We start from the raw sequence: 140,752 nt of genomic DNA, 5'->3' as shown, positions 1-140,752 counted from the left end.
TATTGCCTTCTCTGCCTCCAATGACTCTGCCAGGATTCATAATTACATTAACATGAGTGTGTTAGATCTGATGAAAGATCTACTTGGTCTAGCATTCTGTTCATATGGTGACCAACTAGATATTTATGGGAGGCCTACGACCACAACAGAGCCTCTTTGCCTGTGTATATAAATTGTTGGGCAATACAATTGTATATCAGTTGTATTGCCCAGCAACTGATATACGGAGGCAATGATGTACTGATATGTATGAGAGCCAACATGGTGAGAATGTTGACTCAGAATGCTAGGACTCAGAAAAGCTAGGTTCAAATGCCTTAACTGGCCATGAAATTCATTGAGTGGTCTTGGGTCAACTATGGTCTCTCAACCTGGCCTACTTCATCGGGTTGTTGTGAGGATGAAGTATAGGGGAGGATACCCATGTATGCTACTGCCAACTTACATGAAGAAGAGCAGGATATAAATATAGCAAGTGGATAAATCATAAATACTCCTTGCCTCTGATACCGGAGGAAATATATAATCTTCATAGCTAGTAGCCAGCTGTACTTCACTTGAAGAAATTTTTGTTGGTGAACTCATCTGCCTATGAGGAGTTGCTCTCACTTCTAGAAGGTGAAACTTGCAGGTCTTTAAATAAATACGTTTTTTCATGGAATTCATTATTTGCTCAATAACCTGTGATCATAAATATTGGCTAGCTTCAAAGCTTTCGTTTCTTTTTCTTTTTTTATCATTAAGAAGTGCAGTTTTAGGAGGCTGGAAGACTACAGACACTATCATCTTCTTAGAAATGCAGAGCCACAAGTGACCCTATCAGGGCCAATTCAACCCTGGGCAAAAATATATATATAATAGTGTGTGTGTGTGTGAGGCTTCCTCCACCCCTCCTCTCTCTTACCTCCCACCTAAAAAGGTCACACAACATGAACAATGTAATATAACATAAATTCTTATTTATGTTATATTACATTGTTCATGTTGTGACTCGCTAAGGTAATCTTGGTAGCAGTAAATAGAGAACAATGCTTAGGTAAACAAACAATGAAAAAGAGTCTAGCTTAAAAGGGAGGGGTGAGGCAAGGGAAGCCTAAAGCTGAGCTTTGAGGCACTCTGCAGATGCCCAGAGAAGAGGAAAAGTTGTGCACACTGTGTGCAGAACATGCCGAGGCTGTAATCCAGAGCAGGCCCCACATGGACGCTAGACTCAGATGTAGGAGGAGGTGGAGGGCCATGGGCACTTGAAGGAACAGCCGCCACCACCCAACTGAGGGCCCTGGCAGGAAGAGTGCCTCTGAGCCTAAACAGAATGCCCTGCGTGACCCAGCCGGCCTTACCTCTGTCAGGAGAGGTAGGTCTTGCTGAGGTGCTTGAGTTCCAGAACACCATTGGGGCTGCTGGGGGTGAAGGTGGCTGTGGGCACCTCTGGGGGAGTGGAGAGGAGATGGGGGAGGGTGGTGCACCCACTGGAGGGTCCCGAGGCTCTTCCCCAGGCATGGCGGCAGGACACGGTGCACGAAGGAGCTGAGCACCGTCTGCCTGCCATCCAGCCCCCATGGCTTGCCAGCCAGGAGCACCACCTGTGTGCACTGGGCCACCGCCCTGGGCTGGCCTCTCCCTCGCAGCCCCAACAGCTCCTGGCTGGCTGGCTGGCTGCTGCTGCTCTGGCTGCTCCATCCCCCCCTCTTCATGTAGGATCCTGCAGACAATGGGCCCTGGCCATATGCCCACTTTGCCCTCTGAATAAAGTGGCCCTGGACCCTACGAATCATCGAGTCTTGCCCCGTCAAGCAGCCACAGTGGAGAATCAAACTCCTGCCCTCTGGCTCCACAGCCAGATACCTAAACCACTGAGCTATCCAGCAATGACACTTCACTTCAGAAAATAAAATCAGAAATGGAAACTTTGGTAGAGTCTGTCCAAAGCAGATGACAGCCTATGACTTGTTTGCTGTGTTGGGATGCTTATTTTACCCAGAGACCTCTGCTGGAAGGCCAGAGGCAGATTTGCCTAAAGGATGTCAACTCTGCACTTGTTGATAAGAACAGCTGTGACTCAGAAATCACCTGAGAAATTGCAGAAATGCCAAGTGGCATAATCTCTAATAGGTATGTAAATCTGTGTCAAAAGAAGATTATGCTGAGATTTCTAGGATTATATCCATTGTGCTTTGCATCATATGCAAAATATAGCATGTTTAATGAATGACATGTCAATAAGGCTTTGCGTACGCAAAGATGATGACAGAATCAGGTTATAGTGACCTGCAATGCTGATGATGTGCAGTTTCATACAGCAGGATGCTCTCAAAAGTGACATTTCTTCAGAACAGCCAGGTGCCAATGATACACTTGTTTATAACTCGTGTACTCACCTGGGGTGTAGGGACCTGGGGAGGTACAGAATGGCATCTCCTCCCAAGATCCATGCATGCATGACTTACATCTCAGTGGCTGCATCAACTTTATGCCATCAGTGCAGATTTTAACCAAGTGACTTAGTTTGCAACAGAAAATGACTGCACGGACTTCCTAACCTGCAGAAATTCACTGGGGAAAGTTAAGTCGATGGCATTATGCTTGTGGAAATGTAAAGTATACCAAGGGAGTCTGGCCTATGTTAATGCATCACAGCGAGACAGCTCCAATGCAAATATATGCCACCATCAAACCAAACCAAACCATTAATTGTACTTTAAGGATCACATGGAAATAGCGAAAAGAATAGGTTGAGGTGTCTACTCACAATAGATGGTCAAAGATTACAGTGATAGTGTTGACTGAAATCCCCTACAGTGCAGGAGTGGGCAGGGAAGCTGGAATCTATTGGCAGATCTTGGTGGAATTTTTAGTAGCTGGGCAAGGATTGTGAATTCCACCCCCACTTTTTAAGTACTAGACACTCACACCAGTTCACCCATACTTACAGAAACTATACTGAGGAAACGAAGGGCATTTGGAATAACCAGAGGGGATATTTATATGAAAGGACTGTAAGGACACATGCAGTCTGGCCTATTTTGTATTTGTTTGTTCTTTATCACAGATATGAACTTTGAGCTGAGCCGATGGGTCATGGTGTGATTCCATGGAATCGTATAGCAGCAGCCATTTGCCACTTGCTCCACCGACCCAAGGGTTGCTCAAGGCCCACATGGGGTAGGGGGAGCACCTCATCTCAGAATTTCAGAGTGAGGCGTGCTCATCCACTCAAACCATGAATCCCTATGCCAAACACATCAATACTTTCTGATGAGTACATGGCAAAAGTATAGGCGTCATGTGTCATGGCCCCAGAACTACCTGAGTTTTCTTGTGTTAAACACGCTGAGCAGAAATCAGGATTGGGATCAAGTCAGGCCATGCACCACTGATTCTTCTTCCAGTTTGTTTAACCAAAGGAAATGTTGCTACCCCCAGGTTTAAGGCATGGACCTCAGACTTCTCCTCAGTCATATTCATCTTCCTTCAAACACTCATATGCTAAACAAGTCAGGAATGGATAGAAAGAGATTAGTTCTTCATGGAACTGCACTCCTTTAAGGTCTCTTCTGGACAGGTTTTAAAAGCAGGTGCTCAAGTCCAGACTTGTGCTGGAGTAGCTTTTCTGTTGATTCACTTGCAAGACTGCTAGCCATGGTCCTGAATCAATGCCAATGGCTTGGGGGCCAGTACCTGCAGTATTGTCCAGGGTCCTGAATCTTCTCAAGTCCAGATCCGTACAAGTCACTCACCTTACCTTACCTTACCTTACCTTACCTTACCTTACCTTACCTTACCTTACCTTACCTTATCTTACCTTACCTTACCTTACCTTACCTTACGTCCTCTCACTTGAGCTATTGTTTGGTTAATATGATGAAATATTTTCTGTAGCAGGACTTCATGACTGTGTCTACTTAGAAGGGGCCATTGAAAAAAGAAAAACATGAACATGAACATGAATGCATGACTGCTTAAAGAAAGGAAATAAAGGGTAACTAGCAACTAATTGTGATTTATTGACTAGTGATTAGTTAATAAAATTATCTTCATTTTCTTTTGTAAAATATGAGAGTAGTAGAAGTCTGCAGGGAAACCATATATATGCATAGCAGGAAGAGCAACACACAGATTTCCCATCACAGATGGAATTGTGTGACCACTGGGAGTCCATGAACTCTCAGGCCCAGGGATTGGGACTGATTCTCCTTCCCATTATTCAACAAGCAAGAAGCATGGCTTCAGGAGGGCTGGATCAAAGTGATTGCTGACTGTATAAGTATAGGGGACAAACTGAGAATCAGTGCAATTCACGCTTGCCCCCTCCCAAATATGACAAGTTCATCAGCAACTGAATTTGGCTTGGAATATATTTCACCTTTCTCTCCTGTGTTTAAAAGAAGAGGAGAAAACTGACAACTTAATATCTGAGTCAATATGATTCATGAGTATGTTTTCTCATTTCCAAGGTAGGAATCTTGATTCTAAAATTTAGCTAAACATAAATCTGTCATAGCAATGAATGCTGAGGAAGTCTTGCCGCATTTAGCAACTGAACCCCTTCCTCAGCCTTAACTTCTGTTCTGTACCATCTGTCAAACAGTCATAAAGGTGTTCAAATGCACTAGAAGAACACGCCAATTTGTTTTCAACAGAAACCCTCTCTACTCTTGCAGTAATGCACAGAGAAGGGGAAACTGGGAAGATGAATGGGTGCTTTCCTCAAGCTTTTCTATAATGTCTGAGATGTTGCACTGCTCTGTAGCTTTGTGGGAAATTAACATGTCACTCAGCTCTTGGCCCCAAACACATAACCTAGTAACCAGCAGTGGGCCCTGAGGCCTCAAAAACTGTCCAAGGGTGCCATCTGCTGACACCAGGTCTGGCTGTATAGTCTACATGTTAACTGGCCCTGCTGCTCTAAGTGTGTTTGGCTATTGTGCACATCAGAAAAAACGGTGACAGTGTGAAGTTCTTTTAATATAGCTCTCTTGGTTTTAATGTTGCTGCTGTGCCTTGACAATGCTGTGTCTATATTTTAAAAGGTAAGATATCTGAGAGCTATTCTGGTGTAGTAGATAGAGTGTCAGACTAAGACTCAGGAGACCTGGGTTCAGAGGTTTGCTCGGCCATGGCAATGGTAAACCATCCCTTGAATATCTCATCCAAGCTGAAAACTTTATAATTATGGTCACTGTGTGTTGCAAGTCACTTGGTGGCACATTGTGACAACACCTAGATTTCTGTTGATAAAGCTAAAGGCACCTACTTGTGCCTTGGACCAGCACAATGGCAATAGGTAGACAAGATATGTGTTCTGTCAAGGGAAATGGAAAAAAAAATCTTAAACAGAGTCACATAGAAAATGAGAGCTGAGCCACCACACTACCAATAACCTGCCTTATTCAACTGCAGCGCGTCTAGCATAAGACCAATCTTTCCTGTCTGGAGGTAGCATAGTCCTACTCAGTAAGGCAGGTATTATGTCTGGGCATGGGCATGGAGCTGAATACCAGCAAGGATGATGGAGTGTTGGCAGAACCAGTAGCCCCACTGGCAAAGTTAAAAGCTCTGGGTATGTGATGGCAGGGTGGTTAAGGGGATTCCTCCAGACTCCTACTCTTCAACCAGCAGCTCAGGCCAGGTCTCAGACGATGTCAGACAGAGCCCCCTAAATGTTTGCTTCACAAACTGCAGTCAGCCAAACTTGCTTACCAGAAGCATTTGTTGGAAGGCCCAGAAAGGTGCCTCTGAGCACTGGAAGGAATTTGAAATTCTAAGCCCAAGTGCACATCTTTCAAGGAAAGCAGCTGGATGACCAGAGTGGTAGAGACTGGGAGGGTGAGCACATAGAAGTGCTCATTCCGGCACTGTTGGAACAAGTTTTTAGCTTGTGAACTGTCTGAACATAATGGGGAAAAACCTTAGCTAGTTTAAAAATACCAAATAGGCCTTTAAAAAAAATCTTAATTATGTTGAATGTGTCTTCCCATCACTTGCCAAATGGAAGATGTACTGCATCTTGGAAGTCCTCTTTGGCTTGCAAGCAGCATAGGGCAAATTTCAGAACTTCCTGCAAGGGAAAACATTCAAAATTAATTAAACAGAAACAGAGTACATGTTGTAGTTCTGCTAAGAGCTTTAAAAAGTTATATTTTAGGATCATAACTCTCCAGAACTTCCCACCTTAACTCTCAAGTTGATGTAAATGTTACACTTCCATTGGGAAAGAAGTAAAGTTCTCCCTCTTACAGTCATGATGGCCAAAATCCAATTGAGGAAATAAGCTGGCACAAAACCTCTGAAACACATTTCAGTGGCAAATCATCTCTAGTTAAGAAGTTGGTATTTGTATTTGTTTCCATGCACCACATCATGTGACTGGCATGCAATACCAAAACAAACACTAACTTAATAAGTGGCAATTTACCATTGAGATTTATGCTAATGAACTTGTGCTGATGGGCATGAGTAACAAGATTCTGGACAATATAGCTTAGTTATGCCTTCCTTTGTGGAAATGGGAATCCATTTCAACTCACATCTTACTTGCAACTAATTGTTTCCAACCCCTGCATTCATCAGAGATAGCCAAGCTGAATATTCTTTTTCTCTCTCCATCTCTTTCTTCCTCACTAATTCAGGTCATTTTAGCTGCGCCAGAACTGATTTAGCCACACCTTGGTTGGCTGTGAATGAAAGCAACCTAGAGCAAATAAAGTTCAAGGAAGGTTCTCAGGGCCATGTTACTGATCAGCTTACTATGTATAAAGAGCACAGGACGGAAAGCATGTTGGCAAAAATGCTCAGTTGTATGTTACTACTACAGTGCTGCACCAACCAATTCTCAAAGCCGATTCCTGATTAAACACCCCTGCAGGAAGCTGCTATGGACGCCTCAGTGCCTTTTGAGAATAGTGGGAAGTGTTGTAATGACATGGTTTCTTCCAGCAATATCCTCTACCAGATCCTTAACTGTGAAGAGCAGCAGAAGACACGGATGGTCCACCAGCATTTCCTTCTTCCCCCTTTGCTTCCAAAGATTCACTGCCCCTGTGAGGTGAACAGACGAGTCATCCTGAAAACTCCCAACATCACCTGCACCAGAGCCTCAGAGGTACTTCTGAAAACTATCATGTTTATAAGGAACCTGCCTTCTTTTTTCCAGTTGCCTCCAGAAGACCAGCTCCTACTGATGACACATAGTTGGGTTCCTCTCTTCATACTGGGCCTGGCTCAGGACCAAGTGGATTTTGAACTGGAAGAGCTCTCAACTCCAAGCTTGTTAAAAATGATCCTTCTTAATCAATATGTGACAGATCACGTGAAGCTGGAGAGCTCTCCTTTGGGATTTTCATTTGTGGAAGTTCAGAAGATAAAGAATTTCCTGGGGAAAGTTTGGAAAGCAGACATTTCTGCGAGAGAATATGCCTACCTCAAAGGAATTGTCCTTTTTCATCCTGGTAAGTCCCTTCAAAACACATGCAACAGCCACTAATGTTTACAAAGTTCTTTGTGTCTTGGGCCTCCTAAAATTAAAGGGACTTCCCTTTATACCTCATGCTATTAGCACACTGGCATCCCAGTAGTTCAGAAGTTAATCATAGAAATACATTTGAAAGCTCTTTGGAAAAAAGAATACACCTGTAACTTGCATTGGGTTCCAAATTTTCCCCCCACTCAAAATCCACATTTGACTATTGCTGAATTATATACTACAGTCTGCTTCTTTTGCAGGGGTGGGGGTAGAATGTATTTATATCTCTCTAAATACATGCACACATGATAAGCATGCAAGCATGTGCATTGTGTGTTATAAATAAAAAAAATTGTGTCCATTTGTCTTGGCAACAGCCCGTTAAAATTCAAGTGTATTTTAATGAATTTGGAGCTTAAGGATTTTTTTTTTTTTAAATTAGACCATAGCTTCCAGATTATGTTGGGAGCTTTTCTGAGTGCTGAAAAAAGTTCAGGGAGGAGAGACAGTGAAAAATAGGCATTGTGGAAAGGAAACATGATCTTACTGCTCCAAAATGGGAGCAGCATTTATTATGAACATCCAGAACAAGAGACTGTTTGAAAATAATATTGAAATTAAAATTGATGGCTCATATTCATGAAACGTTCCCATATTCTCTATGGGCTTTAGAGGACAACTTTACTTCCACTGGCTATGGAATGGAGGTTCACCTTAAAAGGAAAGTTTACCTCAGTGGTGAAGTGTTACCTTGATCCTGGATGCTATTTTATGGCTGGAAGTCTGGCTTTTACGAGGTTATTGAATCATCACAGGAGCAGCACAGAAGGAAGATTGGGGTGTGTCAAAGAGACAGCGCAGGAAACCCTGATGTTCTTTATTGTGGAGGTGGCCTTGGTTAAATCATTACCTCATAGCTCGGCCTAGCCCAATGAGGTTTTCAGTGAGTAGGATGCAATAAAAGATGTACTGTGAGTGAATTGCACAGAGCTTGAGGAAGGACAGGGAAGAGATCTCAATTTATCAAAATAAATAACATTTAAATGTTAACAATTTCCTTTTTATTAAGAAATCTTCACTTGCCATAATCTTATACCAAAGGGGAAAAAAATGACAAAACAAAAATTCTCACCCTATTCCTTCATATTTTCCTCAGGAACCAACACAGCAGGGATAGGAAAAAAAAGTGTTTGTCAGAAAAGTTTTCCTAAGTATATTTCTAAGTTAACAGACCCTAGTAGCCTGAAATACTGCCATCCCTTTCTTTCCTGTTTTGCAGATGTCAGGGATCTTAAATACCGCCATTATGTCCAGACTCTTCAGCAGGAAGCTCAGCATGCTCTGATGGAGTGCATCTCAATGATTTATAGCAGAAGCCTGAGGAGATACACTTGGATAATGGAGTTACTTGGATTTCTAAGGAGCTTCCATACAGATACTGTTCGGGAACTTTTCTTCACACCCCTCTTGGGGAATATCAGTTTAAGCAGCTTCCTTCTAGACATACTTTACAGTAAACAGTAGGGATATGAATCTCACAGCCTCTCATGTGGAGAGAAAAGGGGAAAATATTTTTCCATCTAAGGAACTCTGTAGGGTTTCTCAGACATTCTGGGGTCATTCCTTCTGGAAGGAAAGCCAGACTGCACAGAATTATTACACTTCCTGCACTGAATTGCATCTTCTCTGTGCAGGAGTCCTCCAGAAAAGGCAGAAAAAACAGCTTTCCACAATTATTACAATTCCTGTATATCTTTCATTTCTGGATTCACTGGAAAGACCATCAGCCTGTGCAGGGTTTCACAGATTTCTGTATAGAACAGCAGTCAAAGGTTAAAAGAAAAGAAAATGATAACAGTGTCTTGTTTTCAAGGGAAGCACAGAGAATTTGCTGGTGCAATAGGAAGTGTTGTCAAGGAGTCACAGTATGGCAAGACTTGGAAAATCTATGAGAATGAGAAAAGTTTCAAGTGCTTATCTTACCTCTATTAAACAGGGTTTGTCTACAAAATGTGAGGGGCCATCACAGATCATTTACTCTGATGAGACCATGGCTAATGAGAAAGGGTGTTTTTTTTCTAGTTCAAAAAGAAATTTTTTAGTTTACTAGAACCCAACTCGATCCATAATATTGAGATAACAAAAAGAATAGCTGGAGTGATGGAAGAGTTGGAACTGGATTCTTGCAAATGACTGAAAATGGTCCTGAAGACCTTCCTCCAGAGATCTGGCACAATGTTACACCATTGCATACATCAACTTGACTGCATTGCAAGAAAGGTTGAAATGCATTGAAGAGCTATAGAGTTACACATGCCCCTTTACTATGGTTGTGTATAGTTGTTTAGGAATGTACACATTTAAGGAAGTGGAGTCTGTACATTTTGGACAGATCCAGTGTAGGAGATTGTATCATGGCTGCTAATTTGATCTTTCTGTGATGTCAGCTATAATCTTTGAAGCTGAAGTGAAGGACAGCTGGCCTGCAGCAGAATATCTCACACCTGAGCACATGCAGTTACATCTCTGCACACCCTTTTATATATATTTCATCTTGGAATTCAGATTCTAGACTGTTGTCTTGAGGACTTGCACAGTCATCTCACAATTCCCAAATATTTACAAGCTTGGTGTTAAGTTATGGGTGAAGATTTATCAAAACCCCTGGTCGGTAGGACTGCATTTTCCATGTTTGTCAGTACAGTGGACCCTTGACTTACAGATGGCTCGACTTACAGACTTTTTGAGTTACAGACTTCTCTGGCCGCAAAATTTAGGTTCAACTTGCAGCCAGAGAATCAACCTACAGACCAGGAAAAAACCAAAATGGAACAAAAACGGTCGGTGATGGATTAATACATTGTAGGTCAGTGGAGCCTCGACCTACAGACTTTTCGACGTTCAGCCACCGTTTCAATACAGATTAATTCCGTAAGTAGAGGGTCCACTGTATAAGCTTAGATGTTCTTAATAAAGACTTCTATGTTGATGTTTTTATGTGACTTGTAGCTCTAATGAGTGCATTGCATGATAGTACGTTTTGAACACTGACATTTTAAAATAGATGCTTCTGCTGGTTTTGAATGAATTTAGTGCACTACATGTATTTCTGCACTTTAAACCCCATCATTAAACATTTTGTATCTTTCTTTTTCTACAAAGGCCTCAGAATATACATTTTCTAGCAGGACTGCATCATATTTGTACCTAAATACAAATCTGTAAGGTTGAAAGTTGCTGCATTGTGTCTGTTTTATTTCCATATGCTTACAATAGAGGGACAATGCACACAGGCCACCAGTTTTGATTCTCAGGAGAACTAGCTATATATTGTTAGAGTGCATGCTATGTAATATTTCTGGCATGTAAATATCTGTGCAATAAGGTATTGTGTACTACTACACGGTTTGTAAGGAGAAAATAAAGAAATAATTTAACTTCCTCTTTGTTCTGTTTCCGTTCCCAGCACTTATCAAATTATCTATGGACTGCATAAAATAACTGCAGCGCTGAGGTGAAATAGACATTAATCAACCAGAATAATGGTATAATCCTACATACATTTTCTTGGATATAAATTTCTTTTTTATAGTTGACTGCACAGTATTGCAGCCTGAATGAATAAAGAATTTCCAATCTGAAATGTATGTCCTTTTCAAATTGGCTCAGTACCTGACAGTATTGTTTCAGAAACCACAAAACAGCAACAAACCAGAACTAATGTAGGGGCATTCCCACAATGGTATCCTGAGGGTTGCTCTGGCCCATCTAACTAACTTTCACTTCCCAAGTGTGTGTGAGACTCAAGTAGGCCGTCTATGGCTTTGGCTGCAAACCTCTATTTATTTTTCTTTTCTTTTTGCCTGACAATTCTGTTGGTTCGTTCTTATATTTTTCAGTACACATTCTTAAAGCTTACTATGACTGAACGATTATTCTTTCATCTGCTGGCACAAACCTATATATCCAGAGAGAATCTGATTCATGTTGTTTTCTATATTCTATATTCATACTTAAACTGCTGTATGTAAACTCTCAAAAAGTCTTGAATCAGACATATGGTGCACACACAACGGATTTCTCTGTACACAGGAAAATGAACACAAGCGCTCCTTTTAAAAAAAAAATTATTGTTTTTTTATAACATACATACCTATAAGGAAAAAAAACCAGAAATACCTACAAACCAACAACACATAAAACTAACAAAACATACAAGACTAACAAAACATACAGGCGGGGAGGTATTTCCCATACCAGCTTATCTATTCTATACATTCTGACTACAGAAATAATAAATCCATGTGCATCTGCACATGTTATATTCCACATCCCTATTTTGTGTATCTGATTAAGTATCTAACATCCTAATTTTATAATAAATTTTGTAAATTCCCTCATCTGCTTTTCCATCCATCTTACTCTCATCATAAACATTCCTCATTTCCTCTTTAAAATTACTTATCCACCATAATATCCACACGGGCCTATTCATTCCTTGATGATCTCCATTCTTATACATATACAGAAAATTATATATCTAATCTTGTCAGCATAATATAGTTCACACATATTTGGTATTTCCATATACATGCCTTAAAACAAAACATCCAATATTATTATTCATCATCATTTCTAAAATTCATAAATCACATATTCTTGTCTAACCTTAAATTTCATGTCTGGCCAAATTTGCTTATAGTATTTCTATTATTTATTCAGCAAGTAACTTCCTCCTTTCTGATTTTATTTATCAGCTCCAGTGCCATCAAACCGGGATTGGCCTCTTTAATCTTGTCAACATTGTCACTATTATAATCACACATATTTAATGTCTCAATATACATGCCTCACAAAGTATTTTCCAGTTTTGAAATGCCATCTATAATATTTCTTTAAAACATTTTCTATACGGTTGATTAATTTCATCCCAATGTATTCAGTAGTTTGATTTTGGAGCAACATAGTGTGTGATCTCTGATCGTAAATTTCTGCCCTCAGCCTTGCCCATTTCTCCCCCTTTACATTCTTTCTTTTTGGAACAATCTTGAGATACATTCTCCCTTCCCTGCCCCCCCTTTCGTCTTTTTTAGTCATCCTTTGAAGAAAAGGAGTCTTTTTCTTCTCTCTCTCTGACTCTGGTTTCTCTTCAGATCATACAAATCCCTCGCCTCTTTCTGACGACGGTGGCTGTTTCTCTGACATTAAAGGCTGTTCATTAAGGATCTGGTTAAGTTGCTTGTCCTTGCTTTCGATCTTTTCATGCAGAGCAGAAAAAGTCATTTTCAAGTCCATTCTTATCTCCTCAAATTGCATCTCCAAATAATTAATTATGTTAAATTGACATTCTTGAAGAAGTCCCTTGATATAATCCACAGTAAGTTGCGAAGATGATTCTCCCCCTCCTTCCATGGCTGTAGCAGTCAGTAGGTTAATTACTCAGATTTCCCACATGATTTATTAGCTGGACCGCACTTAAAGTCTTACGAGGGGCGCCTTGTAACCAGAAACAGAGTCCCTTAGGTTAAATTATGTAGAGTTATTTAGAATTCTTAAGTCCTGACTTTATAAATTTATGAGAAGCCAGTTTCTCTGGGGGTGAGGGTTAAGAGAGAAAAAGAGCGAGTTGGTTTCGTTTCTGAGCTGTGGCATAGTAAAGAAAACTCCAATGTTACCGGCATCAACAAAGTTATGCTGCTTGAGATCTCCTTCTCATCAGCTTTCAAACAGCAGATTTGATCTTTTACTTGCTGTAGCTTAGCAGCAGATTGTTAATCTCTATTCTGCAGTCAGATAATAAATTTCCAAACCTCCCCTTGCCGACCACCTAACTCACCCTTATGGCGACTTTATGAGACAGATTGCGTATAGGAAGGAAACTCTTCCAAAAAACAGACTGCCATCTGAGATTCAGTGGTTCCAAAGCCCCCACTTGCCAACAAGTCCCACTCTCCTGTACAGTGGGGTCTTGACTTGAGAACTTAATCCGTATTGGAAGGCGGTTCTCAAGTCAAAAAGTTCTCAGGTCAAATCTGCATTTCCCATAGGAATGCATTGAAAACCATTTGATCCGTATCTGCTCTTTTCCATCCATAGAAACTAATGGGAAGCTGCTATTGCGCCTTCAACCACTAGAGGGGGGTATTTTGTTTCTTTTTTCTTAGGTCAAGAAAGGTTCAGGGAAGGCAGGGAAAATACAGTCCAGGCAGTACAGTACCAGGCAGTCCGAAGACTGTCTCCTAATTCACTCTCTAAACGTTGGGAGGAGTGAGGAAGCAGACAGGCACCCTTTTCACTGGCCAACAGTTAACTGAAAGTTCAAATTTTGCACTTTCCCTGCCTCCCACGTGGTTTTTTTTCAGTTCTTAACTCAAATCTAAGTATGTAAGTCAAGTCAATATTTTCCTATGAGAGTGGTTCTTAAGTCAAAATGTTCTTAACTCAAGTCGTTCTTAAGTCAAGACCCCACTGTAGAAACTTGCCCCCCTTCTCCGGGGGGGGGTCCTCTGACTCGGAGTAAACCCAGGGGAATCCAGAACCCTGGAATTCCCCTGTTCTCGCTGCTCGTGGCTCCTCCCTCTTCAACACAAGTGCTCCTTGATAGTCCAAAAGCACAGACTTGATTTTATAGCATTTTGTTTTCAACACTTAGGCCCACAGACACACACTCAAGTGCTTTTGTTAGTACATACAACCTGATCGTGTGTAACCATGTCAGCAGCAGTTCAAGGTGAGACAGGGACCTACCCTTGTGATGTCAGAGCAGCAAAGGTGAGGCAGGTGACTGTTGTTGGGGACAGAGCGGACCTGCTTCTGGTTCAGGCGGTTGTGCACATGGACAACTAAAACAACAACAAAGAGCTGCAGGGGAAACCCAACCCCCCTTTTTTCTTTCGGAAAAAAAAGAAAAAATGGTGAGTCTGACCATTGGTCAGATGGATGGTACAGTGGTGCCTCGCTAGACAGTTACCCTGCATGACAGTTTTTTCACTAGACATTGACAGTGATTTCTATGGGGGAATTTCGCTGGACAATGTTTGGTCGCTGCTTCGCAAACCGATTTTCACTAGACGATGATTTTGACAGCTTGCTCTGCGCTCGCAAAACAGGTGTTTTCGGGACCTAAGCTTTGCAAGACAGCGATTTAAACAGCTGATTGGCGGTTCGCAAAGCGGCTTTCCTATGGCCGATCTTTGCTAGACAACGACGATTCTTCCCCATTGGAACACATTAAACAGGTTTCAATGCATTCCAATGGGGAAATGCTTTTTGCTAGACAATGATTTCGCTAAACAGCGATTTCAGTGAAACGGATTATCATCATCTAGCGAAGCACCACTGTATGTACATCAAAGAAATAACAAACAAACAAACAAAGAAACAAATAGGAGTAAGCACAAGCTTTGAGATGAACAGAAACCAAGCAGAAGCTCACTTCCTAGTGGATTGGCCTAAAGTTAGAAAAAATTCTGCAGACACAGACTGTCCTCAGGGTAGCAGGTTTCTGGTTGCACTTCAAAATGGGCAATGAAGCCCAAACAGTTTAATGCATGTTGGAGTATGAAATTAAGAGGCAGGAAAAATATTTTCTTGCACTACAGCTCCCAGAATATCCCAACGAGCATTCTATGAAGATACTCAAACATATGCACACAAAATGTCTTTTAAAAATTATACAGCATATAATGTGCTAGCATCTAGATTTATCAAATTCTTTTTCTTCCTGCCAGAAGACCTGACCTTTAAAAGTGGATTGTGCATTTCAGTGTGGCCGTTCCTCTAGTGCCCATGGGAAGTTATGGAAATCATTCAGTACAGAAACTAGACCTGGGCTTTTTCACTGAAAGAAAATGGTGCAATCAGATGTTGATACTGGTTTATGCTGGAAAGGGTTGCTATGTTGTGTATGTTCTCAGCCACTCTCCTCCTCCTGTATTTCTGTGCAGGAAAGTGTATTTTTGACATACACTGCAACTCGGCCTCCCTTTTTACTCTCTCTGTTCTTTTTGATTAGTTTATATCCCTCAATTGCTGTATCCCAGTCATGGGAATCATCCCACCAAGATTCAGTTATTCCTATCAAGTCGTACTTATCCTCCTGAATTAAAATTTCCAGTTCTTCTTGTTTTGTTTCCCATACTCCTAGCATTCGTATGCAGAGGGTGTGTGATTTGTGGCCTGTTTGTCTTTGTACATTTTTATGAATATTATGATTATGATTATTATGTTTATTGTTATGTTTATTACTGTGATTATTATTGTTCATGTTATTATTGTTGCCCTTTTGATCAGTTTGGCCCATTCCTCTTCTTGTGTGTAAGAAATCGTTTCAGAAATATGTGCTGTATTAACACATGAATTCTAGCCCTTGTTGATGAGATGGAACAAAAAGTTCACATGGTATTTTAATACGCTCCAATATAATGCTGGGGAGCCAAGGAATGTACAGTATTGCAGATATTTCTATCCCTTGTTTTTTTAATGCCATCTTGTGGTTTGTGAGAGAATTACAATTTGAATAATTCATTGTGGCTTCTAACTAAACCTGAGCTTTTGAAGAAGGGTTCCAAACAGAATTTTAAAGAAATGGAATCAGTCATTCCATATTTAAATCACTCCAGAGTAATTCTGCCAATATGCTAATGGCAGAGCTTGAAAAATTCTCCTTCTTCACCTTCTCCATTTGGATTATTGTCCCCAGAATCACTCTGGCCAGCATTTTCCTTGATAGGGAATCATAGCCAGTAGCCATGCTGGCTGGGGGTTTTCTGGGAGCTGGAGCACCAAAATTAGCTTTCTCAACTGCTGGCAAGCACAATGGCCCCTGTAACCAATCTTTTCTCCACCAAGGAGGGAAGGGATAAACAGCATAAAAGAAAACCCACAACAACTTCTACTCAATCTCAAGCATCCCTTCAGACTTGACACCATTCACCAATCCTGGAATATAGGAGAGGGAATCCCACCCACCCCCGTGACTAAGAAATAAAGAAATAAAGACAGCCAATTGGTGTCTGTTAATTTGGTGTGTGACAATGGTGGTGGCATCATACCAAAACATCTGCTGCATTTGAAGAAGCAGGTCCTAGAAACACAGCAAGCACATAGCCCATGAAAACTCTTGGAAGCCCCCAAACATGCCAGTAGGAAAGGATCCGAGGTGCTTCGTGACCAGCAAATAGACCACAAGCACCCCCTCCTCAGGAATTAACCACTTTTGCCTCGTAGCCTACAAGACTAATCACCTCCATCCTGCTGGCGTAACTGAGAAGACAGGCTTATTTCCCAGTCTTCTAGCCACCGCCTGCTGTCTGCTACCTGGCATTAGTATTCAAAAGCGGACTGAAGAAATCTAGGTAGTATTAAGCTACCTGCCCCACAGGACTCCTATCTTGAGGCTATGTTGCTGAGCCATTTGTCATGACAGGCGGGGCTGGGTGTGTGTGCGAGGATGAACCCTGCTCATTCAAATGCAGAAACAGACATGAAGTGTCAAAATATTTAGCAAGTGACCTGAATGGAAGGCAAAGGAAAGATTAAAAAGTTGTATTTTCTCCTCATCTTCCAGCTTCTGAATGTGCATGTAGATTGGTACTCTTAGACTTCCTTCCTCCTTTTTCCTTTGGGCTCACTTTCTGTTTGCGCCCCTCATACTCAGAGACTAGCACTTGCTTCCATGTTTACAACTCTGTTCAGACAACTGTTTATCAGTCTGTTCATGGCTTCTCTGGAATGGCTGCCTGAGCAGATTTACAAATATGGAAACAAGCACTAAAGATTTCTATAAATAAACTGAGATACATTTCCCCCTTTTACATTATATCTAAAAGGATCTCCTAAACCAATAGATAATAAAGTGCTTTTGGTTTTTTGCCATAATACCTGTTTGCAAACTGATCATTCCTGGTCAATAGTCAGAAAGGCAGCACTAGGCTGCTGCAGTCTGCCAAATCATCCTAACCCAAGGGACACATATAGCACACTGAAAGTCTTCACAAATAGAAGCATAGATGGAGTGGATCCTACAAAGATAAAGCTATATTAGGCGTATTGAAAAATGCCCTGAGCATAAAGTACTATTTCTCCAGAGCTTTCTGCCATGTTATAATATGGCCTTATGGAGTAATTAGTTACACTACACTATGCTTTGCTTGTGCAGTAGTGAAGCCCTGGTTATAAATATGCTACTTTCTTTCTTTCTTTCTTTCTTTCTTTCTTTCTTTCTTTCTTTCTTTCTTTCTTTCTTTCTTTCTTTCTTTCTTTCTTTCTTTCTTTCTCTTTTGATTAGAAAAAAATTCCCCATTGGAGTCAATAGAAGGAAACTTTCTGGTCCAGTTTCAGAGCCGGTGTAAAGTTGTGTGTTTGATGTGGCAGTGTATTGAACTAAAGAGACCATATTTGATGGTGGCATTGTTCCCTGTCCTAGTTTATCTAAACTGTTCTAGCAGCTTGATAATCAAATTTGAGACTGGTTGCTTTTCACATAGTAATTTCCTCCCTTAAAGAACAATTAATTAACAGGCATCTTTACCAGTAAAATTCCACCCGCTGTCAACATTATTAAGTAACACTATTGAGTATTTATTAGGTACAGATGATGTCTTATACACTCATCGTCAAAAGATAAGTGGAAGTGTGTCCCATTGAAACCAGCAGGACCTACTTCAAATAAATGGGAAGGTCAGGGTGCCAGAAGTGTGTCAACCAGTTTGAAATAAAATATATAAGTACAAAAGAAAGCGCTTAATATAATTACACAAAGAATGTGAATAATTTGACCCCAAGGATACAAATGACGTGGCAAAATACTATTATTCACACAAGTAACACTGAAATGATTGTTCTGTGCTTGGCTATGCACATGTGGGACCTTGTGCAGTAGTTACAACAATCCATACGAGCAAATTGGGACAAGATGCAACTCTGTACACACTTGTTCATCCAGTTTGATTGCCAACACAAGGCTTTGATCCTTCCGCCTTCTTTTCAGTTAGGATCAGAATCCTGCTTACATAATGTCTGCATAACTTGCCAAGGCTGACTGATGGAAGAGCTGGGGCCTATCTTGGTTGCCTGGTCATGTGCCTTACGTGCACAGCTGAGATATGTCCTGGCCTCTCATCAGTGTGCTGGAGCTACCCACAAGAAAGTGTGCAAGACGTACACCAATAAGATCCCAATCCTTATCTTCTCTGTTCTTTACGTGTATGCATTTCTTGTTCTATATTTCTGTCCTCAGTAAAGACATCGAGAAGAGTGATCACATCCAGGGATGCTTCTATTTGCTTTCCATTAAGAAACAACCAGTAGCATCTTGCAACGTGGTCACCCTTTATTGTATCTTTCACGATAACAGGCCCATGCATAAGAAGCCAATTTCACGAAGCTGAAAAGGGTTTCTTCACAAGCATGTTTCCATAGAATTTCTGCTTTGTCACTCCAGTTTGCTTCTCTGTGTCTTTGAACTGGCCTTTCTTCCATTAAAGAACAGTTAATAAACAATAGGCAACTTTGCCAGTCAATTTCCACCAGCTGTCAACATTATTACCACAGCTCTTGACTATTCCCCAACCTTCCTTTCCTTCCTAAGGGTATAGGTGGACCAAAGAAAGCCCTCCACAGGTTACTCTGTTGTGTTTTGGATGTAAGGGTCATGCCTTTTCAGCAAAGGTTCCAGCAAAAGGAAGCACAACAAGCAAAGCAAGTCTTCTTCAGAGGCACTTTACTTTAAACAACATAAAGAAAATAGCAGCAGACGTGCACTCCTACACACCCATTCTAACCCACACCAACTGTGCTGGCGTTTTTCCTTATATACAGGACCGAGACGCCTATTTACATAATCTCTGATGAGCTGCAGCTGTAGTGAGCTACAGCTGCCTTCCAAGAATGGCTTCCAGAAGCTCAGGGAACAAATGCAGGTTTGACCAGACCACAACATACTCAACTGCAGCTCCTGGCACTTCTCACCACTGGCTAATTATTCTGGCTAATAAGGCTGGTGGGAACAGCAGTTCAACAAAACCTGGAGGGCTGGGCTCTTTTTGTCCTTGTCTTAGAGAGCAGCATGTGGAAAGATGAAAGGAGCAGGCTGTGATGCCCTTAAAAGAAAGAAAATGTTTCTGTTTTTAAAAAAGGAACAGCGACCAGGAGTGGGAGGCATTGCTGTCTGTTTTCCTCACAGTCTCCAGATTTTGGTACTCTCTAAATTCTGGGTAGCTGGCTGGAGAGCTAGTTCAGTGAGTTAGGTCCCTGGCTGTGGAGCCAGAGTTTGGGAGCTCGATTCCTCGCTGTGCCGCCTACGAATCAAACCAGCCTGTGTGGGCTTAGCCAAGTGACAAGGTCCCAGGGTGCCCCCAGAAGAAGGGAAGGGTAAAGAACTTCTGAGACTTCTCTACCTGGAAAACCCTGAAACGGGTTGCCATCAACCAGAATTGACAGCACATGATTAGATGAGAAATTTGGGGTGCCATGGAGGAAAGTCCCACCTGTCCTACCACATTCTTGACCTGGTTTTCCGTACTGGGCAGGATAACGATGATTTGGGTGTGGAGAAACTCTTAGTAGTTCTGTTCTCGCAACCAGATCACCACCTGGTAGGTCTTAGAAGACACAGGGAAATCTAAGGAAAGTGCAATATATGTATACTTGTTGGTATGTACAATCAAGTGGGAATCAAGTTATAGTGACCTGAATACGGCTTTCAAACTGATATATTTAATGGTTTTACCAGTCCCCCCTCCCCCCCGTGAGCTTCTGTGGCCGAGTAGGGATTCAAATCCAGCCGTTCTGAGTCCTAATTCCTCACTCTATCTACTACACCACACTGGGTATCCCACTTCACTGATGCTCATCCTCTTAGTCCAAGAAATTCTTAGCATCCTGTAATAAATTAACATTGCAAACGATTCTGTCCTTTTAAATACAGTAGTTGTGTGTGTTAAAAGTCCATGACTTTGCTCCATACAGTAGATCAATGAATACACTGCACTATACAAAGCCCATGATCAAAACCAGTTGTAGGCATGTATTCCTGCTTTCTTCCTCTCAAGGAAACTTATCTTCTTTTGGTGTCTGTAAAAAACCTGATTGACTTTTCGCAGAATAAACTCTGTATCTTCAGGAAGCTGCTTCCATACTTCCATACTTCTTTCAATTTATGGCTGTGAGCCTACTGTTTATTTAACCTGATTGCAAGGTACCAACCAATATTTGCACAGTTTAATTTTGGATCTTTAACTTAATTTCTTGAGATACTTACTCAATTATTACTGATTATGAACCAAGACTCATCTTTTGACCTTGTTCATACTTATGTCACTGAATTTATTGAGCAACATTTGTACATTGAAGTTATTAATCTAACCGTGATTTACTGTTTTCCCTATGAGCTGTCAAGTTGCCTCGGAGTTAGCTCAGTCCTAAGAATGAGCTGTCTCGAACAGGTCCTCTCTTCAGCTGCCCTGCCCAGACTCAAGCTTGTGGTTTCCTTTAGGGAGCAAGTCCACCTGGTGTTTGGTCTTTCTCTTTTCCTGCTGCCTTCCACCTTTCCCAGCATTTTTCCAGAGAATCTTGCTTTTTCATGAATGCCCAAAGTAGGACAGCCTCAATTTCATCATTTTTGTCTACAGAGATAGTTCAGGCCTGATTTGATCTCGGAGCCACTTGTTTTCCTGGCAGTGCAGGTTATCCGCAAAGTCCTCCTCCAGCATCACATTTCAAACGAACCATTTCCCCCCCCCCCCCCGCGATTACTCCATGCCATATGGCACTAGCAGACTCACAGAAATCTTTCTACTGTATTAGGTATAATACCAGAAAACGTTGATAAGCAAAACGTATATTTAATACTGCATATTTTAAGAGCCGCAAGGATTATATTTGCATAGTACTGGAAGAATTAAGAAGCACCTCCAGATAAAGAAATAATCAAAAAGATACTCGACTGCGCAGAAATGGACAATTTTCCCAATCCTTTTTCAACCATCCGTGCCTTTCCTCCTACCAACAAATCAGTACTCTCTCCTTGCGCATGCGGAGTACAGCACCTCTCTCTCTTTCCCCGCCTTCCAAGATAGGGACTTAACTCCGGCTTGACAGAACCCCGCCGTCCCAGCAGTAGAGGATTCTGATTGGTCCGTCCCCCGGTCGGCCCCACCACCAATGAGAATGCCCGACGCGCACCCCCGCCTCTTTACAACGCGCTGGCGTCGAGGATCGCGGATAGCCGGGCTGGTTCCGTGTCAGCGCGAGCGCCGGCGACATGGCGGTCGTGGGGGCCGTTCTGCGCAGGGCGGCGGTCTCGAGACCTCGGCTGCGCTTCGCCGGGGGAGCTCCGCCCCGCAGGCACGCGGCGCATTTCACGTTCCAGGCGGACCCGGAGCCCACCCAGTATGGTGAGCGCGCGCCGCGGCCCATCATCTTCTTCTCCTCGCTCGCGGGTTGCGCGCGGCCGTCCCGAGAAGGAAGGGGACGAGAGGCGCGGCGGCCGTCGCCGCCTGGCCACCGGCTCCTCTCGTCGGTCCCTGCAGTCCAAGGAGTAACAAGCACATGTTTCGGCAGTTTGGAAGCCACCCTCTCCTCTCCTCTCCCCACTCCCCCCCCCCGCCCCGCAGCCCCGGCTGCTCCTCAGGTTTGACCTGCCGGCTTATTGACTTAAGAGAAGGCATCCAAAACGGCAGTCCCCCCCCCTCCTGCCTCTCACACCGTCTGAAATGGTGTGGCCTGCTTTTATGATTATAGGAACACATAATGCACCTGCACGTATAGACTTGGGTCCGGTTTGCCCTCAGGTGTGGAGAAGGTCAGCTGTGGTTGCCCTGGAGCCTTGCCCCCCCCCCACTCTTGGGCTGAGCCCCTGAGGCCAGCGGAACCTCCTCCCACTTTCTAGCAGCGCTGCTGGAAGGCATGCAGTTCCTCGAATTCTGTTATTTGCTGGGGAGAAGTGGGAAGGTTCACAGTTTCCCCCTCCAAACTGGATTTGGGGCCCTGTGGGTTGAAAATGGTTTGGTAAAAAGGGAATAAAAGTACAGTATGTCAGGCTTACTGTATTTTCTTGGCACTTGCTTCTCCTTTGAAATTCAGATTCCCCTCTGTCAGACTGTTGTAGTACAAGGGGCAAAGAGGACAAAAGGACAATAATACTGTATTCTGAAGTTATCTGTGTGAAAGAGGGAATGTGGGTAGATGGAGCTTGTTGAGCGCAGGCAAATGTAACAGGCCTTCTGAAATTCTTTCCCTGGCATCCATAGTCAGAGGCAGAAGGTTATTATGAGGAGTCCCTGTAATCTGTCACTTTGGAGTAACTCTGTCTTTAAGGTAAGACCTTGAATGCTTCATTACTACAGTAAGTCTTTTTCTGGCCCTTATTGGTCTGGTATGAAAAGGCATTATTGGAAATCTAACACGCACATTTGTAGGAGGGAGAGACAAAAAAAAAGGATGCTCAATGAAACATTCCTAGCAGACACACATATATCCATGATGTATGCTTGATGTTTGCCGCTCTTGAAGCTCTGTAATGGCATCCATTTGCTTGCATAAATGAATTCAGGAGTTTTTTAAAAGTTTCTACAATACGTACATATACTTAGTAGTAGGCATCCTTCAGTCTCGAAAGACTATGGTATCGTGCTCTGTATGGAGGACTTGGAACAGCGTCTAGTGTGGCTGAGGAGGCCAATTCGAGAGTGACAATCCCTTCCACACTGGAGACAAATCCAATCTGTCCCCTGTCCAGCTCCCTGGTTTTGCTTCCTTTGTGACTTCCTCTTTGCCTCAGCCTGCTGGACAAGGGTCTCTTCAAATTGGGAGAGGCCGTGATGCACTGCCTGCCTCCAGGCTGAACGATCAGATGTCAGAGTTTCCCATCTGTTGAGGTCTATTCCTAAGGCCTTCAGATCCCGCTTGCAGATATCCTTGTATCGCAGCTGTGGTCTCCCTCTGGGGCGATTTCCCTGCACTAATTCTCCATATAGGAGATCCTTTGGAATCCGACCATCAGCCATTCTCACAACGTGCCCAAGCCAGCGTAGACGTCGCTGTTTCAGTAATGTATGCATGCTGAAAATTCCAGCTCGTTCTAGGACTACTCTATTTGGAACTCTGTCCTGCCAGGTGATACCAAAAATCCGTCGTAGGCAACGCATATGGAAGGTGTTCAGCTTCCTCTCCTGCCGGGCACAAAGGGTCCAGGACTCGCTGCAGTACAGGAGTGTGCTCAGGACACAGGCTCTATAGACCTGGATCTTGGTATGTGTTGTCAGTTTCTTATTGAGCCATACTCTCTTTGTGAGTCTAGAGAACATGGTGGCTGCTTTCCCAATGCGTTTATCCAGCTCGACATCTAGAGAGAGGGTGTCAGAGATGGTTGAGCCAAGGTACACAAAGTCATGAACAACCTCCAATTCTTGTGTGGAGATGGTAATAGAGGGAGGTGAGTCCACACCCTGGCCCATGACTTGTGTTTTCTTCAGGCTGATTGTTAGTCCAAAGTCTTGGCAGGCCTTGCTGAAACGGTTCATGAGTTGTTGGAGGTCTTCAGCAGAGTGGGCAACAATGGCTGCATCGTCTGCAAAGAGGAAGTCCCTCATGCATTTCAGCTGGACTTTGGTCTTTGCTCTCAATCTAGAGAGATTAAAGAGCTTTCCATCTGATCTAGTCCGGAGATAGACACCTTCTGTTGCAGTTCCAAAGGCATGCTTCAGCATGACAGCAAAAAAGATCCCAAAAAGTGTTGGTGCGAGGACACAGCCCTGTTTCACTCCGCTTCGGATGTCAAAGGGATCTGATGTTGAGCCGTCAAAAACTACAGTGCCTTTCATTCCATCGTGGAAGGACCTGATGATGTTAAGGAGACGAGGTGGACATCCAATCTTGGGAAGTATTTTGAAAAGGCCATCCCTGCTAACCAAGTCAAATGCTTTTGTAAGGTCTATGAAGGCCACTAAGAGTGGCTGTTGTTGTTCCCTGCATTTCTCCTGCAACTGTCGGAGGGAGAATACCATGTCAGTGGTGGATCTATTTGCTCGAAATCCGCACTGTGATTCCGGATAGACTCTGTCTGCAAGCACCTGGAGCCTCTTCAGCACAACACGGGCAAGCAGCTTCCCTACAACGCTAAGAAGAGAGATACCACGGTAGTTATTGCAGTCACCCCTGTCACCTTTGTTCTTGTACAACGTGACAATGTTTGCATCCTTCATGTCCTGTGGTACTCCACCTTCCCTCCAGCAGAGACAAAAGATTTCATACAGTTCGGTGATGATGATCTCCTTACCGCATTTCAGCACTTCAACAGGGATGTTGTCCCTTCCAGGTGCCTTGCCAGAGGTGAGGGAATCCAAGGCCGCATTTATTTCTGCTAGGGTTGGTTCGCTGTCCAGCTCTTCCAAGACAGGCAGGCACTCAATGTTATTTAATGCTTCTTCGGTTACTACATTCTTTCTGGAATATAGCTCGGAGTAGTGCTGCACCCAGCGTTCCATCTGCTGTGCTCGGTCCTGGATGATCACACCTGTAGTAGACTTCAAGGGAGCAGATTTCTTCTGTAATGGACCTAAGGCCTGCTTGATACCATCATACATTCCTTTGATGTTACCTGTGTCCGCTGCTATCTGTATCTGAGAGGAAAGCTGAAGCCAGTAGTCATTGGAGCATCTCCTGGCAGCCTGTTGGACTTGGCTACGAGCGGCTCGAAGAGCTTGCAGGTTGTACTCGCTAGGACAGGCTTTGTATGCTGCTAGAGCTCTTCTCTTATCCTCAATGGCTGGCATTAACTCCTCCGAATGGGCTTCGAACCAGTCAGCCATCTTTCTGGTCTTCTTGCCGAAGGTGGACAAGGCAGTGTTGTAGACAGTGTTCTTGAAGTGTTCCCATCGTTCAGGTGCATTTACATTTGCTGTACCTGGAAGGGTTTCCTCGAGTGCTTGGGCAAATTCCTTCACTTTTCTTTGATCGCGAGTCTTGTTGATGTCAATACGTGGTCTTCCTTCCTTTTTCATGTGATACAATTTCTTTGTTCGCAGTTTTACTCTACTACACACCAGGGAGTGATCAGTATCGCAATCAGCACTCTGGTAGCTGCGTGTGATCGTAACACTAGGAAGGCTAGAACGTCTAGTGAGGATCAAATCGAGCTGATGCCAATGCTTGGATCTTGGATGTCTCCAGGAAACTCTGTGTTGCAGCTTCGTATTAAAGAATGTGTTGCTGACACAGAGACCATAGTAACAGCAAAACTCCAGTAAGCGTTGGCCATTTTCGTTCATCTTTCCAATGCCAAAACGGCCTAGACAAGTGGGCCAAGAATTGTGATCAGCACCAACTCTAGCATTAAAGTCTCCAAGAATGAACAGTGACTCTCTTTCAGGGACTTTTTTGATAGTAGCTGCCAGATCGTCGTAGTAAATTGCATATTCATAGAGATATGACCTGTGATGTTTCAAAGTTTGCCCTTGATGGTGCTTTAATAGTTGCTTCAGTGAGGCTCTAGATGTATAATTTTTAAAATAAAACTATTAGTATGTAAGATCACCAGGTAGAAAGAAAAACAGGTTCTGTACAATATGCTGCATCTTCTAGTTAGTCTATTTGCTTAAATGCTTTAGGTTCCAATCCGATATACACCATGTACTGAGAAGTAAGCCCCATTAAACTCAGTGGGCTTACTTTTTTTAAGTAGACATGCATACAGTTTTGTTGTTAATCATAATTTTGCTTATACTATACAGATGGTAGTAGAACTGGAGGTGAAGCTGGATGAATGTTGATATGTACTGCAACACAGCCATAGATGTGCTTAGATAAAGGCAAATATAACACTGTACTTTTATAAGAGCTTCAGAAGGATCTGATACATCTGTACTGCTCTCTCTGTAAGGTAGTGGATGTACTGTAGGTTCTACTCTCTTGCTCCCAAAGAAGAAATTGTTCAGATATGTGACATTACTGAAGCACAGAACTGCTGGATAGCTCAGTGACTTAGATCTCTGGCTGTGGAGCCAGAGCTTGGGAGTTCAGTTCCCCACTGTGACCCCTTGACTTGATCTGGACTGGATGATCTATAGTGCGTAGTGGTTGAGTCCACCCAAATCCTTCGATGGAAAGAAGAGCTCTTTTCATCCATGGGAAGCTTGCTTTTGCTCCTGCAGAACTTTTCTGCTGTCTGAATAGAGAATAAGGTGAACCTTTGTACAGTAATTCCCATCTTCCGCTACATTCCTCCGTATCCCACAAGACTCTTCTTTCCGTTGATGGGGAATTCCAGAATAGCAGATGGAGTGATGGTTGCAAAGGGAAAGGTTGATACTGTACATGATAATCTACTTCCTCCCCTTATATCGCAGGGAGCATTTTGAAAGTGATTCTTCCATTAAATAATAGCTCTGAATTTATCCCAGAATTGAATGTACAGACAGTGCTGGTCTAGCTGGCAGAATAGCTCTGAGAATTAATTATCTGGAAATTCATTCCTGACTATCCTGCCTAAGAAAAAGAGCCAACCCGTGTAACCTTGGGCAGGCTGAAACTCCCAGAATAGCCCTCGAAGAAGGGAACGGTAAACAAACAGAATGGTAAACCTCTGAGTATTCTATGCCTAGGAAATCTTAGAAAGCATCAACGTGGGTCAGAATTGACTTGACAGCCCATAGTTTTTATTATTAGAGCTGATCTGCAACTTTTTTAGATCTGTAGTTCTGTCTTGAAGATGGTGGCATTATTTTATAGCAGTTTGACAGCTGTGCTTCAGTTTTCAATTTGGAATGGCTGCTTAGTTACAGCAACATTAATCTTGTTTTGAAGCTGATGTTAAAATGGTTTGTTGATTTCATTTTGTTACTGTTGTTGTTGTTTTGAAATTTATGCGCAAATATTGCGACCCTGACTGTATAGGAATATTCACTTGAAATAGTATACTTACCTATGTCATGCTGAGAATTGTTGGTTTAGAGACAGTTAAAGATTTGTACCATGCTGTCCTTAACCAGTATTTTGGTGTTTGGTGTTTAGCAGTTTTAAAAATTCAGTTAAACCATTTGCCTTTTTGAAATAATCTCTCCACAGGGCCAACACAGAAAATGAACCTTTTCCAGTCTATCACAAGTGCCTTGGATAATGCCTTATCCAGAGATCCTACTGCAGGTATAATATTTATACTGTGGTATTTATGAGATTTGCTAGAAGCCTCTTCTGTTTAGTTCATCTCTTCAATGTGCAGACTCCTGATCTTTTTACCCCTCATAGAACTGTTAGAGGTGTAAACCACCTGCTTGATTGGAGTAATCTGCAGTTGGAGGTTGGGCAATAGGTGTGTGAAAGACAGCGATTTCAGCAATCCAAAACACAATTTCTGCTTGTAGAGGACAAAAATGTTCCTGATTCAGATATGAAGAATAATGAATGTGGTTTCCCTTTTATCCAGCACAGAAGTAGCTGTGCTGGAGGAGATCAAAGGCCTGTCCATCTACCATTCTGTTCTCAGAATAGCGGTTCAGATATCTATAACAAGGAGGGGCCAAATGATTCCTCCAGACTGGATGTTTTTGTGTGACAATTTGAAGGGAAAGATAAGAAGTTGAAATTAATGTTGATTTTGCAGTAGAACAAGACTGCAGACTGTAAACCCCCCCCCCCACTTTTCCTCCCCCTTGATCCTAGAACTTGAAACCGAGTGCAGACATTTGGCCACTTTTGTTTTACTTTTGCAGTTTGAATCCTTCCCCCCCCCCCCCAGTTCGAAGAGATCCTTCAGAAGCTTTTCCAGCTGTCACTTTGTTATACATATCACGAGTAAGCTTGTATCATATTCTTTCTCCTGGTAGTTACAGTAAATAGCTGACCATAGATAGTTCACCTAAACTACATGCTGTTTAGGTGAACTTAATCATAGTCCAGATCACACACTTAACCAGAGGTAGCATTGAAACACTGTGCTATAGGAGTGGCATCAAATCACCTGCTCCATTACACAGCTTCTTTTGAAAGGTGAGTCTCTGTGTCTATTTGGAAAGGCTAGAGATTCTACTCTTAACTGCTCCTTTTCAGGAAAAGTGGTTCCATCTTTTATATATTCATATGTAAAGGACACGTACATTACAGGTTGAGTGTGATGTCAAAAGGTAGAGCTCATGCCAGTCTCCATCATTGCTGTTACTGAGTTAGAGACTTTTTTATGTAGAAGTTTGTGGCACTGTTAATCTACAGTTTTTCAGATCTGTAGATTACAGTAGGATTCTTAAAATATTTTTTGCTTTAATAAATCCACAAAGCAGTATTTGGAGACAGAAAGTGAAAAACTACTTTTAATGGCAGGAATTAGTGGCATTGTTTCATGGGCAAATTTGCATGTTGAATTTAAAGTTTCTTTTAATTGTTACTCTTTATTGATCGACCGCTTTTGCATTCTGGATAATCCGTTCTTCATTGTATATTTGCAGTAATATTTGGGGAAGATGTATCCTTTGGTGGTGTCTTCAGGTGCACTGTTGGCTTGAGAGACAAATATGGTGAGCTTGCATCTTGTGTGATACCTAGTCTTGGATGGCTATTTGTTTTTCTAATTGTATCAAAATACAAAAAAAAATCTGTATACAAATTCAACTTGAGAGCTTTTGTTTCTGTCTAGCAGAGTGGTAAGAACATTCAGTGTTAGCAGCTGACCTTAAAAAAAAAAAGAGAACTGTTTTCTATTCTCATAACTGTGTTTTTATTTGCTATCAATGCAACTATATTATAAAGCAGAAAACTATCCAAACAAATTGGAGATTTTAGATGCCTAGAGATAATACCTTGCAGGTTAATGTGTTTAGGGCTTAAGAAGAATAACTACACAAGTCCTGTGGAAGCACAGGAAAAGAAAACTTCTGTATCTTTCTCCTACTTGGTTTTCTTAGTATGCTAGTGTGCAGTCATCAATCATTCTTACTCTGTAATAGTGAATTCAAATGGTGAATGGAGATGGAGCGACAGCACCAAGAAACAAGAGGAAGATATTTGTAGGGCAAACTATAAATGCTGCAGTCAATGACATGTTTTGTAATGCAGCATTAGCAAGCAATGACCAGCATAGTCTATTGTAAAACACGGTTTTGCAAACTATTATTTCCTTTTCTTTCTGTAATCCAGTTTGCGGACTATAATGCTCTTGTCCAGGTATTTTAAGTGTACTTCTGTTACTGAGCATGCCTGTTGTAAGTATTGTCTGAAAAAAGGGTATGTTCTTTAGTTTTTCCACAAATGCATTGAACTCTAATTTTACATGTCAACTTTTATATGATGAGTTGCAGTCAGACTAGTGTTATTCAAAATAAATGTATTAACAGTCATGGAATAAATTAAATATAACTATTGTGAGTTCCTATGATCTTTGTGAGCCTACTCCAGATATGGATCCAGCCCAACATAGTTTGGGTTTTTAAATGAGTAAACTAAGTTTGGGTTTAATAAATGAATTGCAGTAGCATATATTAGAGTTTTCCCCAGTTGCTCATTATTCCTCAGAAAAGGCGTTTTCTGGCTTCAGAATTTAAAAAGGTTTTTGTTATTTTTATTTTATCTATTTATTTATTTATTTGATTTTTACTCCGCCCCTCTAGACAACATCTACTCGGGGCGGCTATTGACTCCCAACACTTCTAATTTTGAAATAATTAATAAAATAATTATCCTTAATGTCTCTCTAACTGTGAAATAAGTAATACAATAATTGTTATGTCACAGAATCTGTGTTTTATTGGATACCACGGCCAAAATCTTCTTAAAGAAGGATGCGGAATATTTTCTGACAGGGGATATTTTGTGTAGCAAAGAATTCTTCCTTCTTCTCTGCCCCTCCACTACTATGCAGTGAAATTGTTAGACATTCTGTAGGATAGAAAAAGTTTTTACTTGCCAAAAATCACCCACTAATGGTGACGTTATTACCCTTCTACAGACATAAATCAACAGGATTTGGGCATATGTATCCAGATATATCTTTTATGCTGTTATCTGCAAAAGTATGCACGTTTATTTTTGCATGATATTTTATGAAAATCTCTTCTTTTTTCAGGTAAAGATAGAGTGTTCAATACCCCCTTATGTGAACAAGGAATTGTAGGATTTGGCATCGGAATTGCTGTCACTGGAGCTACTGCCATTGCAGAAATCCAGTTTGCGGACTATATTTTTCCTGCCTTTGATCAGGTTAGTTCAAACTTTGGAACACTGAGCACAAGGGGGGAAATTAATCATTATGAATCTGTTTCCCATCATATCAATGATAATGGTTAGAGATTAGATTCAACATGATCACAGATGAAGCAGCTTCTTAAGTATATTTGCGCTAGGTAGAATTGCTAAAACATTGGTGATTTCTTGGATATTGTGAGAAACACCAAAGGTTTATGAATGCTCTGGTCTTTGCTGCTGCTCCCTGTCACATGTCAAAGGGGGATTCATGTCACTCATGTACAGATGCTTCTACCTCAGCAGAGGTCTCTCCAGGTAGATGTGTGATTTTCATTTTATGAGTGACAAAACATGTTGGAAACTAAAGGTGTGAAAGTATTTGTAAGATCCTTTACATCTAATAATGTGTCAGTATCCTCTGTGAAAAGAGAGCAAAGTGGGACATCAGCCGAAAATTCTCTTTCTGTAATACTTGGGTTCAGCTTGAGACTTCAGTGGTTGCATACTTAACAAAATGTGTTGTATGAGTAAAATGATAGATATCATTTGAAACTCCAAGATAATTTAAAATTTCCCTCTATGTAGGAGATGTATCAGGAAATTGTGTTATGGTGTCTTTAGGTGGCTCAAATTAATGATTTCAAGACTAAGGAGATCAGTATCACCATGTCTTAGTATTTGGGTGAAGTTTCAAGTTGCCAAAGGGAAATACAGTCTGATGTGATGGAAGTTCCCTTCCCTTCTCGTCTGCAGACACCTTTGTTCCCTAAAAAGCTTTCCCAGGTGATATTTGGGGGTGGGGCGCTGTTGAACATGGTGTGTTCTCTCATACAGACCTTCAGTGGGAGAAAATGGTTGTCAAAATTAGCATTTTGTACAAGTGGTGCGAGATTCCTCTGCTTGGTTTCAGGGAATTCATCCATCCTTTACCAGTCCTGTTAGATTCCATGTGCCATGTCTGAGAGATTCCTGATTCTCTGAAGAAGCTTTTTAAGGTAGAGGAGAAAAGAAAGATCCGCTGTGTAAAGTGCCTTCTAACATGTGGAGTATTGTGTTATCAACTATGGTTTTAGATTTGGGCTGTGTTGTTTCTGTTTAATATTGTTTAGTTGAGCATCAATTATTCTAAAATGTAATGTGTGTAGAGAGATGTACAGGCACTATTAAATATAAATATATGCATATTTTCCCCTTCAGATTGTTAATGAGGCAGCAAAATATCGGTATCGTTCTGGAGATCTATTTAACTGTGGAAGCCTGACAATAAGAGCCCCTTGGGGTTGTGTGGGTCATGGTGCATTGTACCATTCCCAGTCACCAGAAGCCTTTTTTGCACACTGTCCCGGACTGAAGGTACAGTAAATAGGTAGATAAATTTTATCGTAACTGATGTGCATTTATACTTATGGTGTCTGTTTTCCATGGAATTTGATCTGTGGCTTAAAGGATTTTTGCATTTGGATCTGGTGGTGTACATGGAATGTCTGAGGGTTTGTCTACACGGCCGGATTGGAGTGGGCTAAATAGGATTGCTAGGAGGCTTGGTATGGTGTTTGGTGCAATCCATTCGGTGCGATCCTCAAGCCACTCTTAGTTGACCACATCAACCTGTGGTCAATTTGCCAATAGTGTGAAGTGTCTCAAGAAGAAAACCACTTCATGATATTGGTAAATTAAATAATTCCTTGGCTCCATAGAGCAGCTAAGGAAATGGAAAACATTTTTAAAGTGTGTGTTAGAGCAGAAAACAAGTGCTTTAAAAATAGCATGAGGTATGTATGTTTACAAATTGTGTGTATTAGATTCGTGTATGAGGTATTCCTATCTAATACACACATACTCAATGCTGTTTTTAAGTGATGCAGCGTTTATTTGCTGCTCTAATACAAAGTTTAATTTTTTTTCATTTCCTTGGCCCCATCGCAGACCTGAGGAAGTATTTAATTTGCCAATAGCATGAAATGCTCTTTATGATATTGGCAGATTAAAAGAAGAAAAGTTGCTTTGGTTTGTTTCCATCTTGTTTTTGCAAGAAATGGACCAAAGCAGAGCAATCGTTGTTGTTGTTGTTTAGTCATTAAGTCATGTCCGACTCTTCGTGACCCCATGGACCAGAGCACGGCAGGCTCTTCTGTCTTCCACTGCCTCCCGGAGTTTGGTTAAATTCATGTTGTTAGCTTTGATGACACTGCCCAACCATCTCATTCTCTGTTGTCCCCTTTTCCTCTTGCCTTCACACTTTCCTAACATCAGGGTCGTTTCCAGGGAGCTTGAGCTTGTTTGGAGGTTCTAGCAGGGGAGCGCAGCTATCGTATACCCTTGACCGAAGAACGGTACACTCCTTCTATCTGGGATGGTCGTCCTCTTCCACCGAGCGCACAGCTTCGGGAGGGACGCACATGGAGCGGTGAGGGAGGAAGGGGACACCCGCCTAGCCAGCCAGATCAGCCGAATCAACCCTGGCGATCAATGGGGTGACAGATGTCGCAGCCAGATCGCCCTCACATCTTCTCTTCTCATGAGATGGCCACAGTATTGGAGTCTCCGCTTCAGGATCTGTCCTTCCAGTGAGCACTCAGGGTTGATTTCCTTCAGAATGGATAGGTTTGTTCTCCTTGCAGTCCAGGGGACTCTCAAGAGTCTCCTCCAGCACCACAGTTCAAAAGCATCAAATTTTCGGCAGTCAGCCTTCTGTATGGTCCAACTCTCACTTCCATACATCACTACTGGAAAAACCATAGCTTTGACTATGTGGCTCTGGAGGCTGCCTGGGCTTGCCTCGCAAAGCTTGCTCCTCTATCATGGTGGGGGTAGCTGCTGCTGCTGAGTGCGCCTTTTTTTGAGGGGGGGCTCAGAGGAAGGTTGCCGGACCTCTGTGTGTTTGTGTGCATGCATGTGCGTGCGCACCTGTGGAGGCCCCGCCTCATTCTGTTTAATTTCACGGGTACCAGTGGGTGCTTTTCTCCTTCGGCAAGGAGAATTCTGTGAAGGTTTTTTAATTTTATTTTATGTCATGCCCTCCTCCCCCCGGCTAGGCGGTCGCAGGTGCTCCCTCCCTTTTCCGCTTCTTCATCCTGCTGCTGCTGCTGGTGGTGGTGGTGAAGAAGGAACTGGAGGGGGTAGTGGCCTGCGACAAGGGCTCGCGCACCCCTCCTCCTCCTCGGAGCCCCACCTGGGCTAAGGAAACTCCTGGGTGGCTTCCTCGGGCTCTTGGTCCGCTTGGCGGAAAATCTGATGCGGCCCAGCCTCACCCAGCCTCTGCCTCCAGCGGCCCCCAGATAAATTGAGTTTGAGACCCCTGATCTAAGGAGCCTATTCAGACCAGGGGAAAGTGTAACCAAGGTGGAGGATATATCAGGGATCTCCTGTTAACTCTCCTCAGACTGAAGAAGCTACTTGGATGAGTAGCGAAATGTTTCAACCTAATAACAAAGAAGTCCAGTTACAATGACTCAACTTCCAGATAACCTCACCTAGATGACTAAGAATCTTCACAGATACCATGGAGTCATATTCAGTGCTGCAATTGATAAATGTTATCACAAACCAATTGTAGCGTTCACCAATCTACATGGATCTGGCAGAATTATGGCAATACAATATGCTCTCAGTCTAGAATTGTTAATTTTGAATAAGGTCCATAAACCAGTTATTAATAAATCTCCATGTCACAAAGATCACTGGCAGCTTGTCTCCAAATATCAGGAACAAGCAGTATAGAATATCTGGAAACATGATATATGTAGTTGTAGAAGGGGTAGCCGTGTTAGTCTGTGCAAGCATTGCACAATAGAAATAATAAGTAAAAATTAAAATTAAAAAAAGAAAAAAATGTGGTGGCACTTTAAAGACTGATGAACTGGATTTGTCCACAAAAGCTCGTATTAAAAAAAGATAAAAGTTAGTATTTAAGGTGCCACCACTTTTTTTTGTCTTTTTAAAACTTTTTATTTAAATTTTGCTTCTATCTATAATTGATGTAGATTACTGTGAAGTACAGCCAGACCTGTCTAAAATATATTTAGTTTTGAGAATTTATGTAACTTAATGATAAGGTAATGTTTGAGTGCTTTGATTCTGAGGAGCTGTTTAGTCACAGTTGAGGAGAATGGTTTTATCCTCAGAATTTTGCCCTGTAGTTTTGTCCACTGCCACAGCAAGCCATGTGTTAGTTTAAAAGCAGTTTAGGTCCATGAATTATTAGTTTTCTGTGGACAAAACTCCAGAGATTTCAGCTGATTTTCTAGTGGATTTTCATATACAGTGGTGCCTTGCAAGACAATTGCCTCGGTGGATGAAAAACCCGCAAGACGATTGGTTTTAGCGATCCCTATGGTGCCTCGCAAGACGGTTTTTTCTATGACTATGCTTCACAAGATTTTTCCCCCCGAGCTCAATGCTTCGCAAGATGAATAAATTTCATTTGTCTTGCGAGGTTCCCATAGGGAACCTTGCAAAACAATTTTTTCGCAATACAGCGATTTTCGCGGAATGAATTAAAATCGTCTTGCGATGCACCACTGTATCTACAAATTATTGTACAGTGTCATTAGTTTATCCAGGAGTGTGATTTCCTTAATTTTTTTCTTAAGCCCATACCTTCTGGACTGCTAATAATGGCAAAATCTTAACTATTATGTTCTCTGTTTGCTTCATTCATTCATTCTTGCTTTCTTTCATTAATTCATCTATCCATCCATCCATCAATTCAATTTTTTTTCTTTAAGATTGTTGTTCCAAGAGGTCCTGTTGAAGCCAAAGGACTGTTGCTATCATGCATAGAAGATAAAAATCCCTGCATCTTCTTTGAACCTAAAATACTTTATAGAGCAGCAGGTAAAATATTATTTTTGCTATGCACAGCCTAAAAATAAAGAAGTGTGATCTGTATTTGCATATGAGATATTATGCTATATTTCGGTAGGCATATTCATGTCAAAAAGTTATCTGATATTAGTATGAATGCAAACATAGTTGGATGGTCAGATTGTGGTGTGATGTTACATCTTTTCGGAATGAAGAAGGAATGTTCTATGCCCACTGGAGTTTTTTTATTTACGATCAGGAGATATTTCACTGTCCTACTTTAGAAGTTACAATACTGGCTAAAGAACCTGGCCAAGGAAACTAGCCATTGAGGTTGAGGAGCTTTATGCATCCAGTAAATGCAACTTCAAATCTAACATTGTTATGCCTGCCTTGAAGTGTGTATAAGAGTATTCATAAATTGTGACATTGGCCAAAATTCTGTTGGTGTAAAGTTACACGGCAGAGCCAGTTGATATCATTATCCAGTGCTGGTAATATTTCATTTAGATGGATGGAAAACTTTCTCTCTGCCTGTCAGTCTATGAATACTCGCCTTTCAAATAATAACGTTGAAAGCAAACAGTGCATTCAACCCAAATATTTAATGTTGACTTTTCACAAAGTATACTATTATGAGCAAAACAAACACATTTTAACAGCAAGAAAGTAGAAACCTTTTATTTTTGAAGATGAAAGGGTTTGTTGATGGGGACAAAATACAAAGGTAGCTTCAATGCACACTCAGAATTTGCAGTTAGTTCCCACTTGTGAGATTTTGGGGAGTGTGTGAAGACATCTTTTCAAGTGGAACTTTTAAACTATTTTAATGCTTATCATGGTGATTTTTATTAACTCTGTAGTTTGATTTGTTTTTTTAGCTTGTGCTCAATTTTTTAGTGGAACAGTGAGCTAAGAATGTAATAAATAGCTAATCCTTATCAATTTGGGCACTTCCTAGCAAATCTGTGAATCTTTAAATTTAGAATGCTGCTACATGGTATTATACAAATTGCTTTTAAGAAAACATTTAAAATAAAGGTGTTTGTTTATTTTTAAAATGTAATCTTGCACACTGACCAGAGTACATACACAGGATCAAAAGCATGCAGTGCTAATTCAATGGAAAATATTAGTCATCTTGGCATTATCTTGGTTGCCTTGTAGAGAGAATCTGCTTATGACCTTTTCAGATTCATTTAATTCTACCATGTATGACATTAGTGGTGTAGAAATAAATGACTTGCATCAACAGTTGTTATAGTGACATGGCAGGTAAGATGGAAAAAACTAGTTGTTTTTAGTCATTGTTCAAAATGTTCTGTCATACAGGTGTTGAGATGTTTTCCTATTTGCAAGTAGTGGGAAATAAAGTTAAATGTTTTGTGAGCCACCCCCGCCGCCCCTTCCATGATGCAAGGGGTGAGTCTTTGCAGATTAAAGGGCTTCATTAACAGAGGGAAGGGGAGAAAACAACTTGCACAAAATCTCTTGCACAGAATTGGGTCCAGCTTGACCCTGAACAGAAATAGGAAATAGACCCAGGCCCTGACAGCCAGTGGGTACATAGTTCTTTGCAGACCCATGACCTTGTGGACTGCTAATTGAAAAAGTCCTTAACAAGACTGGGCCCCTCCCGGCCAGGTGCAACACAGTCCTTGTCAGACCCAGGCTCTGCCACAGTGGAGATGAAAGAAGTCCTTGTAGACTCAGGCCCCTCTGGACAGGGAGCAGACAAGTCCAGAACTAGGTCTAGCTCCTACAGTAAGCCACAGACCCTAGTCCAACAAGTCAACACAATTTTATGGGCACCAGTAAGTTGCTTCACTCCCAGAGTTCCTAAATCCAGCTTGCTCAGTACGTCTCTTAAGGAAAATCTTAAGGAAAACCGCCAGGAACTGCAGGTAGGAGGTACCCTGCCCTTCCGAGGCCACACACCCCTAATCCTTCATCCCGGACAGGAGGAATGTTTGTACATACACCCCCTCCTGGGCGGCACGACTGGAGACCATGAAAAAACTGCTTTGTGAGATGGCTGGGTGGATGGCGTTGAGGCAGCGATCAGGCTGAGTGTGGTATCTGGAGAACCAGGGCTCAATATGGGAGTACAGGGGACCAGCTGCTTACCTGTTTTGTCCCCAGCAGCACCTGGCATCTTTCTAGACACCTCACCCCGTCTCATCTTACCCTGGCAGCTTCTTCAGGTGTTGCTGCCAGCCCTCTTTGCAGTGGCTCGCCATAGACTTCTCCTTGCTTGTGTACAGCCCAGTCTTCCATGTTTTTCCAGTGATCCTCCTCCCACTCTGAGTCTTCCGGTCTGCCTTTTGTCCCCAACCCAGCCATCTCCACAGCAGTGCCTCCCAGGCCAACAGTGGCTTTCTCCTCAGCCTCACCCCAGGGCCCAGCTGTAGCAGTGGAGAAAGTGCGCGCACAGTGTCTGACGAGGTGGTCTGCCTATTACCTCACAGTTCTGCAAAATGTATGAATTAGCTGAACACCCATGTAGTCAGTCTCTTACTGCAGTTAGCAACAAGATTCTAGCCTTTCTATAAATATTTTAGATATAGTACATTGTTTTCAGTGAAGATGTTCAAGACTTTTGCTAGTGGATAGGATTATGTGCAGTACTGTACATATAATATTGAAATTCTGTGCCTATGAAAATGAAGTTGCACAGTGGTATAAATGTGGACAGTTGGGTAAATCTGTGTAATTCTTTCATTGAACATTGCGCTGATTTATGCTGTATGCTCAATGCAGAAAGTGGAAACCTAACTCTGATTAACATGAATCTGATGACTTGCTGGAGCCCTCCATTTTTGAGCAGTGGTAGGATATTGCACAGCAAGGGCAGGTTTCTTTAACAGCTTCATCTGGTACAAGCCTCTTTCTCTAAGGAAACCTTTGTTATCTCTCTCAACCATGGTGTTAGCCCCAGACTGGATTAGCCAGGAAGAACAAGGATTGAGAGTAAGCAAGTGCTAGCCTTCACCACTCCAAACACAGTCCACATCCTCGAGATCTGTAGGCTGAAGAGAATACCCACTAACAAATGACTGTCCAAGTCACATCAGCCTGACCTCCTCCAGTGTTGGGGTCTAAATCAAGGTGAAAGTGGCAGGCTATGTCTGCAAAAATTGCTCACACTGAGCGGCCAGCTGCTTTGGCAAACATATGCCTTGTGCAGGTTGGAAAATCACTGCTAGTCTCTGTGTGGATGTGATGGTAGTTGAGACGGGAAATTTCTTAGCTGCGTTTGGTGCTAAGAAAGTTCGTGTCAGATGGCGTTTAGTCCATTTGTGGTCTGATTTGTCCATGAGTTTTCCTTCAGTGATGCTCTAGTTGCTGTTGCTTCTCTTTCCTTGCCCTCAGCTGCTTGCTGCCCTAGATGCAGGTGCAGCTAATTTACAGCAGGTTTATGTCCTATGTGTGTGTGACTGCAGTGTCAGAGTTGCTGCCAAATAATAAGATTTTGAAACAACAGCGTGTAGACAGGGCCTCACTGTTCACTGTGCAAAATGTTCCTTTTCCATAACAGCTGCCTCTTGCAGCATTAATGTAGGTATACCAGGGGAAACTGGCAATTACTTTCAGAAAATTTTACTATATTGCAGTGTATAGGTTACTAGAATGACAAAAATGGCACGTGCAAACTATAAATTGGAAATGCCTGGTCTGAAATAATTACTTCAGTAGAGTTGTGTAATTAAATACAGATGTCACGGAGTGCATGTAAAGCAGCGAGAAAGAGATTATGGCAGAACTATAAGCAATTCTATATTAAGACACTTTTCTAATTTCCCTGATGCTTCTCTGTATTGATGTAAACTAAGGAGTCTAATTGGAATTCTTAAAAGCTAGAAGCTTGTTTTGTTTTGTTTTATTTTATCAGGAGGGTTAGTTAGGAAAGTTCTGTCATATTGGATAGGATAAGAAAATCTAGGCTTTAAATATTTGAGTATTTCTGGCTTCTAATTGTACCTTGCCACTGTCTCGTCTAAGCCACAGCTGGAAATTTGGAGACTTTCTGGAATTGCATGCAGTTTGATCGTAGGTAGGCTGTAGAAGGAATTTTTAGAAGTGTGCAACTCCAGCTGCGCAGGAGAAGCTCTTTCTGTGATGGAGATCCTTTGGATCCAAGCCAGTGACTTCAGGACATGTTCCAAACCATAGCAGTCTTCTTGAAGTTTTGGTGCCCCCTTTGAATAGCTAACTTACAAATGTATATGAAGTCAAGCTTTAAAAATAGGAAGTTTTTTTTTTAATTCTGGCACTTTAATAAAATTCTTAAAAGGTAGGCTTGAATCATATGAGCAATGGAAATGTGTGCGTTTGTGGGGAATCTGGAAGCATTTTGTGTTTTACTAATAGATTTATATAACAGCACTTGCCCTAGTGACTCATTCTCGTCAAGTTATCAGTGTTAGCATTAACAGTATGAAAATGAAGTTTCTATGTGTTAATACTGTAGGTGTACAGTGGTCTTTGGAGACTGCTAATCCATCCAGGTGGTCCTCAGTGCGTGGGATGCTATAGGATTCAATTCAGTCCTGGTGCACTTTAACTTTCCCAAAGATTTGGAGTGGGATAAGACCCGTATACTGATGGCAGCCCTTGCTCTTGTTCCTGCCATATTATCCTAGAGTTACAACAGATATTTCAGGTCACTTGTAGGTTAAAAAGTGGCTTTGTGGGTAGGGAAAAATTGGTTGTTGTAGGTTTTTTGGGCTGTTTGGTTGTGTTCCGAAGGTTTTTCTTCCAAACGTTTTGCCAGTCTCTGTGGCTGGTATCTTCAGAAGACAGGAGTTAGAACTCTGTTGTGATAAGGGGGGAGATGATCTGTTACTGTGGCTGATGGGTGTCATTAACCAGTCAATCAATCAGTCACAGTGACAGATCATCTCCCCCCTTATCACAACAATACACCCATAACAAAAAACACCTGGATCACCATAATCACCCAATCTCCTGAAAAGGACAAAAAGCTGATCCCACGCCTACAAACACTCAACTACACTACACCAGAACACAGACTGTCCTCCTGTCCTCTGAAGATGCCAGCCACAGAGACTGGGCAGAAAAACCTTCAGAACATGGCCAAATAGCCTGAAAAACCTACAACAACCATCGGATCCCAGCCATGAAAGCCTTCGAGAATACAGGGGAAAAATTGATTTACTATAATCAGATTTTGGTTAGAATTGTATTTTTAAAATTTTAAATGCTAACTTTCTCGGAAGAATAATTACCTTAGTATTAAATAATGTATCACCTGAAATTACTGTATATCTCACCTTTCTCCCAAAGTGGCATTGGTCAAAATTCTGTTGGTGTAAAGTTACACGGCAGAGCCAGTTGACATCATTATCCAATGCCAGTAATATTTCATTTAAATGGATGGAAAACTTCCTCTCTGCATGTTCTGAGGCTTCCTAGAACCCCGGAGCCTTGGGACGGGGTGAGGAAGCCCTTGATATCAAACATCACAGCCAGTGGTCCCAACTCCAGTGGAGGTAATCTGTTGGCAGTTTTTGACAATTAAAGTCTTCCCACCCCACTCCATCTCATCCTGAGCTTTGTAAAGACTGCCTCAGGGTGAAAGGGAGGCATAGGGAGCCTTGTAACGTGAATTGGGGGAGATAGGGAGCCTTTAATTAATTTAAATTAAATATCACTATCACTGGATGATGATATTGTCTGGCTCCACAGCATAACTTTACACCGACAGGATTTTGCCCGTGATATATTGCTATAATATAACATAATATGAATAGAATCATGTCATCTCTGGCCAAGAGCTGCCTGGGATGGTGGTGGCTGTTATTACTTCTTGCCTTTTTAATTCTTACATGATTTTCAGTCCACTCTACTGGCTCCTTCCTGTCCACCTTGTTTCCTTGCTGTTCAGAGGAAATGTGTCTTTCTGCTCTCTGTGCAACATAATGGAATAGTAACTCTTGCTCTGTTGAAAGTCCCTCCTGTGTGCTTCTAAAGACACAGAATGTAGGATTGTGATGGTCCATTAAAACTAGCTAGCTAATGGGGGTACCAAGATAAGGACAAATATTGATGCTTAAAATGGAAGCACCTTGAACACTGAATTTTTATCTTATCCACTAAAGCTGGACAGTAGGTATCTTTGCTCTATTACCAGTTTGGATGTCTGAAAAACTAAATGTTTTAGATTAAGAGACTCTAATATTCTTTGTTCTTTGTTCAGTGGAGAATGTTCCTGTGGAACCGTACTACATACCACTTTCTCAAGCAGACGTGTTACAGGGTGGAAGTGATGTTACATTGGTGGCTTGGGGCACTCAGGTCAGTAAGACTTCTGAGATGCTGGTGTGTTTGAGAAGAAAATAGTATATTGGAATAATTCATAGAAATGTTTTCATAAACTTAAGAGGCAGGAATTAAGTCAATCACAATCTATGAAAAATAAAATAGTCTTAGATCAAAATTAAATTGTTTGCAGTTATATCCCATTGAAGTCACTGGGAGTTAAAATAAATCAGTTGGTAGCTTTTCCCAATGATTTTAGTCAAAGCAGAGCAGAAACAATGTGCGGATTCAGTCAAGTGTCTATAAGAAAGAAAAGCAACACTTCTAGAATGCTGAGCTCTAGAATTTTAGCAACAGTAAAAGGCCTAACATTTTACAAATGCATGCATGCTCACCATAAGATCTTAAACTTTATGTAAATTATTACTTTTTTCTGGTTGAGAGTTTAAATATGGGTCTTTCATACAACATTAAGTATAATAGTACAGTACTTGTGGTAGATTTGCCTTCTGGAAGAGACATATTTAAATACATTTTAGGTGTGAATTTAACTATTATATTAATTACTCAATTAATATGTATGAGTCACCTTTTAATCAAATGTTTTCAACTCAGTGACTAATAAATACATTAGGTTTAGAGTTAAAATACGGTTGAAACAAAATAAAATACTATTAAATCCAATAAGCCAAAAGAAATGAATACTGTAATCTGTGTGCTGCCAGTGTGGATAGAGTGGTGGATTAGAACTCAGACCTGAGTTCAAATCCTTGCTTGGCGTGGAAACTCATGGGGGATACTCCTTACATTACATACCTTGAAAACCCTGCAAGGTTCACTGTAAGTCGGGTGTGGCAGTGAATAATTACAGAGGCCACAAGGCATGGCCTTACTTGAATGGAATGATGGAACAGGTAATTACAAAATTGTAGACTCCCAAGATAATCAGCTTGGGAACTGGGAGGAAGCAATGCTAAACCACTTCTTGAACATGTCATGTCCCTGTAAAACTCCGTAAGGGTTACCAGAAATCAGAAGTAGATTGCTTATACATAATAACAAAAGGTGGTACTAGGAACATGGAATTGTGTGTCAGAATATCTGGGCTAGTTGAGCATATTTGACTGTATGAGAATGTTCAGTTACGTGCCACTTTAAAATATTGATGAAATTTACCCTTTAATAGTGCATCTAATATACTGCTGCATTTTTTCCCATACAATATTTAGGTTCATGTTATGAAAGAGGTTGCAGTTATGGCTCAGGAAAAGCTTGGTGTGTCCTGTGAAGTAATAGATCTGAAGACTATTCTGCCTTGGGATACAGAAACTGTATGCAAGGTAGGTATAGAAAACTGGATAGTGCATGTAGCTGTATGTTATTGATTTATATTTTGTTTATAGTTTATATTTATTCTTTTGTTTATAGTTAATATTTTGACAATCATAAATATGTTGTACCAAGAATTTGCATATGAAAATTTGTTTTCCAAAATGTGGAATGTTTAGTCAACTCTAAGAAGTAAATCAAACTGATAGGACATGAGACTGCCAGATTTTTTTAAGGAGGGAGTTCTACAGTTGTGTGATATTAATTACCGTATTTGCCGGCGTTACAAGGCGACTGGCCATATAAGGCGACCCCCCAACATTTCCACTCAAAATATAGAGTGGACGACTCTGCTGCGGCACCGCTGGTGGCTGCCCAGGGCTCTGGCTGCCTCATGGCTGGCAGGGAGGAGGGCGAGGAAGAGGGTAAGCGGCTGGGCGGGCGGCAGCAGCAGCAGCAGCAGGAGGAGGAAGAGGGGAGGCGGCTGGGCGGCCGGGCGGCCGGGCAAGCGAGCAGCTGGCTCAGCGGCGAGAGGGCGAGGAAGATGGGAAGCGGCTGGGTGGGTGGCGGGAGGAGGAGGAGGAGGAAGAGGGGAAGCGGGTGGGTGGTGGGTGAGCGAGCATGCAGCTGGCTCAGTGGTGCAGGGTGGCGGGCAGCCCGGCAGCGGGCTCTGGCCACTCAGGCATGGCTGGCTCTGCTTCCCTCCCTCCATTCAGACTGCCTGCCTGCCTGCCCACCTGCCTTCCTCCCCGGCCAGCGCGGCCCCGCGTCACTCACTCAACGGCGGCGGTGGCTCCTTCCTGGCCCAAATGAAGTGCACCCGGCGTACAAAACGACCCCCCCCACTTGGAGGCATGTTTTTTTGGGCCAAAAAGTCATCTTGTACGCCGGCAAATATGGTAATGTCTTGCACATCTTTTGTAGTGTCAAGAAATTTTTTACAGGTGTTATAAGCATAGATAAGTTGTGTCAAAGTGCAATCCATTTCTTATTCCAAAGAAGTATTTAGAAGCGATTTCAGAATTACTCTTTTGGAGTTCAGAAGGATGGGCAGAGATTCTCTTAAATCTCTCCTGTTGTGCCTACTTGTGTGTCTGAAGCTCTGTTACCTTTCAAGGGTTAGCCATCTCCCCGTCATATAGGAGCCAACCGTGTTTGATTCAGATGTGTTGGGCTCCTGTTCCCACCAGTCCCAGCCAGCATGGCCAGTGTTCAAGGATTCTGGGATTTGAAGTCTAAAACATCTGGTGTGATCACCAGCTCATCTATTTCTGTCACATCTAATATTCAGTAATTACTTTAAAAGCACTAGCTTCATCCTTGTGTGTGGCAAAAAATATTTTGGTAACTAAAGCCTGGAATTTGGCTTTTATACTCAAGCACTTGCGGTCATTGGAACACTTTTCGTAGATTGCAAAGGTTGTAAAAACCCATAACTCTTTTTGGCGCTGCATGGTTTATATTTTTCTGACCTGAGTTAACAATGCTGATACCTAATACGGTAAGTGCCAGAGAAAAGCTTATGTGAGAAAAAAGATCTAAGGGAGGAATACTTCCAATATTAATATTCACTTTATAGGATTTACAAATATGCTATAAGTGTCCCACACAAGTCACTACTACTTTTTATTTCTATACAATTTCTATATGATGAGTGATACCTTGATGACCTATGATTTCATCACTGTTGGTAGTCCCTTCAACTGTTTTTGCCCCTTCGATGTGTCCATAGTTGCCGTGATCCGTTCATCACCTAATTGTGAGCCTCTTAGGATGGTCTTCAAATGGTAGGCATTCAATCTGCAACTGGAGCTTGCCCTCTTAATTCGTATCTGCTTGGTAGAAACTCCAATCCACTGTCACTGCCTTCAAGAACCCACAGACACTTCCATTCCTTAACAAGACAGCAGAACTTGGATTTGGTGGAGGGATAAAATGTAATTATGGTTTATGTAGACTAACAGATTAGGTTATACTCCAATAGAGATCTAGTTATTTTAAGCCTGCTGATATAAAACAAGTAAAACTAATCACATGTTCTAAATGTCTCCATGTAATTAGCTTAATTCCTGCATTACAGAACACTAAAAGAAATCACCACTAGAGGCCTCTATTAGATCAAGATAAACTGAGTTTTAGTTCATCTTACTGACTATTGTACTTTGAAGATGGAATTTTTGTTTATTTCAAAAGAAAGTGTCACTCTTGCACAGCTTTGTCCCTTCCACATGTTTTGTATTACAGCAACGATAGGACTTTGACAGCATGACTAGTGGTTGGGTATGATGGAAGTTATATTTTAGAACAGTACTTCCCAATTTTGGGTTATGTAAGTGTTCTTTGGATTGCTTCGGGGAATTGCAATCCAAGAACACCTGGGCTAGCCAAAACTGTGGGCCACTGTTTTAAAACATCTAGAGCAGGGGTCTCAAAAATGCGGCCCGGGGGCCATTTGTGGCCTGTCAGACAATACTTTGTGGCCCCCGACTTGCCTGCCCCCCCAAAGCACCCACGCATCGTCTGCTGTCAAGAGTCAAAAAAAGCCTCTCCTTGCTCGCTGGCTCTCCCCCAAGACAGCGCCTCTTGCACCCTCCATCTGGAACTGCAGCCTGCCAGCCGGCAGACAGGCGGGCTGGCTGGCAGGCTGCAGTTCCGGATGGAGGGTACAAGAGGCGCTGTCTTGGGGGAGAGTTGGCGAGTGAGGTGCACTGCCAGCCCTTTTCCCCAAGCTCCCGAGTCACCACCGAGCGATGTCTGAGAGCGGAGCTCGCTCCCAGCCTGTCCTCGAAGAGCGCCTCCAAGCCACCAACAGCAGCTGCTGCCGCCTCTTCCACGGAAGCGGCCCTCTTTCTCTGTCCGCACCCCCAGCACCAGCCCAGCCAGTGGCCGCCTCAGCGCACGGCGGTGCTTCCTCCTCCTCCTCCTCCTCCTCCTCCTCTTCATCCTGCTTCAGCCACTTCGGCTCTGAAGGCTGCCTGGGCTTGCCTCGCAAAGCTTGCTCCTCTATCATGATGGGGGTAGCTGCTGCTGCTGAGTAGGCCTTTTTTTGAGCGGGGGCTCAGAGGAAGGTTGCCGGACCTCCGTGTGTTTGTGTGCATGCATGTGCGTGCGCACCTGTGGGGGCCCCACCCTGTTCTGTTTAATTTCACGGGTACCGGTGGGAGCTTTTCTCCTTCAGCAAGGAGAATTCTGTGAGGGTTTTTAAATTTAATTTTATGTCATGCCCTCCTCCCCCCCGACTAGGCGGTCACAGGTGCTCCCTCCCTTCTCCGCTTCTTTGTCCTGCTGCTGCTGGTGGTGGTGGTAGTGAAGAAGGAACTGGAGGGGGTAGTGGCCTGCGCCGAGGGCTCGCGCACCCCTCCTCCTCCTCGGAGCCCCACCTGGGCTAAGGAAACTCCTGGGTGGCTTCCTCGGGCTCTTGCTCCGCTTGGCGGAAAATCTGATGTGACCCAGCCTCACCCAGACTCTGCCTCCAGCAGCCCCCAGGTAAATTGAATTTGAGACCCCTGATCTAGAGAATATGAGATTGAGGAAGGCTTATCTCTGTTCTGCAGCATGAAACTGTGGAAATGTGTTTTGATTTGGCATTCATGATAGTTGCTTTCTTTAAAAGTGTTAACAAGAAGGCCACTTGATGATCATTCTCTTGATATTATAGCTGGCATATTATGTTCATATTATGGTCTTTGATAGAAAGGTATACTCCATTTGTTTAAGAGTTACACGTGGATCTCTACTACTTCACATTATGTATATGGAATATGTTAATATTTCCAGAATACCTTCCCAAAACTGGAATGATAAACCACTTCTGAATACCTACAAAACTCTTAAGTTAAAATTGACTGGACAGCATGTAGTTAATTATTATTTTTGTTATCTGAGAGACTTTTTTTGTTGTATGCTATATGCTTTCAATTTATGGTGACCCTATGAGTTAATTACCTCTAAAAGTTTTGTTATTAATAGCTCTATTCAGATCTTGCAAACTGATCTTTTTCAGTCAAATTATCTCACGTTCGGTCTTCCTTTTTTGAGCATTACTGAATCTTGTGTTCTCATGATATGACCAAAGTGCCATACAGTGGGGTCTCGACTTACGAACTTAATCTGTATTGGAAGGCGGTTCTCAGGTCGAAAAGTTCGTAAATCGAATCTTCATTTCCCATAGGAATGCATTGAAAACCATTTAATCCGTATCTGCTCTTTTCGTCCATAGAAACTAATGGGAAGCTGCTATTCCGCCTTCTGCCACTAGAGGGGGATATTTTTTCTTTTTTTCTTTTAACCTAAGATGACTTAGCTTTAAAAAAAGGGAAAAAAACTTCATAACTCGAATCTAAGTTCTCAAGTTGAGTCCATATATTCCTATGAGAGCGGTTCGTAAGTTGAAACATTCGTATGTCGAGCCATTCGTAAGTCGAGACCCCACTGTACTTCAGTTCAATTCCTTTTAGCTTTTAGTAAGATTTTAGACTTGATTTGACGTGCAATCCATTTCTTTCTCTTTGTGAGAGTCCATGGTGTCCTTAAAAGGTCTCCTCCAGCACTTCATTTTGAATAAACAATTTTTCCTGCTGGCTTTCTTCCTTAGCCAGCTATCACATTGGTGGATTGTAATTGGAAATACTATAGTACTAATAATACTGGCCTTCCTTTACAACAATACAACCTTTGTAGCTGCCCTTCCACGCCTCAGTATTCTTTTGATTTCTTGGCTGCTGACTCACACTTGAATTGAAAATTGATTCAAGGTATAGAAAATGTTTAGCTTTTTGTTTCTGTTCATGGGGTTTTCTTGGCAAAGATACTGGAGTAGCTTGCCAGTTCCTGCTCCAGGTGAATCGTGTTTAGTCAGAACTCTCCACTATGACCTGTCCATCTTGGGTGTCCCTGCACGGCATTGCCCATAGCTTCTCTGAATTACTCAAGCCCCTTCGCCACGACAAGGCAGCAATCCGTGAAGGGGATGAGAAGAGAAGACCCTGATGTTGGGAAAGTGTGAGGGCAAGAGGAGAAGGGGACAACAGAGGATGGGATGGTTGGACGGTGTCACCAAAGCTACCAACATGAATTTGACCCAACTCCAGGAGGCAGTGGAAGACAGGAGGGCCTGGCATGCTCTGGTTCATGGGGTCATGAAGAGTCAGACACGACTAAACAAACAAACATAGAAAATTTTCACCAGTTTTAATTTCTTCATTGTCAACTTGAAGTTATATAAACTTCTACCTTTTTTTCTCTTCTTAAAGTTCACTTATAATTCTGCATTTCCATTTTCTATGTTAACCTTCACCAGCAAAATCATTTTCTTCCACTTGCATATCTTCAGTTATTGGTATTCTTTCCCAGTTCTCCCAATTTTTACTTCTTCAGCAAAGTAAGAGAAAGTAAGAGAAAAGAGTAAGAGATTGGAGGTGGAAATTGATGGTGATTCCTAATGTGGAATCATTCTGGCATATGAATTACTGTTTAAATGTTTGATATTCTGTATTATTAAACTTTTAAGTACCTTTCCATGTTATTTTTCTAAAGAAAAGGTTTTGAGAAATGTAGTAGAAGCTTGAGAAAGCGGCTTCACTGCAAACCATAAAAAGGTTGGCTGAAGCAGGAACATCATCCCGCAACTGTATACATCACTGAAACACCACCCAAAGACACATGCCCCTTGTCTTTACAAGAACATAACACAACTAACTGCACAGAAAAAAAGCCTGTTCAAATTGAAAAAGTAGAGGTTCTCCAGCAGCACAGAAAGAAAGCTACTGTGGGAGCACAAAGAAGTGGATCAATTTGAATCAGCCTTTGCATCGTGTGGTCAGGAAAAAAAAAAACTTCAAATTCACCAATTTTATAAGTAGAGCAAATCCCGCAGTATTTGACCATGTAGTTGCACTTAGTCTGCTGTTTTAACTTTGATCCTTCTGCTTTGGTGACCTTGCTGGGAGTCTAGACTTGTAACAGAGTCTAGCTTCCTGATGATATTTCTCAGTTTCCCTGACACACTCAGGCCCATCATGTATTAAGATATGCATCCAAGAGGAGGTTGTCTTTTACTTGAGAGCTAAAAGACAAATCTTTTTCAAATGTAGCAGGATCTGAAACTGAATTGAACTTTAGAAACTTCTGCTGAGTACTGGATTCTGTGCATATTAGATTACTTGATACGAGTACATGTTCCATATTATTCTTAGTGGGCCTTGTAGTTCCATGGCATTCTTAACATTAAATCTTAGAAGGAAAGAATAGATCCCATGTAGTGTTTTAACTTGATAATAACATTGAACATAGAATAACATTCTAATAACATTGCTGCAAGTGGTCATTTCGAGCTAGCATTGTCTTCTATATATTCCCCACAAGTATTTTTGTTTTGTTTTGTTTTGTTTTGTTTTTGTGAAACAGAAATGGTTCAGTAAGTCAGATACTGAGTTGTAATGTGACTAAAATTGTCACTGGCCTCGCAGGTTTTTGTATTTTGTTGTTACAGCCTCAGAAATCTGCTAGTGTTACTTCGAAAGGTTGGAGAAATATGATTCAGGAAACAGTTTGCCTGAGACATTAGCAGTTTGTGCTTTTTGACACAAAAGGTACACATTCATCCTCTTGAGACAGCTGTCGTTAATTATGGCTGGAAGTTAGCTTTCTTTTACAAGTGCTTTCTACTTTAGGATGTGAGTCCAGTGAGAGAAATGCAGGTAGATAACTGGGTTTTGGTGGGAGAGACTTGGAAAGTTTGTTCTGCTCAGTGGTGGAAAATATAGTATATCACTGAAGGAACTGCTGAGACTTTTATTCTTTTGAAATCTTAATGGTTTGGTATGTGGAAAAATAATCCTTGAATGTCTTTCAGTGAAAGCAGTTCAAAAGTAAACTGTTTTCAAGGTTACATTCCAATGTTTTCTGAGAGCTACATAGTATAGTAACTAGTATACAGTATGTGCAAAGAAATAAAAATATTTATTCGAATTAGCGTTGTTGTTTACTTAATTTTTTTCTTACCTTGTGGCTTTTGGAGTTTTGGAGTAGGCGTTCTTTATTATTTTAAATATATACCGGTAGTATATGACAAGCATACAGTGAACATTTTAATAATATATATTCCATTTTGCAGTAATTTTCCATTTGTTGCAGTTTTATAACAATTGGTTCTTAAAAGAGCCAAACTATTTTCATATCATTAAATGTATATAGTAGCACCATCTTAAGCAGTGTTTAAAATAGCTGTATGTTTGATTATTATGTCTTGTACATGAATTCTACCCATATAGATACTGCTATCAAGATATATGTCTGTAGGCAATCAATCAATCAATCAATCAATCAGTCAATCAATAGGCATAAGCAAATGGGCCAATCTTTGTTCAAGTTAAACATCAACCCGTTCTAACCTTCAACCCAGTGCACACTTGCTTCCCTCCTCTGCTCAGCTTCAAAACTATTCCAATGATTGTCTCCTTTCTGGTTACATACTCAGTTTGCATCAGGGGTAGAAATGCATTAATTGTATCCTAAATTATGAGTTCTTGCTTTGTAAGCCAGAATTAATTAATTTTATTTTATTTCTTTAAAATATTTTTATGCCTCCTTTCTCCTTAAAAGGATCAAAGGGAACTGTATGTATACTGTTCCTGCGTATTTGTCTTAACTGTCCCTAACATATTTTATTAGCTATGACTTACCAAACATTACAAACCACAAATAGACAGAAATTATGCTATCACCAATCTGGCACAGTTTTCTTTGGAACTGGTCCTGCTGTGAGCAGCTGAGCTTAGTCTCAAGTAAGAGTACAAGGCATAGCCTTAGGTGCCCTGGGCTGATTTATCTGTTTGTTGTTGCTATGCATCTTCTGGTGTCCTCCTATGTAGGGCAAGCCTGTGAATTAGTGATGTCTAAGAGTTCGTATTTTCAAAAGCCCTTATCTTGCAAATTCAAGGCTGTGGCTTTCTTTATTGAATCTTATCTGATCTTTCTCTTTTCCTGTTGCCTTCAACTTTTCCCAGCATTATTTTCTTTTCCAGTGACTCTTGTGTTCGCATTGTGTGCCCAAATATAAGTCTCAGTTGAGCAAATTTTGTTTCTAGAGAGAGTTCAGCCTGATTCAATACAGCATCCACTTGTTTTTCTGGAAGTCCATGATATCTGTAAAGCTATACAATACCAGATTTCAAATGGATCAGTTTTCTTCCAGACAGCTTTCTTCACTGTCCAGCTTTCATATCTATTGGATATATAGCGTAGATCAGGGGTCTCAAACATGCGGTCCGGGGGCCATTTGTGGCCTGTCGGATGATCGTTTGCGGCCCCCACCTTGCCTGCTCCCCCGAAGCGCCCACTCGTCCTCTGCTGTCAAGAGTTAAAAAAGAGCCTCGCCTCGCTTGCCGGCTTTCAAGTCAAGACAGCGCCCCTTGCACCCTCCATCCGGAACTGCAGCCTGCCAGCCTGTCCGCCTGTCTGCCGGCTGGCAGGCTGCAGTTCCGGATGGAGGGTGCAAGAGGCACTGTCTTGGGGGACAGCCGGCAAGTGAGGCGCACTGTCAGCCCTTTTCCCCGAGTTGCTGCCGAACGATGCCTGAGAGCGGAGCTCACTCCCAGCCTGTCCTCGAAGAGCGCCACCAACAGCAGCTGCCGCCACCACCTCTTCCAGAGAAGCAGCTGTGTGGCTCTCTTTCTCTCTCAGCACCCTCAGCACCAGCCTTGCCAGTGGTCGCCTCAGCACCCAGCAGTGCTTCCTCCTCCTCCTTGTCCTGCTTCAGCCACCTCAGCTCTGGAAGCTGCCTGGGCTCACCTCACAAAGTTTGCTCCTCTGTTGTGGTGGGATGGCTGCTGCTGCTGAGTGCACCTTTTTTGTGGGTGGGCCCTCAAGAGGAAGGTTGCTGGGCCTCCGTGTGTGTTGTTGTTTTTGCTCGTGTGCGCCCGCAAACACCTGTGGGGCCCCCGCCCCATTCTGCTTAATTTTGCGGGTGCTGATGGAGGCTTTTCTCCTTTGGCAAGGCGATTCTGTGAGTTTTTTTTTTAAAAAAAATGTATGTCGTGCCCTCCTCCCCACCCGGCTAGGCGGTCGCTGGCACTCCCTTCCCCATTTGTCACTCAGTATATGGTAAACATCTTTGTTGATTTATTTCTTCCAAGTACTTTGAGAACAGTTTTCACCTCATTTTCAAAAACTGCAAGTTCTTGAACGGAAGGTGCTATCCTTGCATATATTTTTATAGATCTTCCAGTACATTGTTTCCACCTTCTCTTCGTTTTCTCCTAGTCAGATGATATGCCTCCCTGTTGATCTTTCAGCATTCCTATTCTAGGTTTACATTTCCTGTTGATTTTTTACATTCCGGAGATCTATGTCCAAATCCTCTGTTGGCCACAGTGACGTACTGGAGGGTGATGATGGTAAAGTACTCCTTGGACGTCATCCGCATAGTTCAAAAAACCTATTAGTGTTGCCATAAGTTGGATGTGACTTAATAGCACATAAGAACAACAGAGTAAAACTAGTTCACATGCTCAGGAATCATGCCTAGACATCCATTTTTGAAAGATTCATTTCAATATTCAGAAAAATAATTATGATTTTGTCAGTTGTTTAATGAACTTTTATTTATTTTTTTGAAATTATATGTAAATAGGTAAACATTGCTCAAACAGATAATTCTAAATTATTTTCCTGATTGCTGAAGTTGTGTCTTGCTGCTATCTTACTCTTTTAAAGGCAATTATAATCTTGTGGTTGTTTTAACTTTTTTAAATAGTTCATCACACATTTAAAACACATGCATGCAACAGCTGCCACATTTTCTACAGCTATCAATTTATAATTGTATTCTTATTGTTTTATTGGCTTGTATAGATAGCTCATTATGCCTTTCCAAGCTTGATTCCCTGTTCTGTATTAGTAGGTTGAGGTTCCTTTTCAACATGTTGAATTCCAGTAATAAATGAAATGAAAACCAGTTGTTTTATGACACTGTAATTAAATATGTGATTCATAATAGAAAATAGTGAACGAAGTTATTTAAAATGCAAAATATGTTATCCATGGATTTTGGAACTAGGAAGCATGAAAATCCTAATGCACATAGAGATTTTTTTTAAGTTAGTATCCTACTGTAATATATACGATATATAGTACATAAAGAAGGATATAATCAATAAAGACTGCAAAGAAAAGAAAAATCAATTCTGGAAAAATCCTTACATGAATTAACATGTTTTCCTTTCTGAGTATTACCATTATCTACTTATGGTGACAGTGAATTTCTGCAGTTTGTGTGCATAGCAGAATGAATGTTGCACATTACATGGTACGTTTCTTCTGTAAACTAGTACATACTGGTACATTGAAAGAAGTTCTACTGAACTTGATAGGCTTATTTCTAAAAAATCATGCATAAGATTGTACTGTTATTAAGTGACAGATTATCCTGACAGAAACAGTTTTCACATGTCAAAATATTCTAGAAATAGTTTTGGTTTGGTGTAGCAGTGTAAGGTTTCTTTATGTCCTCTAAATATATTTACAGTCCTAAAAATGTTTCTTCAACAACATCCAGGAAGTCAAAGGGAAATTCCTAGATTAGGAATGCTAAATGACCAACAGAAAGCACACTGTCTGACCAGGAGAAAATAAAGAGAAGGTGGAAACAATATATTGAAGATGTACAAGAAGAGATAAAAGGATGGCAGACTCTTTTGAAGAGGAATCCTATGTTTAATAACCTACAGTTCTAGAAAGTGAAGTGAAAGCTGCTCTGTGAGCACTAGGAAGAGATGAATCACTAGAGGTAGATGGAATACCAGTATAACTATTTCAAGCCACAGAGACCACATCTGTCAAAATCTAGCAAGAATATAACAACAAATATGGAAAATGAAATAGTGGACCCCAGATTGGCAATATTCAGTATGCGTTCCAGTCCCCAAGAGATACCAAGGAGTACAGTCACTATAGGACCATATCTTTAATTTCCCCTGCAAGCAAAGTGATGCTTGAGGTGTTGCAACAAAAGCTTTTACCTTATATGGAGTGAAAAATGCTTGATATGTTCAAGATGGATTTGAAAAAGTAAGAGGCATTTGAGATCATATTGCGAATACCGACTAGCTACTAGCACACAAAAGGCTTTCAGGAAAAAAAATAAGTGTATGCTTCATGGTATGTAGCAAAGCCTTTGATTATATTGATCATGAGAAATGGGTTTTTCTGAAAGACATAGGTGTGCCTCAGCACTAGATTGTCCTGATGTGTAACCTGTCTTGTGGACAAGATGCTACACTTAGGACACAATATTAGAATCATAAAATCATCGTAGGGTGGAAAGGGACCTTAGAGGTCTTCTAGTCCAACCCCCTGCTCAAGGCAGGATACCTCATACCATCCTGGACTTCATACCATCCCGTACAGATGGCTGTCCAATCTTTTCTTGAAAACCTCCAGTGATGGGGCACCCACAGCATCAGGAGGCAAGCTGTTCCACTGATTAATGGTTCTCACTGTCAGGAAATTGCTCCTTATTTCCAGGTTGGATCTCCCTCTGACAACTTTTCACCCATTGGTTCTTGTCCTGCCCTCAGGCTCAGTGGAGAATAAATTGATGCCCTCTTCCCTGTGGCTGCCCTTCAGATATTGGAAGACCGCTATTATGTCTCCCCTCAGTCTTCTCTTCGTTAAGCTAAACATACCTAGTTCTTTTAGTCGTTCTTCATAAGATTTAGCCTCCAGTCCCCTTATCATCTTGGTTGCTGTTCTCTGCACCCCTTCCAGGGCTCAGCGTCTTTTATGTATTGTGGTGACCAGAACTGGAGAAAGCACTCCAAGTGTGGCCTCACCAGTATAGAGTGGTGCTATCACTTCTCATGACCTTGATGCTTTCCCCCTGTTGATGCAGCCTAGGACTGTGTTGTCTTTCTTGGCAGCTGCAGCACACTGCTGACTCATCCTTAGGCAGTGGTCCACTAGGACACCTGAATCCCTTTCACAGATACTGCTGTCGAACTAGGTACCACCTATCATGTACTCCTGTGTATTTGGTTTCTCCTGCCTAAATGCAGGACCTTACTTTTCCTGCCACTGAACTGCATCTTACTGGATAGGGCCCAGTGTTCAAGTTTAATATCTGTTCTATCTGTATGTGGAACATATACTTTCGGAAAGCCAGACTATATTCAGATGAAAGACAAGTGAAAATTGGTGGAAGAAATATCAATAATTTAAGATAAGCAGATGACACCTTACTGGCAGAAAGAAGCAATGACTTGAAATGACCTTTAGTAAAAGTGAAAGAAGAGAGTGCCAAAGCAGGACTGCAGTTGAACATGAAGAAGACAAAAATCATGACTACAAAGAACTATACAATTTTAATGCTGACAGTGAAGAAATTAAAATTGTGAAATATTTTGTGGACCTTGGTTCAGTTATCAGTCCAAATGGAGACTGCAGCAAAGAAATCAGAAGACAGCTGAGACTTGGAAGTGCGGCAGTGAAGAAATCAGAAAAGATAATCAAGTGTAAGGACTTGTCACTGGAAACGAAGACCAAGATAAGCTGTATTCTTGTACAGTGGTGCCCTGCATGACAACGATAATCCATTCAGTTAAAATCGCTGTACAGCGAAATCGTCATGCGAAAAAAAAACACTGGAATGCACTGAAAACCAGTTAATGCATTCCAATGGGGAAATACCTCATCGTCCAGGGAAGATCGCCCATAGAGAACCACCGATCAGCTGTTTAAAATCGCTGTGTTCCGAAGCTTCTGTCCGGAAAACAGCCATTTTGTGAAGGGAGGGAAGCCATTTTGTGAAGGGAGGGAAGCCATTTTGCAGAGCCGGAAAAAATACTGTTTTACGAACAAACCGTTCGTGGAGCAAGGACCTAATCAACGTAAAGTGGATTTCCCCCACAGGAACCATTGTTTTGCGATTGCAATAGCAATTGCAAAAAAGTCGTCAAGCGATTTCGTTGTTTACCATGATAAGTGTCTAGCGGGGCACCACTGTATTCCTGATCACTTTATATGGGTATGGAAGCCAGACAGTAAAGAAAGCTGACAGGGGGCTGGGGGAAATGATTCATTGAAAATGTAGTGCTGGAGGAGAACTTGGAAATAGCTTGGACTGCCAGAAAAACAAACAAATGGGTCCTAGATCAAATGAAGCCTAATCTATCAATGGAGGCAGACATGTTGAAACAGGATGCCCTACTTTGAGCACATTATGAGAAGGCAGGAGTCTCTGGAATAGGCAATAATTTTGGGAAAAACTGAAAGTAACAGGAAAAGACAAAGACTAAATAAGAGAGTGACTCATTAGAAGAAGTTATAGGCCTGAAAGCTTAGCGGAGCTGTTGAGGACATGACATTTTGGAGCTCATTCATTCATATATTGCCCTAAGTTGTAGGTGACTTGATGGCATGTAACAACAGTAAAACTATTTGGCTTCTGTTTGCGGTTTTGACACCTCATCAGTTCCTTATGTTTTTATGCCTGTCATTTTAGATAATAAATAATTGTACTTGCTGATATTCTTGGTTGACAAAGTAAAGCAAACCTGTATATTGAGCAGGTTTGTTTTCTGCCATTTAGTGAATTATTTTTTAAAAAACAAGCTTCTATTATAGATGAAAAGCATTTCAGTGACCTTTGAACCAAGCTTGGTTTTTAAGCACTTGAAATTATTGCTTTAATTTCCTTATTTGTTTGATAAGTTTATAATACAGCAATGAAAGAACATGTATATTTGACATTGCCTTCCCCCCAACTCAATTTATACCTGAATAAAAGCCACACAGATAGGTTTTGATTTACTCTATGTTGTTGCAAGGACAATCTTTCCTGATTCTTACCTGGGTTCATGACAGTACTTGTGTGTATGTTTTCTGGATCTCTGTGAAAAAAAAAACCATTCTTAGGGATGGGGTAACATGAAAGGCTATGATTTGGGACAGAGCTACACAGTACTGTCATTTGCAGAAACACAGTAGACCTTGAATGTTCAGACATGAGCAGGAGGATTTTATTGGTATACACAGACACAAGTCCACCAAGTGAGGCCAAAGCCAGCAGGCATTTGCACGATCGCATCAACAAAAAACAAACAAACAAAAAACCTACAAGAGTGCTGGCATTCATCCATAGTTAAGTTGCTTAGTGAGAGGAACCGGTGATTTAACATAGGTACAGTGGTGCCTCAACTTGCAACCATAATCCGTTCCAGAAGATGGACGTAACTCGAAATGACCATAAGCTGAAGCACAATTTCCCATAGGAATGCATTGCAATGCAATTAATCTGTTCTGGCCGAAGAAAAAAAAATCACCCCCCCCCCAAAAAAACACTGCAAGACTCATTGGAAACACGATTAATCTCTTCCGGCTGAAGGGGAGGGGGAAGAAAAGAAATCAAGCATGCAAGACCCATTGGAAATGCACAGAAAACAAACAGAGCAGATCAGAAATGCATAGAGAACAAAGGGGGCAGATCGGAAGTGCAAAGAAAACAGGAAAAAGCAAGGGAAGCATGCATGACCCATCAGAAATGGGGAACCCCCCCAATCCCCCAAGACCCATTAGAAATGGGGGGAAAACAAAAAACAAACCCCCCAAGACCCAGCACAGAAACATAACACCCCCAGCTCAAAAACCACACTGCAAAAACACTCAGAACAGTTTTTAAAAGGCAGAAAACAGCATCTTACCAGACAGCCCGAAGCCTCCCTGCAGACACACACACACATATGCTCACTTAGAAGCAGAAGGAGGGAGTCTGAAGCCTCCTCCGACGCACACTCTCTAACTGCTGGGGCAAAAGAGCTACAAAGAAGCAGCCTCGTCACTACCCACAGTTAGAAATTTGAATTTCCCGCCCTTTCCCCCTGCCTTTTTCTGTTCGTAAGTGGAAGCTCTGGTCACAAGTTGAAGCAAAATTTTGCGGACGGAGCTGGTCGTAACTCGAAATGGCCATAAGTAGAGACGTTCATAAGTTGAGGCACCACTGTATATTTTAAAGTTACAGAAACATTTGTGCTGTAGGTGAATGATTCCTTTTTTTTTTTAAAGGGATGGTAACCTATGGAACCTATGCTTATAGTACTTCATTTATAGAATGGATCATATTTTGTTATATTGCTATATTAAATTTTAGACAAATCTACTCCCTTGTTGTTTTTGATTATTGAAACCACTCTTGTTTTACCTCATGCTTAAACTCAGCTACTAAAAGGGGGGAAAGGGTATCAGGGAAACAACATGTTTTACAGTATGGTGACATCAGAAGTAATTGTAAAACTGAAGTTTGCAGTTCAGGGGAGGGGGCATTCTCAGTAAGGCCAAGGACCGTTGTTTAGATTTTTTAGCAGCTTGAGGGCTTGACCCCTAAGGAGGCAAGGTTAAAATGGCCAATCTATGTATTTGTAAGAACTGAGGGCTCTTAAATATGGTAAAATTGTTCCACTATATTTGGAGGGAATTTTCTGAGCAAATCTATTTGGAAAAACGTTAGGAGTTAGCAAAAAAGTTAGACCGTGTGTGACGCACAGATGGCATAAATATCTGTTAGTCCTCAGTAAAGAGGTGTTCTACAAATTACAGTGAGGCACCACTAATATTACAGATTCACCTTGTATACAACCATCTGTCATCCTTGGTAGGTTGTAGCATCTTGATCCCTTGATTTGTGACTAGTGGTAGCACCTCCAGAATCAGTGGTGTCCAGAGGTGTAAACTCTGTAGATTGCTTGCAGTGGTGAGATACTCCATAAATATGCATGCCTGTCTTTTAATAATAAATTTCTGGCTTTAATAATATTTCAAAATGAAACCATGCATATTTTGCATATTCTGGTTGCCAAATAAAATTGCATATGCATGCATTTTTAAAAGAAAAGTGTTTTCTTTTTTTTCTTTTTCAGTCAGTGGCAAAGACTGGACGTTTGCTGATCAGTCATGAAGCTCCTGTTACAGGAGGCTTTGCAGCTGAAATTAGTTCCACCGTTCAGGTAATGTACAAATTGTGATATTGGAACATTTTTGTGCTTACTTAATACTATTTATTTCATTAAGAATATTTTTTTTAAAAAAACAACAGTGCTTTCCAGATTGATTTCCCTATCTATATTTAATTGTCAGGGTATTATGAATGGGAAATAATTCATTTAATAGTTTGCATCAGCTTCAGTCAGCAGTTATACATGATTCTGTCAGAAGTGTCGGAAGTTATGCAGAAACACTGCTCTGTTTTTGATTCTTCGAGCCGTGACACAACAGTCCTTCCTTTACTCTAAAGTGTTCTCTCAGGATATGAATTTTGACCATTTTTGTTTATAAAAGTGGTGGTGCATTTTTAAAGGCAAAGAAAATTATAAATTTGGGATAAAAGATTTTAACTGAAATATTTTAGAAATGTGCCGTGTTTCCTGATAACATGGAGAAATATGTCTCATTTGTTTTGTTGCTCAGAATTTTTACCTTTAATAATTGATTTAAAATACATACGTCCATAGTCTTAGAAAGTGTATAGTTCAAACTGAAATTGAAAGTGAAAGAAAAAAATTTGGCCATTATCTGACTAAAGTTGTTTTTTTAAAAAAAATATTAGTGGTTTTTGTTACAGAATTAAGGGCATGTTTAATGTTCCTCAAAGTATGAATTCAGTGACCTATAGTCTCGTTCTCTAGTCTTACATTTCAGTAGTGTAACTGTGAAGGTGTGTCTTTAGCAAAAAATGATGACTGATCTGGTAGTTGGGGTTTAGAAGGACATCGCCTGGAGAAAGTAAAAATACATTTTTAAGCATTCCAAATGTTGGGGCACATCATAACTATGTTACCCAAATTCTCAGCTCCTGTGAATTTTAAATCACAGCTTAATAAAAATAACACTGCTTGCAAAGTGATTACCAAATCATACCTTGTTTAATGTGTTATTTTGGTTGATACATGACTGTATTATGAGAGTTGGAAAGAATTTTGAATGTTTGGTAATAATTGTAGGGGGGGGGGGTTGGCATATTTTGAGAATTCTGAATTATGTGAGTTTATTTGCTAGCAGTTGCCAGCAACTTTCCTCATGTAAGGCTGGTATCCAAAAGTGATACGTGTGGGACAAGAAACAAATGGCATTTTTAAAATTTTTGCTGCAGCATCACTACTGCTGGAACACAAGCAGCTCTTAAGCTTAAAAAAATGCTTCTGCCTTGGCAGTAAGGACCACAGTGAAAACAACTTACCGTATTTTTCGCTCCATAAGACGCACCAATTTTTTAGGAGAAGAAAACAGGAAAATATAATCTGTTTTCTTCACTCCATAAGATGCACAGACTTTCCACCCCCCTGTTTTGTGGGGAAAAAGTGCGTCTTATGGTGCGAAAAATACAGTATGTTTCAGTTAGGAGCATACTTCTGTGTCTCTACTTTTCTTTGTCACTCAACTCTTGGAAATGAAGACTGGGGTGAATAATGTTGAAATATCTCTCTAAAATATTTAAATATTTAATATACTAGTACTTGTAGTAATAGCATGTTGAGAAATAAATTATAACTAACAAAATATATTTGCTGAAATCCTGTTGTACAGCTTCACACTATGCAAGTCTAATGATGTTATCAGCTGCAATTTTTTGTTGTTTCCTCCTCCCCTCCCCGAGATTCCTAGGTTCTCTTGGGGTCTCTTTCATCCTAGGAAGACTTTGGGGAGACAAGAATAGGGAGGGCGACCTTTGGACATTAAAGATTCCTCTCCCTCAAGTTCCAAAGCATCAAAGGGCTTACCTGGAACAAAAGGAGGCCTAGTGTTGCCTCAGAATCTGGAGTTGTTGTTGTTGTTTAGTCGTTGAGTCGTGTCTGACTCTTCATGACCCCATGGATGGGAATATGTAATTTGAAACATCTAATCCATGATAAAATGCTTTGCTTGGTGACCTCATCAGATTTGTATGACATAAAGTTCCACAACAGGATTTCGTTCACTATGTTTTAGTATTGCAGACACTGCTATGGTAAGAAAAATAGAACAATTGGTTAGGGGTATTTCCTAAGGTCTAATACCTTTTTAAGGAACTTTTTTGAGGTTCATTTTTGTAATGCTTGATTGCTTTAAGTTCATTTTTTTTAAGTTGGATATGAAGGCCTTTAATAAGCTAAATTCCTCTTGACTGTTTTTTTAGTTCTGTGGAACACTGAAAAGAGAGGGCTGGGTGTGTTCATTCCTAATCGGTTACGGTTAAGATTAGACTGTTGTAGCTGGATGCTTGAGTTGAGTGTTAAAATAGCTTCAGCTTCACACTCATTTCTACCTCCTGATTACTGGTAATGATCCTGTGATTCTAATATCATATTTGTTTATCTGCATTGCAAAAGATTGTGAAATTAGAAAGAAAAATGCATTTGAAAAAACACAGCAAACACTGTGGGTATCTTTAGACTATTGCTGTTCCTCTGTATGTACCCACCAATGCTTTCCAGTGTTTGCAGGTACACTTTCCTTATCCAATGTTACAGCTTTCACAAGAAGGCTTGAAATAGACCAAGACCTTGAGCCAGGAAGATTTTTTGCTTATCCTCACTCTGATACTAAAGTAAGCATTGTTTCAAAACTTCAGCACAAGTGGAGGAGGCGCAGCTACCATTTTTGCGAGCTTGGGAAAGCATGTGGGCCCTTCCAGACCTTTTGACTTCTTTCTGTCAGCATTGTTTAAAATATATTGCTTGCCTTTGGCAACCTGCCAGATGTGTTTCGGCGGAAATAATTGTGATTACATCAACATGTCAACTCTTGCACTCACTCTCAAGCAAAGCTTGGAATTATAACTTTAAAAAGCAAATTAATTTCTTGTTCTGCTATATGTTGTTTCAGTCATTCTTTTTTATTGTTTTTTTTGGGGGGGGAAACACCACATAGATTTCATGACAGAATGGCATAAAACTTGAAAAATACCTGTCAAAATGTCATAAAATCTACAAATATACTCTAAAATAACTCATAAAGGTTATTAAACGCTATTATTTGTTGCACCAGTAAATTAACATTGTTCCTACTTGTTAATGTAATTACACTTTCATTGTGCACAGACATAACTCAGACCAGGTAACTGTGCAACTTCTCACTTCTGTTCTTAATTAGAAAACAGGGTAAATTTATTTTGTTGTAATTAGTTTAATGTTTACAAGTGATGGTAAGTCCTGAGAGAAAAGTACTTTCTGCATTGATTCAGGTTATTTTATTTATTTATTTATTTATTTATTTATTTATTTATTTATTTATTTATTTATTTATTTATTTATTTATTTATTTAATTTAATTTAATTTATATGCCGCCCACTCTACCCAGAGGTCTCTGGGCGGCTTACAATAATTAAAATTCAGTACAATAAAATGATTAAAATACAATTAAAATACAATTAAAATACAATTAAAATTGCCATCATCAGGACCCACAGTTGTTATTTCAATTAAAAGCCTTCTGGAACATTATCTTGCATAATGATAGGTGAACCAGGTATCTTGAAAGATTTGTAGTGACATCATATAAATCCATGACTGAAAGTTAATTTTCAGAACTAATTGCATTATGCACAACCATTGATTGATTGATTGATTTAATTTATATAATGTCCATCTGGCAGCCAAGGCCACTCTGGGCGGTTTACAGCAATTAGATAGAAACAGTAAAATAACAAAATAAGACAACATCAAAAATTAAAATGCAAATCAAAATATCTTAAATACAGTGAAAGACATAGTGTGACACAATACAATACAATGCATTACATTAATATAATTTAATAGCATAAAACATGGTGGTAGTTTTATGTCTGTAATGCACAAATACCATTAGACACATAAAATGTCAGGACACATTTTCTTACTTTATAGGACTAATTTTAAAAATCAGTGTAAATATAATTGTGCCTAACTTTCTGGCTGAAATCCTGTTCCGTAACTTATTCTGTGTAAGGCTTATTATGTGATTGGCCACAATAATTTTTTCAGAAATAATTTTTCATAAAGTGAAAAATTGGTTCCCATAGCAGGGAACCAATCATCGTAAAGCGGTTTTTCCTTATTAAAACATCATTTTGCGATCGCAAAAACTTGATCGTAAAGCAATTTCGTCGTCTAATGAGGTAATCGTCAAGCGGGGCACCACTGTACTTATTTCTTCTTCTTTTGGTGTCTAAAGAGAAGCATAGAAAAAAAATCTGAGTGACAGAGGTAAATGGTAAAACAATACCCTTGCTTTCTTGCCTGCCTAACTAACAGAAAATCACAGGTCTTGGGTAGTTGTGTTTTTTCTTTTCTTATTTCCATAAAATTGCCTTGTTTGCTTTGCTTTCCATTTTCCCCCTTTCTCAGTAAAATATCACATCTTTTTGTACATTTTTATCCCTTTAGTTAGCAAAGCCATTGTCCTTTTTCATGAAATATATAGGTAAGCTTAGATTTATTTTAAAGATACTATAATACAGTATATGTTGTAGGGAAAATGTTACTTTAGGCACGCAAAAGATTGAGCTGTGTTATTAATTTCTCACACATATTCACTTCACAATGAAAGTAAAGTTTTAGTGTTTGATATGTCTGTTTCGTGAAAACAAAACAAAAAAGCCTCTACATTTTTTTTTTCTGGATGAAGTTCCTAGTGAGAATGCCAGAAATCTCAGGGATTGGAATTGGCTTTTACTTCTTGCACATGGAAATAATAAAACTGAAATAAAGGGAGTCCAGTTGGAGTAGAGGGTAACTTTCCATTTCCATATCATTATTTCATCCTTACTGTGAGGTCTAAAGGAAACCAAGGAACAATGTGCAGGCCATTACAAGGGTGTTACCATTTTGCATGTCACGTGTATGTTACCTATCAGCACACATATACATATGTGTCCTGATGATAAAACATAAAATCAAAATAGATCTTAGCTAAAATCAATGCAGTCCTTTGCATTGCTGCTAGGAAGTTAAGACCCACTGAATTCAGTGGGACTTGCTCCCAGTTAGCAGATATAAAATTGCAACCTGTTGTAAAACTGAAAATTGATCCTATCTTGTCTTTTGGAAACAAGTTACATGCAGGAAAGAATTACAGTATGTTATAGTGTTTAGTAGTGGGATATAAAGTCGGCTTACTAGTGGCTCTTTACTTCTGAGACTGTAGATGTAGGATGAAGTAGGAACAGAATTGATATCTTCATATGGTTTTTAAAATGTAGCTTTATTTCAGTAGAGGGTTTTTCTTGGAGTGATATGAAGGAGAGATGAGTTCCACCTGCTCCTTTGGTGTCATTTTGTTTGGTTTGAGAATACCGTATTTTTTGCTCCATAAGACGCACTTTCCCCCCCGAATAGTGGGGGAGAAATGTGCGTCTTATGGAACAAATACAGAAAAAAAGGGGTTCAATCACCACCACTCAGAAACCCCCTACTGCCATGCTGGGAGGCCTCTGAACTAGCACCAGAGACTGCTTGCGATTTAGACCCCACCATTCTGCACTGCTGGCTTTCCAGGATCTGTTTCCTGCAGCCCACCTGGAAAACCAGCAAGGCTAACAGGCCTATGGTAGCAGGCAGTGAAAATAGCAAAGGACCAAAGAGGAAAGAGTAATTCTAGAAAGAACAGGGGAAACCACAAACATAGTTCCCCACTTAGGCAGTTGATTTCCCCACATTTGGGGAAATCACAGGGGTCAGCACATCCAAAGTACAATAGATGAGCCTTACCCTGGGAAAACCACTTTTACAACAATGGTATCTCCCCTGCCAGGTATGAGTTGGAATGTCCCCTAAACCAGTGGTTCTTAACCTTTTTGAAAGAAACGCCCCCTTGAGCCATTGAGGAAGTTATCATCGCCCCCCTCCCCACGGTGATGATTTATTTATTTATTTATTTATTTATTTATTTATTTATTTATTTATTTATTTATTTATTTATTTATTTATTTAAGACACTTAAATCCAATGACCCCTGAAAACAAAATTAAATTCCAAGAAAATGAAATGCCCCCCAAAAAGTAACATTTAATGATTTAGTTGCAAGTGAATTTTAAGACGCAAAAAGAAATATAAAAAGGGCATAAAAACAAATGCAGGAACTAAAAATTTCAAGACAAAAAGTCTGAAACTAAATTAAAATTGGAGGAAAATATGTATTCATGCACACTGTAAAAAGGCTGCAGCCATCTTCACAGGTTTAGCTTGCTCCAGCGCCCCCCTACCGCCCCCCTTCTGCTCCAGCGCCCCCACGCCGCCCCTTTTCATTCTACCGCCCCCCTGAAAAATGAAATCGCCCCCTGGGGGGCATTATCGCCCACGTTAAGAACCACTGCCCTAAACCACCTGCCCCTTTCTGTGGCCTGTGTCCCAAAGGCATGGTGACCTCCACCTGCACCTCCTGATCAGAACAGGGCTGTACAGCCCCAGTCCCGAAAGAGGCCAAGACAGCTCTTCAGTGTTTGGGGGTGCCCCACAGGACCCCCATCGGGCTGGATGTTCCTCCCACAATTCTCCAGTGCACAGATATTAGCATACCTAATATGCAGGGAAGGCAGGGAAAGCGGGGAAATTCAAACTTTCAGTTAGTGAAGAGGCTGCTTGTCTGCTTCCTTGCTAGCAGTTAGAGAGCTGGGAGAGAGACGTGGGACTGCCTGGTATTGTCGTTTTAAAATGTAAAATTTAGTTTAAAAGCTGTTTGTTTGGGGTTAGTGCTTGGGTGAAAAGGTGCTCCATTTGAGTTGAAACCTGCTTGTATAGAAACAGGCATTCTTGCCTTTAAAATCTGCTAGTTTTACTTTAAAAGCTGTTTGCTTTGGGTTAAACCTTGTTTGGGTGAAAAGGTGCTCTGAGTTGAAACCTGCTTGTGTAAAACGTGCATTCTTGTCTTTAAAATCTGCTAGTTTTACTTTAAAAGCTGTTTGTTTTGGGTTAAATTGTGCTTGGGTGAAAAGGTGCTCCGTTTGAGTTGAAACCTACTTGTGTAGAAACGTGCATAAGGGTACTTGCTTTAAAAGCTCTCTGCAAAGCCTTTCAGACCAGCGCCGATCAGCTGTTAGGTGGGGAGAGGGGAGAGGGAAGGAGCTGAGAAGAGCAGGGAGAAGAGCACAAAATGGCTGCCATCTGCCGGGTGCCTGCTGGCTTTTAGCTGTTTAGAGCTCTTTTTTGGCTGTTCTGGGGTCTACCAAGGCACTGTAAACAGCAAGGCTGTCTACAATACCTGGTAAGTGACTTTCTTTTAAGTTTTTTAAAAGTTTCTGACCTTCCCCCCCCCATAAAATGCATTAATTAATTTTCAATGCATTTTTATGGGAAATTTGGATTCAACTTGCAAACTTTTCAGCTAGTTCTGGGCATCTAATAGAGAATGTATTTCCAAAGGGTGTTACAGCAAGGAAACTAACTGTGCCTCCTGACTTCTAACTGGATTACAGTACCTGCTTCCTGATTTCAGCTACTATAGTTTGTATTCAGTTTTTTTGGCTTTGTGTGGCCTAACCTGTTGTGCCTTGCATGCTGTAAATGTTCAATTATGTCAGAAACACGAGATTTGGTCTTATGCTGAGCATGTGCTACTGCTGGTGAATGGGTTAAGCTTTGTGTTGCTGTTCTTTTGCATAACCTAAAGCAGGGGTGTCCAACCTTTCATCTTCCCTGAGCCACAGTAGAAGATGAAAATTTGGTTTGGGGCACATGGGGGGCAGCCCTAGCCATCCTCCGCAGCCCCGCTCCAAGTGCGCTTACCGGCAGCTGCAATCTCAGACAGCAGAGGCTGCCACCTTTGACTCCGGTGGCTTTATGGGGCCAGGAGGGGGTCCACCTAGGGGATGGCGCAATGCAGTCACGCAGCCCCCCTCTCCCCTCCCCCCCACTCCTTCCTTCCCTCTCCCCCCACTACCATTGTGATGTGCCCTGGCCGCATTCTGGCCGCAAGCACCGGCAGTGTAACTTGAAACTTTGGAATTTCTTTTAAAATAAAAAAATTGCACTGGGCCACATTAAGAGCTGACCTGGGCCGCATGCGGCCCTCAGGCCGCAGGTTGGACAAGCCTGACCTAAAGTAAATAAGGAAAACCAGCTGTTAAACAGTTTCATTCCACTATTTATCCTCCATACAACTAAAAGGGACCTCTCAATGCAGTGCCAAATCAGACAAACCATTTCTAACTTAATATAGGCTTGAGCTGTAGCTGGGCAGAGTTGCACAACAATCTCATCTGTCATTGAGACATTTCTATAAGCATGGGGAGGAGGTGGATGAAAGGAAATGTAAAATATAGGTAGAGTGGTATAGGTCTTATCACTGGCTGATAATGGTCTATATTAATGCCACTGTTGACTGCTGTTCACTTTACATGGTTCAAATGTTATTCTGTTATAGTTTATTAAATATTTTATTATACTATTTGGTTCAGAATATATTTTCCCTGTGTTCCTCCTCTAAAAATTAAGTGTGTCTTAATGTCCGGTGCGTCTTATGGAGCAAAAAATACGGTACTATGCAGAAAATTAGACAGTATGCCATAAGTTTAAAATTTATGGTAAACTTGTGACTTACTGAGTTCCAGGACCTCTAGCAGGGACTAATGGTGTGATTTGTGAAACTAGACTTACTGTATCTTACTTTTTCTTTTTCGGTTGGCTTTGCCTTCTTCAGAAAGGACTGTCCTGGAGAGTATGGATTCTATTTAATGATGCTCTCTGGGCTGCAGCAAAGAGAGATTTAAAATGTCGTAAAATAATACAGATAGCAAGAAGTATATTTCCTGCTATCGCGGTGTCTTATGACAATTTTGAAAAAATTTCTCAATGTGTAACTTAACATGAAACAAAATTGACTGAGGGCAAGAGAGAGGGGATTTGGTTGGATGTCAAATATTATGTCAGCTTTTCTGGAACTTCAGAGGATAAAGTCCTGCTGGTGATGACTGCTTTTCACAGCCTGTGAAAACCTCTCACCCTTAAAAGGTTTCTCCAAAAATATTTGTTGGTGGTAGATACCTGTCACAGAGTTGGCTAGCAGTTTTATGTTGGATGTGACACAATCATCATTAGTTCTGAACTTCAATTACTTCCAGAGTCTTTTGAAACATTTTCAGTTTCTTAAAATCTTAATCTCCCAAACATTCAGAATTTTGTCATGTAGCCAGTTTTATGTCTTGTTCTTTATTTTTTGTAGTTCAATTGAAAGTTACTACAAATTCTAAAAGATTGCTACAGTTTATTAGATCATGGTGTTAGACAGTGTTCTTGAAGTAGAGGGTAGTAAAACAGACTTGGAAGATGAAAGGAAACAGGAAACGTAGAAAACTTACAACAATGTAAAATTCATGTAAAATATTGATAATACTGGTTCTGTTTAAGATGATTCCCCCTGCACCCACCTCATAAGAAGAAAGAGGCAACAGCAACATAATGGCTGAAATCTTGTTGCTTAGCATAGTAGGCTGTTGTGGAGTAGGCTTATTGAATCGGTGGAGGTTTGTGGAGGTTTGTGTTGGATGAACTCTGTAACTTCCATTGATTCAAATGGCCTCACTCTAGTTTCCACTTACTTTACTTTTTACTTTATATGCAAAAAGCCATGCAGCAGAATACTTGATTGTGGAAGATAATAGGATCATTATGACTATATCAAGGATGGGAAACAGGACTGTTTGAGTTTTTGTAATAAGGGCATGAGGTATTTGTAGTTTTGCCTGAATCATCTAGCCTAATGCTATAATTTCTGTCTATAAGCTTTGTTACCTACTTCTCAAGTTAGTCATTTTAAGACCCAGCTATACAATGCTTTCCAACATCCCTCATATTATTGTGCTGGAATAGAAATAAACATTGTCAGGGTGTATTGATTTAAATCAAGGCACATCAAATCCTTGTTTAAATCAGCCTCAAGGGAAAAAGGCAATTTAATTTAAATCTAGTTTCCTATTGAATTTGCTTCATGTATTTAATAGGCTGCAATACAACTAAACCATGTTAAGTTCTCATTTAATAAGTGTTTTGTTTTTATTGTTTCATACTTATTACTAGGCATTATATTTGTCTCTTGTAATGCATATGTTTATCTGTTACATTTTAACTGTTTTTGTATCTTCACTGTTATATATTATAATCTTTTTAAAAACATACCTATATACTGTATTTACCTGTTTCCAATGATTTGCTGTTCCTGTCGTTCTCAGTTTCATAAGTGAATGAACAGCTCACCTGCTCACTACAAAGATAATTTTTACATTAGGAGATGTACAGACTTGTTGCTTGCACAACTCTCTAACATGTAAATCCAAGGATGAGAGGCTATTTTGAGTCCCCTCATCAGAAGAAAGGCAGCCTACGATAGATAGACAGACAGACAGACGTTTACCAACAATTATCACTGCTGGGATGACATTACCACTGGTGGTAGTTTTCAGTCATTGAATACTTTCTTCTTCTATCCCAAAACTTCATGCAGTGAAAGGGACACGAGAACTATGGAACACAAATAGGATATGTTTAATATTTCACAAATGACCCCCTGATGATGACACTGTAAGCCATTTGCAGGCATCAGCAGGATTTCAGCCCATGTTCTGCAATAGTATTCAAAAATAAAAATATAGGATATTGTCTTCATTCCATTTTATATATATGGTTTACCTTTGAATTGACAATAGAGGAATGGTTGCTAAATATAAAAGCGTTTTTCTGAACATTCTGTTGCCTAACATGAGTTAGAGATCTAGGTAGATAAACTACCGCTGGCATTGCATTGTGGGGTTTTTTTTTTAGTACTGCTTATTTGTATTCTTGCCTCTCTCCCATTTCTCTAACATTTGGTACTCATAGGATGAGGGGATGTGATTACTACCATTTTCTGCTTTAAATAACAACATCCAGGGTTTAAATGAAAATGTGCCCAAAATAAATCTACAGAAAATCATTTGTTGCAGAAAAAGTTCTTGCCAAGGATAATTGAAGTTGGGGAAGGTTAAATGCTTGTAAATGGATTCATTGAAAATGGAAGTCATCTGCATTTCATATTACTAATGTGTAATTAAAATTGGAAGAAAATAACAAAATTTTTAAAATTACTGTACCCATTTATAAACTATACAAAGGGCAGCTTTGTTTAGTAAGTTAAGGCTACCGTTTAATGGTTCTTAGTGGGAATAATTCCTCTATTCTGGTAATGTAAGAAGCAAATATCATCCTTGTTGCACAAGTCTTTTGTTTGACTGAAAGGATTTTTAGTCAAAATAGTACAGTACTAGGAAGTAGAGCTATTTGACAGTTGTTTCTAATATTGGATCCCTGCTTGTGGGAGTACATCTCTCAGAATACCTGACCATTGGCAGTTCTTGTCTGGGGATTCTGGGAGTCAGCTTGCCAAAGTCTTAAAACAGATATTTGAGAACAGTACAATATTGTGAATTCAGAATGTTGTTCTTTGGCATCTTCCGATGGAATTCTTGCCTATTGTGGTAGTGTCTTAATCATGTAGTATGTGCCCTATTACTGAGAGTATACTTCTGGTCTGGGAGTTATTTAGTTTTTTGTAAGTGCCTTGATTTTCCTCAGCCAAGAGAACTGTCATATCGGTGCATCAGGTTTCATCAGCTATGTTTTTGAACTCATTGCACCTTGTGTAATAATGCCCACCAAAGCCTAGTCTGCACTAAAATTTTGTCTTCCATTTTAAAATAACTGTTCTTTTTTTTAAGTAGGTGTAGTGCATGACTCCCTCTTGCTGTTAAATATTAGTTTCCGAAATGGGTTTTTTTGAGGGGGGGAGTTGCACTTGTTTCCTCAGCATGTAGTTACAGTTGCAGAAATATAGCAATAATTCAGCACAAACGTAATACATTTTAAAACTTAAATTTAAAGTGAGCTGATTAGGAAACGTTGCTTCAGAATGTAAATCTCCGAATACTGAACAAAGCCTGTATTTTATCAACTGTGATACATTGTTTATTTTTATATCCAAAAATTTTTCGGCAATTAGTAGCATCACCATTCTGAACAACTGTAAAGATTTAGGCACAGAATGACCCTATGAATGTTTCAGTTATGTTGAACAAAGAGTGTATTGCAGTTTATCACACCATTAACCTGTAGTCCTGTTTCCCATTTCTTAAACATTTTATCATTTAATTGGCTTCTGACTAGTCGTGTTTATGATTTTTTTTAACTTAACATAGATTAATCATGACAGCATTTAGCTGTGAAATGGTTCTTTCAAATACCTAAAACATCATGTATCTGATATGTCATAGTTCAAAAAAGTCAGTCTCAGAAGCATATTTTATTTTTTTTGGCATTGTTATTCAAAGAGAAACATAGAATTGGCCTTGAGTACCAAATGGAAGGAGTTATTGTTAAATCTGCCAGTTTGAAAAGGTAAGATTCCATAATACAATCTTATGCCATTAAGAAAGATGTTAGTTTCCTAATACAGTTCTCTGTTCATACCATAGGGAACTCTAGTTGTTGGAAAATCTGTTTTTAATGCTTATGAATTATTGTGGGACATTATCTAAACTGCTGCATAATAAGATGCAAAGCTCTCTTCAATTTTTCCAAGATTTGTTGGACAATGTTGCTATCAACGGGTTTCCAAGTTCTTTTTTTTCTCATAATCATAGAACTTTAGAATTGTATCCGAACAAACAATGCTACATATAAAATGTACATACAAAGACAGACATGAATCATGAAGTTGAGGAGGACTGCTACATTTATCTTGCTGGAATAAAAGTGGGTGGAAGATTATGGGAAAGGCTTGACTCAAAGAAAGTCTTTGTTCCGATGTAGGTGCCAAATGTTAATGGCTTAAATGCACATAATAGCTTTTATAACTGTGTAAGGGCATACTGAAGCGTGGAAAGATTGGCTAGTGTAATTTCATTAGTTCTTGGTTTATAGGAAAGAAGCATTTCACTGGTTGTCCAACATTTATTTCATTCTGGCCAGGAGATAGAATTACTAAATATGATTAATAATGTTTCTCCATAATTAATTGCCTAGAGCATTTACAAGATATGTAACTATTTAGAAACGCATGAACACACCAAGCACACCAGCCTGTACTTTGTTGTTTGGGTTGTTAGGAATATGTTAATAGGAAGCTTCCATAATTGTCTGAAAAAGTGATTTTCAAGAACAGCCATGGTATCCTTCTGGACAGTCTCTCTGGGATGGGACTTGGCCTCTGGTTCTTCCTGGAGAGGATAACTCAAAAGATATTGCTGGGGGACTCTTACTGTATTGGACTCCCTGTTCATTGGCTTGCATGGTCCCTTAGAGTTTTGTTTTGTCCCCTGTGCTATTTTAATATCTACACGAAACCACTGGTAGAGGTTGTCCAGAGTTTTGAGGTTTTGTGTCACCAGTACATGGATGACACCCTATTATCTCATATCAAGAATCCAATATTTCTAGTTTCATCAATCATCAGTGGGGATGTCCTTCTTACAAAAACTTCTCCTTGCCATACTTTGGTCAACCGTTTATTTATCTAAAATAATTTTTAGCCTGCTTTTCTTCTTAAAAAGGACCCAAGGTGGTTTTACATCATTAAAAAGACAATATTTAAAAGCTAAAAAAAAGTATACAAATGTTTAAGCAATGATTAAATGATCACAGTGTATGATTATTGTGAATTACATACATTGCAGCAACCGTATTTGCTGTTGATAATATTTCCTACTTGACACATGAGGAGAAAGGATTTTTGTTTTACAAGTATTAATAGCTCTTCATTCAGTATGGATATGGTGAGGATATTGACAAAAAGTCAGGAAAGGGGCTGTTCATGTTGTTTTAAATTCTTAATCTTTTGCCCCTGTAGCTGTATAACGCCATTTTTCAAGCTAAAAAATAAGTTTTGTAGAACAGCACATTATAAGTGTGACAGAACATTATGGTACATTTATGACTTATGGCCACACTGTGAATTGATGACCTTTAGAATTTCCTATAATTAACAGCTGTACTCAGAACTTGCAAATTAAAAGCTGTGTTTTCCTTCATTTAGTCAATCCATCTCATGTTCAGTCTTCTTTTTCCTATGGCCTTTCACTTTTCATAGTGTTATTGTCATTTCCAGTGACTCTTGTCATCTTATTATGTATCCAAAATGTGATAGCATCAGTATAATCATTTTAACTTCTAGTAAGAGTTCATTATCTCAAGAGACTTCAGGACTTGCTAAACTAAAGGAATAGTCTTCCCTGATTGGTCAGTGGCATTTGAATTCATTAGGAATGTTACTGGAATTGTATTTACGAATTAATACTGTTTCAGTGTTCTTCAGTTTTATTCTGTTGGTTTTTTTTTAATTTTAGCAGTTTATTGTTTATACCACAGTTTGCCGTGGTAAATTTTCTTTGTGGAGTTTTCCTATACATTGATAGTATAATGCGCGGGTGCTTACCTACACCCCCAAACCAGTTTTTTTTTCAAATGAATGCATAAATGTCCACCATACCATTGGATTTAGATATGAAATCCAGCAAAGCTGCTAACTTAATTTGGTTTAAATCTTCAGCTTGTCAAGTTAATACTTTTAAACAAAGTTATTTAAAACTATAAATCAGAGTAAAATTAAAATTATGAAAAGGTCATATTTCATTTTATGCCACTGATTTAAAACAGTTTAAATTAAAAACCATTTCTTTTAATAATTTTTACATGGTTACCCATTTTTTGTGATTGTGTTTTGTGACTTTGCCACATGGAGGATATGCTGAGAATGATAAACTTTGTTTAGCCTTGTGACTGAGCACAGTTTGGGGATACCTACCCACAAGTCCATATATTTCCAGAAATTGCAGTTCTCCAGGACTTACATTTTAGCTTGAAAATCGTGTGTAACTTCTTATATGTTTGCACATGTTTCTTTCTGTATCCATAGTTATGAACTCAGTGCTTTGTGAATAATAGTACCTTCAATTAATATTTATTTGATTTAAAAAATATGTTGAGCCTGTTTAAGTGAAACTAGGTAGACCTGATCATTAACTTTGATTGTGGGGCACTAAGTAATTAGTGAAGACATCCAGGAAACAGTCTTGCTTGAGGATGCATGCATACTCTCAACACAATGTGTGTTCAGATGTTCTGTGACTTGCAATTTAACACAAAGCAACTATTTTGTGTTAGGGGAAAATGGAAAATACCCAAATTAAGGCATCTCTGTTGTAAAGAAAATGTTAGGTGAAAGCATAAATATGCAATAGAATCCACATTGCAGAAATGACTGTTTAACTGCCTTCATAAAAGTAGGTACCCAAGATATCTAATTAAATTATAATTATTTTTGTGTGGCAGTATACTTTTCCCTTCAGCAACACTGGGCTTAGGGGCACCAGACCACCTTATAGTTCTAAATCCATGTATAACTCTTATGCCCCCAAAAATGTAATTATAAAGCATAAACTGTAAATTAATATATAAATACATACAGAACAGATGATTTTACTGCATTAACTGTATGTACTGGATGATGATTATGATATCGTACTGTATTTACAATTCATATTTTCAAAAGATCTTCATCCTTCTTGTTGTCCTGTTGAGTAGGTTGAAGGGAGTGAAGGAATAGTAACTTTATGGAAATACATCCTAATTTCGGTCTGACGTTTTTGCTTTTTCATTTCTCTAAAAATGTTTCTAAACTGTAGTAAATGTTCTTCCACAGTTTGTCTTAGTTTCATTGCCCGTGTCAGAGAAGGTTACATGTCGTAAAAGAAGTCGAAACAATCTTGAACATTTATTTATTTATTTAAATATTTATGGGGGGGGTCTGTGTATTACCAAAATGCTCCTCAGACCTGTGCAATTCAAGGGAGGAGTGTACTTTAAATTATGCCCTCTTTAAATTCTATTCTTAAACTCCTAGGTGATAAACACCCGCTGTTTCCTAGAGGGTTTTCTGTATAAAACAGAAATCTGCTTACAAAATTGTTTCATTCTGATATCAAACTATGTGAATTTGCATTTGTTTTCCTAAACATAATATTAAAGTCTATATTTTGTGTGACATAGTTTTTCACAGTTTAGTATTGCCAATCTTTGGAAAATTAAGATATTTGGTCAGTTCTGAACATACTCAGAAAATTTGTTGAGAAAACTGGTTGCAGGTGTGAAATCCACTTTCTAGCCACTTTAGCGGCTAGTTCTGTCAGTAGACAGGACTCTGGCATCTCTCAAGTTGTTTAGTGTAATCTAGAGTAAAATTAAAGACATTTGCTGCGGCAGCTGAGAATCCCTTCTGTGGTTCTTAGGTGTAAGAAAAAACTAATCAGTGGCAATATGAATCAGGTTAATTAAACAAATCTGTATGATTATGGATGTGCTGATATGCGGGTATGTTGTAAAGAAACATTTCAGCTGCAAAACTGTTATTTTTGTACCTTGTTTGACACTAAAAGCCTTTCTGCTGTATGGGATTGTCCAGGTCTTGTATATGGCAGTTTCTTGGCTTTCAGTTGCTTAGCTCCTTAGTAGGCTCCGTTTGATCTAAATCTCACTCCTTTATGGTGCCGTTTCTTATTGATTTACTACTTTGTTATGAATTTGGGATTGTGCAAAGCATTCAAACACAGTGTTCTGGTCATTCTGTAGGTGTAAATAGAACAACAGTTGTGCCGTTTTTTTGTGAGGTAGACTGTGCTGTTGATAATTTTTTTTAATTAACCATTCTCTTTTCTTTCTAATTAACCATCCTTTCTTCTTTAATTTCTGATTATTACTGTTTCAAACATCTGCAATAATCAAATACTTCTTCAGCAGAAAAGATGGTAAATTAACGACTAAGTTAATGCTGAGTCAAACATATACAGTATTCCATAATAATGTGAAAGGTCTAAATGCCTTTGTATTGTTAAGCATTTACTTCATTCGCTTATGTATTATGTTTTATGCAGAAAAGATCCTGCATTAAAGTTACAATATTTCAGCTGAATTCAGGCATTCGCTTCTATTTGATCTGATAGATTTTCAGTGTGTTGCAAAACATGCAATAGGGCACCAGGTTCCAGCCTAAAACCTTGTCATAAATTTGCAGAAAAATGGAATTCTTGGTGTTAGCCTGCTAAATGAAAGATAAATTGAGCACTAGTTTTGCATGCAGAGATTTTCTTTATTGCTTAGTTGATGCTGAAGTATGATTCCATTCCTTCTGGAATATTTTTCTGAAAATCACCTTATTAAAAAGATACATTGACATTTCATTTAGTGAATTATTAAAAACATAAAATATTACATGTGTACTTAACTATTTTTGCATGTGCAAGTTAATACTATAAAACAATGTAACATAATTTTTAGACTTTAAGAGGATGTAAGTATTATGTGTTAATTTGAATCAAATGCCATGTAACATAAATAATATTGGTATAAATAGCACATACTGAGTTCATTGCTCTATTACTTTCTGGAAAATATTTTTCTGTTTTTGAAACAAGAAATTATTGGGAAAGTTTAGCAAGAATATTAATCTGTATTTTAAAAACATACATGTTTGCATGGAGTCTATTTTAATACTTCACCAAAGATTCTTTGGGGGGGGGTTGTGGGGAGGAGAGTGACAATTTCATTGAAGTGCTGAAGAAAATAAAGGTAAACAAAAATCTGGTTTGCTTAAATAAATTCTTTGATGTGAGAGAGTGGGATTTCTCCAACGAGGGGACATTTAAGCATCAGAAAATTTGGCTCAAGATTTTCTTTAAATAGACCCAAATGTGGGTGTTTCATTTGCACTTTTATAGCACTTAAAAACAAGAAAGCCTCAATACGATTTGTATTTATTTCTCAACTAGACATACCTAAAATGTTAACAAATGTATATCACAAATATTCAGTAATATCTCCGTGCAGTGTATCTTGCACAAAAGTAAGGAAAAATCATGAAACAATGTAGTAAATAAATGTTAATTTTGTTATATGAGATCTCATAAAAAATTCCAGTGAGAAATTCAGATGTTGCTAAAATCAGTTTGGAACATCTGATTTACTTTACATTACTTTAATTCCAGTAGAAAATTTTATGACTTATTCCAGTAGGACAGCTGAAGTATAGCATCAATGGAGCTTGAAAGGTTTACAAGAAATAGCTTTCATATATGAGTGTCCACGGACAGTGCAGATATTGATTTTGGAATATAACTTTGTGTGTGTGTCTATGTATATAGATATATGTAATTTGAAAGCTCCATGCTTTTATTGGAAAGCTGGAAATGTTTGAATTCTGAAATATTTAGAGACTGACTGCTCATCCAAATGCAGCCAAACTTTCACTGTTCAATATTGTCACACAAAAGAGTTATCTGCAAGCCCGAGGTTCTGCAATTAATTTCTGGAAGGCCCCTTGGGTGGCTAGCATTGAATGGTGTATTATTCAAAAGAGGCTAGTGTCTTATTTCATTGAACAAACACACATGTTACAATACCATATGTCGTTTCATGTAAAGTATTAGCTTTTTCATATAAATACACTTGGGTTTAAATTTATTTGAAAATATATTAGATCTTTCTGTGCCACTTTCTTATGGGATAAGATTGAATTGACATGTCTTTTGCAGCATGTGTTCTGAAATTCAGACATCACACTTTTAGCCTCTGAAACATGAGAAAACAACTTTTCAGCATGGCTGATTTCTCTTCCAGCAGTTAATTTGGTGGGAGAAGACTTCATGGGAGAGGGAGATAAAACTGCCAATGAATTAGAATTACAGTACAACTTCTACAAAAATAGGGGGATAAGCTCTTTTTATAAATTATAAAAAATGTTCAACATTTAATCTTATTTCTTTACCCTAGACTCTTTATTGTTGTATAGATTTGTTCCCTAGATCTCTGCTATGTGAAAAGTTTGTAGCTGCTGAATAGCCTTGCTTACTACAGGGAGAGTGTGTGGAGGTATAGAATAAAGGGAGAGTGGGGAATAGATGCTGCAGTGCCTGCAGCAGCAGCAGCAGTTCTTCATGCAATCACAAGATTTCATTTCTGGATGGTCTGAAACTGGTACCAGTGTTTCCCATTAAGCACTGTTTGTCTTTCATAAGATTATGAGCTGACGTTTTAATTCCTCTTTCCTGTAAAGCATTGTTACCCGTCTAAGTTGTATTCTGATAACCATGTGTTGGAATCCTACATCCTAACTCATGTGCTTTGAATTAACGTTTCATAGCCCAGTCTCTATGGTTCTCCATGTGCCTTTAAAATTTGTTCCTGATGATTCTGTTGTCTTCATTAGTGTGAAGTATGATCTGAAGACACTCCCACATTAATTGAATAGATACTCAAGTATTTGCTGTTCAGATTTTAGAAAGAATTGCCTGAGAGTTTTTAATGAGCTATTTTGCTGTAGAATTTTGAGCTAATACTAATATTCTAGCTTTTCTTTAATGTGTTCAGTTTTCATTATATTATTTAAAATTACAGGTAGCAATGTTCTTCCCAATTTCATTTCATTTTGTCAGCAGAACTGTGAATTTATCTTGGGTATCATGTTGTTATTCTTGGTTAAAGGAAAGTGAAACTCTAAACTGAAGCTGAGAAACAAGATCTAATTGACTAGATTTATTAACTTGTAGAGCAAGAGTGATTCAAAACAGTGCATGATATTGTAAGGTATGGCTATCAATTTGAAAGGAAACTAATAAAAAGTGTAATCCTCAATTAATACGCATACTAACAATTAGCAGTCATGGTTTGTGGTAGATTAAGGCCAGGATACTGTTTTGTCATCCGTTTAGGGTCAGCACACTGCCGATACAGTAACATATGATCTGCTGCCTTACACCAGCAGAGGTCCCCATCACAATGGACCAAGTAACAAGAGTTGCTCAGGGAATTGCTGGATAAAAGCAGAATTGCTTGCACTTGTGGTAGTTACATGACCGGTTTGTCCCAGATGAGTTCCTGACCTAATACTTTTTTGTTGTTGCTACTTTTTGAAGAAGCCTCTGTGGAAATGAAAGTCCTCCCTTCCTTTTCAGTCAGAGGCGGGAAAGTAATCACCTTGTGTTCACCTTGTACAATTTGTTGTAAGATCATATTCATGTGCTTGGATGTACTACTCCTCTGTACTTAATCCTTGCAAGAAACCTGTATCGATCTCTTTTAACCTATATGAAGGATCAAGGGATCAGAGCATGTGGAGCAAAAGGAATGATGTGTTGTACAAATGAAAAGTAACATGTTGTTTCCTTTTTTTCCCCCTGGGGCTTCAACACATGCCTTTTATGGAGTATTTTAAAAAGTAGCACAAGGAGAAGAAGCACCCCCCCCAAAAAAAGCCCCAAACACTTGAACTTTGTCTTCATACTATGTGAAATATAGATCTGTGGATTGCTTTCACTTGGTATGAAGAAGCAGGGTTTCTTCATAGGTAGGGTTGCTTCTTCTCTTTGCGTTACTTTTAAAAATGCATTGTAAAAGGCATGCATTGACGCCCCCAACCCACTCCATACCTGAATAAAGGGCACATGAATTTGACCAAACTCAGGGAGGCAGTGGAAGACAGGAGGGCCTGGCGTGCTCTGGGGTCACGAAGAGTCGGACACAACTAAACAACTAAGCCACAACAACAAAAGATCAGGACTAACTAAATACAGTATGTACCCTTTAAGAGACATTGAGACCTGCTCTGTCCCTGGGCCTGTGACATTATCCAAATTAGGGTTTCTGGATTATGGTTTTAAAAAAAAATACCTGCAAAAGTGGAGGATACAAATGGCTGTCTGTGATCTAGGGCATTGCTTCCCAACCTTGAATGGTGATTGCAGTATGAGTTTTCCCTAATGCCTCGTTGGTTGGACTGTCCACAGAGGTTCTTGGGTTTTATCGGGACTCAACTCTTCCTTTAGATCAGTGGTTCTTAACCTTGGGTTACTCAGGTGTTTTTGGACTGCAACTCCCAGAAGCCTTCACCACCGGCTGTGCTGGCTGGGGTTTCTGGGAGTTGCAATTCAAAAACACCTGAGTAACCCAAGGTTAAGAACCACTGCTTTAGATAATCACCTGGCAGATATGCTTTGATTGTATTCTTGCATTGAGTAGGGGGTTGGACTTGATGGCTTTGTGGGCCCCTTCCAACTTTTCTATGATTTCTATGATTTAGTTCCAGCAGCTTAATGTTATGTTGGATTTCACCTTTAATTTAGGCTCCTTGCTCTCTCCTATTGTTGTTCAGAACCCTACAGTTACCCCTAATTTGGACCACTATTGCCCCCCAAAAAAACAGTGCACATGCCCACATAGTAATGCCATTTATTTTAGGGCGAATAAAGAAGGGAGATATAAGGCCAGGTGTGTTCGCAGGTACGTATGTCTATTTCCAGCTTTATTATTTCTCTAATGAACATGTTTTGTGAATCTTCCACATAAACTGCATTCAGTTTAACCTGTCACATTCCAAATCCAAGCCAATTCAAATGAGTGACTTCTGGTGTGGTAACATGGTACTACTATTCATCCTAAAAATACTTCAGAACTTGTGGTTCTCCAGATATTGCTTGGCAGTGACTTTCACAGTTGCTAAACATGGTTTATGTAGTCTAGGGCGTATCGTAGTGGTGGCTGGTTGTTGCGTGTAGAGAGACATAATTTGCTAGACCCTGATCTCAAATGGCTAGGTGGGTTGACCGTTGAAAGAGGTTGCACTGAATAGAAGATAAAGAATGGCAGATCAAGTATTTCTCTCTTCACAGTATTTCTAGATGATTACCTTTCTTCATCTATTTTCTATTTATTTATATTGTTTCTACCTTCTTTGTATGCGGTCCCCAGGTCACTCCCTGAAAAAAGTCTCCAATTTAAGACTTTACTTGACAAAAACATTTATTCCAAGCTTTTTCCCTTCCTTACCTTGTCCAAAACGATGGTCTCTGTTTCCTGGGATTCAAACAATAATCAAATACCTTCCCAGATGACTATCTGGAAATTCTTCTTAGTATTCAGATAATGGTAACTAGGATGTGCACATAACAAGACCACCCATAAATAAAAAGAAAATGATATACAGCTACCTTTTTTTATTTTTCAAGGTATAGAGAGGTTATTCTCCCTTTGTGGTACCCAACCTGATAGGGGATACTTGGGCTTAATAATTCAGTAATTCATAGAGGTGAGGTTGCTCTGCCTGTATAGGCGCTTTCACTGTAACTGAAGCAAAAGAAGGAAGGAAGTGACAGCAGAAGGAAGAGGAAACTCATGGCATAGTGGTTAAACTGTTGTACTGCAGCCCAAACTGTGTTCATGACTCGGGGTTCAATCCCAGGTAGCCGGCTCAAGGTTGACTCAGCCTTCTATCCTTCTGAGGTCGGTAAAATGAGTACCCAGCTCACTGGGGGGGGGGGGAATGTGTAGTCTGCACAGTTAACCACCCATAGAAAGCTTTAAGTGCTATGGGTCAGTATATAAACATCACACTTTGCTTTTTGCTTTATAGTGGAGAAATGGTTATACCTGAGTATCTCTGAAAGCCACATGTGTTCCTTTGGCCAGTAACTATTTGTGTTTAGATTGTTTACATTTTTAGTAGAAATATCTAATCACACTTGAGACATTCTCCTAGTTGTGTGGAAGCTGTTTAAGTGTGAGCAGTTACTGTGAATCTAGGAAATATTTAGATAACTGTGTGGGGGGGGAAGGAGATGGTGCACATTATGTGTGTGTGTCTGTAGGTGTTTTGAATAAATTGCATTTCTGTAACTAAGAAAGCTTAATTGAAAACATTGCCTGTGCTTACTGAAATGTTTTATATGTGCTTATTTAATTTCATATAAAGAAACAATTGTATATACAACTACATTTACAGTAGACTAACCTTTACCAGACTAAGGTAAAGGCTGCCAGTAGAACTTACCTCACTAACCGGATAAGTGAGGCATCTAACCAGCAGGCAGAATTATTCCGTATAGTATGTGACCTATCCGGAGTTGGCCCGGGTGATAGGCCTCCCCCTAGTCTTACCCCGGACCAATTTGCAGCATTTTTAAAATCTAAAGTGGAGGCCATCCGCCGGGATCTCGCTCCTTTTTTGAATACAGTGAGTTGAGTCGAGATGTCCAGCACTCCGTCTTGCCCGGTGTCTTTTGACTCCTTTCAGCCCGTATCGCCCGACACTGTGGCCAGGACCCTTGATCGCTGTCGTGCCACCACCTCCTCTTTGGACCCCTGCCTGGCCTGGCTAATCAAGGCAGCCAGGCCCTCAACAATGGAATGGGCTACTATAATAATTAATGGGTCTTTCCTTGAGGGCAGATTTCCCTCTGCCCTCAAGGAAACACTCATTAGGCCCATAAGAAAGAAACCTACTTTGGCGGCGGACGAAATTGGCAACTATAGGCCCGTCGCCAATGTTTCTTTCTTAAGCAATGTAGTCGAGAGGGTGGTGGCCGACCAGCTTCAGGCGTTCCTGGATGATACAGATGCCCTGGATCCGTTCCAGTCAGGCTTCAGGCCGCGCCATGGAACAGAAACGGCATTGGTCGCCCTGTGTGATGACCTATTGAGGGAGGCCGACAGGGGCAAAGTGTCTCTGCTGGTCCTCCTCGATATCTCAGCGGCCTTTGATACCATTGACCACGGTATCCTCCTGGGGAGGCTCGCCGAGTTGGGGATAGGTGGCCGGGCTTTCGCCTGGCTCTGTTCCTTCTTGGGGGACCGTCCCTAGAGAGTACAGCTTGGGGAGAATGTCTCGGCCCCGTGTAGCCTCAATTGCGGGGTCTCACGGGGTCGATCATCTCCCCAATGCTGTTTAACATCTATATGAGGCCGCTGGGAGGGGTCATCAGGAGATGTGGAACACAGTGCCATCAATATGCGGACGACACACAGCTCTACGTCTCCTTTTTTCCAAGAGCAGGAGATGCCGTTCTGTCCCTTCGGCTTTGCCTGGAGGCTGTACTGGAATGGATGCAGGAGAACGGGCTGAGGCTGAACCCGGACAAGATGAAGGTACTGAGGGTGGGCGCCCCCACATCTGGGGATATGGGAAACTCCCTCATTTTTGGGGGGGTGACTCTGCCCGCCAGGGATGGGGTCCGCAGCTTGGGGATCCATCTAGACCCGGCGCTCACTATGGAGACCCAGGTGGCGTCCGTGGTCCGTTCCACTTTTTTCCATCTTAGGCGGATAGCCCAGCTGCGGCCCTACCTTGATGTGGGGTCTCACCACTCTGGTGCGTGCGCTTGTGGTCTCAAGATTAGACCACTGTAATGCGCTCTACGTGGGGCTACCTTTGAGACTGCTGCGGAAACTACAGGTGGTGCAGAATGCGGCGGCCAGATTATTCAGTGGACTGAGAAGATACCAACATATCTCACCCACTCTGGCCGCATTGCATTGGCCGCCCATCCGATTCCGCATCGATTTCAAAGTATTAATGCTTACCTATAAAGCCCTAAACGGTTTAGGACCTCGATACTTGGCGGAACGCCTTCTCCCACCAAGATCTACCCGTGTCACTCGTGCGAACCAGGAGGTGAGGCTCAGGAGCCTAACGCCGAGAGAGGCCCGAAAGGAAAAGACCAGAAATCGGGCCTTCTCGGCGGTGGCTCCTCACCTTTGGAACAACTTACCCCCTGAGATTCGTGTGGCTCCCTCGCTGGGCATTTTTAAGAAACAACTAAAAACACTGATGTATAGGCAGGCCTTCCCAACAGAAAACCCTTGACATTCTTTTTCTTTTATTTTGTTCTCTATCTTCATCTATGTTTTAGCTGTAATGTCTTAAAATTACATTGTTGTTTTTATTGTAAGCCACCTAGAGTGGTCTAATACGATCAGATAGGCGGGATAGAAATAAAATAAAATAAAATAAAATAAACAAACCCAGACCTACTGGAATATGCCACAGTTTCACTAAGCTGCCACCAACCATTCCCTGTAAGGAGTCACACAGACCAGGAATGGATTTTCAACAAACAAAGGAATAAGATTTATTTAAATAACACACAGGGAAAATAAAATGATCAAGTGAATAAGATACAGTAACGTGGCTTAGTCTCAATCATACATACACCAGTTTGGTTCACACAGAACACCTTTAAATAAAGCACAGACCCTGAACCTATCAGTTCTGGCTACCCATAAAGACACCTGAACCTATCAGGTAGGTACTGACTGACACACAGTAGTACCCTGTCTGACACACAGACTCCCACACCAGCTTCTTCTTCCCAGCTGCTTCTTCTCCAGCTTCTCTACACAAGCTCCACATATATATACAGTACAGCCCCTCCTCCTGATGTCCCGCCTTCCACTCCCCATAGGATGGAACTTTCCCTCCAAATCCATGACAGACAGGTAACATCAGTGCTGTATGTAACACCTCCCCTCTTTATAAGTTGTTTTGTAGGGGGAAAGCTAAAGTGCTTTTCTCCAAAAAACAACCTGGATCCAAAACATACAGAAACAGTTATACAATAACATACAATACCATACTTACTCTAGGATAAACATATCAATTAGACATTTAAACATTTACCATTTACAATACATCAAGTTACCTTTATTCATACAAACCAAGCATGTTTGATAAACAGATACATTTAACCTTTGGTCACCAAAATATATACATAGTCCATGTTTCTTTCGCTGTCTTCATTCTTCGGGTCTTCTTGACAAGGCGTCAGCAACACAGTTCACTGACCCTCTGACCACCTTCACTTCAAAGTCATAGTCTTGCAGATTTAAAGCCCACCTCATAAGTTTACTATTGTGGGTTTTCATTGTCTTTAACCATTGCAGTGGTGAATGGTCAGTGCACAGAATAAAATGTCTTCCCCAGATGTAAGGCTTGGCCTTCTGGATCGCGTAGACTATGGCCAGGCACTCCTTTTCCACGGTTGCCAAATGTCTCTCACCTTTCTGGAGTTTCCTACTCAGGTAGGACACTGGATGCTGGTCACCATTCTCATCCTCCTGGCAAAGAACTGCTCCTACCCCGCTGTTAGACGCATCGGTGTAGATGATGAACTCCCGGTCGAAGTCTGGAGCACGCAGCACTGGATAGTTGATGAGGGCCTCCTTCAACCTCTGGAACGCCTCCTCACAGTCGCTGGTCCACGGGATGCGGTCATCAGTCTTCTTCCGCGTCAGATCGGTCAGCGGAGCCGCTATCTCGCTAAACCTCGGGATGAACTTTCTGTAGTAGCCCACCAAGCCAAGAAATGATTTGACCTTTTTCTTGGTGTTGGGTCTAGGCCAATCACGAACTGCTTCTATTTTGGCCTCTAGGGGTTTGATCACTCCTCCCCCTACTATGTGACCCAAGTATTTTATTTCTGGGCTACCCAGCTGACATTTGCTCGCCTTTACTGTTAGCCCTGCTGCACTTAACCTCTGCAGCACTAACTCCAGGTGTTTCAGGTGATCTTCCCAGGTATTGCTGAAGATCCCTATGTCGTCAATGTAGGCCACAGTAAAGTCACTGAGCCCTGCTAAGGTCTGGTCCATCAGCCTTTGGAATGTGGCTGGTGCATTTCTGAGACCAAAGCTCAGGACTCGAAACTCATAGAGACCAAAAGGGCTGCAAAAGGCGGTCTTTTCTTGATCCCTGGGATCAGTCCTTAATTGCCAATATCCCTTTACCAGGTCCAATGATGAAATGAACCGACAACCCCCTATGGTTTCAATCAGGTTGTCTAGCCTGGGCATTGGGTAGGCATCAGGAGTGGTTACGCGGTTTAATTTCCTGTAATCTACACAAAACCTAATGCTCCCATCAGGCTTGTCTACTAGGACTATCGGAGAGGACCAAGGACTAGAAGAGGGGACGATTATGTTCTCCCTAAGCATCTCGTCCAGCTCCTTCCGCACCTTGTCCCTATAGGGTCCCGTCACTCGGTATGGGGATACTGCTTGCGGGGGTGCATCCCCTGTGTGGATCCGATGCATCACTCCCTTCACTATCCCCGGCTTATTGGAAAACACCTTTTGATATTTGATGAGCAGCATTTTTAGTTCTTGCTGCTGGTCTTGGGTGAGTGCAGGACTGATCTTTACCTCCTCTGGGTTGTATTTTACTTCCCCTCTACCCTCCCAGAAGGGTAATTCAGCTTCCTCACTCTCAGCTGCTTTTATTGCAAATAAAACCCTCTGTTCCCCTCTGTAGTAGGGTTTTAGTGCATTCACATGTACCACCCTCCTTGCTTGGTGTTCCTCCTGCTCTATTAGGTAGTTCAGGTCTGACATCTTGGCAATGACCCTATATGGTCCTGCCCATTTGAGCTGCAGTTTGTTCTCTCTGCAGGGCCTAAGCCAAAGCACTTCCTCCCCTGGGTCAAAGTGCCTCTCCCTGGCTTTGTGGTCATACCATGTTTTCTGTCTGACCTTCTGAGCTTGCAGGTTTTCTGCTGCTAGCTCTAGGTTTCTCTTTAGGTCATTCATCAAGGTGTCTATATATGTCACAACGTCTTGTGGGTCATCCTGGGTGATCTGCTCCCAATTTTGTTTGATCAAATCAAGTGGCCCTTTCACCCTTCTCCCAAATAAAAGTTCAAACGGACTGAACCCGGTACTGGCTTGTGGCACTGATCGATAAGCAAACAAAAGGGATTGCAGCTTTTGGTCCCAATTGTTTGGATTCTCTGCCAAGTAAGCCCTAATCATGCGCATCAAAGTCCCATTGAACTTCTCCGTTAACCCATTACTTTCAGGGTGATAGGCAGTGGTTTCCTTGTGTTTAATTCCACAGATTTGCCATAACCGTTTCATGAGCTTCGATGTAAATGATGCTCCCAAATCTGTGATTATTTCTGAGGCAAATCCCATCCTGGACATATACCCCACCAAGGCATCTGCCACTGTGTTAGTTTCAATGTTAGTCAAGGGAATGGCTTCAGGGTACCTCGTGGCATGGTCCACAATGGTGAGAATGAACATGTTCCCCCTCTTTGTGGCCTTGGGCAAAGGTCCCACAATATCCACCCCTATACATTTGAACGGAGTGTCAATCACAGGCAAAGGGCACAACTTTGCTTTGGTCCTGTCACGGTTATTCCCCTGCCTCTGACACACATCACATTGTTTACAGAACTCCTTGATCTGCTTCCCTATTTCAGGCCAGTAAAAATTCTGTGTGATTCTCTGCTGTGTTTTGTTCACCCCTAAGTGCGCAGCAAACATGTCAGAGTGCCCCCTTTGTAAGATCATGGGGCGATACTTTTCAGGTACCACTAGCTGACTTCTGATCCCATTTCCCCCTTTTGAGATATTCCTCAGGGTCTCTCTATATAATATTCCCTTTTTCTCTCGAAATCTCACTGGGGTTTCAGGTGTTAGCTGGGCGTCTGTCACCTGTTCAAAACACTTTTGGAGAGTGGCGTCTGCCTTTTGCTCTTGGCCAAATCTGCTGTCTGTGGTTAAGGTTTCCACCACAGCTTCTGAACTCCCCTCTGCTTCCGTCTCGGGCTCATCAGTACCCCCCTGAACTGTCCCCGTGGTGGCTTGCGAGCGTGTAATCACTAGCACCCGTTTCACATGTTCAGCCAGGTCATTTCCCACGAGCACGGCTGCTGGCAGAGTCGATGAAATCGCTAGCCGCCAAACTCCCCTCCAGCCTTGAAAGCTCACAGGTACCTCAGCTACTGGCAGCGAGATCACCTGTCCCTCAATCCCTGCCACCTTTATGCTCTCATTTGGGATTACATACTCCCTAGGAATAATATCTGGATGGCACAGGGTCACGTGGGAACAAGTAACCCTTAGCCCCCTATACTGATGGTCAAGTATTCCTACGTCCACCCCTGCGGTTTCAAACAACTGTGAATCTGTTCTCACTAGTAAGCAGCGCTTGACCTCCACAAGAGGACCATTTTCCTCAGCCTAATCAGCAGATGTAACTGTTCCAGATTGAGTAGCCATGGCAACAGGCTCCCTCAGTGGCAAGGAGCTTTGCTCTTTCTGGACACAGAACACAGCTTTTGGCTTGGTTCCACTCAAATCATGAGGCACATTTCCTTTTAGCTGCTTTAATTTCTCACACTCTGAGATTAGATGGCCCTTTCCTTGACAGAAATAACATTTTCTGCTGTACTTGGAGTCTTTCTCATCTGGTTTTGGTTTTCCCTCCAAAATCTGAGGTCTTGGTTTCGTGTCTGAGGGCTTCCCTTCACCATGAGCCCCTCCCACTTGCTGGTTTTTTCCTGGTCCCTGAGAGTACTTGCTGTAGGTTTCTTTAGGTTTACCTATCGATTTCCCCTCACCTAAGGGCTTTCTTATTTGGGAAATAAAATCTGCGATTTCGGCCGCTTCGGCCACAGATTTCGGTTTCCTTTCCCTCACCTGGAACTTCAGTTCCCCATGCAGGACTGAATAAAACTGTTCCAGCGTTATCAAGTCTTTGAGCTGCTGAAAGGTCTCTGTTCCCTCCTGAGATAGCCATTTCTCTAGCAGCCTCACCAGTTGGGCCCCCACTTGGGTAAAAGTCTGCTCTGGTTTCTTGGTGAGTGACCTGAATCTCTGCCTCAGCTGTTCCGCATTTATCCCATGTCTGGCAAACACCAGTTTTTTAAACTCTGCAAAATCTTTTAACAGCTCCTCTGGCATCTCTGCATAGACTTCTGCCAGGCTGCCACTGATTAAAGATCGCATGATGGTCATCTTCTCAGTTTCCCTTACTGAGAAGTCCACAAACGTTCTTTCCACGAGGGAAAAGAACACCTCAGGGCAATCTCCCTTGTGGTATACAGGGAATTTCTTCAGGTCAGTTTTAGACAATTGGCCCACCTCAGAATCTCTATTGTTATTATTGTTCTGATTCATCAACTCCAATTTTCTTAACTCAAACGCCATTTTCTCTCTCTCCAATCTTTCTTCTCTTTCCATTCTCTCTAATTCAAATTGTCTTTGCCTCTCCCTTTCCCTTTCCTGTTTCTCCTCCTTTTCCATTTCCAATTGCCTCATCCTCAGTTCATGCTGTTGGGCTATGAGCATTTTCCTGAGTTCTGGGTTCTGTTCTCCCGTGCTCTCATCCTGCACTGAGCCAAATTCATCCTCAGAACCTTGGTCCACCTGGGGTTCCCTCACTTCACCCATTTCTGCCATTTGGCTTCGAGTCAAGGGCATAATCCCCCCCCAGAACAGGCTGCTTTCAAAAGTCAAGCCTCAAAATAAAGCGACCACTTTTTTTTTCTTCTTTTGCCTCAGAACCAGCCTTCTATAGATTGCTGCTGTTCTTCAGCACTAACTTGCAACTGTTGCCAGCCAGAGTCCACCCCCCTCTGCTAGGCCTCTCAGCAGACAGGCTAGATCACTGCTACTTCACTCAGTTTTGCCTCAGCCTTTTCCCGCCAAAACAGGTTGCCTCAGAGCTCCCTAATCTAGTCCCCAATCTGAGGTTACACGTTCTTCCACTAGCGTACCTCCCCGTGAGGTAAGCCTAGAAGATTACCTACGCGCTCTCAGATTGTCCCTGACTAGACCCCCCTTGCTCTGGGCACACTTGCCAAGGCTTTGCTGGACCACTGGACAACTGGACCAGTCGTATCCCACACGCTGGACACCAATCAATGTGACAAACCCAGACCTACTGGAATATGCCACAGTTTCACTAAGCTGCCACCAACCATTCCCTGTAAGGAGTCACACAGACCAGGAATGGATTTTCAACAAAGGAATAAGGTTTATTTAAATAACACACAGGGAAAATAAAATGATCAAGTGAATAAGATACAGTAACGTGGCTTAGTCTCAATCATACATACACCAGTTTGGTTCACACAGAACACCTTTAAATAAAGCACAGACCCTGAACCTATCAGTTCTGGCTACCCATAAAGACACCTGAACATATCAGGTAAGTACTGACTGACACACAGTAGTACCCTGTCTGACACACAGACTCCCACACCAGCTTCTTCTTCCCAGCTGCTTCTTCTCCAGCTTCTCTACACAAGCTCCACATATATATACAGTACAGCCCCTCCTCCTGATGTCCCGCCTTCCACTCCCCATAGGATGGAACCTTCCCTCCAAACCCATGACAGACAGGTAACATCAGTGCTGTATGTAACACCTTGACATTCTTTTTCTTTTATTTTGTTCTCTATCTTCATCTATGTTTTAGCTGTAATGTCTTAAAATTACATTGTTGTTTTTATTGTAAGCCACCTAGAGTGGTCTAATATGATCAGATAGGTGGGATAGAAATAAAATAAAATAAATAAATAAATAAATAAATAAATAAATAATAGAGACAATAACTTGTCAAATGCTACTGTAATAATAATTAGTGAATAATTAAGAATAATTAAATCAATAATTTTGGCTTATTGAGGAAATATCAGGGAATGTTATGGTTATATGTCCAACAGTACACCAGACTTATGTGAAAATCAACGGGATTCTGGCTATAATACCTACCAGGAACAAAAAGAACTTGTACATCCAATAAATCTGATTCTGAAGGATAAACTGCAGTCTCAGGGTGTAAGAAAATAAATGGAGATTTATTTTATTACATCCTAAGACTGCAGTTTCTCTAGAACACATACTAGGGAAAGGTGGTTTTTTTTTCATGTCTGTCTATGATAATCGAAGAGGTGTAAGTACATTTTAATGCTTTTTATGTTTATAATGTGGCTGTATAATAATGAAAGAAATGTAAATGGATATCAGGAAGTAGATCACAAGCTAAATATGAGCCAACAGTGTGATGTGGCTACAAAAAAGGGCAAATGCTATTTTAGGCTGCATTAATAGAAGTAGGCTGCATTAATAGAAGAGCCTTGTGGCGCAGTGGTTAAAATGCTGTACTGCAGCTAAAACTGCTCACGACCTGGGGTTCAAATCCCAGGTAGCCAGCTCAAGGTTGACTCAGCCTTCCATCCTTCCGAGGTCGGTAAAATGAGTACCCAGCTTGCTGGGGGGGGGGCAATGTGTAGCCTGCATAATGAAATTGTAAACTGCCCGGAGAGTGCTTGTAGCACTATGGGGCGGTATATAAGTCCAAAAATAAATAAAATAAATAAAATAAGTATAGTTTCCAAATCCTGCGAGGTGCTAGTCCCCCTCTATTCAGCACTGGTTAGGCCTCACCTTGAGTATTGTGTCCAGTTCTGGACACCACACTTCAAGAAGAATGCTAACAAATTGGAACACATTCAGAGGAGGGCGACAAAGATGATCAGGGAGCTGGAAATCAAGCCTTATGAGGAAAGGCTGAAAGAACTGGACATGTTTGCCCGTGAGAAAAGAAGACTGACGGGTGATATGACAGCCCTTTTCTAATATCTGAAAGGCTGTCATACAGAGGAGAGGCAGGATCTGTTCTCAATCATCCCAGAATGCAGGGCATACTACAATGGGCTCAAGTTAAAGGAAGCCAGATTTCGGTTGAATATCAGGAAAAACTTCCTAACCGTTCGAGCAGTACAACAGTGAAACCAGTTACTTCGGGAGTTGGTGAATACTCCAACACTGGAGGCATTCAATAAAAACTTGGATACAGTGGTGCCTCGCTTAACAACGATAATCCGTTCCAGGAAAATCGCTGTTAAGCGAAAACATCGTAAAGTGAAAATAAAAAGCCCATTGAAATGCATTGAAAACCGTTCAGTGTATTCCAATGGGCTAAAAACTCGCCATCCAGCGAAGATCCTCCATATGGCGGCCATTTTCAGTGCCTGTATAGCGAGGAATCCGTCCCTAAACACAGCAGGGAGCCATTTTAATTACCCTGTGGCCATTTTGAAACTGCCGATCAGCTGTTTTAAAAAATCATTTTGCGAAGAATCAGTTCCCAAAGCAGGGAACCGATCATTGCAAAGCGAAAAAAAAACCTATTTAGACCATCGCAAAAGCGATCGCAAAAATGTCATTGTGAAGCAGATTTGTCGTAATGCAGGGTAATTGTAAAGCGGGGCACCACTGTAATCACCAGGCAGATATGCTTTGATTGTATTCCTGCATTAAGCAGGGGGTTGGAAATGATGGCCTTGTAGGTCCCTTCCAACTTCTCTATGTTTCTGTGAAGTAGATACCTCTGTGTTATAGATGATGAGACTCGAATATTTGGACCCCTGGGCCTTTCCTTATTTTAATTGATATAAGATCTCTGGATATTTCCAAAGCGGCCAATGCAAGTACCTTGCTAAAAATTGTAATGAGGGTATATGGTAGGCATGTAAATCATTAATTTAAGATGCATCTTTAATTATATTGTGAAGGTAAATTTGAATGGACTAAATTATGATTATTTGGAAGCAAACTCTGCTGTTTCTGTGCTAAGTCATTAATAATAATACTTGTATATGATATTCTAATCACTATGTTATGAATAAACCATCAAAGAGTTTGTTTAATGTTTTGCTTAACCTGTATAAAAAAGAAAAAAAGAGATTAGTATAATATCCAGATAAACTTTTAGTAGATACTTACCTTTACTAATTTGGATTGCTCATTTTAACAAATATCAAAATCAATCTTTGTTCATTCTGTTGCAATACCTTAGTATATGGCTCTTGCTTATATGTGCTGACATGTTTACTTCTGTTTTATTTGCTTTGTTCTTTTGCATAAGAAATATAAATATTTATTCCTATGAAGGGGCAGTTCGTTATGCTAAGGAAAACATGCAGGAATAAGATGGTGAGAATTCTCTTGCGGGGTCAGATCCAAACTCAGTCTATTCCCGCATTCTTTCTCCAACAGAAGTTATCCAGATGTTCTTAGGAAGCTCACAATAAGCACAGCAATATGGCAGTAACTGCCTTCTTTCTCTTTGTATCTGAGAATCAGGGGAAAAATTGCTTTTGAATACACAAGTTCCATTTTTAGATATGTGGACTAATAGTCGCTGACAGATTCATTTTTTATGGAGTGGCTCTAAAAAGGCTGTTTAAGGTAATGGCCACCACTGAATTTTGAGGCACTGAATATCTTCACTTAATTGTGCATTTGAAATTCCAGGACAGTCAGCTCTGCATAGCTCAGCAAGTATTAAAATGTGGCTTTGGAACTGTTGATATTACTCATTTTCTTTCTTTTCTTTTTATTAACAGGAGGAATGTTTCTTGAATCTAGAAGCTCCTATTTCAAGAGTATGTGGTTATGACACCCCATTTCCTCACATATTTGAGCCATTCTATATCCCAGACAAGTGGAAATGTTATGATGCACTTCGGAAAATGATTAATTATTGATTATGCAGGTAAGGAAAACAAATTATCTGGAAGCAAGCCTAAAATATGTTATTTGAAATTTATAGCATTTTGGATTGTATACAATTGTTTAACAGCTGTACTCATATACTTTCAAGAGAGTATGTTTCACTGAATGAAGCAGAAATTGCTTTTTAGGAAACCGGGCCAAAACGAAGAGAAAAATAAAAAATAAAGACAAGAATGTTGTGGCACCTTAAAGGCTAACTGCTGTACAGTGGTGCCTCGCATTACGATGTTAATTCGTTCCAGCGAAATCACTGTAGAACGAAAACATCGTAAAGCGATTTTAAAAAGCCCGTAGAAACGCATTAAAAACTGATTAATGTGTTCCTGTGGGCTTGAAACTCACCGTCCAGCGAAGATCTTCCATAGCGCGGCCATTTTCGCTGCCCGTGCAGCAAGGAATCCGTCTCAAAAAACAGCGGGCAGCCATTTTTTTTTACCCGGCAGCCATTTTGAAACCGCCAATCAGCTGTGCAAAAATCGTCGTTTTGCAATAATTGGTTAGCAAAGCAGGGAACCGATAATCACAAAGCGAAAAAAACCCATAGGAAACATCATTTTGCGATCGCTTTTGAAATTACAAAAACTTTGTCGTTATGCGATTTTGTCGTAAATTGAAGCGCTTGTCTTGCGAGGCACCACTGTATTTTAATGTGACCTGGTCTGAGGAAGTGGACTTGTCCACAAAAGCTCACATTAAAATATAGCAGCAGTTTTTGAAGAACTAGCCATGTTACTCTGTGCTGGCATATCAGTCCAAAATAAAATAAAAATGAAGGATAATAGAGACAAAAACATTATGGCACCTTAAAGGCTAACTGCTATATTTTAATGTGAACTTTCATGGACAAGTCCACTTCCTCAGAATCCTGTGACAATGTTTTTGTCTGTTTTTAATTTTTTTTTCTTTTGCTTTGTCCTGATTAAAATATAGCAGTTAGCAGAGATGGGGACTTGAGTCGTGGGATTCACTGTCAAGTCTGACTTAAGTCACACCAGTGACTCGACTCACACTGGACTTGTTTTTTCCTTCCCCCCCCCCAAATGATTCAGACTCGAGACTTGGAACCCACCCACCCATCCCTTTCCTCTGAGGGAAAAAGCTTGTTTTCAATAGCAACTGGGACTTGGGAATTGGACCCAAATATTTGTCCGCATCCCTGGTAATTAGTCTTTAAGGTGCCACAGTATTTTTGTCTTCTGGATTTTTTCTTTTTCTTTTCTTTTTCTTTTTGTCTGGTCAGTTGCAACACAGCTACCTCTTCTAAAAGTACAGCTTTGTAGGAAAGATACTTAGAACATTGCAGTTTATGCAAAATAAAAAGACTTGCCTTAATTTCATATCATAACTGCGTGTGAGTTTGTGTATGTGTATACAAGTAGGAAAACAGTTTTGAAAGACGTTTTGATTCTTGAATCAGAGTCTGAATTGTTAATTTATTAGTCTTGGAAATAGTCTTGACCCCAGAGAGTGCCTTATCCTCTCAGTTCTCTTGTCAACAACTCCAGCTGTTTACCTATGTGGGGGATTTGTGGCCCTCCAGATTATGCTGGACGGCAGTTCCCACTGGTCCCAGCCAGATGGCAAGAAGCTGGGTATGCTGGGAGCTATGTTTCAATAGGGAGATGGGGAAAATGTTTTTGAAAGTAATTTCTTTGAGAATTTCTGACCAAAATCCTTATGGAATTGCAGCGTATCATATATGGGCATATTTTATTGTGAGTGCAGGCCCCACTTTGCTTCTTGTTTCTTATAGTTTCCAAGATATATTTGAGTAATAGTTCGAGGAGAATTGGCACTTAAAGGCAGCCTTTTCAGATGTTTTCATAGTCTGACAAGCTCACATTACGCTTATATAGCAAGATATATAGGTTTAAATAATATGAAAGTAGGTGCGATATTGCATTACACCAAAATATATTATAGTAAGAAAGCCACCAGTGCTGGAGAAGTCTTGGGGGTATGAAAAGGTTCCAATTATTATGATATAAATGTCTATAGCTTTGACAAAAATATTAGTGCTGGAAGTTGGAGGAAGGTAACAGAATTGAGAAAGTTCTAAGAGTTTATTTTTTTCCTTTGTAACAGTGGATAGAATTGTATTGGTTGCTTAGGCCAGTGTAGGTGCAGTGGGATAAATCGTTGGTTCTGTTTCTTGTTGTGCACTTAGCACTACCAATAGGATTCTGCCCAATGTTTTTTGTTACTGAATGTTTGCTAACTGTATGCGTAGACATCCTTTGAACAAGAAAATATTCTCGCTTGTCCATATCTAATTTTGGCCAATGTCACTATGAGGGATCTGTTTCTTGTTTCAAAATATTTTATGGTTGGGATCCTCTGATACTCACATAAGGTTTGTGTAACTTCTTGTGGTTGATTTGATGAGATCCTGGGGCACATCTTGGTTGTATAGTTGGGTGCATAACCAGAGACAAGATCAAGACATTCTCTGGCATCTTGTCACTAAGCTACAATTAAACACAACAAGTTACAAAAACATTATATGAACACCAGTAGGATTCTGGCCTGCATCTTTACATTTGTACACCACCCCATAAAATGAAGTTCTCTGAGTGGCTTATACTAAACAAGATTAATTGAAATATAAAAACCAAATAATGAAATCCTAAAATAAAAAAACAATACAAAAACAAAAAGAAACCCATAGTACCCCAAATTTAAGAAGGTGAACCTAACTACTATAGGCTTTCTTGATTCAGTACAATTGTATACATTCAGTTGTATCAGTAGTTTGTGTCTTAATTATTTAGTTAGCTGTTTAGCCCAGCCCACCCTAGGTCTTGGAAATGTGGAAGACTTAATTTAAAATTACATAGTAATGGCTTAGTAAAAGCAGAGCAAGCGAAAGAGCTTCTCGTACTGTTGTAAGCTGGTCCTTGGCTTCCAAACATAACTGCAACTGAAAAGGTGTTACAGTGTTCCCAGAATATGCCCAGACGTTTGTGAGAATCTGGAGCACAGAGAATTTGGCACTTGTGGGACAATGCTAAGAATGTTTGATGCAAGGACCGCTTTACCAGTGACATTTTTTGACATGAAGGCAAGAGGAAAGCCCTATTTGAGCAGATGTCTCATTTATATTACATGGATCCCATCTTAGTGAGTATGAGGATCAGTACTACATGAGACATCCTCACTTTCCTCATGGATGTGTCCATAAAAATAGATTAATGTTTACAGCCTGTTTCTGGGCACTTAGCAGGAGGGTAACTGCCATTTAAAGTTAGCGTGCCTACTTACGACCAGACAAATCGATTAAATATAGCAGAAAGCTTGATAAGATGACATTCTTCATACAGTTTCTCCATCTCTGTGTGCGTATGGAGTGTTCATTATGTATGTAAAGAGCTTTATGGTAAAGTTAGTGTCTTTACATTGGAGCAGACCTCCCTGCAGAGGAACTTCAAATTGAGGGGTTTTTTTTAAAGAGAATCACTTCAAGTTTAATTTAAATGCATATTTGTATTCTGTGAGGTAAATAGGTTTTTATGTACTGCTGTATCAAATATGAAATACAAAGGTAAGTCCTACAGTACTCAGTAATCCTTGTAACACATCTACCAGGGTAATGGAATCTAAATGCTGAAAGATATACAGATTAAAACTATGCAGAAATAATGTATAATATGTTCTGTTTCTGTTTTTACAAAGGAGAGAAGAACAAGAGAAAGATGCTGTTGCTATCTACAGAATTCCTAGAATTCCTTATGTTTGTAGAGAAGAACTAAATGAGATAATTTTCCTAACTGTAGTTTTCACAGTATCTTAGCTGTCCATCAAAAACTCAGAATTTCTGTTAGCTACAGAATCAAGAATGAGGCTGTTAAATATTTTACCATGTAAATTAAGGCCAAAATCTTGTTGCTTCATAATGCTGGAAGAAGGGAAATGTCATAACTTGCTGTGGTAAATTGCTGTTAATTAACCAGACCCCACTTTATAGGGCACCCATTAAGTGGTTTGGCCCATGACTAGGAAGAGAATTTAGCCTGTCTCAAGATTGGTTTCCATTTCTTGCCTTAATTGATACATCTGTTTACAGTTATTCAGTTATTTTACAGTATACAATCTGTATATTAACACAAAACTGGCTGTGATTGTTCACTTTGATATTATTAAGGTGCTACTGTGTCATCATATTCATAAAATAATACTTTTTTTAAAAAAGTTGAGTATTCTTAAATTGAAATTATAAGAGAACCTGCTGTTTCTTTTGTAACAAATACTAAAAAGAAACATGGTACTCAAATAGGTTGCTGTATGAAATTTGAATTAAATGGCTGAGGGAATAGTAAAACTAATGAAGACAGTCATATATTACAAATGTAATTGGTATGTACAGGTGCCTGGAAATATTGTCTCATCCCCTTTTTGTGCATGCATGTTCTATTGGCAGTGCTTGTTAGAGAAGTAAATTTCAGAAATACAAATGAAATTTCCTTCCAAATGGGGAAAGTTTAGATTTTTTTCATTGTTTTCTGATAGAGAGCCTCTGAAGCCCTATAATTTCAGCTTCCCCAAAGAGAGCAAATTGGGAATTTGATGAGAGAACACACTGACCTTGCACATAAGTCTAAGCTAAAAATCCAGCCATAATAAGGGAGGATACATGCTATCAACATGCATTCAGGTCTACTCTTTCCTTTGCATACTTGCTCAAAGATTTGGGACATAGCAATAGCTTTGCATCATATGAACCCAAAAGTAAAGTGGTGCCTCGCAAGACAATTTTAATTTGTTCCACGGAAATCGCTGTCATGCGAAAACATTGTCTTGCAAAATGCGGTTCCCCATAGGAATGCATTGAAATCTATTTAATGCATTCCAGTGGGGGGAAAAAATCACTCTCTTGCGAAAATCGTCCATAGAAAACATTGTCTTGCAAAACACAGTTCTCCATAGGAATGCATTGAAATCTACCATATTGAGGAAAAGCAGTCCCCTCACCTTTGGAAATGCAGTGGGTCTTAGACGGCCTCTTTCTCCAGCAGCAAAGAAAGAAGGTGAAAGGAGTCAAAGCAGCCCCATGGCTCCTGATCGTGGTGACTCCTTTTGCCCAGATCCTTTGCCACTGGAGAGAAAAAGAGGGAGAATGCAATACAAAACATCACCGGGACTTGCTGCCTTTGCAATAGGTATTGATGGGGGGGGGGGAGAGATGAAAAGGAGTCTAGAAAGACCAGGGAAAGCCCAAATGCAATCTCCCATTACCACAAATTATGCAGTTGAGTTCCCTACATTTGGGGAAATCACAGGGATCAGCACACCTGAAGTACAATGGATGAGCCTCACCCTGGGAAAACCACTTTCATGACCATGGTATTTCCCCTGCAAGGTATGAGTTGGAGTGGCCCTTGCACCTCCTGCCCCCTTCTGTGCCCTGCCCCCCAAGGCATGGTGGCCACCTGGCTGCACCTCCCGCTCAGAACAGGGCTGCACAGCCCCAGTCCTGCCAAAGGCCAAGAGAGCTCAGTGTTTTGGGGTGCCCCACGGGACACCGATCAGGGGCTGGGTGTTCCTCCCACAATCCTCTACTGCACAGGTATTAAATATGAACCTGAGAGCCTGAGCCCAGCGACCCTCGGCGCCCAGCCTCCGTGCTCAACCGCGAGGCAAGTAACCGCACTGGGGGCACAGATCCGCCTCGACCTGTCCAGGAGCCGCCCATGTCGAAGGCGCATCCAGCCCAGTTGTCACGCTTGGCTCGCCTCTATGCCCCTTCATAGTCCTCTCCTGGGCAGGGGCCCCCTGAGCCTGGAAGCTCCTCATTTCCTCTCCCCAATGTCGGGTCCGCGCAGTGCCCTGCAGGCCTGGTGCCGCTGCCAATGCGAGGGCTACTCCGGCATGGAGGCCCGAGACCTCCGAAGGCAAAAAGGCAGGGGGAAAGGGTGGGAAATTCACATTTCCAGCCCTTTCACCCTGTCTTTTTGTCTTTGGAGGTCTGCAAGGGCTCCCTCCAATGTCGAGGGAAAGCCCTTTGATACCTCCTGGGGGTCTGTGATGGCTTGAAAAAAAAAATAAAACACCAAAAAAAATAAAACACTGCAAGTCCCACCTGGGACTGCAAAAAACCAAAACCAAAAACAAACCAATTGAAAAGTAAACATTGGAGCAAGTCCCATGCTGGGACTGCAGAAAAAACAAACAAACAAACAAAACAAAACACCCCAAAAACAAAACAGCACAGAAACATAAGCCCAAACCTACTCTCCAAAACCCACCCAGATCAACTAAAACACAGTGAGAATTGGTACTCACTGTGTTTTAGTGGACAGAGTGATGGAGTAGGACCTCGGAGACCAGAGTTTGAATCCTCACATGGGCATGGAAACCTACTGGTTGGTGTGGGTGTAAGTTGTAAAACTACTCCTTAAATATCTCACCTTGAAGGTCCCATTAGGATTGTTGTAAGTCGGTCTCAACTTGACAGCATGTAAGTAACAAAGCTTCAGAAGAACTGTGGTATGTATAAGCCATTCTTCATCGTGGTCTTCTGTGAATGCACACAAAGGGTTAATACCAGCGCCAGCGTTGGGCCTCTCGGAACATTTTCTAGCTGCAAGAGAAAAGTAACAATGTTTAGGACTACCCCTACTGCGCACGCCCAGCCTAACCGTCCCTCAGTTCCATTTTTCCGCCTAGCGGTTTGGAGCCTCTCGTCTTAGCTGCGTTTATTGCGATCTATCTGATTTTTGGCTTTTGACCTAAGCTTCGCTCACGGACTACCCTAGCGCTTTTTCCCTTCAACTTGACGACTCGGTGTATTTTTTTGGCTTTACTCGGACTGATTTCGGACTGCTCTGCCTTATCCTTGGACTTGTCGTTTCGGTTTGCTTACTGCCCTATGTCCCCTTCCGGGCCGTTCAGCAGGTGTGTGGTGTGCGACCGCAAGATTCCCCACCAGGACGGCCACGATACTTGCCTGTATTGTTTGGGGGAATCACACAATCCCAAAACTTGCCCACACTGCAAAGCCTTCACTAAGGCCGCTCTTAAGGCTCGCCAACAGCGCCTTAAACTTCATCTGTGGGAGTCAACGCTGTCTTCCACGGCGCCCTCGGAGGGGGAAATGGCTTCCACTTCTCGAGCAGCTCCTGTTCAGTCGGTCGTCTCTAAAGTTTCCAAAATGTCGAAGAAATCCGCGTCGTCGAAATCGGCCGCTCCTGCTTCGAATCCCGAGCCTCCGGCTCCGAAAACTAAGCCGTCGAAGTCATCCAAAGCGAAGGCGGCCGCCCAGCTTAAAATGACATCCATTCGGCTTTCTCCGAGTTCAGGTTCCATTCCATCACCGATTCTCGAGGAGTTGTCGAGACGCTTCGAGGCCTCGTCCGAGGCACCTGCTCCTCCTCCGGTTCGACGTACTGAGGTCGTGCCGCCATCGGGAATGTCTTCCCCGACGCCGAGCCAGTTAGTTGGTGTCACTACTGGTCTCGCTTCCGCCCCACATAGCCCTTTTCCTGCGGGCCAGGGGTCGCCTCCCGTGTCGATCTCGTCCGTGCACTCGGACTCGAGATCTCCTCGAGAGAAGGTACCTCGATCTCCTGTGCGTTCCAGGTCGAAATCTCCTCGAGGCAAGCGTGCTCGCACGGAGAAGCATCGCTCCCCGAGTCGGTCCCCTTCCTCCGGCCGCTCGAGGTCGAAGTCTCCTCGACGGAAACGGTCGAAGAAGAGACATCGAGCTTCCACTCAGTCCGACTCTTCCCATCGTTCGGACTCGAAATCCTCTAAGCGCAAACGCTCTAAGAAGAAGCGCCGCTCCCATCGACGTCGTAGCAAGCATCGACATCGTTCCTCTTCTTCTTGCTCGGCGGCTTCAGACCACGCTAAGCGTCGTAAGCGCCATCGACGTCGACGCGACCGTTCGAGGTCTCTTTCTTCGTCTTCGACGTCCGCATCTCGAGACCGGTACCGCAAAAAGATCCGGTACATCTACTTGTCCTCTTCCTCGGAGTCGAACCGACCTCGACGTCGACGCCGAGCTATTCGAGCCGGGGAACGACCTCCCACGATACCCGTTGCCCCTCCACCGCAACCGGTTCCTTCCACCTCGGCGCCGACTGCGGTTCCAATTCGACCCCCGACAGCGCCGGTCGGCATCGAGAAACCCCCTCCAAAAAAGAAGAGGGATGTCTTCTCCTCTGATCCAGATGAGGTGTCCACGGAGCAGTCTTCTGACTCCGATCAGGAACAACCCCCACCCATGCCACCGCACGATTTACCCCCGGGTGATCTGGTGCTTTCAGATACAGGTGATCCTCACGCCCCTTCTCCGTCTGAGGATTTTTCTTCCTATTCTCAGATGATGTCCAGACTTGCCAAGACTTTGAAACTGGACCTGAATCTCCCTTCGCCTCCGGGTGAGGACTTGTTCTTCGGGGACATCAAGAAGGACAGTACCGCTCCCCCCAGTATAGCCTTTGTACCTGTGGTTATGGAGGCCGTTAAAGAATTCTGGGCTCAGCCTGCGACTACACCTAATGTCCCTCGTCGCACAGAGCACTTTTACAAGATTCATGGGGCTGATACTCACTTTTTACTCAAGCACCCCATTCCAAACTCACTCATTGTGGAAACAAGCTGTTCAAGGCCGTCGGCCAAGGCCCACGTTACTCCGGTTGACAAGGAGGGTAAGAAGCTGGAAATCATTGGGAGGAAAATCTACTCCCTTGTCACCTTGCTACTTCGGATCATAAACTATCAGACTGTTCTAGGGGCTTATCACAAACAACTATGGCTCAAGCTTTTGCCAGGACTAAAAATGATACCTGAAGACACCCGCCAAGCTTTCCTTAACTCATACGAGGAAGCTCAGACGGTATCCAAGTATGAACGCCTTTCCATCAGACATGCAGCAGAGGTCTCTGCCAGAGTTCTCATGTCTGCCATCTCTATCCGGCGCCACGCTTGGCTCCGTTCTGCAGACATAATGGAGGACGTCAAGTCAAAGGTTGAGAGCCTCGCCTTCGACGCTACCGGGCTGTTCAACGAAAAGACTGACTCCCATTTAGAGGACCTTCACAAGGCTAAGAGGACTGCCAAGTCCTATTCTGTTCAGACTCAATCTAGACAGCGACGCCCCCAATGGCGTAAATCTTATGGACAGTAGCAATCTTCTCAACAGTACCGTCCTTACAAACACCTACCTCAGCAGCGCTCTGGCCAGTCCTCTTCTTCTGTCCAGGGCTATCAGGGATACCGGCCTCGTCCACCCCATCGTCGCCAACCCTTTAAGCCACCTGGCAGGAAACAAAAACAGTATCTTTGACTTTCGGCCCCCCCATTTTCACCCATTCGCCGCCTACCACCCGTCTTCAACCGTTTCTTCACAATTGGTCTATCATCACAACCGACACTTGGGCTCTAAAAATTATTCAGCACGGTTACCAGCTGGAGTTTATAAGATCTCCTCCGCTGGGTTTCATAAATCATTCTCCCTTCGACTCCTCGCTAGAGGAAGAAATATCATCTCTTTTGGAAAAAGATGCCATCTCTACAGTACCACCCCGCGACATACAATGCGGGTTTTACTCCCGCTACTTCGCTGTCTCAAAAAGCGGAGGAGGCATAAGGCCCATCCTCGATCTAAGACTCCTAAACACTTACCTGCGACCCAGACGTTTTCGGATGCTCACCTTAGAGTCCATCATGCACCTGCTGAAAAAGAACAACTGGTTCGTCCTCATAGATCTAAAGGACGCATACTTTCACGTCACTATCCACCCCGACCATCGCAAGTTCCTTCGGTTCATCTTTCAGGACACAATCTACGAATTCCAGGCCCTGCCATTCGGTCTGTCCACAGCTCCCCGGACCTTCACCAAGGTCATGGCTCCAGTGGCAGCTTACCTTCGTCTCAGGGGCATTCACGTTTACCCTTACCTGGACGATTGGCTCGTAGTCTCCACCTCACGAAGGCAATCCCTGAAAGACACAAAATTCATCCTGTATCTCCTCTCCAATCTCGGTCTCACTGTCAACAAACAGAAGTCTCAGCTCACTCCCTCCAAAACAGTTCAATACATAGGGGTCTGTTTGGACGCTGTAAAAGGTCGAGTCTTTCTCCCCCCAGAGAGGATACACAAGATTCAACGAGCCATCAGGAAATTTTTTCCCAGTGCTCGGGTGACAGCCCATCACGCCCAACACCTCCTCGGCCTGATGTCTTCTACAACACCGGCGCTCGCTCACGCTCGCCTCAAACTCCGGTCGCTCCAATCATGGTTCCTCACCCTTTTCGACCCTATGATGGACAGCCAAAGGAAGCGCCTTTGTGTCACCCCGGAGCTCACCAGACAGCTCCAGTGGTGGATGTACACACCCCATCTCACGGTTGGCCGGCCCTTTCGTCCACTCCGTCTCACCGTTCAAGTCACAACGGACGCCATTCCGTCCGGCTGGGGGGCGCACTGCGGGCGTCACACCATTCACGCCCTCTGGACACCACAGGAAGCCATGTTCCACATCAATCACCTGGAACTGCTGGCAGTTATCAAGGCCTTCAGGTCCTTCCTTCCTCTGCTGCGCGGCCGCGGAGTTCAGCTGGTGACGGACAACACTACCACAATGCACTATGTCAACAAGCAGGGCGGAACCCGCTCTCATTCACTCCTGTATCTCTCCATCCTCCTTTGGGAATGGTGTTACCGTCATCATATCTACCCAGTGGCCATCCATGTAGCCACAGAGGACAACACAGTTGCGGACACTCTGAGCAGGCTTCAACATCAGACACACGAATGGGAGTTGAACCCTCTGGTCTTCCAGGACCTTTGCCGCCAATGGGGGACCCCAGTGCTGGACTTGTTCGCATCCCCTCACAACGCAAAATGCTCCCGGTATGCGTCCCGGGCAGGTCTCGGTCGCCACTCGCTCGGCGACGCATTCATGATCCCATGGAACCAGGGTCTCTTGTACATATTTCCACCGATTCCGTTGATACAGAGATCCCTGATCAAACTCCGACGTTCAATGACTCCGGCCATTTTCATTGCACCTTTTTGGCCTCGCCAAGTGTGGTTCCCCACTCTAGTCAGCATGGCTGTGGACTCAGTAACCCTTCCGTTGTGGCCGGACCTGCTGACCCAGGAAGCAGGCAAAGTCCTTCACCCCGACCTCGACACGCTCCATCTGACGGCGTGGAGGATCGTCCAGAAATTCAGGAGGTCTTGACCAACGCCATTAAGCCCTCCACGTCTCGCTTGTATGCCTACAAGTGGAAAAGCTTTCTGAAATTTACCCAGCAGAGGGATCTCGCCTCCTCCCCTGTGTCTCTTTCTACGCTTCTGCAGTATCTCCGTTACCTGTTCGATTTCCACCTGTCTATCTCTACTATCAAGGTGTACCTGGCTGCGGTTGTCTTCTTCCAGCCCAGAGCTTCTCCCTCTTCCCGTTTTTTCTCCCACCCCACTGTCAGGATGTTTTTGAGGGGTCTCTCTAACCTCCGACCTCCCGTTCGTCCTCCACTCCCTCAGTGGTCCCTACACTTGGTTCTGCATGCCCTATCCAGACCCCCATTTGAACCCATGGCTACCTGTGACCTCAAGATGCTTTCTTTAAAAACGCTATTCCTAGTGGCTATCACCTCTGCCCGTCGAGCTAGCGAGTTGGCAGCTCTCCGTCATGACCAACCTTTTCTCCAATTCTTTAAGGACAAGGTTATGCTTTACCTGGACGTCTCTTTTCTTCCGAAGGTGGTCTCCGACTTCCACGTCAATCAGCCACTTATTCTGCCAACTTTGTTTCCGTCTCCGACTACTGACGTTGAACGCATGCTCCACATGCTTGATGTTCGACGATCCTTAGCTTTTTATGTGTCCAGGACCAAGGACTTTCGCCTGGCCAACAGACTCTTTCTTTGTTACTTTGGCCCAAAGAAGGGCTGCCCGGCCTCGCCGTCCACGCTCTCTCGGTGGCTCGTATCGACCATCGCCCTCGCCTACGAGCTCAACCACAGAGATCCTCCACAAGGACTTAAAGCCCATTCCACCCGGGCTGTTGCCTCATCGACTGCCTTACTCCGTGGCGTTGACCTGCCCGACATCTGCCGGTCCGCTACATGGTCCAATGCCTCTACCTTCATAACCCACTACAGATTGGACGTGAGGGCAAAAGAGGAGACCAGATTCGGGAGGGCAGTGCTAGCATCGGCTCTTCAGTGACAGCCCACCATCCGGTTAGTAAGCGTGCTAATCACCCTTTGTGTGCATTCACAGAAGACCACGATGAAGAAAGAAAGGTTACTTACCTGTAACGATGGTTCTTCAAGTGGTCATTCTGTGAATTCACACAATCCCGCCCGGCCTCCCCTCTGTCTGTCTGTCACTGGCATCTCTATGACTCGAGGGCCTATGGCGGACAAATGGAACTGAGGGACGGTTAGGCTGGGCGTGCGCAGTAGGGGTAGTCCTAAACATTGTTACTTTTCTCTTGCAGCTAGAAAATGTTCCGAGAGGCCCAACGCTGGCGCTGGTATTAACCCTTTGTGTGAATTCACAGAATGACCACTTGAAGAACCATCGTTACAGGTAAGTAACCTTTCTTTTCGTAGCACTGCAGGTTCTACTTCTGAAAAGTGTCCTATCTTTATTTAAAGGCAGAGTGCTGGATGTGTACAGTACTTTTTCATTATTTACTTTTAGTTGTGTGTGTGTGTGTGTGTGTGTGTGTGCACACGCCTTTGCAGCAGGGTGGGCAAAATGTAATCCTTGAGATATCGTTGGACTGCAACGTCTACAGGCAATTAAGACAGTTATGGGAGCTGGACTCTGTGGAGGGCCATACTTGCTCACCTATGTTTTTCAGTACTTGGAAATGTAACAAGAAATGCTTCTGAGTTTGAGATCTAGTTATTTTCATCCTGATTTTGCATTGCATTTAGAACTTTAAAAGTCACTTTGTACAATAACTGTATCTTTAAAGAAAAAAATGTCTGTTCTCCTAAATGGCCTTATCTTAGCTCTTAGCATTGCATTTTACCTACTGGTGTTTGGTTCTAAAGAAGATTTAAAAAGAAATATATCTTAATTCATTTATATATAAAAAAGAATAGAATCTTTGCAATTAAAACTGTAAATCATTTTCAATTAAAGTGCTGATCTCCAAACCTTGTCTAGATGGCAGTGTATACCTGTTCAACCTGCATTTATGAATAAATGGCTGTGAAATGTGTTTACCACACAAAAAGTGATACTTGTGGATGTGAACACTGTACATGATTCTTTCCAAAATACAGCACATGGTAATGATATCCTAAGTAAGGAAATACAACTCTCTCTCAAAAAAAATCTTAAGATTGTATACCTAGTATCTCCTGAATATTTTCGAAGGGAACTTTTCAGTGTAAGGTAACTGTGTTTTAACATGCTGTATGTTTTGAAAATAAATTGCAAGACTATGGTTATCATTCTAGTTCACGTGTTTTCATTGCATATACTGTTATAGGCCTGTTGTTTGGAAGACACAAAGGCATAATTCAAAAAGATTTTTTTTAAAAAAAAAAACCCTCTGCTGAATGCAGAACAACATAAAATAATGTATGCAGCCATGTGAGTGCATTAACTTCTGAATTTAGAATGGGTTTGATTATGCTTTATATAGATCCATTTACTTTAAATGCTTTTTACGTTTGCAAGAGTATTAAGTGTTCCTGAAGTTTGGTGTAACCAAATGTTTCTTCTATTCTGCCTGTATGCATTTTGGAAGAACGAATGAGAGGTTCTTTACTTGGTGGAAGCTTTTGAGGATGCGTTTGCTGTGCGGATATCATAATTACGTGAGCCAACTTTCTCTGTTTGCAGATCAGATTTAAACATCCAGCTAGTTGATCCTATAGGATTTCATTGCTTCTTGAGAACTTTGTACAGATACGGTATGGAAAAGATACAACACTCAAGGTCATTGTAAATTATATCACATTGGCAACACATGAGCTATGTACAAAGAAAAAAATTGCCAATCCTTATTTGCAATACATTAATTTTTTTTTAGAAATTTAGTGAGCAAAGACACAAGGCATTTTTTTTCCTTGCAGAGAAGATGATGGCTCGGTAGTGAAAGCCTCAGAAATTATAATTAAGTTACTGGCAGAGTAGATTGATCTATTACAAGGTGATTCAAGTGAGTTAGTTGTATGAGTAAGAAAACAGGCCAATCATGTAGTCGTTTCATACAATTGGGTATTACATCTTTTTGTCGCCTTGCATAGATTTACATACTTTGCTTTCTTTCTATAGCGAGAATGCTCCTCATATTCTCCTTTAATGTCTTCTATAAAGCTTTTGGATCCTTCTTTTCAAAAGTAATGTGGCACTTTTTGCATTAAAAAAGCAGTTTGCTGACATTTGCTCATACTGACTCCTATTCACCTTGTTTTACTAGTTTTTCAAAAGAAAATACACTTGAACGTAAAAATGCCCCCCATGACTCTCCAAAAGCAACATCTTACTGAGTATGCCTAAAAGTAAAGAGTAAAAATCACCTTAAAAAAAGTAACAACCTATTAGTCATTTTTGTTACTTTTAAAAAGAACACTGACAGGAGCACCAGTAAAGACCATCTTGTCTTTACATCAGTAAAGATCATACTTACCCATTTTATCCCCTCTTCAACTAAACAAGAGTGTTTCAATATATAGACATAAGGCTCAACTATTGCAAGAGTTTTTGGTCCTGCAGGAGAACAAAGAGATCAGACCACTTTTCTTCCATAGTAGCATTGGAGGTGTGTGTATGTGTGTGAGAGAGAGGTTTGAAACATTTTTCATTTTTCTGCACAAAGTATTTTTAGAATGTATTCGCGAAGGCTTTCACGGCCGGGATCTAATGGTTGTTGTGGGTTTTTCGGGCTCTTTGGCTATGTTCTGAAGGTTGTTCTTCCTGACGTTTCGCCAGTCTCTATGGCCAGCATCTTCAGGGGACTGGAGTAGGAACTCTGTCCATGCTCTGTTGCATGGACAGAGTTCCTACTCCAGTCCTCTGAAGATGCTGGCCACAGACTGGTGAAACGTCAGGAAGAACAACCTTCAGAACACAGCCAAAGAGCCCAAAAAACCCACAACAACTATTTTTAGAATGTAAGATAATTTTCATGTGTAAAAAATACTTATTTGAATTTTTGACCAAAAAAGTAACAAAATGAGAAAAATGGACCAAAGCTCTTGTAGAACCATCTCTTGTTGCAGAACAGCAGTTGAATGGATATTTTAAAAACCATTCCCTGGAGGAAGAGGCTGGAATGTAGCCCATGGAAAAGATGCCCAAATATTGTGATGTTGTTCCAGATGTTACAATGGTGGGAGGTGGCCCAGCAGAGGTGGGACATGTGGCCATTGGTCTGTCGCTGGTGAAGCTGTGGGAATGGTATTTACAGGTGTTAGAATGTTATGACCAAGTGTGGGAATGATGTTTACGGAAGCACATCTTCCTCCATATTCCATGAGGGGACAGTATTCTGGCAATGGCCTGCTACATCAGACAGGTTGGAGATGTCCCTCTCTGTCCTTCACCAAGTGATACATCAATGAAGAACTTTCTTCTAAATGTGTAGCTTTTGAAAAGCACAATACTGACTATACTACAACTGATTGGGCAAGGGTCATTCCTCTCTAATCCTATTTGTTTCCCACCTTTCCCATTGATTTCCAAGGTTGAATTTTAGCAGGCGAAAGCCAACACAATTTGATGGTTCATCACATTTCTGCTTCTGTCCCAGTCTGACAGCTGTGGTACACCTCATTTATGCCCCTGTCCCATGACAGCTTTGTTACATTTCCCATGTGCTCATAGTTGCTGGCCAAGGACAATGGGCAAGTGAAGCACTTAAAACTACCCATGCTTTGACTGACAGCTTGAAGGCTTTAAGAAGACTTTTGAATTAATCATGAGTAGTTTGCCTATTATGTCAGACAATTGCCTCGGAGTGTCATACCCCATTCCACTTCATATCAGTTTGAGAAAAAACATACTGTAATCTTTTAGGATCATCCTGTAGAACACTGGGCACAATCCAGGTAAGCCAAATATTTTTGAATTTTACACCATATGTGACCATGGTCATATCTGAAATGGATGTGACAAAGAAGTGATGACTATATTACATCTCATTTATTTCAGTGAGGCTATCTAGTTATGATGTGAGCAGATTTGAGACAAATTGGAATGTTCAAAGCTAAATCAAATTCCCTCATGCCCAGTTCCTTCATTTCTGAAATTGCTGTATAGCCCATACTGAGTTTTTCTGTTTTCTCTGGCCATCCCACTTTCTTGTTGTTCAACCAACAAATCTTGTGGTCACGTTGCAAGTGCTCTGACTAGTCCTAATATATTCCTTCAGTGTTTTGATGGATATTTTCCTTTCAATGGACCAACAAGAGAATATATTAGGAGTAGTCAGAGTACTTGCAACATGATTCACAAGATGCACAATGATTCACATACGAACCTGACACAACTCCGGGAGGCAGTAGAAGACAGGAGGGCCTGGCGTGCTCTGGTCCATGGGGTCACGAAGAGTCGGACACGACTAAACGACTAAACACAAACACACCATGTGATACTAAGTTAAAGAAAAGATTGCTGAATAAGAATATATTTAATGATATATGGGGAGATTTTATCAAGTTTGTATTACTAAAGAGGAAAGATCAATTACTTAGATGAGAAACATTACAGTTTTGGAGGGAATAGGAAATAGTGGGCTGACAAATGATTATGTTGAAAATATCTGTATTGGTCTGGGTGATGGGATGCACTAAGCTTTTGTAAAAATATATATTGAATAATTTTTAAAGTTTTATATCTTGTGCATTACAATTTTAAATAGTTTTTAAAAAGAAAAAAGAAACTCAACAGTTCCTTTTCAAACTGTTTTCTGTCCTTTTTCATTTCAAATCTATGGTCTAATTCTACACAACAGTTGATTGCCTTCTAAAAATGTCAAATTAGAATCCCATGATGTGTCCGGCTACTTGTCGTCATCAATTGCCACAGGGACAGTCTGTGGGTAAATTCATTATTATCTTGTTTTTGTTTTGTTCTTTTTCATCCTTACATACCGTTTGAGCCAGGTTGCAGATGATGTGCATTTGATTTGAAAATAATAATAGGCCAGATATCTGCTCACACTTATTTATTTATTTATTTATTGGATTTCTATCCAGCCCATCAAGACCAGCGGTCACCAACCTTTTGGGGGGTTGCAGGCTCCATGTGTGGGGGCAACCCCATGCTCATGGGTGAGCGTGTCACGCTGACGGAGGGGCACGTCACACTTGCAGATAGGCATGCCACACACAGGTGGACGTGTGCTTGCGGAGGGGCGTGTCATGCTTGCGTGCATGCGCACGAGCGCAACGCCAACCTGCAAGTGCGACACACCCCCACCCCACTCTCAAAATCTGCCTGGCTTCTAATTTCAGCCCAACCAGGAGCGGGAGCAACAGCAGCGGCACCTACTTGGCGAGTGTGTGGCTTCCCCATCACGGGCCCCCAGAAGCGACCTGCTTCAGAGTTGTCTCCCTGGTCCTGGAAGGCACAGAAGCAACTCCACCGCCGACCCTCCCCACCTTGTAGGGGCTGGGTCCCACCTGCCCCCCGAAGTGCCCACACATCCAGAAGGGGAGCCCTCTCCCTGCCCAGCAGTCTTCTCCCTCTGAAGTGGTGGAGCTTGTGGGTCAGGTTTGGCGCCACTGGAGCTTCTGGTTTTAGGTCTCTCTCTTCCCCCCCCCCCGCCGCTCTTCGCAGGGCACCTGGCAAGGTGCTCCAAAGTGCTCTGGCAATGTGCCAGGGAGGGAGGGAAGGCGAGGGTGACATGGAGCCCTTACCTTGAGTGCCTCATTGGGCCTCCCCTCCGGGCACCGGTGCCACGACTGCTGCTGCTGCTGTCGCCTCGTCCTCTCTGTGGCCAAGGTGAAGGAGGGCCCCCGCTTGCAACCTGGCTGCACGCTTCTCCTTCCTCCTGCCTGGCGCTCCTCTGCTCCCTGCCCAGACATGCCGCGGGAAGGAGTGATGCCGAGAAAACAGCCTTCTCACGTGCACTCCCTTCCCCCCAGTTTCTATTCACAAGCCTGCCGCGGAGAGCTCACACCTGTTGGTCTTGATGGTCTGTCGCTTGTTCCCTCCCTCTCTCTTCCTTTCCTTTTCCTTTCCTGCTACTGCTTGTTTGCCGCCACCGCCGGGGTCGAAGAGCCACGGCCAACAAGGGGGAATGAACATTCTGTCCGAGAGCACAAAGCGGTCAGTAGCAGGCACCACTAGCCCGCCTGCCAGCCAATGGGGAGCCGTGAAAGCTCGACATGCCCACCCGCAAGAGCAACATGCCCACCCATGAGTGTGACACACCCCACCGCAAGCACGACACACCCTCTGTGCATGCGTGCGGGGGGGTGGAGATCCATATCCGTGGCCCAGTTCAAGGAAGCCGACAGACTGGCACTGGGCCACGGACCAGGGGTTGGGGACGCTTGATCTAAACAAACCACACAGGGAGTTCACCCAGATTGCTTTACACATAAACCTGTGGATAAAGTTCTCTCCTTAATGGAGCTTCCAATGGGAAATAAATTAGTTCTGACCCATAACCCATTCCCCACTGCTGATTTATTTAACTGGAAACAAGATCTTCCACCATATCGAGAGGCCCTTCAGAAGTACCTGGAGTCATGACTACTCACCACTCTTCTGAGCAGCCTCCTAAGCGAAGATGAGAAATGCCAGGCTCTTGCTAAGAGCTACCCGTGGTATACTACTCATAGGGATCAACAAATAGCCGATGGCAATGGGACAGTTGATTGGCCTGAAGCAGCAGCCCTCATAATCTGAGTTATTGATCCCAATCCTAATAAGTTTGCTGGGGCCCGCCTGCTGAAAGCAGCAAGAAATGCTGTAATTCATGGTCTCAAACTAAGAGTGCCAAAGGCTGTGAAACCTTCACATAGTATATGAGATTGTTAAAAAAACAAACACGGAATCCCCAAATGAATTCCTGATGAGGTTCAAGGATGATTTTTGCCGGTACACGGATTTGGAATCAACAGCCAGCTGTGCTACAGGTGCAGCTCCAAAAGCACCCAGCCGTGTGTGACTACAGCCACTGAACTGCCCGAGTCCTGCAGCTGGTCTGGTCAGACGGCTATGCATCAGCTGTAGCACAGCTGCACAAATGCACTTTGCACATGTCTCTCTGCTGTCTGTCTACTCATTGTCTAAGATATAAGGGTGCTTCTGAGGAGAGATACCTGCTCAATAAAATGCTATGTACAACAACTCTTGAGTCAAGTTTCTTTATTAGACAAGGTAGCTCAGGGCCGTGCTCCTAGGGAAGGATATTGCAGGAAAACGGGAGGGACACAAACCCTATTTTCATTGATAATGATCGGAAGGGTGGAAAGGAATGCATGGTATGCCAATCGTGAGCTGTGTGAATGGGATGACTCACAAGGCTGAGGAGGCTAGGAAGACACTGGCATGGATACAGGCTGGTGCCCTAATCATCAGTCAGGAGGTAGGGGGTGGGCAAGATATCACTGGGATGGATACAAGCTCCCCCCCCCAAAAAAAAACATGAACCAGGAGGTAAGGGGCAGGTGGATTGACAGTGGTAGGGATTCAAGCTGGCCCTCCAATCATAAGCCACAAATTTAGTATTGTAGAAGGGACCCAAGCTGCCCAATCATGAATAAAAACAGAAAGGAGAGTCCAAGTGCAAACTCAACATTACCCAACCAGGAAGGAGAGCAGGAAGATGAACAGTGAAAGGGCCAGGCCTTGAACTGTGTAGAGTTGTGTAGAGTTGTGTAGAATTGTGTCAGATGGACGATAGACTATAAGATCCCTGGAAAGCACATCCTAAGAATTCTTGCCTTAAGTATAACTTTAAACAGCCCTTGCCACTAATCATGAGCTAGGGCAGGAGGAAGAGGGGGCAATGTGAGGCCATCCTATAGATCAATAAACAGTTTTCTTTGGCTGCCTCCTGTGGTTCTCTCAGACAGTGGGGTGGGTGGACGTTTAAATGAGAGAAAGCCAGATGTCATGGGGGCACTCTGACTGCACCAGATGCACTAGGAGGGGCTTAGCCTTCTACAGTGCAAACTGGTGTTGCAATGGGTTTCATGGCAGCTGCAGAAAGGACTTGCATTTGGGGAAAATAGCACACTGTACTCTTAACAGGCACCTCCCTCTTAATTGTGAGAATCTGGTTCAGCCAGCCTAAGGCCAGCCTGGCTAGTTAGGATTGTGCCCTAAGTCAGGACAAGAAAAAGAAAGGAAGATTTATTTTAGTGCTAACATTTTCTGATTTGGGACCAGGGTTCTGTGACATAAAAAGTGCTTTCAATGGCAATTAGTTCTCCAACATCTTCTAATATTCCATTCTTGACTCTAGACATAAAAAGGAGTAGGTAAATAGCTCCACGTCATTAACTAAGATAGTTAATGGATGCTCATTTGGAAATACTACTTATCATTTATGAGCTTATAAGAAAAACAAAAACAAAACAGCCCAACAGCAGCCCATGCATAAGTATTTATGATCCACAGGACAAGACTTTTATTTCACTCTTGCAAGCAGCCTTAAGTTGGGCTTAAGAGTGTGAGAGATATTTAAATAACTACAGTGGTGCCTCGCTTTACGATTGCCCCGCATTACGATGAATCCACTTTACGATGATCGTTTTGCGATCGCAATTGCGATCGCAAAACGATGGCCTAAATGGGGGAATTTTGCTTTGCGATGATCGGTTCCCTACTTTGGGAACCGATTCTTTGCAAAACGATGTTTTTCTAACAGCTGATCGGCGGTTTCAAAATGGCCACGGGGTAATTAAAATGGCTCCCTGCTGTGTTTAGGGACGGATTCCTCGCTATACAGGCAGCGAAAATGGCCACCGTATGGAGGATCTTCACTGGACGGTGAGTTTTTACCCCATTGGAATGCATTGAACGGGTTTCAATGCGTTTCAATGGGGTTTTTATTTCACTTCATGATGTTTTCGCTTAATGGCGATTTTCCTGGAACAGATTATTGTCATTAAGCGAGGCACCACTGTACTGTATTGACATACCTCCAAGGACATAATGAGAGAAGGTGTCACATGACCTCTGAGGTCACATGATTGCTGGAGCAACAGTGCTCTAAGCTCTTGACAGTTGGTCTTTGCCCACTTGCTGCTCTCCTGCCTCAACAGCCATTGGGAGCAGAGTGAGTTAGAGAGATCTTGGCATTTCAAAATTACTTACATTTACCTTTCAATCAGGCTTAACCGTGGACTTTCTCTGCCATTCAGGTTCATAGTTGGCAGAGATGTACTCTGTATCAACAGACAGGATTGCTTCCTGTTTAAGGTGGTGAGGTCTTGCAGGGCAGTTGATGTGGTACTTTTGAGAGGTTTCTGTTGTTTTTAAATGGAGATAAATGGGTTTGTTACGGGGCAGCCAGATGTAAGCTGGATTTCAATAACAGACTTCCCACATAGATGGGAAAGAGTAACATTTGTGGGGATCCTTTTCTGGGTGCCCCCTTTCTGATGGAGCTGGGGGTATAGTTGTTGGAAATGAAACAGAAATGTTTCATTTCTGAAACATTTGCCCACTCTGCATGATTAATCTGTGTATTTCATCCCTAGAATTCATTAGATTGTATTTGGTTATTCTTCTTCCTTAGTAACCATAATTAGAAAAAAAGTTATTGTTTATGTTATTCAGAAATGAACAACAGACCTCTTTACATATTGTTTCCGAGTCTAAAGGGCTTCAAAGATTATTATGTCTGAAATATTTACCCATTTAATGTTTAAATATGCCAGGATCTATTGACTAGTTCAGCTTAATACAGTGGTGCCTCGCATAGCGACGTTAATCCGTTCCGGATTAATCGTCGCTATGCGAAAACATCGCTGAACGGAACGGAAAAAGCCATAGGAACACATTAAAGTTTGTTTAATGTGTTCCTATGGAGAATAAACTCACCGTTCAGCGATGTTCCTCCATAGGGGCGGCCATTTTCGGTGCCTCTAAAGTGAGGCAGCACAGCTGGTCGGCCATTTTGGAACCACCGACCAGCTGACAGAAAATGGGGCCTTTGGCATTTTCCCCCAGCTGAGTGGCGGGAGCTTCAAAGCCCCGCCGCTCAGCTGGGGGAAAATGTCGGCAGTCGGCGGTGGCTTTGGATGGACCCCAAAGCCACCGCCAACCGCCGACATTTGCCTTCCGAGCTCTCAAAGGGCTACCCCCCCACACATTGGAGAAAGCCCTTTGAGAGCTCGGAAGGCTCTCAGCGGCGGCGGGGACAGGGTAGGGGGTGTCTGAATGGCTTCCAGGCAAAGCACTGGAAGCCATTCGGAATCCCCCTGCCCCCGCCGCTGCCGCCGCTTGGAGCCGCCCCGCGCCCGGCTTTCCCTTCCATGGTCGGACTCTCAGGAGTCCAGCCATGGATGGGGTAACCGGCCGGGGGGCGGATCCAAGCCCCTACCGCTGCCGCCGCCGCTTGGATCCATCCCCGGCCGGTTCCCCTTGCATGGTCTGATCCGACCATGCAAGGGGAACCGGCAGGGGGCCGGATCCAAGGTCCTACCGCCGCCGCCGCCGCTTGGATTCGCCCCCCGGCCGGCTTTCCCTTCCATGGTTGGACTCTCAGGAGTCCAGCCATGGATGGGGTAACTGGCCGGGGGGGTGGATCCAAGCCCCTACCGCTGCCGCCGCCGCTTGGATCCATCCCCCGGGCGGTTCCCCTTGCATGGTCTGATCCGACCATGCAAGGGGAACTGGCCGGGGGGGGCGAATCCAAGTGGCGGCAGTGGCGGTAGGGGCTTGGATTCGCCCCCTGGCCGGCTTTCCCTTCCATGGTCGGATCAGACCATGCAAGGGGAACCGCCCGGGGGGCGGTTCCAAGCTCCTACCACCGCCGCCGCCGCTTGGATCCGGCCCCCGGCCGGTTCCCCTTGCATGGACGGATCCGACCATGCAAGGGGAACCAGCCGGGGGCCGGATCCAAGCGGCGGCGGCGGCGGTAGGAGCTTGGATTCGCCCCCTGGCCAGCTTTCCCTTCCATGGTCGGATCAGACCATGCAAGGGGAACCGGCTGGGGGGCGGTTCCAAGCGGTGGCGGTGGCGGTAGGAGCTTTGATCCGCCTCCCGGCCAGTTACTCCATTCATGGCCGGACTCCTGAGAGTCCGACCATGGAAGGGGAACCGGCCGGGGGGCGGATCCTAGCCCCGGATGCCTGAAAGGCATCCGGACCCTTGCCGCCGCCGCCGCTTGGATCCGCGTCGCAGCCGGCTACCCCATCCATGGTCGGACTCCTGAGAGTCCGACCATGGTGGGGGTAGCTGGCCGCGGGGCGGATCCAAGTGGCGGCGGTGGCGGCAGGGGTCCGGATGCCTTTCAGGCATCCGAAGGGGAATCCCGGCGGTGGCCTTGGAAGGACCCTTCCGAAGGGTCCTTCCGAGGCTACCACCAGCATTTTCCCCCAGCTGAGCAGCGGGGCTCCTGCTCAGCTAGGGGAAAATGCCCCCTCCGAAGGGGAATCCCGGCGGTGGCCTTGGAACGACCCTTCGGAAGGGTCCTTCCGAGGCTACCACCGGCATTTTCCCCCAGCTGAGCAGCGAGAGCGGTCCTTTGGAGGCTCCCGCCACTCAGCTGGGGGAAAATGGGGCCCATGGGGAAAACATCGCAAAGCGATTTTTCCCCATAGGCAACATTGCAAAGCGATGGCAAGAGTTTGCTTTTTTGCCATCGCTATGCGGATTCATCGTTAACCGGGGCACTCGTTAAACGAGGCACCACTGTAGTTCTCTTTCTGGGTTGATTTCTCTTGTATTTATTTCCATATTCATAGTGTTAATTACTTGCTAAAAATTTAAAGAGATAGTGGTTTATAAATGTTAATACATATCACATAACTATCTTCTAGGTAAAACAACATATCTTATGGTTAGGCACTGACCAGGTAAGGGATGAAAACTCAATTTAGATTTTTTTTTTTTACTACCTTCCCTTCTCATACAGGCTAAGACAACGACCAGGTAGGAGATCAAACCTAATTTTGGTTTATTTTTTCCATTTTTACCACCTTCCCTCCTTATGCAGGTGAAGACATTGACCAGGTAAGAAATCAGAACCAGTTTGTGTTCACTTTTTCTGTTTTAACTGCCTTCACTCCTTATTCAGGTAAAGACACTGAGAAGGTAAGAGATGAAAACTAATTTTGGTTTATTTTTTGCATTTTTTACCACCTTCCCTCCTTATGCAGGTAAAGACACCAACCAGGTAAGAGATCATAACTAATTTTGGTTCAATTTTTGCATTTTGACAACCTTGCCTCCTTATACAGGTCAAGAGACGAACCAGGTAAGAGATCAAACCTACTTTTGGTTTATTTTTTCCATTTTTACCACCTTCCCTCCTTATACAGGTCAAGACACTGACCAGGTAAGAGATCACACCTAATTTTGCTTTATTTTTTGCATATTGACAACCTTGCCTCCTTATACAGGTAAAGACACCAACCAGGTAAGAGATAAAACCTAATTTTGGTTTATTTGTTCCATTTTTACCACCTTCCCTCCTTATGCATGTAAAGACGCCGGCCAGGTAAGAAATCAAAACTGGTTTGGGTTTATTTTTTCCAGTTTTGCTACCTTCCCTCCTTATACAGGTCAAGACACTGACCAGGTAAGAGATCACACCTAATTTTGCTTTATTTTTTGCATATTGACAACCTTGCCTCCTTATACAGGTAAAGACACCAACCAGGTAAGAGATAAAACCTAATTTTGGTTTATTTGTTCCATTTTTAACCACCTTCCCTCCTTATGCATGTAAAGACGCCGGCCAGGTAAGAAATCAAAACTGGTTTGGGTTTATTTTTTCCAGTTTTGCTACCTTCCCTCCTGTGCTGTGATGTTTTTTCTGTTTTGTTGTGGTTTTTCCCCAGTCCCATCATGTTTGGGCTGGCTGTGTGTATGTGGAGGGTGTTTTGTGTTTTTTCCCCCAGCCCCATCGCATTCTGCTAGAGCTGGCTGTGTGTGGGGGGAGGAGTTGTTTTTAAGTGTTTTTTCCCAGCTCCATAGCGTTCCGCTGGGACTGGCTGTGTTTGGGGACATTGTGTTTTCCCCCCAGCCCCATGTCATTCCTCTGGGGCTGGCTGTGTATGTGGGGGAGGGGTCTGAGTGTTTTTTCCCAGTCCCATAGTGTTCTGCTGGGACTAGCCATGTTGTTTGTTTTTCGGCCCCAGTGCATTCCGATGGGATTTCCAGTGTTTTATTTTTATTGTATTTAATTTTGGGGTTTTTTCCCAACTGGAACGGATTATTGGGGTTTCTATGTATTCCTATGGGAAACGGTGCTTCGATTTACGACCATTTCGAGTTATGCACATCTTCTAGAATGGATTATTGTCATAAGGCACCACTGTAGTGTGGTTGCTGACCTTGAGCCAGATATCCTGGAGAGTGAAGTCAAGTGGGCCTTAGAAAGCATGGCTAACAACAAGGCCATCGGAGGTGATGGCATTCCATCGAACTATATACAGTCTTAAAAGATGACGCTGTTAAGGTGCTACACTCCATATGCCAGCAAGTTTGGAAAATTCAGCAGTGGCCAGATGATTGGAAAAAATCAGTCTACATCCCAATCCCAAAGAAGGGCTACCATACAATTGCATTCATTTCACATGCAAGCAAGGTTATGCTCAAAATCCTACAAGATAGGCTTCAGCAGTATGTGGGCCAAAAACTCCCAGAAATACAAGCTGGATTCCGAAGGGGCAGAGGAACTTGAGACGAAATTGCTAACATGCGCTGGATTATGGGGAAAGCCAGAGAGTTCCAGAAAAACATCTACTTCTGCTTCATTGACTACACAAAAGCCTTTGACTGTTTGGACCACAACAAACTATGACTAATTCTTAAAGAAATGGGAGTGCCTGACCACCTTATCTATCTCCTGAGAAATCTATATGTGGGACAGGAAGCAACAGTTAGAACTGGATATGGAACAACTGATTGGTTCAAAATTGGAAAAGGAGTACGACAAAGCTGTGCATTGTCTCCCTGTTTATTCATCCTATATGCAGAATATATCATCTGAAAGGCTGGACTGGATGAATCCCAAACCAGAATTAAGATTGCCAGAAGAAATATCAACAACCTCCGATATGCAGATGATACCACTCTGATGGCAGTGTGAGGAGGAATTAAAGAACCTCTTAATGAGGGTGAAAGAGGAGACAGCAAAAAAATGGTCTGAAGCTCAACATAAAAAAAAACTAAGATCATGGCCACTGGTCCCATCACCTCCTGGCAAATAGAAGGGGAAGATATGGAGGCAGTGACAGATTTTACTTTCTTGGGATCCATGGTCATTGCAGATGGGGTCTGCAGCCACAAAATTAAAAGATGTTTCTTGAAAGTGATGACGAACCTAGAAAGCATCTTAAAAAGCAGAGACATCACCTTGCCGCCAAAGGTCCACATAGTCAAAGCTATGGTTATTCCAATAGCGATGTATTGAAGTGAGAATTGGACCATAAAGAAGGCTAAGTGCTAAAGAATTGATGCTTTTGAATTGTGGTGCTGGAGGAGGCTCTTGAGATTCCCCTGGACTGCAAGGAGAACGAACCTATCCATTTTGAAGGAAATCAAGCCTGAGTGTTCACTGGAAGGACAGATCCTGAAGATGAGGCTCCAATACTTTGGCCATCTCATGAGAAGAGAAGACTCCCTGGAAAGGACCCTGATGTTGGGAAAGTATGAGGGCAAGAGGAGAAGGAGACGGCAGAAGACGAGATGGTTGAACAGTGTCATTGAAGCTATCAACATGAATTTGACCCAACTCCGGGAGGCAGTGGAAGACAGGAGGGCCTGGTGTGCTCTGGTCCATGGGGTCATGAAGAGTCGGACATGACTTAATGACTAAACAACAAAATAGGTTGTTGGCAGAAGAGGTAAGTAAATGTTAGGGAGGAACACAAGGTCCTATTCAGACCTGCTCTCTCCCATATATACTTCACACATTTTGTCTCCATCTCACTCCTTAGCCAAATCTTCACACACCCCACTCAGTCCCTACATCTGAATTCATCCACTATCACATTGACCTGCCCTCCCCACACCTCCCTCCCTCCAGCAACTGACAGAACATGTCTCTTCTCCTCCTACCCACAATCCCCCATCATTGCTCTTCATATGCACATACTCAGGCATGCTATTTTCAAAAAAACTCATCACCCCTAGACCCACCCAACTCCCATCTCATACATACACACTCCACCTTCTTCCCAGCTGTATGGCTCCCCTACAGGAGATCCTCCCACACCATTCCACATGACAACTCCTCTGCCCCACATGGACAAAAAGCATCCTACCATGCACTCCCTTTATCCCTTCCATGCCCCACATGCCCGACAGCCCTAACCAATCCCTCACACCATTTATAACATCCCCCCAACCCACCCCTCAATAGAGGGGTTAAATCAGTTGTGTGTTCCTAGTTAACGCCAACACTTGAGTCCATCTCTGTATTTCTGGAGCTGGTGGGCAATGTATATCTCTGCCAGCATGGATTCATACGTTGGCTTGGAACTATTTTTCCCATGTCTCCTGATCTGACATAGGCAGGTAGAGGCACCAATTGGCGCTTCCCACAAGGCTGTGCTGGGGCTGGATGTTGGTGCAATTATAAGATCCTTCTGCCCCCAGCCAGCCCTTTTTCCTTTGATTTAACCTTCCCGACCTGGATCCAGTGTGGCTGAGGTGGTCGCTTCGGGGCCAGATAGGAATTTTGGGGCCGTCTCACCTGATTGGCATATAAAAGATGGGTGGATGTATTTTTGCCTATCGCACACTGTATACTCATGGGATTCTGAAAGCTATTCTAGGTTGGAGTCATGCTTAAATAGGTCAAACTGTCAGGTAGTGCAGAAGAGAAGGTGAGCTTCAGTGGGCTCCCAAAAACCACATGGGGTCCTACTGCACTCAGTATCATAGCAACCAGGATCTAGTGTTTCACTTGCTGGGATGAGGAGTGAATAAGGTATAGTCCCATTCATTGCATGTCTTAGTTCTAGACAATTGGGTGGATGGCAGATAAGGATGTTTTTCTTCCCAGTCTGTGGCCAGTTGGGGTACGAGCTGTTCAGGGGACAGCTCTGACCAGGGGCTTGGGACTCACCCGCTTAGGATTTGAGAGGGGGTAAGAGAATACCCCTAGAGCCTGCCCCAGGGATCCACATGATGTCCAGGCCCCTCTGCAGAATGAGAGTGATTGGAGGTTAAAAGCAATAAAATGTGGCCCTAGTTAACTCCAATACCTGTGTCCGTCTCTTTATTTCGGGAGTGGGTGGGCAGAGATTAAATAACAGTGGTGGAGGGAAACATTGAATATTAATTTCATGAACTTTAAAATATCATGAGAATAAATCTACAGTGTTTTGGAAATTCATAGTATTACTGTATATTACAAAGTGTCAATAGTCAACAAGGGACCACAGTGGAATATTTTAACTACAAAAATTCTCAAATGCTTTCCAGACAGTTTACATGTCTCATCTACATTTTCTCTTTTGCATTCTTTTTCAACAGCTCCACAGTTCATCCCAAAAGCAGTCTTGACTTCCACTAGCAAATTTCCATCTTCCCCCCTCCAAATGTAGGATATCCACAAGAATAATCACAGGCCTGACACTATACTGATTTCCTACTGATTCTGCCTCTTATCACACAAGAGGTGAATTACCGAGAGAGGGCCCACATTATCAGCACTGCTAATCTATCAAGAACACATCAAACTAGTGGTATTCCCATTTTGACATAAGAAAAAAAAAGCTCTCCTCTTTCTCTTGATCCTGAAGGATAGAGATCCAAGGGTTGGACCCTTATAAATTTTAAACAGACGTTTCCAAGAGCTGCAGATGGAGATGGTATTTGTAGCAATCTATGACAGATTGGTACCGCTGATCATACAGGCAAAAGGTGAAATGAATGGAAGAAGCAGTGCAGGAAGAATAATAATCAATTATTGGTCTGGATACAACACAGTATCATTGTTTAGAGTTGTTGCATGCATGGTCAGAATGGCCACAATGACATACAGCCTCTAATAGGAAAGGGATGAGAAGACCACTGTCTCTTCAATTGGACGTGTAGGAGTAAGATGTTCCTTGTTTAAAAATTGAATTTCCTTTTTTCCTCTTTCAGTCTGCATTTGGTTAGGCAGAAGGGGATGGGTGATTCAGAAGACATATGCTGGGGAATGGAAAGGAATAGTGGAGTATTGGATGGTAGAGTTCTTTGTGGTACATGGCGGGTCCTACATACAACTAAACTACATCTGGGCCTGAAGACAGAATTCTACTCATGCTGAAGCAAAACTACTCCCTTTCAGTCTTTGGTGCTACACATGTTCAACTACTGGGTGACAATAACAATATACCGTATTTGCCGGCGTACAAGACGATTGGGCATATAAGACGATCCCCTAACATTTCCACTCAAAATATACAGTGGACGGCTCTGCTGCGGCGCTGGTGGCGGAGGCTGCCTCAGGCTCTGCCCAGGCCCGCCCTGGAAGTTTATGGCCGGCAATGAGGAGGGCGAGGAGGAGGTGAAGTGGCCGGGCGGGCAGCGGCAGCGGAGGAGGAGGGGAAGCGGCTTTCCAGCGGCAGGCGGGCAAGTGGGCAGCTGGTCTCAGTGGCGCGGGGCAGCGGGCAGCCTGGTGGTGGGCTCTGGCCACTCAGGCATGGCCGGCTCTGCTTCCCTCCCTCCATCTGGACCAACCACCTGCCTGCCCACCTGCCTTCCTCCCCTGCCGGCACGGCCCCACCTTCACTCACTCAGTGGTGGCGGCGGTAGCTCCTTCCTGGCCCAGCTGAAGTGCACCCGGCATATAAGACGGCCCCCCACTTGGAGGCATGTTTTTGAGCCAAAAAAGTCATCTTATACGCCGGCAAATACGGTATTTTGGAATATGTTGTGTTCTACCTACATGGAAGAAACAAATATAAAATAGGCTTTGCTCTGTTCTACTAGATACGAAGATTCCTTTCCTTTTTGTTTGTTCCTTGTTGGCTGTGGCTCTTTGGCCCCAGCGGCAGCAGCAAACAAGCAGCAGGAAAGGAAAAGGAAAGGAAGAGAGAGGGAGGGAATGAGCGACAGACCGTCAAGACGGACAGATGGACGGGTGCAAGCTGTCCGCAGCAGGGTGTAAAAGGAGACAGGGGAAGGGGAGTGTGTGCGAGAAAGCTGTTCTTTCAGCATCATCCCCTTCCGTGGCACATCTGGGCAGGTAGCAGAGGAGTGCTAGGTGGAAGGAAGGAGAAGCGTGTTACCAGGTTGCGAGTGGGGCCCCTCCTTCACCTCAGCTGCAGAGAGGACGAGACGACAGCAGCAGCCTTGGGTGACCCATGAAGAACGAGGGGGGGAGAGAGAAAGACCTAAAAGCAGAAGCCCCGGTGGTGCCAAGCCCCTGAGGGAGAAGACTGCTGGGCAGGCAAAGGGCTCCCCTTCTGGATGTGTGGGTGCTTTGGGGGTGCAGGTGGGACCTACGAGTTGGGGAGGAAGCCCCTCAATCGCCAAGTAGGTGCCGTCGCTGCTGCTCTCGCTCCAGGTTGGGCTGAAATTAGAAGCCAGGCAGATTTTGAGAGTGGGTGGGCGTGTCATGCTTGTGGGTGGCACAAGCATGACATGCCCCTCCACAAGCGCAACATGCCCAACTGTGAGTGTGACACACCCCTCTGCAAGCATGACACGCCCCCATGCATTGCGTGGGGAGGGGCAGAGATCCGTGTCCACGGACCAGTTAAAGGAAACCCATGGACCAGCACCGGGCCACGGACCGGGGGTTGACGACCCCTGATCTAGACCAAAGGTCTACTCTATTATATTCTCTATCATCAATTCTGTCTCCCATTGTATCTGAGATGAAAAATGCAGTTGTTACAGAGTCTTCTTCCCTCCCCCGATGTCTCTTCCATCCTGCCATGGTCAACAAGAACTTGCAGTCCGTGAGAGAGTCTTGGGTATCGAGAAACAGGACTCTCTCCCTCTCAAACTACCTTTTCAACAAATTTTATAACACTTGAACAATAGGTACATGGAGGGAATAAGTTTCCAACAATGTCCTCAAATATGATGTATTTGTTTAAGATATTCTTAAACCAACTTAAAGAGAATATCACCCTTTTTGAAGGCAGTTAAGTAAAATATGTGCTGCAATAAGCATCAACTACTAATAAAAGCCAGAAATGATAAATAAGCATCCAGACCAAAACCACTAAAATCTGATGAATGAATGCAGCTAATCCCACCAGCAACTCAATATAAATCAACTCAAGAGGAAGACAAAGAAAATGAATGGGCCTTTAGGGCTTTTTTAAGAGTCTGTAATGGCAGGGGCCAACAAGTAATACATTTCTAAGGGTTAGAAGCCATAATAGGAAAGATTCTCTCTCTGTCTGTCTCATTTCTTTCAGCCATATGCTGACAGTGGCAGACAAGCGAGAAAGGACATTTCTGATCATCTTAAAGCAGTGGCGAAGACTACATAGCCCTCCAGATGTTTTGGATTGAAGTACCAATAGTATCTTACCATTGGCCATGCTAACTGGGGCTTCTGGGAGGTGAAATTGAAAACTGGAAGACCAAACATTCTCATAATGAGTGCTTTCAGTGAGATCCAGAAATTGCTGACAACCAGTGCAGCTGGTGCAACACAGTGGTGACATGAAACTTACATATATACACACACCAGCACTTAGATCACCTTACTTTGTACCACTTGATGGTTCAGAGCCACTTTTAAAGACAGCCCTATGTGCAAAAATATTTTCACCCCACCTTTCTCTTTAAAAAGGACCTAAGGTGGCTTACATCTTTAAAATACAATATTTAAAGCTAAGAACAATGAGTATAAAAAAGCAGTTTACATCATTAAAATAAAATATGAAAGCTAAAAACAAGTATACAAATATTAAAAAGGATTATAAAAAAGGCTCTGAGAAATGGTAAACACAAGCAATACAAAAAACCCAGTCAAAGCAGTAATGCACAACAATCCATCTAAAAATCACACTCAGGTAGCCAGTCATTAAGTGAAAGCTTACCTGAAGAGAAAAGTCTTTGTCTGCTTGCAGAAGGACAGCAAAGTTGGGGCCAGTCTGGTCTCCTGTGGGAGGGAGTTCCAAAGATTGGGAGCAGCAATAGAGAAGGCTCTCTCCTCTGTCCCCATCAAAAGACACACCTTTAAAGATTGTGGGATTGAGAGAAAAGCCTCTCCTAATTCTCTTAACATTCAAGCTGGCTCATAATAGAAGACACTATCTTTGAGATAGCTTAGGCCATTTAGGGTTTTAGGTTAAAACCAGCACTTTGAATTGTGCCCGGAAAGAGATCAGCAGCCAGTGGGGCTGCTGTAAAAGTGGAGTTTATGTGATCCCTGTAACCAGCCCTAGTCAGCAATCTGGTTGCTGCATTTGGGACTTGCTGAAGTTTAGTGACTTTCCATCAGCAGCCCCACATTACAGTAATCCAGCCAAGGTGTGAGGCATGTGCCACAGTGGCCAGTTCACATCTCTCAAGAAATGCCTGTAACTAGTTTCAATTGTGCAAATGCACTCCTGGCCACTGCCAAAAGCTGGGCATCCAAGCTCAGAGATCCAGGAGCACCCCCAAGCTGTGCATTTGTGTTTTCAAGGGGATTGTAAGCCCATCCAGTACAGGCTTCATCCATATTCCTTGATCTGCCTTTCGACTAACCAAGAGCACCTCTGTCTTGTCTGGATTAAGTTTCAGTTTATTCATCTTCATTCAGTCCATCACTGATACCAAACATTGATCTAAAGCTGAAACAGCTTCCTCAGATTTAAGTGGCAAGAAGAAGTAGAGTTGTGTGTCATCTGCATTCTGGTGACACCGAGTCCCAAAATTCTAGACAAACTCTCCCAGCAGTTTCAGGTAGATGTTAAATAATATAGGAAATGAAACAGAACTCTGATAAACCCCAGCAGCCAGGTTGTGAATTGGAATCCCCCAGCATCACTTTCTGAGTTTTCTCCTCCAGGAAGGACTGGAGTCACTGTAAACCAGTGCCCCCATGCTTCATTCCAGAGAGATGAGTCAGGAAGCGATGAGAGGCCCAGAAAAATCAAAATGCATTGAAATAATCAGATAGTGGATGGAACTTCTATCCAGGCAAGATCAAACTGTTTTATATAGAGCTGGAGCTGGCTGATCAGCTTAAGCTGCTAAAATACACTATACCAAAAACCACCCCGGCTTCAATTGAGCCTCAAGAGTTTTTCCTCATAGGAATGGAGTTGCTGATTCAGTCAGGGCCTCTAGGATCCCTAGGCCCCAGTAAAGCACACACGTCTTCTCTTCATCTGCTTGAGTCCTGGATGTAGGACAGAAATGAGAGGAAGCATAAAGATTGCCTGAATGGTTCCTTAATGTAATCAGGATATAAATGGCATGGATGGACCTGTCTTGTGTGTGTTTAATCCACAAAGACAAGTAATGCTTTCATGTATTCCATTATTTAAGGAATATTCCATTATTTAAGCTCAGCTCCATAATTTTCCTGGTTAAGACTGTGGACAGTAATTCAGCTTTACATGATACAATCCGTTGCTCTGCAACAAGCAAGAAAATACAGACAAGTTTGTGACTCATTTTTTAAGTTCCAGATTATCAAATAGAGGTCTGATCAGTTTCACGGCTAATAGGAGACAATCTTTTATTCAGAAAAAGGAAGAGAATGTGGGAATCAGTTTAAATAACACACATCAGAGATAGCTTCTCAAATTATATACTATTTGAGATAATTAAACTGTGTAACAGGCAGCCCTGACCTCACCTGTCCATCACAGCTGAGCAGGGAATCATCAGCCAATGGGGTGACGGAGGGTGGAGCTGGAGGGAGAGGAGCTGGAAGAAAAAGGGGTGTGAATAGAGTGTGAAAGATCAGATCTGGTGTGGGAAAGAGAAAGAGCTTGTTTAGAGGCCTGCGTGCCTAAGTGGTCAGTGAGGGAAGTCTGTGATTGATTAAATAAGATACAGTGATTGACATATTGATTAGCTAATTGTGATTTACATATTTTATTTTGTTATTTCAATAAACCTGTTTTGTTTTGAAGGAAACCTTTGTCCTTCTTAAATAGTCATTGCAATTGGTGGCAGTGAGTGTGAAGTGGTGTGGTGGGCATTCTGAGAGGCCTGAGTTGGCAGTGACATCAGAGTGGCCTGCCACGTAACAATAAAATTGGTGTCCAGCGGTGGGATTTGAAGATCCACTGAAGTCTTGACTGGAAAGGGACCCAGAGCAGGGGTCTTTAGTTAGGGAGGTCTGAGTGAATGCGTGGGTAACCTTCTAGGACTTGTCTCACGGGGAGCGAGTCTAGTAGAAGGATGCGGGACTTCAGATTGGGGACTAAGACAGGGAGGCTCTGTGGTGACCATTTCTGTGGAGAGTTGCCCAAAGCAAAATTTGTGGCAGATTGGCTGGCTTGTCCTGAGTTTAGGGAAAACTCTGAAGGGACAGAGCGGAGCCAAGGGCAGTGAGGCTGAGGGGACTGAAAACAGCTAAACCTGGGACAGGGTGAAGCTGTGTGGTTAAGATTTTAGTGCCTGAGGCAGAGAGAGAAATTCTGTCTTTGGTGTGAGGCCTAGCTGGAGGCTGAAGCCTAGTAACAGTAGCTAGCTTGCCAGTGGATGAGTGCTGGGAGGTAAATTGTAACACAGACACTCACTGACAGGGAAAAAGTGGACTTTTAAAATCAAGGCTTTTAAAAGGGAATAATAAGCTTTAAGAGAGGAAAATGCCTTTGACTAGAGGCAAGAAAACTGAGCAGGTGCCGTGTGAAACAGCAGCTGGGTCAGATGAGGAAAATGGGGATTTTGAGGGAGGTTTTACCTCAGATCAGGAGAGAGAAAACTCCTCAAAGGAAGACCCAACAGAACTCAGAAAGTTGGAATTAGCTCAAGCGCATGAATACAGGTTGAAGGAGCTAGAAATGCAGGCCAAAGCCCAAGCTGAGGAAAGACAAATAGCCTTACAAATGGAGAAAGAGAGAATGGTTTTAGAGAAAGAACGCATGGCTTTTGAACTCAGAAGGTTAGAATTGGAAAATCAAAACAATAATAACAATAGGGGAGCCAACTCTGAGGGGAGTCAGTTATCTAAGGCAGACCTGAAGAAATTCCCAATTTTTAGGAAGGGAGATGATACAGAATCATTCCTTGTGATGTATGAAAGAGCGTGTGAGGATTTTCAAGTGAGAGAATCTGAAAAGATGATTATATTGAGATCCCAAATTAGTGGAGGCCTGGCTGAGATATATGCAGAGATGCCAATCGAATTAATTAAACATTATACTGAATTCCAAAAGTTAGTGTTTGCCAGGTATGACATAAACTCAGAACATCTGAGGCAAAAATTCAGGTCACTAACTAAGAAACCTGATGAATCCTACTCACAATTAGGAGCAAACTTGTCCAGGTATTTAGACAAATGGCTGTTACAGGAGGGAGTTCAGACAGTTCAGAATCTGAAAAATGTTGTGGGGTTGGAACAGTTTTATTCTCTCTTACATGGTGAACTAAAATATTTGGTCAAGGACAAGAAACCCCAGAATTTGAAACAGGCAGGGGAGATTGCTGATTTCATTTCCCAGATACGAAAAACCAGCTTTTCTGAGGGAAAAGGTGTGAGGAAAACTTGGGAGGACTCTAATAAATATCCTAGAGGACAATTTAAAAACTAGCAGAGGGTTGGTGGCCATTTTGTGGAAAAGTCCTCAGAACAGAGCCAAGCCAGAGGGCAAAATTTGGAGGGAAAAGTAGGAAAAGGTGCTGGAAATGATCAATGGAATGTTAGAACCTGCTTTAAATGTAATGAAAAAGGTCACATTGCGTCCCAGTGTGGTAAAAACAGAGAAAATAGAGAATTTTTACCACAAAAAGTAAATTTAAGCAAGCCTAAAGCTGTTTACTGTGTCCAGCAGGAACAAGTTAATACACCAGGGGAGGAGTCAGTCTCCATGGCAACACAAACTGAGTTCTCTACACCAGATGATAATATGGAATCTCATATCCTTTTTGCAGAGATTAGGCATTGCTTTCTAATTAAAACGGATCAAGAATTATTTAAAATGGCTGGGGACAATATTTGTGTTTTAGATAACAAATACATGGCTCTGAAAGATTCTTGTTCACAAGTAACTCTATGTCACCCAGATATCGTACCTCAGAAATACATTTTAAAAGAAGAACGCATGGCAGTGAAGGGAATAGGACAAGAAACTGTTATTTTGCCTGTGGCTGAATTACCCATTCAATATCGGGGATGGCAGGGAAATTGGCGCGTAGGAATTTCCTCACAGTTGCCATCGGCCATTTTGATTGGTACAGACCTCTCTGAGCATATTAATAGAGTTCTAATTCTAACACGTTCACAACAAAAGCAAGCAGAGGCAGCTGAAGAAAAGACTGACAGTCAGGGGAAGGGAGTGACTGACAATAGAGACACAGCTGAGTTATTTACACTCGATATTCCCCAAAACAATACTTTTTCTCAAGAACAACAAGCAGATTCCACACTAAAATGCTGCTTTGAGAAAGTGTCTGAAATACAGTTAACCCCTGAAACACCTGAAAGGTTCCACAGTGAACAGGGATTATTGTACAGAGAGACACTGGTAAACCCCATGAAAGGAGGGGAAGATATTCAAAAGCAATTAGTAGTTCCTGTAAAATACCGCCAGAAAATATTAGAAAGAGGACATTCAGATATATTTGCTGCTCATCTAGGAATTAATAAAACCAAACAAAGAATAGCACAAAATTTCTATTGGCCAGAGATGGGAAAGCAGATTAAGAGTTTCTGTCAGAGTTGCGATATTTGTCAGAGACAGGGTAATAACAGAGATAAAACAAAGGCAAAGCTGTGCCCATTAACCATAATTTCTACCCCATTTCAGCACATTGGCGTGGATATTGTAGGGCCATTGCCTAGAGTCACCAAAAGGGGGAACAGATTTTTTCTGACTATTGTGGGCCATGCCGCACGATACCCAGAGGCTATTCCTCTGAGGAATATTGGGACTCATACAGTGGCTGATGCCCTGCTGAGTTATATGAGTCGAATGGGCTTTGCGTCAGAGATAGTGACTGACCTAGGAACATCTTTTACCCCAAAACTCATGCAGAGACTATGGCAAATATGTGGGATCAAACATTTAAATACTTCCCCATATCACCCGCAATCCAATGGGCTCACAGAAAAATTTAATGGCACCCTGATGTGCATGATTAGGGCCTATTCTGCTGAAAACCCTAACAATGGGGACCAGAGATTACAGCTCCTGTTGTATGCATATAGATCTGTACCCCAAGACAGTACAGGATTCAGTCCTTTTGAGTTGCTGTTTGGGAGAAAAGTGAGAGGCCCCCTTGATTTAATTAGACAGAATTGGGAGCAAATAAAAGAAGATGATCCTGAGAACGTAATCTCATATTTAGACACCCTGATGAACACCCTGAAAGAAATTTAGAACTAGCTGCAGAGAATCTACAAGTGCAGAAAAACAAACAGAAAGTCTGGTATGACAGAAAAGCCAGAGAATGAAGTTTTAGCCCTGGAGATGAGATACTTATGCTGAGACCTCTCAAAGGGAACAAATTACAATTAAATTGGGCAGGACCATTCAGAGTTATTGCCAAAATGAATGATCTTAATTACATCATCAAAGAAGATGGAGAACCAGGCAGGAGGGTGGTTCATGTGAATATGATTAAACCATATTATAGAGAGAATAGGGTGTTAGTTGCCATGAAAGAAGCTGACAAGGAGAAACACAATTTGCCTTATTGGGAAGGGAGAGGGAAAGTTAGATACAACCCTGAAGAAGTCAAAATCAGCCCTTTACTTTCCCAAGAGCAGCAGAAATTGAAATCCTTAGTTACCAAGTACCAACATGTTTTCTCTGACAAGCCTGGGTTAGCCAAGGGAGTGGTGCACAAGATGGATACAGGAGGTGCAACCCCACCAGCTGTTACTTCTTGCGATGCTACTGAACTAACACGCAAGAAGAGTGCAGATCGTATCCAGTGGACCAGCAGCTGTGAGGAGGCGTTTGCGAGGCTGACGGGAACGGTGATGACCAGTCCAGTCATAAGAGTTCCAGAGTTCCAACGCGAGGTCACCATCGTCGCCGATGCGTACAACACCGGGTTAAGAGCCGTGCTGAGCCAGAGGGACAGTGACTGAGAACATCATCCTGTGGCGTACCTGAGCAAATATCTACAGGTGGGCGAGGATCAGCTTTCAAGTGGTGAGGGAGAGTGTCTTGCAATCCTTCATTCTCTTCACAAGCTTGGACCCTATGTGTGGGGAGGACATTTTGCCCTGTGTACTGACCATTCCCCAATATTGTGGCTAAGGACTATCAAAGCCAGCAACAGTAAACTGATGAGGTGGGCTTTGATTGTGCAGGACTTTGACTTTGAGGTTCGAGTGGTCAAAGGGACTCAGAACTGTGCTGCAGATGCCCTTTCCAGAAGACCTGAGGATTGAAGAGAGAAAGAAATAATTGGACTTTTAATTTGATATATGTAATAAAAGTTTGATGGGCTTGTACCAGGTAAAATTGCTATTGGTTATATGAGCAAATGTTTAAATGTTGCACCTAATTGTTAATAATATGCATTAAGGAACGTTGGAAATGGTAAGGTATGTAAGTGTAAAATATAATGCAGGTAAGAGGTTTATTTAAGGGTTATGCAATTGTTTGATATATTGATTGTTTAATTGATATGATGTATTGTTGTTGTGCTCTCTGTTCATGAGAAGAAAGCACTTTAGCTTTTCTCCCATGAAACAACTTATTAAGGGGGGACGTAATGTAACAGGCATCCCTGACCTCACCTGTCCATCACAGCTGAGCAGGGAATCATCAGCCAATGGGGTGACGGAAGGTGGAGCTGGAGGGGGAGGAGCTGGAAGAAAAAGGGGTGTGAATAGAGTGTAAAAGATCAGATCTGGTGTGTGAGAGAGAAAGAGCTTGTTTAGAGCCCTGCGTGCCTAAGTGGTCAGTGAGGGAAGTATGTGATTGATTAAATAAGATACAGTGATTGACATCTTGATTAGCTAATTGTGATTTACATATTTTGTTTTGTTATTTCAATAAACCTGTTTTGTTTTGAAGGAAACCTTTGTCCTTCTTAAACAGTCATTGCAATTGGTGGCAGCGAGTGTGAAGTAGTGTGGTGGGTATTCTGAGAGGCCTGAGTTGGCAGTGACATCAGAGTGGCCTGCCACGTAACAAACTGTTATTTTGTTATACCACAATTTACTGCTTCGACTTCTTTGTCTACAACTTTGATGCTAATCATATATTTGAATCGTTTATATCAGTGAGAGTTGGTCCACATTTTCAATGTAGAGATTGCAAGCAACATTTTTTCTAGAAACTATGCAAAATGTTCCTAGTTGTCAATTTGATTGTTGTTGGATGCAACTTAATTGAAAAACTGGCATGGCTAAGCACTCTGAAAGAATCCACAATATTTTTTCCTGGGTATATCAGGAAAAAATACTACCAGCATCCTTAGAAGCAGGAAAGTAAATTAAACACCAGAATAAAGAACACACTTTACTTATTGTGAAAATGAAATAAAAATAAAAAGTAAAAAAGAGACAAAAATATGGTGGCACCTTAAAGACTAAATTTTATATTTTTAAAATGTGAGCTTTCATGGATAAGTACACTTCATCAGACATAAGAGAAGGAGATATAACATGTCAAATATTTGAGATTGTAGTTGGTTGGTAAGAAAGTCAGTGAGTGTTAATGTGATGATAGGGCCTTTCATATGCAGGTATTTCATAGAAGCTTGTGCTGTAAAGGATGTGATTAACAATGGTAAAATAGCAATGGTAAGATAAAAATGGTAGAGTAATTAGATGGGCTATTTACACTCGTTTCCCCCTACAAGCTTTTCTTTGTAATGGTTGATGTGGGTTTTTTGGGCTCTTTAGTCATGTTCTGAAAGTTGTTCTTCCTGACGCTTCGCCAGTCTCTGTGGCTGGCATCTTCAGAGGACTGGAGTAGGAACTCTGTCCATGCTCAATTTTCTTTGTAATCTTTGTAATCAGTAGCAATAATGTGTGAATTACGCTGGATTATGGAGAAAGCCAGAGAGTTCCAGAAAAATATCTACTTCTGCTTCATTGACTATGCAAAAGCCTTTGACCATGTCGACCACAGCAAACTATGGCAAGTCCTTAAAGAAATGGGAGTGCCTGACCACCTTATCTGTCTACTGAGAAATCTATATGTGGGACAGGAAGCAACAGTTAGAACTGGATATGGAACAACTGATGGGTTCAAAATTGGGAAAGGAGTACGACAAGGCTGTATATTGTCTCCCTGCTTATTTAACTTATATGCAGAATACATCATGCGGAAGGCTGGACTGGAGGAATCCCAAACCGGAATTAAGATTGCTGGAAGATATATAAACAACCTCCGATATACAGATGATACCACTCTGATGGCAGAAAGTGAGGAGGAATTAACGAACCTTGTAATGAGGGTGAAAGAGGAGAGCGCAAAAAACAGTCTGAAACTCAACATCAAAAAAACTAAGATAATGGCCACTGGTCCCATCACCTCCTGGGAAATAGAAGGGGAAGATATGGAGGCAGTGACAGATTTTACTTTCTTGGGCTCTATGATCACTGCAGATGGAGACAGCAGCCACGAAATTAAAAGACACCTGCTTCTTGGGAGGAAAGCAATGACAAACCTTGACAGCATCTTAAAAAGCAGAGACATCACCTTGCCAACAAAAGTCCAAATAGTCAAAGCTATGGTTTTTGTAGTGATGTATGGAAGTGAGAGCTGGACCATAAAGAAAGTTGACCGCCAAAGAATTGATGCCTTTGAATTGTGGTGCTGGAGGAGGCTCTTGAGAGTCTCCTGGACTGCAAGGAGAACAAACCTATCAATTCTAAAGGAAATCAAACCAGAGTGCTCACTGGAAGGACAGATCCTGTAGCTGAGGCTCCAGTACTTTGGCCATCTCATGAGAAGAGAAGACTCCTTGGAAAAGACCTTGAGGTTGGGAAAGTGTGAAGGCAAGAGGAGACGGGGATGACAGAGGATGAGATGGTTGGACAGTGTCATCGAAGCAACCAAGATGAATTTGACACAAGTACGGGAGGCAGTGGAGGATAGGAAGGCCTGGCGTGCTCTGGTCCATGGGGTCACAAAGAGTCGGACATGACTAAACGACTAGACAACGATGTGAATTACCCCAGGCAATTGTTGACGACAAGAGCAAAGATCAGTTTACTTCAGAAATTTCTAAGATGGATCTGTAGGAGGAAAATATCTGGGAGCTGCAGTACAATATAGTATTTGAAGTGTTATATCTAGTAGTGCCCCAGAAAGTCTTGGCTTATATTAAGTCCATTAAAATGTGTGTCTAGCATGAGTATATATTTTATCTTAGCTGTTTCTCTCTGGATTCTTGTCCTATAGTTTCTTTTTTCTAGGATAGCCACTTTCAAATTGTCTGTGGAATGTCCTGGTAAATTAAAATGACATAAACTGGTTTGTGTTTTGCCATGCATGGTGTCTGATTTATGTCCATTGATTCATTTGCACAGAGATTATCTTGTTTGTCCTGTGTAGAGCACAGATGGGCATTGTTGGCAACAAAATACCATAAATAACATTGTTAGAGGAACAGATAGAAGTACCTTTGATATTGCGTGTGACATTAGATCCAGTAATTGTGTTGCCTGAATAAATGTGAGGGCAGAGCTGGCATCTGGATTTTGTTTCCATCTCTGTGTCAGTATTGCATAGTCCATTATGTGTCAGTAGTTGTTTGAGGTTAGAGGGTTGCCTATTAGCTAGTATACGGCTTGGGAAAGTGAAGTGTCGTTGTCAAGAATGGATTGGAGATAACTTTTGATGCATGTGAGTGGTCTCAGTTGTGGATTGAAAGTGACAACTAATGGTGTTTGATTATTTTCCCTTCTGGGTCTATCCTGTAGTAGGTTGCTTTTGGGTATCTGTCTTGCTTTATTATTTTGTTTCTTAATCATAGTGGGTAGGTATTGTAGTATGAATGCATTTTCTAAATCCTTGAGTTTGGAGTCTCTATCTTGTGGGTTTGAGCAGATGTGATTGTATCTGAGGGCTTGACTGTAAACAATGGATTTTGTTGTGTGTTCAGGATGGAAGCTGGATGCATGCAAGTATCAATTGGTGGGTTTTCAGTACAGCGCAGTAATGAGATGTCCATGTTGTAGTTTTACAGTGGTGACTAGAAAATGCACCTCTTGTGTGAATTGTTCCAGGATGAGATTGATGTCTGGGTGAAAGTTATTGAAATCTTGGTGGAATTTTCCTAGCAATTCCTTTCCATGGTTCAAATTGGAAAAATGTAATCAATGTACCTCAAATTGGGTGCAGTGGCTAAGAAAGTGTTTATTATTATTATTTATTGGGTTATTTCTATACCCACACAGCATTTTACAGATATATTATTTCTCTCATAGACACACACAACCAATTTAATCAAGTAGTTAATTAAATTGGTTGTGGCTGTCACTTCTGCAAAGAACACAACTCATATTAATATATATCATAGATTAAAGTAGAACTGGCCAAAGGAGAGAGAGATAGCATTGAAATGAACTTTAGCATAATTAAAAACAATGTAATTGAGTCACAACAAATTTATATAGTCATGGAGGTCAATACAATGGATCTGGAATGTTGAGCAGCCTAATACTGTACATGTCTATTCTAAATATTATGGTGGCCACTATATTTATTTCTTAAATAAAATATAAAAATAATATTGTGTGCAATATTGGTTGTACATGCTATCTAAGTCTTTAATCTTCAAGGAAAATCCTGTGTTATATTACTTTGATCTCTTTGAGAGAAGTACAGAATTCAGATATGCCTGGAATAACATTTCAACAGAATCTTGCTGTAAAAAAAGGTACTGCACATTCATTTTCTAATTAGTTAGTTAGGATGTTGGGTATAGCAATTGTGATGAAGCTAATTTACTGTGTAAGGTCCAGAGTTAATGGAATCTTCAAAAATACGTTTATTGAGTGATTAAGTACCTTTGTTGTCTTTTGAAATGAGTGAGTGAGCTCTTGCTATAAGTCTTTTTATTTAATCAAAATGTACATTTTTGAATTTGAGCAAATAAGATGTAGACAGTTCTGGGGATTTAGGGTTTAATATTTTAATCATGTGGTGTTGGCTCTTTATATTTTTTTACAAAATGTTTGCCCAACATTCTATTTTTATTTCCTTTGTGCATCACATAATTAGCACTGGAAATCAAGAAGTTATTCTGAGGAAAAGAAACTTCAGAGGGGTATCTTACATGAGGAAAACAGTTTTGAGCCTTCATTTGTGAAATATTTTTCATGTGTTGTTCAAAATAGAAATACAGAACAGAAATTTAGGTTTAGGACCTCGATATTTGGCGGAATGCTTGCTTCCACCAAGGTCTACCCGGATCACCCATGTCAGGAGGTGAGGCTGAGAAACCTGACACCGAGAGATGCCCGGAAGGAGAAAACACGAAACCGGGCCTTCTCAGTGATGGCTCCTCACCTATGGAACAACCTCCCTCCAGAGATTTGTGCGGCCCCTACGCTGGGAATCTTTAAAACCCAATTAAAAACATGGTTATACATCCAGGCCTTCCCTCCAGTCAATACCTGATCTCTCTTCTTATTTTCCCTTGTATTATCCCTTTACTGTATTTTATTACAGTTGTTATCGTACAATTATGTACTTTTCTGTATTTTATTGCTTTATTCTATATTGTAAGCCGCCTAGGGTGGACGAGTCGCCCAGATAGGCGGAGAATAAATAAATAAATAAATAAATAAATAAATAAATAAATAAATAAATAAATAAATAAATAAATAAATAAATAAATAAATAAATAAATAAATTGTATGGAACTTTTTAAAATACATTCAGGTTTCTCTAGTATGGTTAAATTATGATACAGTGTGCAAATAGCTACAACAAGGATTCTAGGTTTATGAAAACTGACCAGGTGCCTGTATATAAGAAGTGAGTTGTGAGATTTGTAAGATGCAAACAAATAAGTGTTAGGTTGTGTTGCTTAACACTTTTACATTATTAAAAAGAGCTACTGGAGTTCTTTGTTTCACGATGAAAGAAAAGTTGTTTGGAACAAGAGACTGGACTTTCTCAATGGCCATTCTGGTGTTGTAGAATAACTGGCCCCATTGGGTTTGGATTACCTTGTGTCTCCCTTCCACCAGCAAGTGAAGATGCTTTTATTTTGGTAGGGTTTTTTTCCTTAGTTTTCCAGTTGAATACATTTTATTGTATACTGGAATTTTATCTGCTATAGTTAGCTCCATTCATATTTGTCACTTCTGTATTTATCTATTGTAATTTTAATTATTACAGGTTACCCTTAGTAATATTGGTTGGATAGCTCACTGAGGGTGAGACTACACAGTGAGGGAAATGCGGATTCATTCAATGTGGAGTCACACAAGGGAATCTGGGTCTGTTTGATTTATGTGACCACTCAGGAAGACAGGAGAAAAGATTTGTTTGCTGCTTGTTTGCAGCTCTATTGAAGCCCTGTAGGAACTGCCTTAACAAGTTGCAACAAAAGGTTCCTTCTCTGATTTCCTCATCTTGTTAGCTTTTTATTTTTAAAAATTATGCCACTGAAAAGTAGCTTTCTCCATTCCTAGGCTGTAAAAAAAAAGAAAAAAAGAGAAAAAAAAAGAAAAAGAAGGAGTCTTGTCCACAAAGAGAGATGTTGTTGTTGTTTAACAAAAATGAAGAGTTTTAACCACAAACAGAGGCTTTGCTGGAGAGAAAGTGTGCTGATGTGATGGCTTTTCTCTGTGTATATCCAGTTCATCCTTATGAGGCAAGAGGTGTAGGGGAAGGAACATGTGTGTGTGTGTGTGTGTGTGTGTGTGTGTGTGTGAGAGAGAGAGAGAGAGAGAGAGGGAGGGAGAGAGAGAGAGACGCATCCTCCATTTTATGTATTGGTTCAAGCAATCAAATGTCTGAACTAGTATGAATGGATCTGTTAACCAGAAGGTAGAAGCCCCAATAGTGGAGGGGATTCTCAGCTGTGCCTCCTGGGAGAAAAGCCAGCTTGTGTAGCCTTTGGTATGCTGTATAGTCCTAGAGCACTCCCAGAAGGAGGAAAAAGGAAAACCACTTCTGAATACTTTTATAGAGAGTATTTATGCAACTTAAAGTTTTTCTTTGTGTTTTGATTTTTGATGTTGAACCTAACACCTGCTAGATGTTTTGGACTATAACTTCCTTCAGCCCTGGCCAGTGGAGAGGGAATGATAGTTACTAGAGGACAAAACATCTGGAGGGGACAATTAGTATCAGCCACTGGTCAAAAATACAATGTTTTGTCACCATCATCCTGCATGCACCAAACACCCAAAACTCCAAACAATCCCATTAATCTTTATATTAAATAGCATGGGAATGAAGCTGGAACCCTAAGGAACACCACAGGCCAACAGCCACCATGTCAAATGGAAGTTCTCCAGTTCTATTTACTGAACTTGTCCTTCCAGGGAAGACCAGAGTCATTGTGAAACAGAGCCTCCAGTTTCTACCCAGACATACACATGAGAAGGATATTGTCACACACCCTCAGTTCTCCTGTTTGTTCTTCCATCCAAGCCATTGGCTCCTGAATCAGGGTTCCATTGTGATGGACAGGAGTGGTTGCTGACCTGTCCGTCACAGATATTATGGTTGAAAACTACCAAAAGACTCAGTAGCAGCAACAGAAAGTAAGTTCACCCAGTCTATTTCCTCTCATTGATCATTCACCAGGGCTATCAAAGCCATCCTAGTCTTTGATAAGGCACCTCATCCAGAAGAACTTGGAGGTGAGACACACGTTGAAGTGTATGCTTTAGTGTCTCACCCAAAAACAATATTTGGAGCTACCATCACCTTTACTATATCCCAACTGCTAAGAGAGGGATGGAAATTTGGGTCCCGCCAGATGTTTTTGGATATCAAGCTGGATCACTGGCCAATATTGTCTCTGGTTTATGGAAGTTGGAGTCCAGCAATATCTGGAGATCTGCAGTCTTCCTAACCCTGGTTAGGATCTAAGATAGCCAATACATATTGCTGCTTCTGCCCCTCACTGCTACCCTCGCAACAGCCCTTAGTCCAGCTTAGGGAGAGTAATGGAGACAGGATGGAAGGCTACATTTTTAATTTTAAAAAGTAAAGCATTTTTTCATCACCTTTATGATCACCAGGACTCCCATGACTGAGTAATGACTTGAATAAAGATTCCTTTAATATTAATCTAACATATTAATCACTGCAGCAGGCTGGCTTTCCTAAATTTTAAATATCTCTTCTGATCATCAGTCAGACTGTGAGTGAGACGTCATAAAATGATCAACTTCCCTTAGAACAAGCATAGGAAATCACATCTGATCCTCAGAGATTATTTCCTCATCCTTCTAGCTACCACGTTGTGTGCCTACTGCTACAAAAAGTTCAAACTTCATTTGAGTTGCTACCTAGGTAAAGGATCACAGGCATTCTCTCCCCTATGAGACTATACTTCTCGCTTTCAAAGAGATTTGTTCAGTTCAAAGAGACTTTCGGCATTGGCAGTTTTGTTCTTTCAAAGCACTTTTGAGCTATTGTAAAGAAAATTTTATATGATGCATGCATCAAACCGCACACCGGGTATTAATTTTTTTTCCTTCTACTTAAATCATGGTTTAAAAGGAAGAAAGACAAAGAAACAGACCTTAAAATCTACAATGACTTTGAAGTTTATATTGTCTGTTCTGGTACACTTGCAAACGAATACAGCATATGAAGGAATTTGGTTGACAGGATGAAGCAGTCAAGAAAAGAGAATGTAGCCATGCATGTCTCAGGCTGGAGCATCTTCATGTAAAATTACAGATGAGAGAAGGAGGCATCCAGGCTTATTTAAGCTGTTGGCTTTGTGGTAAAGAAAGTAAGGGATGTAAGTGTGTTTTTCTGTTCTTGTATGGTTAGAGGTAGAAAGTATTTCTATAGCCCTGTAATGGATTTTCTATTGCTGAAAAAAGAAGATGTATTCTGCAAACATCAGGTTGAATCCAGAGGTACCCTGCACAGTGGAATGCCCCTTCTCAGTGAGGAGACACAAAGTCTTTCTTGATTTCATGTACGAGCCATATGTGGGGAAACAAAACAAAAATCAATCACTTTTTGCTTTTATTTACACAAGGCATTATACACTTCTTATCACATACCCCGCCTTAAGATGTGTAGATAATAGATTTCTAGATAATATACAGCCATATCTCCAAGGTCATGTGCAAGTGGAGTACCCATGGCAACGGAATCCTGGGTTTTATAATTTGGCAAGTCACTTAGACATAATTCTAAGTACTTCATCAAACTACAAAACCCAGGATCCCACAGGGTGTGGCTCTGACATTAAAATG

The 140,752-nt window shown here is 42.0% G+C and overlaps 2 protein-coding genes, 1 non-coding gene and 1 pseudogene across 3 annotated transcripts; 2 read left to right on the top strand and 2 right to left on the bottom strand.

Annotated features, from left to right (window-relative positions):
* The first annotated feature begins 5,825 nt into the window (after positions 1-5,825).
* LOC110081661 (nuclear receptor subfamily 0 group B member 2) lies at positions 5,826-9,556 on the top strand. Its single transcript, XM_020798599.3, has 2 exons — positions 5,826-7,448; positions 8,742-9,556. Exons 1-2 carry the CDS (start codon positions 6,875-6,877, stop codon positions 8,984-8,986), a joined length of 819 nt encoding a protein of 272 aa, XP_020654258.3. The 5' UTR covers positions 5,826-6,874; the 3' UTR covers positions 8,987-9,556.
* A 12,065-nt stretch (positions 9,557-21,621) lies between these two features.
* On the top strand, positions 21,622-98,425 carry BCKDHB (branched chain keto acid dehydrogenase E1 subunit beta). Its single transcript, XM_020797138.3, has 11 exons — positions 21,622-21,858; positions 27,527-27,604; positions 28,900-28,968; positions 30,513-30,646; positions 31,829-31,984; positions 35,359-35,467; positions 41,658-41,755; positions 42,949-43,059; positions 58,957-59,043; positions 93,028-93,176; positions 96,869-98,425. The coding sequence occupies exons 1-10, from the start codon at positions 21,726-21,728 to the stop codon at positions 93,166-93,168; spliced, it is 1,116 nt and encodes a 371-aa protein (XP_020652797.1). The 5' UTR covers positions 21,622-21,725; the 3' UTR covers positions 93,169-93,176; positions 96,869-98,425.
* Positions 64,656-64,810, bottom strand: LOC140703391 (U1 spliceosomal RNA; annotated as a pseudogene).
* Positions 98,397-98,560, bottom strand: LOC140703331 (U1 spliceosomal RNA). Its single transcript, XR_012082770.2, has one exon. It is a non-coding gene; the product is annotated as a U1 spliceosomal RNA (small nuclear RNA).
* Between the last annotated feature and the right edge of the window lie 42,192 nt (positions 98,561-140,752).

Source organism: Pogona vitticeps, chromosome 1, assembly GCF_051106095.1.
Source record: "Pogona vitticeps strain Pit_001003342236 chromosome 1, PviZW2.1, whole genome shotgun sequence".
Lineage (NCBI taxonomy): Eukaryota > Metazoa > Chordata > Lepidosauria > Squamata > Agamidae > Pogona > Pogona vitticeps.
This window is presented reverse-complemented; position numbering and strand designations above follow the sequence as displayed.

Bases quoted from the DNA above. Each gene is read 5' to 3' on its own strand.
- LOC110081661 (XM_020798599.3), top strand. From the start codon at position 6,875: ATGGACGCCTCAGTGCCTTTTGAGAATAGTGGGAAGTGTTGTAATGAC. The intron at 7,449-8,741 runs GTAAGTCCCTTC...CCTGTTTTGCAG, and splicing joins AATTGTCCTTTTTCATCCTG to ATGTCAGGGATCTTAAATAC.
- BCKDHB (XM_020797138.3), top strand. From the start codon at position 21,726: ATGGCGGTCGTGGGGGCCGTTCTGCGCAGGGCGGCGGTCTCGAGACCT. The intron at 21,859-27,526 runs GTGAGCGCGCGC...ATCTCTCCACAG, and splicing joins CCCGGAGCCCACCCAGTATG to GGCCAACACAGAAAATGAAC. The intron at 41,756-42,948 runs GTCAGTAAGACT...TACAATATTTAG, and splicing joins TGGTGGCTTGGGGCACTCAG to GTTCATGTTATGAAAGAGGT.